Source organism: Heteronotia binoei, chromosome 5 (assembly GCF_032191835.1).
Source record: "Heteronotia binoei isolate CCM8104 ecotype False Entrance Well chromosome 5, APGP_CSIRO_Hbin_v1, whole genome shotgun sequence".
Taxonomy (NCBI): domain Eukaryota; kingdom Metazoa; phylum Chordata; class Lepidosauria; order Squamata; family Gekkonidae; genus Heteronotia; species Heteronotia binoei.
Window position 1 is genome coordinate 19,165,554 of NC_083227.1, and position 141,124 is coordinate 19,306,677.

At 47.8% G+C, this 141,124-nt stretch overlaps 4 protein-coding genes and 1 pseudogene across 4 annotated transcripts; all 5 read left to right on the forward strand.

Moving 5' to 3' along the window:
- The first annotated feature begins 15,743 nt into the window (after positions 1–15,743).
- LOC132571792 (tripartite motif-containing protein 10-like) lies at positions 15,744–65,505 on the forward strand. Its single transcript, XM_060238586.1, has 7 exons — positions 15,744–16,151; positions 19,669–19,764; positions 21,729–21,959; positions 23,125–23,147; positions 56,945–57,063; positions 63,019–63,051; positions 64,988–65,505. The coding sequence occupies exons 1-7, from the start codon at positions 15,744–15,746 to the stop codon at positions 65,503–65,505; spliced, it is 1,428 nt and encodes a 475-aa protein (XP_060094569.1).
- A 4,369-nt stretch (positions 65,506–69,874) lies between these two features.
- On the forward strand, positions 69,875–73,932 carry LOC132571793 (E3 ubiquitin-protein ligase TRIM7-like). Its single transcript, XM_060238587.1, has 4 exons — positions 69,875–70,131; positions 71,155–71,273; positions 72,291–72,323; positions 72,874–73,932. The coding sequence occupies exons 1-4, from the start codon at positions 69,875–69,877 to the stop codon at positions 73,395–73,397; spliced, it is 933 nt and encodes a 310-aa protein (XP_060094570.1). The 3' UTR covers positions 73,398–73,932.
- Positions 73,933–77,824: 3,892 nt separating this feature from the next.
- Positions 77,825–91,251, forward strand: LOC132572169 (E3 ubiquitin-protein ligase TRIM7-like). The gene is made up of 8 exons (XM_060238973.1): positions 77,825–78,279; positions 80,636–80,800; positions 81,045–81,140; positions 82,915–83,145; positions 84,310–84,332; positions 85,928–86,046; positions 87,209–87,241; positions 90,196–91,251. The coding sequence occupies exons 1-8, from the start codon at positions 77,890–77,892 to the stop codon at positions 90,711–90,713; spliced, it is 1,575 nt and encodes a 524-aa protein (XP_060094956.1). The 5' UTR covers positions 77,825–77,889; the 3' UTR covers positions 90,714–91,251.
- Positions 91,252–106,723: 15,472 nt separating this feature from the next.
- Positions 106,724–116,967, forward strand: LOC132571794 (tripartite motif-containing protein 10-like; annotated as a pseudogene).
- Positions 116,968–125,725: 8,758 nt separating this feature from the next.
- On the forward strand, positions 125,726–138,651 carry LOC132571795 (E3 ubiquitin-protein ligase TRIM7-like). Its single transcript, XM_060238589.1, has 8 exons — positions 125,726–125,974; positions 127,044–127,208; positions 128,357–128,452; positions 131,754–131,984; positions 133,169–133,191; positions 134,788–134,906; positions 135,815–135,847; positions 137,603–138,651. Exons 1-8 carry the CDS (start codon positions 125,726–125,728, stop codon positions 138,118–138,120), a joined length of 1,434 nt encoding a protein of 477 aa, XP_060094572.1. The 3' UTR covers positions 138,121–138,651.
- The last annotated feature ends 2,473 nt before the right edge of the window (positions 138,652–141,124 follow it).

Sequence of the window (141,124 nt, forward strand, 5' to 3'; positions counted from 1 at the left end):
AGCCTCAGAACTTGGAAGGGAAGCTGGGAGTCCTGACCCTCCCACTGGGCAATTCCGCACAAAGATCAGGTGGGGGTGGTGGGTGTTACCGGAGAGAGAAGGAAAGCCCCTCCGGGTGCTGCGAAGCCTAAGAGGGCAGGGTCTGCAGGCCAGAGCTGGCGTGCTCTTGTCCTCATTCTACACACATTGTGGGTGTCATTTGTGAACATGCAGTGGGGAGGTGCAGGGAATGAGACTTCTGCACTGGCACTGATATGGGCAGGACTCAATATTCTGGGTTTTCTCGTTTCTTAATTTACACTGAAGTTCTGCACATGTGCAGTTTCCTCGTCTTAATGCTCTGAGCAGGCCATTCCCTAAGGCAAGAGATGAACAGAGGTGGTTTGTCATCGTCTGCCTCTGCACAGTGATGCTGCTTAGTGATTCCTTGGTGGTCTCCCGTCCAAGAACTAACCAGGACCAACCCAGATGTGCTTCTGATCTTGGACTAGTCTGGGCTATCCAGGTCATGCCCTTCCTATTGGAGGGCTATTTAAAAAATTGGTAACAGCTAGATCAAAATATTAAACTATTTATACCCCAGCTATAGTAATAATGCACAACTTCTCAGATTTCATTTTTGTAAAAAAAAAAAAAAATAACTCCCTAGTCCTTTTATTTCCAGAATCATAAACAGTTAATGAAAAGCCAATACAGTTCACTTTATCAGTAGAAAAGAGCAAAAGTCCAGTAACTCCTCTAGAAATTTGTGGCAGGGTAAAAGCTTTCAGGAGCCACTCCTCACTTCAAAAGTCAAAAGTGACGCACAAAAGCTCACGCCCTGCCACAAATTTCATTAGTCTTTAAGGCGCTACTAGATTCTAGGTCAACAGGCAGCCTAACTCAGCTACACATCTTGACAGAGCTCCCTTTATAACTCTGCAATGAAAAGAACTAGAGAGTTCCCCCATCAAAGACAATTGCTTGATTATAGATCCAGGTGGGCAGCCGTGTCGGTCTGAAGCAGCAGAACAAAGCAGGAGTCAAGTAGCGCCTTTAAGACCAACAGAGTTTTATTCAGAATGTAAGCTTTTGTGGGCAGTGTTCATCAGACAGTGAGATGGAATGGCAAACAGTCCTAATATAGAGCAGGTGGGCCATGAATCAGCATGCAAAACCATGGAAATGTTTTTTCGCAGGTTAAAAGAATCACAGTCCAGCATATAAGAGCACAGGATGTGGGGCTGCCAAGCTTGAGGTATGCTTTTTAAACAGTTGGGCCTGGGTTCCCCACAACCGCACAGCAACTGTGGAGAATAAGCAATGTAAGATAACCACCGGAAGCAATAAAGCTTTCACGCCAGGCATGTAAATATCCATTTTTAGTAAAGTTAAACAAAAACAGAACTAAAGGAACACTGAACATTCTTGACATTTTCCCCACAAAGTCTCTCAACAGTCACAAAGAATGATAGCCTCTTCAAATAGGACTTAATGAAGGCATGGGTACAATCTTTAATTTCTTAGTGTTCCACTTGTGATGGTGCGGAGAGAATAAGGAACTGCTTTTAAAAGGGCTCCTCACGGTTTCAATAGCTAATTCTTCCTCAGCCTCTTTCTCTGTTACACCTCAAACAACTTTTTATTGGGGAATATTAATATTTCTTAGCTCAAAATGGTAGGCCTACGAGAGGTGAGGTGTATAGGATCTATGTCTTTGTCTACGGAGATAGACCACTGAAAATCCTTTGGTTAATAATGGATTTTATTATGGCATAGGGTTTCAGATAGTTACATCTCAATCAAACAATTTCAAGCATACAAGAGGAATTACAAAGAGGTTAGCTGAATCACTATGGATGGGGGAAGGTGATACAATACCTATATCTTTGCAGGGTAGACTCAGTCAGAGGAAATGCAAGACCTCTGGAGGGAGATTTCTCTTGAGAGGAAGCGGGGGGGGGGGTGAGGGTAGGAAGGGGGTGGAGGAAGGAGAGGATGAAGGGATTCCCTTTTTCCTTCCTTTTTTCTTCTGCTCTCAGGACCCCCTGCTCCTACGCTAAGCCTGACAGGTCGGGTTGTCTGTTTTCTAGGGTAAATTACGTCACATCACTCAATTAACCTACCCAATGAGGGGGCAGAGCATCACACCAATGGAAAATTGGGGTGTCATATGTGTAATATCCAATCAGAGACCATTCGTATCATAGATCCATACCCCAACATAGGCATTTTAATTACACTGGCCAAATGACTTTATGGCCTTGTTTTCCCAAAACTGGTTCCTTTGAAGCTTCCCAAAAGTGATAGATTTCTCTCTTAGTGTCAACCATGGATGGGCATCCATCAAGTGGTCAGGGGACTGGTTGACTTTGATGGCCTTAGCAATTAATTAAAGAAAAATAGAAACTTTGTTAAGAGTCAGAAATGTGGGATCAGTTTACAGGTTATACCACACATTCACAACAAGAGGAGTGCTTAGCCTCTAACCTTCGTGTTTCTGCTGTCTGGCTCTGAGGAATAACAGACAAGCCATTTATTTGTGTTGGAGGTTTCCTGGGTCATCCTTATTTCCTTATGCTTATTTCCTTATAACAGGACTTTTAAAGGTTGCCAAAAGAGTGAAGGAATTTTTATGGCACTGCCCACACCACCTCTCTGTGCTCAGATATCTTCATTCCCAGGAGCAGAAAGATGGACGCTTCTCAACCTTTCAGCTGGCATCATGTTTGTCTGGCTTGTGGACCAGAACCACATTACAGACCTGCTTTGGGTCAAGAAGGAACTGGATTTCCATGTATTTGGTACCTTCCCTTTGACTCTTATTGCATTCATCAGCTTCTGTAATTTTGGTATTAATTCATCTTTAAACATTTTAAAATACTTGGCTGTATAACCGTCTGGCCCGGGAGCTTTATCATTTTTCATCACGTTGATTGCTGCCTCAATTTCTATTTTTTCAATTGGGTCATTCAAAATTTTTCTCATATTCTCAGTTAATGGCTCAATTTTTATTTTCTGTAGATATTCATCTATCTTTTTTCTCTTTACTTCAGCACCTTTAAACAGCTTGGCATAATACTTAAAAAATTCTCTTTTTATTCCCTCTTGAGTAACTACGTCTCTTTCATCTATCACAATTCTATTAATTATTTTATTTTCCCTCTTTTTTTTTCAGCTGCCACGCCAAGTATTTCCCCGTCTTATTTGCTCCTTCAAACGATTTTTGCTGGAGCCTTTTCAAATTCCATTCTACTTCTTTGTTTAATAAATGTCTTAGTTGAGTTTGCAATATTGAAATTTCCCTTAGAATTTTCTTTTTCCCTGGTCTTTTCCTCAGCTCTCTTTCTTTTTTCTTTATTTCATTTTGAATATCCAGTAGTTGTTTTTCTTTTTCCCTTTTATCTTTATTGTTCAAAGTAATCAGCAACCCTCTCATTACTGCTTTATAAGCATCCCAGACCGTCTGAAAATCGATATCTTCTTTATCATTCACTTGGAAAAATTCTTTAGTTTCTTTTCCTAGGAAAGTCACTGTTTCTTTGTTCTGTAGCAAGTCTTCATTCAATCTCCATCTTCTCAATCTTTTGGACAGTTTTGTAATCCACATTATTGGGTTATGGTCAGTGCCAATTTTAGGCAAAATCTCTATCTTTCTTGTTATGAGGCCTAAATCTCTGGTTCCCCATAGCATGTCAATTCTAGAAAATGTCTTATGTCTTGCAGAAAAAAAAGTATAGTCCCGCACTTCAGGGTTAAACTTTCTCCATATGTCCTCCAAATTTTCCTGTTTTACTAATTCAAAAAAAGACTTTGGCAATTTTCCTTCTTTTCCACTATTTTTTTTCCCTCCGGATCTATCCAATGAGTTCTCAACTGTTCCATTAAAATCTCCCATTAAGAGTATTTGATCGTAGGTCAACTCATCTAGTTGTTGTGTAATGTCTTTAAAAAAAACATCTTTTGCACCATTAGGTGCATATAGTCCCAATAACAGCGTTTTTTTCCCATTTGATGTTATTTCCACTGCTACAAATCTTCCATCCTTATCTTTAAATACCAATTTTGGCTCCAGGTCTTGTTTAATATAAAAAACTACTCCCCTTTTTTTCTGGTCAGCTAACGAAAAAAATTCCCTTCCCAATTGTTTGTTCCATAAAAATTTATAATCCTTTTGTTTAATGTGGACTTCTTGCAAACAAATTATATTACAATTTTGCTTTTTAATCCAATGAAAAGTTGCCCTTCTTTTTTGTGGTGAATTTAGTCCATTAACATTCCAAGACAATAGTTTGTAATCCATCATGGTGCAAATTCTTTATTTTCTTCAAAAAATCTCCTCAGTTCTCGGGCATTTGTGATCGTGACTCTCTTCCCCTGAAGTTCAAAGCTCACACCCTCGGGGATTATCCATCTATACCTTGTGCCATTGTCTTTCAATTTTTCTGTCAACTTTTTATATGTTCTCCTGTCATTTATCACTTCTTTCGGTAGCTCCTTCATAATTCTCACTCTGCTACCTCTTACTATCAATGATTGTTCAAAGTTTCTCTTCATAATCCTTCCCACCATTTCCTTTGTCATGAATCTTACAACCACATCTCTTGGTAAGTTATTTTTTTTGGCATATAACGAGTTGACTCTATACATGTGATCATACATGCTTTTAGTCTTATCAGGGTCTTCTTCTAAGAATTCTGCGATTATGTTTGTTATATATCCTTTCAAATCATCATTCTCTTCCTCAGGTACTCCTCTCAAACGTAGCTGATTTTCCATTAATTTGCAGTCGTGAATCGTCACTTTTTCTTGTACTTTCAGCAAGGTGGTATCATGTGTTTTAACTTTCTCCTCCACCTCCTGTACTTTCTTGTCTATTTTCCCAATTTGGTTTTTGAGGTCATCCACTTCTTTTTTAATCACTGTAGTAAGTTCTTCCTTCAACTCTTCCATCATTTTCTTAACTCCTTTCATAATCCTGGCTTCCATAGCCTCCATTTGGTCTTGCATTTTTTCTAATGAAAGGGCTCTTGTTCGGAGCTGCCTGGGCTCTGACATTTAAGCAAAGAGCAAGGGGGATGCAATTAAAATACCAAAAATTTCCGTCGCACAATTTGCAAGTTTGACTACCAAGTTCAGAAGGTCTAAATTTTCTCTCTCAATTAAACTTTGTTCTATTTTCTTCTGAGCTTCCCAGGCCCAGATATAAATTTTTGAAGAATTTTTCCCCTTTAAAAAAAATGACGAAATTTTTGACCTCACCAATTTAAAATCTGACAGTCAGGTTCAATAGAGCAGGGCTTGCCCTTTCCAGCAAGCCCAATTTCGCTGGTTTCTGAGCCCCCAAAGCAAAGATATTTAACAAAAAAGTCTTTAAAAAATCCAAAATGGCGGCCGCGATTTTTTCTCCTTTTAAAGATTTTTTTTCCCCTTTTAAAATCACCCCAGGAGCCCACCAATAATGTAGTCAATAGTTCTTATCTTCTTACCCTTTTCCCTGTCGTTTCTGTCACTTTTTAAAGTCCCAAATCTTTTTAAAACGATGTTTTAAATTGGACCTCCCAGCAATGGCTGCCGATGTTTCTCTATGATGTAGAGTAGGCTTTTTTCTTTACTGCTTCCTGTCTCTGTCACCTTCAACCTTATAGATTGCTTGACGCACTTCCTGTCTTGCTCAGTAGAGTTAGAGGACTGTTCCAGTATATTCCTGCGCAGTATGGTTGTTTACATTCCACAAATCGTAAGTAGACACAACAATGATTTCTCTTCAATTTTTAGCAGTTTTTAACACTGTCTTTTATGTCAAAATAGTCCAAACTTCACCCTTCCCTTCTTCTACTTGCAAGTTTTATATTTTCCCCTTATTTCCACCTTTAAAACGTCTCTTTAGTCTGTAAATAGCTCCGGAGTGAAAGAAGAGTTTCTGTACCTTTTTTCCTCTGTTTATCCAAGTTCCACTGGTCTTCCAAGACTTTAGTTGTTTAAAAATGTCCCAGAAGGTTAGGATCGTGACGAGCTTATGCCAAATCAATGGCTCTGAGAGATCTTGCAGACGATAATTTTGCAAACTTCTGAGACTCCTCAAAGCCTCAAAGGACCCTTCTCCAAAGCTCCTTTTCAGCCAAGGTAAATCTCTTCTAAAGTTTTTAGTGCAAGTCTTGGACCTTTCTCTCACTGAGAAAGGTAGGCAGTGGGCTTTGGTTTGCCCTCCACTACCCCGAACAAGACCTTCAGCTTGCTCCCGTTACGAGAGACAACTCAGCTCGCCATTTTCCTCCCCGTTATTATTTCTTTGATACCTGTTATTTCTTTGATACCTAAAGAAGAAAGAGATGTTACGAATGTGAAAAATTACAGACCAATTTCACTTTTGAACAATGATTATAAAATATTTACAAGAATTCTGGCAGAACGTCTTAAGCAATATTTGATAAATTTTATAAAAGAGGACCAAGCCGGTTTTCTTCCCAAAAGACAAATAAGAGACAATATTAGAACTGTTGTAAATATTGTAGAATATTATGAAAGACATCCAGAAAAGGAAGTAGCGCTATTCTTTGCGGATGCAGAAAAAGCATTTGACAATTTAAATTGGGACTTTATGTTTGCAGTGATGGAAAAAATGGAGCTTGGAGAAAGTTTTATAAGAATGATAAAGGCAATATATTCTGAACAAAGTGCAAGGCTGTGCATCAACGCAGATCTTACAGATGAAATGAAAATTAGTAAAGGTACCAGACAAGGCTGCCCGCTTTCGCCATTGCTGTTTATAATGACTCTTGAAATTTTACTAATGCAGATTCAAGAAGAAAAAGATTTAGAAGGACTACAAATAAAAGGATTTACCTATAAATACAGAGCATTTGCAGATGATATAATGTTTATAAATGAAAATCCTTTACAAGTTACACCTTTGTTGTTAATGAGAATACAAGAGTTTGGGGAGTTGGCGGGACTTTATATAAACAAAGAAAAATCAAAAATCTTATGTAAGAATATGCAGAAAAATAGACAACAAGAACTACAAAGACTAACGGGTTGTGAAGTTACCTCTAAGGTAAAATACCTAGGGGTAGAGATAACAATGAAAAATATTGATTTGTTTAAGAACAATTATGAAAAGCTATGGCGTAAAATAGAAGAAGATATGCTAAAGTGGAACAAGCTCAATTTGTCACTGTTGGGTAGAATAGCTGCAGTAAAAATGAATATTTTACCAAGGATTATGTATCTGTTTCAAACCATCCCCATTGTGAAAGATGCTAAGCAATTTGATAAATGGCGAAGAAAAATTTCGGAATTCGTGTGGGCCGGGAGGAAACCTAGAATTAAAATGAAAGTCCTGATAGATGCGAAAGAGAGAGGTGGATTCCAATTACCAGATTTGAAACTGTATCATGAAGCAATTTGTTTAGTATGGTTAAAAGAATGGATAACGTTATTAAATAAAAAACTTCTAATGTTAGAAGGCCATGGAAAAAAATTCGGCTGGCATGCATATTTGTACTATGGAAAAAAGAAGATGGACGGTCTTTTCTCTCACCATTATATAAGGAGTAGCTTATTAAATGTGTGGATAAAGTACAAGAAATATGGTGATGAGAGGAGACCTTTATGGATAGTGCCGGCTGAAGTGATAAAGTTAACGGCCAAAACAGTCAAGGAAAAACAACTATCATACAACCAGTTACTAAAAATACAAAGCGGGAAAATAGAATTGAAAACTGCAGAAGAACTAAACTATAAATATGATTGGTTTCAAATGCAACAAATAAAAAGTTTGATGGAGAATGATATCAAAGCTGAAGGAATAAGGAAAGAACAAACAGAAATGGAAAGAGTTCTGCTTGGAGATAATGAGAAATTAATTTCAAAAGTGTACAAATTACTTTTACAATGGGCTACAGAAGATGAAGTAGTGAAATCTCAAATGATAAAATGGGCAATTAATGTAAATAAAGAAATAAAGATGGAATCTTGGGAATATCTGTGGAAAAATTCCATGAAACTCGCAACATGTCATAGTATTAAAGAGAACTGTTTTAAGATGATGTATAGATGGTATATGACTCCAAAAAAATTAGCAAAGATGAACAATAAGATGCCAGATAGGTGCTGGAAATGTAAAAAGCATGAAGGTTCTTTCTACCATATGTGGTGGACTTGTGAAAGAGCTAAAATGTTTTGGCAAATGATTCAACAAGAGATATCTAAGATCCTGGGATATGAATTCAATAAAGAGGCAGAGACTTTTCTGCTGGGATTACAAATGGAAAAATTTCCAAAAGAAGATAGAACATTAATATGGTACTTGCTCTCAGCTGCTAGGACATTGTATGCGCAGTTGTGGAAGCAAGAAAAAATACCAGAAAAATGGGACTGGATTATGAAAGTTATGTCATGGAGTGAAATGGACAAATTAACAAGAAAATTAAGAGACTGTGATTTAGAACTTTTTAACCAAGAGTGGAAGAAATTCAGAAGATATGTAGAGAAAGAGTGGAAAATAAAAGGACATTGGACAATTTTTGAGGATTAAGATTTTTAAGATAACAATATAACTCTTGAAGGGGGTTCTTCTTCCCTATGTTTCTTTTTTGTTTCGTTTTTTTTCTTGATAGTTAAGGGTACCTTTAATATCTGTTTTTTTAAAGAAAATAACACTGGCGGGGGTCAAGTAATTGGGGGAGGGGTGGGAGAAAGTAAGATGTGGGGTAGAATGATGGTCTTTTTCTTAATATATATTAAGCTTTTTATAAGTTGTAGTTATAGTTCTACTACCATATGTTACTAATAAAATTGTTTATTCACTCCAAAAGAAGGAACTGGATTTGTCTCCCTTATGTGCAAGAAAGACCATTCCAATTCAAATGGGCATTGCTGTATCCAATTAATATTCTAGGGTTACATTGCAATATCACATGCCAGGGGTGCCTGGCTTGGGAATAAGTACAGGGGTGACTTCCTGGATATCATCTCCTGACGTACACAGAGCCACAGCTCAACTCTTTACAACATGGATCCATGCATGCCTGTCCTGGGACCTGTTCTGTTCAACATCTTCATCAATGATTTGGATGAAGGAATAGAGGGAACGCTTATTAAATTTGCAGATGATACTAAATTGGGAGGGGTTGTAAACACAGAAGAAGACAGAAACAGGATACAGGATGATCTTGACAGGTTGGAAAACTGGGCTAAAATCAATAAAATGAATTTTAACGGTGATAAATGTAAAGCTCTGCATTTAGGTAGGAAAAATCCAATGCATGGTTATAGGATGGGGCAGACTTGTCTTAGCAGTAGTATGTGCGAAAAGGATCTAGGGGTCTTAGTGGATCATATGCTGAACATGAGTCAACAGTCTGATGCGGTGACTAAAAAGGCAAATGCAATTTTGGGCTGTATCAACAGAAGTATAGTGTCCAGATCACATGATGTGATGGTGTCGCTTTACTCTGCTCTGGTAAGACCTCATCTGGAATATTGTGTTCACTTTTGAGCACCACATTTTAAGGAGGATATAGACAAGCTGGAATGGGTCCAAAGGAGGGTGACGAAGATGGTGAGGAATCTGGAGTTAAAGTCCTATGAGGAAAGGTTGAAGGAGCTGGGGATGTTTAGCCTGGAGAGGAGACGGCTAAGAGGTGATATTATCACCATCTTCAAGTACTTGAAGGGCTGTCATATAGAGGATGGTGTGGAATCGTTTTCTGTGGTCCCGGAAGGACCAGAATCAATGGGTTGAAATTAAATCAAAAGAGTTTCTGGCTCAATATTAGGAAGAACTTCCTGACAGAGCAGTTCCTCAGTGGAACAGGCTTCTTCGGGAAGTGATGTGGTCTCCTTCTGTGGAGGTTTTTAAACAGAGGCTGGATCCTGTACATTTAGGAAGAAAGGTGCAGTATTTGTGAGTTTCCTGCATTGTGCAGGTTGTTGGACGAAATGACCCTGGAGGTCCCTTCCAACTCTATGATTCTATGAACATATAAAGCTGAGTGTCACCAGTGTACTGATGGCAACCCAGGCCAAAGCCCCAGATCAACTGGGTGAGGAAGCACATATAGATGTTAAACAACATTGAAGAGAGGATTGTCCCCTGTGGCACTCCACATTCAAGCAGGTATCATGGGGACATCCTCTCCCCTAGCACCACCCTCTGTCCCTGATCATGGAGAAAGCAGGAAAACCTCAGTAAAGCAGTCCCCCAAATCCCTACATTGATGAGGTGGTGGGTTGACTGGTCAGAGTCAACCATGTTGAACGCTATTGTAAAAAGAGCCGTATAAGCTCTTGGAGGATTGGCTACATCAGGGGTGTGTGGCCTAATATACAAAGGAGTTCCTGATACAAAAAAAGCCCTGGGTTTTTAAAGGTATGGGATGTCTTAATCATAGATAAACTGGCTCATCGGATCTTACAACAGGAAGTTCAACAGATAAAAGATAATTTGGTTGAAAAATGTTTTTCCTTTTTTGACTATAGAATCATAGAGTTGGAAGGGACCTCCAGGATCTAGTCCAACCCCCTGCACAATGTAGGACTATGTTGAGCACTCGGATAAGGATTATTGTATGGTTCCAAAGCAATATCTAAACTTTGTTTTTTATTGATATCTTTTAGGTATTTATTCTACTGTAATCCTTTGGTTAATTATTTGTTGTGTATTTCCTGGGGGGGGGGGGCTTTGTTTGAACTGATGTTCTATTTCATGGTTTTTTTCTCTTATTGAAATAAATTATTTAAAAAGTAAAAAAGAGTAACAACAGCATTGACCTGCCTCGATCCAAGTGCCTCTGGGGGTCATTTGTGAGGGCAACCAGTACAGTCTCTACCCCATGGCCAGGGCAGAAGCCAGACAGGAATGGGTCTGGGGCAGGCGTCATCCAAGAAGACTAGAGCTGCTCAGCTGCTGTTCTCTCCAGTACCTTACGCAGAAATGAAAGATTTGAGACGGCGGTGGTTGGTGAGGACCGCAGGGTCCAAATGCCTTATTATGAAGATTTCAATTTTATATTGGGATTTTTCCTAAAAGAAAGTGTGAAATATATTTAAAAACTGATGATAAAAGTGCATATTTTATCTGATTTCGATTTTTATCTTTGTCAGAAAAGGCCTGTCCAGGTTTTTCTCAACAACTAGAAAGGCTTCTCTCCCCCCCACCCCCCACCCCCCAGTAACTCTCCTACACTACCTAGAAATTCCCCACCGGGAGCATCCCAGCTTCCCTTCCAAGTTCCGCGGCCCTGCCTCTGTGTTTCCCGCTGCCTGGTCACCACAGGGGCCATTTACTGTCTTGTGCACCCCTGGAGGAATAGCCACCTGCCAGCTTCCTGGCTTTCCACAGTGCTCCATTTAAAATACTGTGTCTGAGACTGTGGAGATCTATGTGGTACAGGGAACCACTCGCAGCATCAAAAGTTATAAAGTATTTATTTAAAAGAAAACGTTGCGTGACATACTTTTAGCACAGCACCAGACTGAGGAAGAGAGCTAAACAAAATTGGTAAAAGGCAAATCCTCTGTCCTTTCTCTATAGATGCCTTATCAATTGTTAAAATTTAGGAGAGGCAGGGTTGCCAGGTCCAACTCAGATGATATTTGGGGACTTTGGGGGTTGAGCTGGGAGACATTGGGGGCAGGACCAGGAGATTTTCTCAAACCCCCAATTGAATAAAAATGCAGCACTGCAGTTCCCTTGGATCTAAATATGTATTTCCCCAGCAGCCAGGGCCAGTGCATCCATGATGCAGCCCTAGGCAGCTGTCTGGAGCGCAGCCTGTGGGCACCAGTTTCAGCCCTCCCCACCCTCGTGAGGGAAATATGTAAGCGATGTCAACAGCAGTGTGGCTCCTGTGCCTCAGAGTGTGTGCCAATGCCCAGCTGCTGTCGCTCCACATCCCAGAAGCACAGACGTGGGAGGTGGAGTGACAGCAGCCAGGTGGCGGGTGCTCTGAGGGGCAGAAGCTGTGCCGCTGCCGGCTGCACTCGTGGTCTCCGCAGATGAGGGTGGAGAAGAGGGGGCAGGGGGCCCAATACCTGGGGTGCTGGCCTCACTCCAGCAGCCTAGCACCAGCAATGCCAGCAGCTGCGCTTCCACTAAATGAGAATGAACACACACACATACTCTCACAAAGAAGCCAAAATAAACACAGTTTGCAAGCACAAACCTTTGTGATCTCATTGGGACAATTTACTCACATGAGTTGCTGTATTTCAACCAACTTCTTCAGACTGAGCTGTCTAGGGGGTGGAGTTTTCTCCCCACTAGACAGGGCAGGTTCTAGTGAATGCATTACTATCCAATTCACTATACACGTGACTTCTGAAGCGAATGCAAAAGAAGCAGAGGGACTCTGCTGGCTTCTCTTCCTTGCTCACAGCCGCCTGGATCTGCTTGCTTGCCCTGCCCAGGAGCTGTCCTCCAGCTGAGATGGAGAGGCACACTGGTGCACCATCAGAAACAGAAGCAGTTTCCAAGGTTCTTTTAAACCTGCTGAGCTCTAAATGCACATCAGGGCTGTTTGGGCAGCTGCACATACCCGACATGTTCAAAAGAAGAAAATGTGGAGTCAGAAGGAGATGAAATGCAAGCACAGTTTGGACTTTAGAATTCAAATGGACTTTGGAATCATAAATTTGTCCTAATAGATATTGCATCTGAAATAGAATATTATTTACGCTTTGTTTGACTGCTGGCGTGTTTATTGCAGTGTTAGAAATCAAAGTGCATTTTCTAGCTCTTGCTCCCTGAAGAAGTGAAGGGCGGCAACAACCACCACGGGAGTGTGGGGTGCCAGCTGCCAAGGGGACCTCAGATCATTGACTCTCCATGGACATATGAAGCCTGAGAGCTCCCAAGCAAGGGGGAGACCATTGTGCCCATCCAGTGATTCTGAGGTGAGACAACCAGCAGGTAATTCTTGCATAATGGAGGAGAAGCCATGCTGGTGGTGGGTTGAGAGTGAAGGAGGAGATTCAGCTTCTACTTACAAGGGCTGTGCTTGGAGCCCTCTACCAGTGAATGCCCTTAATTTTGTCTGAGTTGGGGATAGACATTCAGCTAAGAAATGGTGCCTTGAGGGTTGAAGGATGTCTAAAAGGCAAACTGGAAGTCAGAGGATGGGGAGTTGGCAGTGGATGCACAGGTCAAGAGAGGATTCAGTGAGAGGAGGGAGTACAGCCTAGGAGGAGCTATGAACAGGGGACTTGTGAAGATTGTAATATCCAAAGCTCTGTCTCATTCACTGTACCCACTTGGTCTAGTGCGGAGGTGGCCAAACTGTGGTTCGGGAGCCACATGTGGCTCTTTCTTTGCAGCCTTCACCACCATCTCGTAGGCTTCCATAAATGTCCTATAAGATGCTGCTTAATCACAAGGATGCCTCAGATTGCATTGCCAGGTTCTCCCAGGTCACTGGCAGGGGTGGGGGTGGGGATGCAAGCTCAAGGTTAAGAAATTCCCTGAGATTTGGGGTGGAGCCTGGGGAGGACAGGAACCTCTTTTCTGCAGGGGAACTGATCTCTGTTGCTGGAGGTGAGCTGTAATTCCAAGGCAGCCCAGGTCCCACCTGGAGGTTAGCATCCCAATGAATTAACAAAAACTTGTGTCAACCCAGGTATGTGCCTGAGATGTGAGAATGGGCACTTTCCTATATGTCACATTGCTAGAAAGTGTTGGGAAAATATTCAGAATGGAATGTATGCAGCGGTTGATCCAGAACCATTGCAATTTCTAATGTTTTGTTAGACTAGCCACACCGTGTTGCCTAAAAACCACTAATATACCCTGTGGCAGTTACTTGTAAAGATGAACAAGAAGAGTCTGTTTTTATACCCCACTTTTCTTTACCCTAAGGAGCCTCAAAGCTGCTTACAATCACTTTTCCCTTAGTTTCCCCAGAACAGGCACATATTGTGAGATGGGAGGGGCTGAGAGAACTGTAATTAGCCCAAGGTCACCCAGCAAGCTTCATGTGGAGAAGTAGGGGGGACTCAAACCCGGTACTCCAGATTAGAGTCTGCTACTTATAACCACTACTCCACACTGGCAGCCAGAATGCTCTTTGCTAAAAATTGGAAGCAGCAATCTGCCAAAGTTTGAGTTCTAGTTATGCAAAATTTGGTTTATTATGCTAATAGCCAAGACAGGAATGCTTTAAGAAGACTATGTAAAGAAGACAGAGGCACAGAAATGGTTTATTCAATGGTGGTTTCCTTTAATAAGATGCTGGCATGGGTTGTTTCCTACAACAGAATCAAGGGAAGAAGTGCTGAACTGCCATTAAGATTTTATTTTTTTGTAGAGATATAGATTTTGTGAGAGTTTTCTGCTAGATTTCATGGAAGTTTTTGTCTATATTGTAAGATGCATGTTCTTTTTTCATTAATGAACAGCTTAGGTATTAATTTAAAAAAAACCCCTTAAGTCGCTAAATTAAAAGAACATTGTGTGATAAATAAAAACAGACTAAAATCTTGATATAGCTAAAATCCACAGCAGTGTCTACCTTCTTCTGAAAAGGCTCCTGGCAGCCAGCAGTTTCTGGTTGTAGGAAACCTCTTTGGCACAGGAAGTTCTTTACCTGCCAGCAAAAATGAGCTGAAAGTGTGGCCAGGTGGCTCTCCCGGGGAATAAAGTTCCATGAAGTCTGAGTCACATCAGAAAGGATATTACATGGACCCTTCATTTGTTTAAAGATGTGTTTGCCACCAGGAAAGCAGCCCCATGGTGCAGAGTGGTAAAGCTGCACTACTGAAGTTCTGCTCATGCCCTGAGTTCGATCCTGGCGGAAGCTGGTTCAGGTGCCTGCTCAAGGTTGACTCAGCCTTCCATCCTTCCGCGGTCAGTCAAATGACTTCCCAGCTTGCTGCGGGGGGTGGTGGTGGTGGAGTGTAGATGACTGGGGAAGGCAATTGCAAGCTACCCATTAAAAAAGTTTGCCATGAAAATGTCACCCCAGAGTCAAAAACAACTGGTGTTTACCCAGGGGACTACCTTTACCTTTTTATGCAACCAGCTGTGGAGTCTTGTGAGCAAATATTCAACTTCGTAAGCTACTGATGTTAAAAGCTGTAAGCAAATAATTTATCTACTGCATAAATTGGTTTGCTCTGGGGCCATTTTTTCTGAGCTAAGAAAAATGTGTGAGCCAGAGGTCTGAAAAACTGTGAGCTAGCTCACACTCACTCAGCTTAGAGGGAACACTGGTCTCAACTTTCAGACTCTTTAGGCAGTGGACAACTTACATAGTGTGAGCAGTAACAATAAAACCTATTTCAAAACAAACCCAACATGGCAATAGACTAAAATGCAAAGCCTTCTTTCTAGGTCATTCCTGTTCTCTTATGTTCTTATAAGGGTGATTAACACATGGAATTCACTGCCACAGGAGGTGGTGGCAGCTACAAGCATAGATAGCTTCAAGAGGGGATTGGATTAACATATGGAGCAGAGGTCCATCAGTGGCTATTAGCCACAGTGTATTGTTGGAACTCTCTGTCTGGGGCAGGGATGCTCTGCATTCTTGGAACTTATGGGGAACAACAGTTGGGAGGGTTTCTAGTGTTCTGGCCACACTGATGGACCTCCTGATGGCACTTGTGGGTTTTTTGCCACTGTGTGACACAGAGTATTGGACTGAATGGGCCATTGGCATGATCCAACATGGCTTCTCTGTTGTTCTTGTTCTTATGCTGCCCTTTTACAGATCTGACAAGCTGCTGCCCTTCCTATCACCCAAGCCACTGAGAATCCAGCCCTCATGGCCTCAGCTCCACCATCCACAGAGATAGAGCAGGAGGCCAACTGCCCCATCTGCCTGGAGTTCCTGATGGACCCCGTGGTCCTGGACTGTGGGCACAGCTTCTGCCAGGCCTGCATCACCGACTACTGTGAGAAATGGGAGACTCTGGGAGACTTGGAGTGTCCTGTCTGCAAATTCAAGTTCCAGAAAGGGGCTTTCCGCCGAAACTGGCAGCTGAGAAACATAGTAAAAAAAATTAAACTAATGTCAGAAAGTTCAAGAAAAGGTCTTTGCTTGAGACACCAGGAAAAACTCCACTTCTTCTGCAAAGAGGATGAAAAATTGGTGTGTGCTGTCTGTGAGCGACTCCCAGAACACAAAGGACACACAATACTTCCCCTGGAAGTGGCTGCTCAGAAATACAAGGTAGGAACTCATCTGGATCCTTGCTGGTGGAATTCCATCATTCTCTGGAGAAGATGGGCTTTCCTCCCAGCATAGCGGAAGAGGAGCTCTCCCTCCAGGGCTGGTGCTTGCAACTGTAAGGAGATTGAAGATACCAATTGTGGGTTTTTCTCCTTTTTATGATGAGTGTTTGGGCCATACTGAGAACAAAATTAAGACCAACCCAGTTTCTCTGTTTAATCAAGATGGTTTTATTACTACAAGTTATAAAGATTTATTTACTCTGCTTAGTAGGGTACACTCTTCTGTGCCAGTCTTTGCAGAGCAACAGGATATAGCAACAAGAAGACTCAAAGATTTGTTTGGACCAACATGAAGTTTTAGAAGAGGAAAGGCAGAGGGAGGCAACAGTAGTCAAAGGATGAATAAAAATGGGTGGAGCGAGGGAAAAGGCAACAGCTAGATATTAGGGGTACTCATCATGGGGATATTTGGTTAATGTAGCAGAGTTTGCCCAGACACAGAATGGGATGCAGAGTGCAGTAAATACATCTCCCAAGAAGTATATGGCAAAAAAGTAAACTTACATTTATTCAAGTAGATCCACATTCAGCTTGCAGTCAAAAGAAGAGATAGAAACTTAATCTAGAGAGTACTTTCCCTTCCTCAAATGGCCAGCCTGTCTGGCATCATGTGTGTGAGAATATGAGGGCACTGTATTTACAGGAGAGGCCTCTTGATACATTGGTCTCTGTGGAAGCCCATGTGTAGCCAGCCTGCAGCTCATTTTCTCCAATAGTCTAGTTTTTATCTCTTTCTTTCCTTGCACCCAGCTCAGCCAGATCTTGCAAAGCAGCAGTTCTGGTATTGCAGTGTCACACGCTGGAGAGCAGGCAAGGGGGAAGTCCAAGTCCAGTCCAAGTCAGAGCCAGAGGAGCGTTGAAGGAACCAGTACCGAGTCCAAATTGCAGTTTTAAAGCAGGATCGTACAATCCAGGAGTCAGGAAACCGGGAAGTCAGAGCAGGAACAGAGCCAAGGAACTGGAGCTGGAGTAGTCACAAGTCACCGGATGGACTTGTTGTTTCCACAGAGCATGCAACTCAAAGCAGGAACTTAGATAGCCCGCCGCTGCTGTTTCCAATTAGCAGGCAGTTGGGCCAGCCTGGTGTCTGCTAAAACTCTGGGCTGAGAGAACGTCTTGCCCGCATTTTGGCCTCTTTCCTTCAGATCGCTGAGTCCTGATGGAGCCTTTCCCGTACTCGAGCATGGCAAGGTGGTTAACTGGGATGTGTGTCTACCTGTTGTTGTTCCTCATCAGCTGTAGAGCCAGGTGCTGAGAACCTGCGGGCAGCGGCAGTGAATCAGTCAAGTTGTGAGAGGAGCCAGCTGTTGGCTCCGCTGGGTTTGCTAACCCTGTTGGCTCTGCCTGGGCAGTCCCCTTGTCAGAGCCCATGACATACAGTAAGATAAACAACTCCCCCCCCCACTTTCCCACACACTTCTCATTCAGGTTTTCCATCTCCCTTCACCTAATGTTTCCATGTACCCCTCCCCCTTTATTTTCACTTCTTGACCTCAAGACCTTTTCATCCCTATCCTGCTTGGCGACAGAATGTATTTAAAAGCAGTATAGTGGCAAACTTTTGCTGATATTATGAATGGCACTGGGTTTGCTGGGCACATTTGCACTAGTGCTGCTGAGGTTCCATCCCCCCTTCTTGGACTGCGATTCTGTGCTTGACATCAGCTGGCATTGCCACAACAGCACTGGGTTCTGCTGGGCACTCTGATTGCACTAGTACTGCTGGGTACTCTGTACATCGCTTTGGTTCTACTAGGCTTGCAAAACTGTGGCCCCTCCCTTCAGTTTCTACTGCAGAGATGATCTGGCTTGACGTAGTCCTTTGGAAACTGTGAAGGACGGGGGCAGATTCTTTGGGCATAGTGTGCTTCTTAACATCCAGTATGATGAGTCACATCAGAAAGGGTATTACATTGGACACTTCATTCGTTTAAAGATGTGTGATGCTTTGGCTAGTTAGCTAGTTAGTTAAAATTAGTACAAAGGCAGACTCCTAGCTCTCAAAAATGTCTTGTAAATGTCTGAGATTGTCAGGTCTTGGGTTTCAAAAAGGAGAACAGAAGCCCACCCGAGTGCCTGCTCAGAACACGAGTGGCGTGACAGAATTCTGTTTTGCTGTCAGGTCACAGCTGGCTTATGGACACCCTGTAAGCTTTTCAAGGCAAGAGAGGTTGGGAGGTGGTTTGCCTGCCACTGCCTGCCTCCAGGTCGGCCCTGCTGATCAGGCTGTCCTGGGACTAACCAGGTCAGGGGTAGGCTGAGAGTCATGAGAGTGGTCCAAGGTCACCCAGCGAGCTTCCACGGCAGGACTGGGGGTTCAAACCTGGATTTCCCAGATCTTAGTCCAGCACTTTAAGCATTACAGCACACAGGCTCTCCTGATGGAATAGCATGCTGGAATTTGATTTTTCTTTTAACTAACATGGTTATATATATGAATTTAAATAAAAGGAAAATTTCACTGTCTTCTTCTCTTTCCTGGCCACTGAAAGAAAGCTTGGGTCCAGTGGCACCTCTGAGACAAAACTCTGTTCTGCTGCTTCAAACCAACACAGCTACCCTCCTGAATCTATTTTCTGGACATTATTGTTATTTGTTTCATTTCATGGTGATCACTGAAAATAATTTTGTCCTATAGAGGAGGGGTCCTGTCTTGGGTAGCCCCAGCCTAGCCTGATCTCCTCAGATCTGAGGAGCAAAGCAGGGCCAAAATGACGACAGGCAATGGCAAGCCACCTATGAAGGTCCCTTGCCTTGACAACCCTGCAGGGTCACCATAAGTTAGCTGTGATTTGACAACAACAAACAATAGAGGAAGGGGGTGTTAAAGATCGTCTGCATTGGTCGCCAAATAGGCTAGGTCTGCCACTGCACCTGACTAGACACTAAACTCCTCAAAACGTAGCGCATTTTACGCTGTAAACAAATCATAGGTGTAAGTGTACGTGATGCTTGTCCTTCCAACTGGCCTGAAGAAAACTGTCATGTCCCTTTAATAACTTGTTTACCACCCATTCTGGGAATCCATGTGGGAATCATCCCTGGGCTATGCAGAGCACACCCTCCTTTTTAGACCAAAGAAACAGGAGGCGGGAACACAGTCTTGATGTGTGCTTGTGGTAGACTTATCAGGTCGCAACTTCCAAACCCCACTGCTCTGGCCTCACTGTATGAAGCCCTGGAAGCAAAACGGGGGTGGGGGGAGGGAATGTCAGCATGCAGTCTGTTTGCAGTCTCCACTCTCCAAATATTCTCACTCCACCAGTACTCTGGGCCCAAGTTGGGGCATGACAGCGCCTCTTTGCTGCCTCCTTCCTGGAGTGTTAACGCAATTCGGTGATATCTTGGCTACAAATAATGGCTTTGAATGCAAGAAATATCCAACCCATGGCTAGGGTGGAGTAAACCTTAAAAAAAGAACACATTTCAATTTTGGTTCTCCCCCCTCTCTGCAGGATCAGTTCCGCAACTGTCTGGAGATCCTGGAAAAGGAGAGAGAGAGAATTGTGGCGTATAAAGGAGACATTGAGAGGGAAAGCCAAGACTTGCTTGTAAGTGTCACTGTGGCTGGGGAATGAACAGAGTCCAAAGAGCAGAAATGTCAGCTCACGAGGCAGCCCCCTCCCCTTCAGTTGGGAAGTGGAGTTTCCCTAATCACAGCCCAACAACATGGCCCCACTGCCTTTCCATTACCTAAATGACAAAACATTGAGACTCAGTAAGTGCTGAAGATTAAATAAGAGAATAAAAATTCAGATTTTTAATCCATCCCCCAGGCCAGACCTCACAACTATATTAAATATAATTTCTATTTGTTAGATTATATTTATTTGTATTTGTTTAGCACTACATAGCAGCTGAGTGCACCCAGGGCCGGCCGGCCTGCCCACTAGGCAGACTAAACATTTGCCTAGGGTGCTGGTAGGGTGGGGGTGCCAAAATCAGCCCTCACTCCTATCCCCTAGACAAATTCCTATTTGCCTCCCCCTTCGTCCCTCCTAGTTTTAATGCCCCGGTGAAGCACCGCTCTCCAGGGGTTCTTTCAAGGCCGCCTCCCGCCATTTAGCTGATTGGCGGGTAAAGCAGCGCAGAGACTGGCTGCTCACCAGGATCAGCGCTGGGGCAGTGGCGGTGGGAAGGACAAGGAGCCACTGAAACGGCAGCCACTGCTGGCTGCCGCCTCCCCACTTCCTCCCTGGATAGTGTGGGGAGGAGCAGTGGCGGCAGCTGCTTTTTCAGCGGCTCCTCGTCCTTCCTGCCTCAGCATTGCTTTACCCGCCAATCAGCTGAATGGCGGGAGGCAGCCTTGAAAGAGACCTAGGAGCACAGCACTTCACACTTCACCCAGGCGTTAAAATTGGGGGCGCAGCACAGGAGCTATGGCTGGCTCTGAGTGCACCAGTGAAAAAGTTAAGGGCATGAGAGTTATGAGAAAAATCTGTAGGGTGTCCCCTTCCCTTGGTACCCTAGGCGTGTATTTCTTTTGCTTAATGGTTAATCCAGAACTGACACAGGGCCACAGAATTCACCCTCCAAAGCATGTTTTCTCCAGGGGAACCAATCTCTGTAGTCTGGAAATGAGCAATTCCAGGGGCTCCCCAGGCCCCACCTGGAGGCTGGCATCCCTAGATGCACGGCATGCTCCGTATTCAGCAGAACAGGCCCCAAAGGCAGCTCTTAGGTAGGTGTAACATTGCAATTCTAAGCAGAGGTATTACCTGGGTGGTGAGTCTGGGGATGCTGTGGAACTGCACGCTCTTGTGCCTCGGGAGCTCCTTGCCCTCCAGTGCCCTAGATGTTTTGTTTCAAGCAGCATCAGTTGACTTTCCAAGGCACTCTTTGCTGTAGAGAGGATCATAGGGAGAAGAACATACGTGTTCAGGCCCCATATGTGTAAATGCACCAGCAAGCAACCTGGGAGGAGTCTCTGCCTCCTCCCCTATGCTTGCTGCAAATGTTGATAGGAGCCCAGCGATGCTGAATTGGGCCAAGTGGGGTTAAGCCATCGCAGATTCTAAGGTGGGGAAAGTACCTGGGATACTGAGTAGTGTGTAGTTCCCCCCTCCCCTGCAATTTTTCCCTGCCCAAAATGCAGCCAGGAAAGCTGCAGTTTACATTGGAAGACGAAGCAAGGTGAAGGGGCTTCTGTGCTCTTTTGCCCCCAGTGGGGCTTCTACTCAAATAGTATATCATCCCCTAATATGGATTGGGGGAGTCAACCTATGAAGGGTGTTCTAGTGGGGGAACAAACGGACTGAAGCCCCCCCTTCTTTTCTCTGGGTCTTGTGCTGCAGACTGAATCCTCTGTGGCTGAAAGAACCCCTCCGGGAGTTGGAGGGAGATCCTTGTGTTCTTTGGCCCTGAGGCTGGGCCTGGTGGATCTTCCGCTTTCCCTGCTGAGTGTTAATTGTGATCTCTGAAAGGCCAAAGTGCTCTTCTCATAGGAGGCTCTTCCCACTGCAGAGACCAGCTGTGTTCCTGACACTGGACCGATTTTCTTCTCTTTCCATTTCAGGAACAAACCCAAGGAGAGAAGCAAGAGGCAGTAGCAAAGTTCAGGCAACTGCACATGTTTCTGGAGGAACAAGAGAAGCTTTTGCTGGCCCAGATGGAAGAGGTGGAGATGGAGGTGGCAAAGAAAAGGGACCAGCACCTGGCCGCACTCTCTGAGGCCCTCTCCTCTCTCAAAAGCCTCATCCGGGAGATGGAAGAGAAGTGTCAGCAGCCAGCCAGTGATCTCCTGCAGGTGAGGGGGTGGCAGGAACAGGCAGGGTCCCCTAGGGGAAAAGGCTGGCTCCAAATCTTCTCTGTGCCTCCTTTGCTCAGCAGAAAAGCAAACAAGGCTAGTTTATGTTGCTAGGAAGTTTTCATCTCTGCATGTGAGCTGTTTTCCTCTCTGTCCTTTTGCATCTCCAGCCAGGGGCAGACTGGACAAAAGCAGGGTCTCTGTGAAACCTCCCCACCCCTGGAGTGAGGATTCCATGCAAGGTTTTTCACAGTACATTTTAAAAGGAGGATGTCTGCGGGGCAGGGAACGTGGCTTATGGTGGCTGCTTGCAGATGTGCGTTCCAAATGCACACAGACACACAACAGGTGGTTACAGGAATGGCATCCCCACACCTGTTCCTGCCACCGCTGAGCTTGCTTCTGCCTGCCCTTCAATCTGTGCAGATACGATGGCATTGATGGCTAGACCCTCCCTTCCCTTTTGTTGTTGAGCCATCTTGCAGGGAAACTCCTGCAAGCTGGCTCAGCAATGTAGCAGGGAAAAGGGAGGCAGTCTTGCAGTGATGCAAGGCTGATGGAAGAAACGTTGCTAGGAATGCCTTTGCATCTGCAGGTGGCCAGAAGGGGTACACAGCCCTCCAGCCTTCCATGTGAAGAAAAATCTCTGTGAACATTATCGTCATTAAGTTGTCAGAGCAGATCACACCGTTCCAAAATGGCTCCACTTTGTCTGCTGGTATTAACCTCACAGAGATTTTTCTTCCACTTTATGAAGATATACCCCAGTCTTTGAGTGAAGTCTGCTAGCTGGACACAAGCAAAATGCCAGAGGGTAGAATCTTCCAGAGGGGTCTTCCTGGTATGATCTTTTAGCAAGCACTGAGAGCCAGTTTGGTGTAGTGGTTTAGTGCGTGGACTCTTATCTGGGAAAACCGGGTTTGATTCCCCACTCCTCCATTTGCCGCAGCTGGAATGGCCTTGGGTTAGCCATAGCTATTGCAGAAGGTTGTCCTTGAAAGGGCAGCTCCTATGAGAGCCCACTCAGGTCCACCCACCTCACAGGGTGTCTGTTGTGGGGGAGGAAGGTAAAGGAGATTGTGACCGCTCTGAGACTCTGAGTGGAGGGCGGGATATAAATCCAATATCTTCTTCTTTTCTTTTTCTCTCTGCCATTTTTCCTCAGGATGCCAGAAGCACCTTGCAGAAGTAAGTAGGCCTTCAGCATTAACCTTCATAATGTTGGGATTGGACTGTGTAGCCTGTGAAGAACAGAGTCCTTCAGCAAGAAGAAAGCAGACCCTGTTCAGGCCTCAAATGCCACTCTGGGAGAGGGAGGGCTCCTGCCTTCTCTTCCTCATGCCAAGACAGATTTGGGCAGAGGATTTCCCTGTTTTTGTTGTTCCACATGCACAAACACAGCACAAGGAGCAGGAAAAATGGACAATTAATTTCTGCAGTGCTATTTAGTGCACAAAACCAGCTGTATTGTTTTGTGGTAGCCATTCTCTGCAGTTGCTGTGTCGAACCCAGGTCCAGTTCTTAACAAAGCAGGAGCTACACTGAGGTGAACATTTCTCTTCAAAGGTGGCCCCATAGCCAGAAAATTTTAGGTGGGGGGTCCCACCGAATTAAATTTCAGATGGAGGGGCCCACCGCTCTGGCGGCCCCCCACACCTCCGGAGTGCTTTCCCCTTCCCTCCCACCCACCGACAGACCGAAGCCCTGGAAAGGTGGGACTCTTTTCAAGCTGCAGCCTCCCCCCATCTGCTGATCAGCGGGAAAAGCAGCAATGGGGAGGAAGTGGGGAGGAGGCAGCTGCTGGCCTCTGCGCTGCTTTTCCTGTGTGTTGGTGGGAGGGAGGGGGGAAGCACCACAGAGTGGGGTAGGGGCCTCCAGAGTGGCGGGGAGATCAGTGGCTGCCAGAGCAGCAGCCACAGAGAGAGCAGGGGCTGCAAAAGCACTGGGGAGAGCCGGGTCACCAGGAGGGCCATACAGGTGGAGGGTGGGGTTGGGTGGAGGGGCCAGGCCCCCCATGGCTACAGGCCTGTCCAAAGGGCCCCCCCCCCTAATCTTTCAGTGTTTTCAGCATCAGCCTGGGTCTCTCTTGGCTTTCTGGCAGTTCCTTCCTCTACTTCTTTCATCCATTGGGACAGGGGAGATTCTGAACTGGATGGATAGCACCTTAATGGGATTTTCTCCAGGTATGAAGAAAAGGAGTCATTTGAGAATCCAGTGGATTTCCCACTTGCCCTGAAGTGGCACATCTGGTACTTCTCACATTTCAATCCCCCTTTGGAGGTCATCAAGAGCCAATTCAAAGGTAATGAAGAAACACTGCAAGAGTTTCAAACTGGACATTAGAGTGGGCCTGATGTTCCAGGATGGTTATATTGTTAACAGTAACAGACCCAGGAACATGGGACGTTTATGTATCAGTTCAGAAGGCCATTTTAATTCACCATGTAAAGTTTTCTGATCAGAATTCTGCCATAACTTCAGCTCAGAATTGCATTACGTGGACTTCTCAACGTTATTCTATGTTGATCTCTGATCATTACTGTGACCATGCAAGGGCACATGGTGAGGTAGATGGTCAAGCAAGCACCTGAAATGATAGGAAGGGGGAGGGAAACTGCCCTTCAGGGCATCTGCATTTAATGAAGACAGCCACTGGATCAATTTCAGCCCCCCCCTTCTCTTTACAGTGCTGTCTTTAAAGTAAAGTCAAAAGCCCATTGAAATCAGTGAGTTTGAAGGGTGTAACTCTGCTCAGGATGGCACTGCAGAACCTGTGTCTAGAAATGTCCTGAATTTAGCCAGATTGGACCCTTGGGCTGCAGTCCTTAGGATACTTTCTATGACATGAATCTCAAGTAACTCTAGTGACTTGTAGAAACAAATTTGTGCACAGTCCCGTCCCCCCACCCCGAAATAGCTTCTACTTGACCCTTTAGCTGTAACTCATAAGGAATATGTACTTATGCGCCATCAAGTCACAAATGACTTCTGGCGATTCCACCAAGAGGTGTTCAAGGCAAGTGAGAAACAGAGGCAGTTTGCTATTTCCTTCCTCTGCGGAGCCTTCTTTAGTTTCCTGTCTAAGTACCAACCCAGCTTAGCTTCCAAGATTTGATAATGTTGGGCTATATCATGCTGCCTTCCCTCCCCAAAAGAAAATAGTATTAGCTGATATTTTTGTCCCAAGATTTGTGATAAGTGGAAAGGTCTGCCACTCACTTTCTGTTCCTTTGCTTTCTCAGACACTCTGGATTCTGGACTTCATCTGCAGAAAGGTACATTTTTCTTCATAAACGGGTCAATTGTTTCTAAACTAAAAAGCTTCACCTAACAATTTGTGTTCTTCTGCTTGGTGTTCTCAGAGATAGCACTGCAGAAGAGGGTTACCAAGTCAGTCAGAAAATACCTGGGGACTTTGGGGCTGGGAGACTTTGAGGGTGGAGCCAGGAGACTTTCCTATTCCCTGAAATAAATAAATAAGAATACAGCAGTGCAGTTCCCCTGAATACAGTCTTCATTTCCTCACCCCAAGCAGCTGCATGTTCCCTGTAAACATTCTCTCTCTCTCCCCAAAATAAACAGTTTGCAATCTCACACTTGTGTGGTCTCACTGGGGCAATTTACTCATGAGTTGCTGAAGTTCCAAGTTCTTCAGACTAACACAGGGGAAACCAAAGTTCTAGTTTTCCCCTAACTATGCAAACGACCTCTGAAAAGATTGTAAAACAGAAGTTCTGGGCTCCTGTCGCAGCTACTGGGAGCAACCATATTGTTCTGCCAGCTCACCCCACCCACATTCAACCTGGCTTCTAGATTTAAAGGCACAGACACACCATCTAAAAAGTAAGTCTTTTCAAGCATCTTCTTAAGTCTCCAGAAGTAGAAAGGCATATGGTGGCTGTGGGGCAAGGCTTCCCTCACTGGCCAGCTGACTGAGAGGAGGGGAAGGAGCCTGCAAAAGTGAGGGAAACCCTGCTGGGACCTGGGGATTGGCAAGCCTACTACACAACACTCTTGTTTCTCAAAATCTGACCTCCCTGCCACAGCCAGTTCCTTCTTGCTCTGAGGATGTTGGTAAGGACAAAAGAAAAGGTGCACTCTGAGGAGATGAACTGCCTCTTTTCACCTACTTGCTGCCATATTGAAATGATGGGAGAATGGCTGCCGGGCAAGAGCTTGACTGAGCTCCATAAGAAAAGTCTTGCTGTTCTCCCACCAAAGGTGGCCATTGGGGCATCAGGTTTCCCATCCCAGAGTAGATCATGTCTGATGTTCAGTGGCTCCGTGTTGGTAATTCCAGTCTGGAAGAGGTTCCAACTGGTAATATTGCAGGTCTATTAAAATTCCCACTGAGGATATCAGAACAGGCATTAATTTTTGCAGCAGCTGTGGGGGGGTGGGTTGGGAATATGAATTAAATATTAAGTACCAAGGATATTTCTGTCACTTCTGGCTCTGCCCCTTGTTCAATGTGTAGCAGGGTTTTTCCCTGCTTCCCCACTGCATTCAGGCACCTTCTGGGTTTTCCCAGCTGGCCATAGGAATGCTGGGAAGTTAAACCGAGCTCCACTCTATTGAAACATATTTCAGCACAAAGTTGCAAGGAAAATGTGGAGTGCATTTTCGCTCCGCTGCACGTCTTCTTTGCAGCTTTGATTCCTGCTTCAGCCTGCAAAGGCAAGGCAGCAGGAGCTCGGGAATGGCTGACAACAGGAGGGTGGAGGGGGAGTAAAAGAGCCCCATGGGCCTGACTGAAGCCCTGGGAGGGTTGATTTGGTCTGTGGATGGGGCATATGACACCCCTACCATAAGGTCTCCACATCCACCACTAGCAGATGGGTCAGAGGCTGCATTTTCCTGGCATATAAGTCCAGGGGACTGGATCCCCCTTTGGGTGTTACAGCCCACTCCCTCAGAGGGGCAGAAACCTCAGCATTATCCGGTCCTTCCCTTCCTTAGAGGTGGTCTGTAGGGCTGCAACCTGGAAATTGTTGCACTCATCATTACAGAATTGACAAAATGGGCTCAGCTGAGACTACTTTTGGAAGAAAATGATCCTGTAGCATACCTTTTCAGGCTAGAGTCTGAGATAGCCATGCTGCTATCTTATGTGCCAGATGTGGAGACTTCCCCACCCCGGACCACTGGAGAATGGAAGATTTTTCTCACTGTGCATCTTCCTTGTCGGTGGTCCTAGAGTTGGGCAGTCTCTTCCCATCCAAGGGGGCGAATTCCCTTTCTCAGAAGGCACTTAAGCCAGAGTATGTGTGCTGTATTGACTCTATGGGGCTTCTTTGCCTCAATTTCAGTTTCCTGAACTGGTGGGCGTCTCTTTTGAGTTCTTCACCCTGTTCTCTGTGTGGTTGGTTGGAGGTTTTTTTGGACCATTTTATTGGAGGTCTGATTTCATGTTTGCTCATTTGGAGAGGGAGTTGTGCTGCTTCAGGGCCAGACTGGGGCCTGGGAGAGAAGCCCCTCCCCTCCCGGAATTGCAAGGTTCTGGACTCTCCTGGTCTCCAGGAATGAGCTTCTCCCAGAAGTAGAGACTGCCCCACCCCAGGACCAGCGAGAAGGAAGATTCCTGATAAGGGAGACAAATCTTCTGTTCTTGTGTGTGATTTCTAACCAAAGAAGCCTGTGACTGAAATTGCCATTGCTTTTTTTCTCTCCTTCATAGTTCCCTTTTCAGGATGGGATACGGGAGGAAATAGATGGTGTCCCTGTGGGTGCTTGAAGACAGCTCTGCCTTTTAGAAGGGCAGGAGCAGGCAGGAGAGCCTGATGACCAAGGAGAGGGTGGCAGAGGTGGGAGGAGGCCACGACTGGCAGGAGAAGGAAGCCAACAGGCCAGTGGGTGGAATCCCCCAGCTGATGCCCTCTCACTTCTTGTCTCCTCATTTTCCCTCAACAGCAAATGTGACTCTGGATCCAGACACGGCCAATCCATGGCTCATTCTTTCTGAGGGTCAGAAAAGCGTGCGAATGGGAGAAAAACCTCAAGCTCTGCCCACCAGTCCGGAGAGATTTAAGCAGCATGGTGCTGTGCTGGGCCGTGAGGGATTCACAGGAGGCTGCCATTTCTGGGAAGTCCTTGTGGCAAGTGAAGAAGACTGGTATGTGGGGGTGGCCAGAAGATCTGTGAGGAGAAAGGAATTTTTCATCTTTAGTCCTGAGGAAGGGATCTGGACTGTGGGGAAGCAGTCAGGGATGCTTAGGGCTTATATAGAAAAATATAGCCTCCCCCTGACTGTGACTGGGGAGCTGAAGAGGATCCGAGTGTGCCTGAACTACGCTGGGGGGCGAGTGGCCTTTTTTGATGCTGACCGAGCAGCCCTTCTCTACGAGTTCTCTGGAGCCTCCTTCCATGGAGAGACCCTCCTGCCCTTCTTTTCAGTGTATGGAAAAGCCCACCTCAAAATCTCTTCCTAGGACCTTTTCTTCTCACCAGGACCATCAAGAAGAAAATAGTATTTTTCAATATTCTTCCTTTTTTCAAGGCCTGTAAAGACCTCTCCTGTCTCCAGCCACCAAAATTGACTGGGGTAAAATGGAAATATTTCCCCCTCCATTTCCCAACATTCCTTCCCCCCTTTGTATCTTATTCCTTAAAGTGACAGTAATGCCTTTCCCATTGTAAAAGATACAGGAGAGCTCTGAACAGACCCCCCCCTTGATCTCTCCAGCCTTCGTTCTCCTCAAGCACGAGAGAGGAACTGCTGCAGAGTCTACAGAGGAAGATGAGGTCCTACATGTTTCAGTTACTATTTGGGATTTCCTCTTTTCTTTAATTGGTATTATCTGCTAAGTTTTGCCCTGTGTTCAGCCTGCCTTTTCTGATGGACACTGAAGATCCTGTCCCTGCCAAGGTAGCTGTGTTCAGATATCACTTGTGTTTCAGTTATGCCAGAGACTGAAAAGACGTTATGTTTATATAAAGTGATGTTTTGTTGAAAAGTCTGCTGCTTGAATTCTGCAGTTTTCTTTGGTGGGGGCGGGGGGAGGTGGGTGAAGCCATTTTAGGGTTGCCAAGTCCAATTCAAGAAATATCTGGGGACTTTGGGGGTGGAGCCAGGAGACTTTGGGGGCGGAGCCAGGAACAAGGGTGTGACAAGCATAATTGAACTCCAAGGGAGTTCTGGCCATCACATTTAAAGGGACAGCACACCTTTTAAATTGCCTTCCTTCCATAGGAAACAATGAAGGATAGGGTCACCTTCTTTTGGGGCTCATAGACATGGACCCCCTGGTCCAATCGTTTTGAATCTTGGGGGTTATTTTGGGGAGAGGCACTAGATACTATACTGAAAATTTGGTGCATCTACCTCAAAATACAGCTCCTCCAGAGCCCCCGAAACCTCCAGATCAATTCCGCATTATACCCTATGAGAATCGATCTCCACCTGGGGAATAATGAAGTGCTCAACAGACGTTTCCCTCCCTCCCCACCCCCATCTGGTGACTCTGAAGTGAGGGATTGGCCTCTCTACTCAAGAGTTGCTGCCAACTTCTTCAAAGTAACACAGACACACCATCCCAAGAGGAAGCCTTTCAATCGGAGACTGAAGCCTCCGGAGGTGCAAAGGAACTTGGTCCTCTGGGGGCGGGGCTCCCTCCCCCCCTCCCCCGCTGGCCAGCTGACTGGGAACGGGAAGGAGCCTGGGAAAGCAGAAGAACTCCTGCTGGGACCTGGGGATTGGCATTTCATAACTGCCAGACAAGTCATCAAGGTTGCCATCATTTGCTGACTTGACCCATCCCCAACTCTGCAGTTGGACAGAGAAATCCAGAGGTGGATTTGCATAACCAGGGTCCTGCTGGGCTATGCTTGCATTACGGTTGCTCTTCCTGTTGTTTTTGTGTCTCTTTTCAAACCGTTATAGGCCTTTCACATTCACACAGCCATTTTGCTTTCCTTTGGTGTAGTGGTTAAATGCATGGACTCTAATCTGGGAGAACCAGGTTTGATTCCCCACCCCTCCAAATGCACCTGCTGGAGTGACCCTGGGTCAGTCATAACTCTGTCAGAGCTGTTCCTCTCAAGGGTTCTGTCAGAGTTCTCTCAGCCCCACCTACCTCACAGGGTGTCTGTTGTGGGGAGGGAAGGGAAAGGAGATTGTAAGGCACTCTGAGTGAAGGGAAGGTATAACTCCAGTCTCCTCTTCTCTCCTCCTTTGTGTTTCCAAGGAACTGGGTGCTCCTGTTTTCTCTCCTATGTGAGGAAAAGCCCCCTCTTTCCTTAATATCATAGTCACCAGCATGGTTGCCAGGGCACCTGGAGAAGTGAGCTCGCACACGTCTGGCCAGAGAGTGTGGGCAAAACTATCCAGGGACCTAAAGGGACTTATGTGTACAAACAACACCAAGGTTGCAAGCATTCTAACCCGGTACAGAGTGCTTGCTAATGCACACGGAAGGGTCCGCCATGGAACAGGAGACGCTGTGCCGCCAAGGAGCTATCCAGGCGATCGGTGAAGAAGCGCTGAACATGGAATCCACTGTGTAACGCTAACACCACTCGCCATTGGCTCTGCTAATGTCCAGCCTTCATGGTCATCACAGAGCCTCCCCCTGCTCCTCCCCAAGACCACCCATCCCTTGAGGGCTCAGGTGAGTCCTTATAACCTGTGGACTAGCTACCCACAGGTGTGCTTCTATCAGCAACCCACCTTCCGCTGCATAGATCCATCCCCGATTCCTGATCAGTCTCGGGCCCTTCCCCATTCCCTCTACTGTCGCCACCGGAGCCTTCCTTGAAGTCTACGAGAGGTAAATATCGCCCTGTTTGTCTACCCATATATGTTACCCCTATCGATCTATCTGTATTTCCTTAGGACTGTGTGAATGTGTGAATGTATCGTATTTTTATCTTGTATGAAAGAACTATTTTTCACAATAAATTACAATTGGTTTTATTAAATTAGAGTCCTTTTTATTGAGCATCACCCTCTGGATGGTTGAGCCTGGTATATATTGGTAAAAAGATTCCTAGTGAGCCAGGTGCCCACCTAACTAATTCCCCAACCTCGTTTTGAGGGCATTTCGGCTTACACCTACCCATGCCCCTATGAGGGAAGCCAGTCCAAGAGTGAGTGAGCTTCGTCCTGGAGATTTTGAGTGCGGAGCTGGGGATGGTGGGGTCTGGGAAGAGGAAGGACTGGGGGGAGCATGATGCCATATCCGTCCTCTCAGTGGCCATTCTTTCAGGGAAACTGATTTATATTGTTTAGAGATTAACTGTAATTCTGGGTGATCTCCCGGCCCCACTTGGAGGCTGGCAATCCGATAGCTGAGCAGGAACTTGAACTCAGGCCTCATCACTTTAAGTCTACCACACTGCAACGCACTGGCTCTCAGCTCATACTAATAGGTCACCTACATTTCTGGAAGATCTGGTGATGACAAGTAAGGGCTCCATGACACTTGCAGGGAAGGAATCCTATCTCACCCTCGTTTGCTGTGCTGACTGCTGAACTGCCACCGTGTCAGCCTAGTGTGCTGCTATCTCCTACCTCATTGGTGCAGTGGAGAGGGGGAACGATGGGTCTCCTTCCTTCCTTCACTCCCTCTTCTGCCTTCATCCTCCCACTTGTGGGGCTGCTGCCTCCACTTGTCTGCCTTACTGGGCAATGCCACAGGGCAGCAGCGGCAGCTCCCATTCCTCCTCCCTGCCTGCCTGCGGTGCTGGGGTGGTGGCAGCGGTAGCTCCAACTGCTCTCCCACCCAGCTTTCATGGTGGTGGCCTGGGTGGGTGATAGGCAGTTTTCCCTCTAAGCTGAGTTAGCGTGAGCTAGCTCACAGATTTTTAGCCTCCAACTCACACATTTTTGTCTTAGCCCCAGAGCGCATTAATTTATGCAGTAGCTCACGACTTTAACGCCAGTAGCTCACAAAGAAGAATTTTTGCTCACAAGACTCTGCAGCTTAGAGGGAACATTGGTGATAGGCGTCTCCTCCCCTGCCCACCGAACTCTCCTTGGCAGCTGCTCCTTCCTTCCCAAGCTGAAAGTCAGGATTTCACAACAGAGGATTGCAAGATCTCAGTCTTTTCCCTAAAAGTTTCAAATTGGTAATTTTCTTTCTTGGATTTCTCTGCAAATGTAGAGGGAGGCCCTGGGCTGATAGAAAAACATCTTTGTGTATCGGTCCTATTCTCTGGATTTTCTGATACACGTGAGCACTTCTTAAATTCCCCTTTCCCATTGTCTTCATTTTTCCTTTCCTTTTATTTGTTATCTTCTTTGACCAATGGTCTTAAGATCAAGATAAAACAAAACAGTAAATACAAAACAGATTACAAATAATTTAAAACCAAAATAGACTAACAACAAGGGGGGAAACCAGTAATCATGATCACGAGACATAATTAAATAATCTGAAAGACTACCTAATATTAATATTAATGTTTTTGTTCAGTGATCTGAGACTAGCGATAGTCTTTCATAGCTAGTCTCATGCCATTTGTCAAAAAAAATTCGAACTTTAAAAACAAATGGAAATGGAGTTTGTGCACTAAAGTATGGGAGATGATGGCAGAAGGTGCAGAGTTGATGGAACAACCTCAATGGCGGGGAGGTGACCTTCAGGGGGCAGTAAAAAGGTTTGTGGGGGGTGGAATCCGAGGGAATCTATGCTTTTGATTTACCTTTGGCCTGGAAGCAAAGCAAGAGAAAAATCCTCATGAAAGCACTCTCAGGAAACCCAGGGGGAAACAGCAACCAGAAAGTGAACTAAGTGCTGAAAGGAGGAAAATCAATACAGAACGACAAAGAAAACCCAATGGACATGCACAGTGAACACAAGCGGAAAAATTAGGCCTTCCATTTTATCCTCACAACAACAATAACCCTCAGAGGTAGGCTAGGGTGAGTGTGTGATTGGCCCAAGGTCACCGAGGAAGCTTCCATGGTGTGGTTGGGATTGGCACCTGGATCTCAAGATACTTTGGTAGGTCAGGAAAGCTATTAAATTCGCCACTGTTTTGGAAAGATGTTTTCCACCCTCCCTGTCTGTACTGATTCAATTTTCTTGGTTCCTCATAAACCCTTTGGTTCCATTTGCGAAGAACAGAGTTTCTGGACCTACCCAGACTAGGATTTCTGGATTCCCTTCATTTTTGGCTCTAGATGTTCTGAGCCTCCTGTCCTTTTTTTCTGATATGTTATGCCTGCCAGTGACAGATGAACAGACACATGTGTCCTTGCTTTTTTATACGTTTGTTTTCAAAGTGCTATCTTTGGGCATGGCACTTGGCAAAGTACAGGAAAACAGGTCTCTGCCTGATGAACTTGCAGTGCAGTCCTTGCCATGAAGTAGGAATAGAAGGTGGCAGCAGGGAGAAACTGGAAGAATAGACATTCTTCTGCAGGGAAATGGAACTAAGAAGTTGTGCCCAAGAGGTCGAAGAAAAGGAGGGAAGGGAGAGAGATGGTAGCATGTAAGTGTTCTTGGGAGGCAGCTGTAGGCATAAGGGGCAGAACAGGTAGGGAAGAGTTCTTGGAGGATGTAGACATAGCCGGTGCATGGGAGTAGGCCAAGCAGGGAGTAGGCCAAGTAGACCTGGACTAGTGTACACCGCCAGGCACCTCTCTCCCCACGAGCAGCGTGTGTCCTCCCTGGAGTCTGCCCTCCCCAATGGGAAGAAGGCTCCATGGAGCGCAGACGCTGCCCAGCCAGTTTCACCTTCCCCGGGTCTGTTACAGACCCAGGAAATGTGAACACGGACAGCGCCTGTACAGTGTGCTCCTCAGAGCCTGGCAGGGGTAAATTAACCAACTGTAAAAGCTGAAGAAGAGCCAATTACAGTTTCTAAAAATTGGCTCCTGTTGAAGTGGTCTGCTGCCACTCATCCTTCCTATTCTACTTTGACACAGCCATGGGGTGGGAGCCATACCTCAGTGGCAGAGCATCTTTCTCACATGCTCATGGTCTTGTCCCTGGCACCTCCAGCTGAAAGGATCAAGTAGAAATGGTCATGTGAGGATCTTGTCCCTGGCACTTCCAACTGAAAGGATCAAGTAGAAATGGTCATGTGAGGATCTTGTCCCTGGCACCTCCAGCTAAAAGGATCAAGTAGTCTCACAATTTTTATTAATTAGTCTAACAATTTTTTAAAATTAAAGTTTAAAATAAAAAAACCTGTAAATTAAAAATGTAAATAAGTTCCAAGTTTCTTCATCTCCTACAATTTTCTGTTTAAAAAAGATTTTTTTGGGGGGGGGGCTAGTGGGCAGCTCCCTTAGGGCACCAAAAGCCCTAGCACCAGGCCTGGATGCAGGAAGCCTTGGTGGGCGGAGGGTGGGGAAACTCGGTTAGGAACAAGGTTCTATCTGGATATAAGAGCAGAGAAATACAGATTGAGGGGAGACCATGGAGGGCTTTGAAGGGCAGGATCTGGGAACAGACAGAAAATTAAGAAGGATTTGAGGAGAGATGTCACTTGTTGAGAATGAAGGGAATAGGTGGAGGATTTGGAGAGCAGCAGTGCCAGATTAAGCCCTGTGGAGGCCCCTAGGCAATCAACCCCCCCCCCCCCGGTTAATTATCTCCTAATCTCTCCTGCAGGCACCTTCTCAAAAGCCCCTTTGGCAAAGCTGCAGGGGAGAGGCAGAGAGAGACAAACCAGCCCAGGGCCCCTAAAGGTGTGGGGGGCTCATTAGGCCAGTGCCTACTTGGCCTATTTGTTAATCCAGCCCTGGAAAGCAGAGTGCCGGGCAGAAGGAAAGGGGCTTGAGGGGTACTCTGGAAGATCAGAGTGAGAGCAGAGAAGTTTGCAAGGGGAGAGGTGACAAGAGCATGAACCAAACTTTGGGCAGAGAGGAAGTGCTTTGGGGGGGCGGGGTGTTAACGTCGTAAAGGAAGAAGCCTCATGACTTGACAAGAGACTGAAGATGGGGAGCAAAGGAGAAGAAGAGGCAAAAATGAAGCCAAGGTGCAAAGAAATACATTTTTTTTTCCTGGGGGTGTGTGTGAGCTGAGCTAAACCTCCACTTTGCATTTTAACAGGCTCCTCCCCCCTCCCTCTGAACAGAGAGTGGGGTGGGGGTGGCGTGTCAGTTCATTTGCTTCCCAGAAGGAACTCAGCTTACCTTCATACAAATACTAATAGATATAGCAGGAGAGATAATGGGCCGGGTAAGCTTTTTCCCTTCTCCAAACAGGAAACAGAGGTCTGGAGAACAATGTGCTTGAGAACGGTACAGAAAGGGAAATTTTGGAGACTGCAAGAATCGCTTCACTGATCTGGTCAGCAGGTGGAGAAAAAAAGAAAAACTCCTTGCAGGAGGAAGGAGGTCTATGTTCTGTGGGATGCTGCATCCATGAGAACTCTTAGCTGAGATCCGTAAGCAGGCAGCTCTTCACCATGTATTCGCGTGAAGGAGTTGGAGCAAGCGTCAAAGTACTGGCTACTCTCTTTAAATCCAGAATGTCTATGCTAATGAGCGTGCTCTATATTTTAAGAACTGATAGGGCATGTATTGAGAGAGGGGCCAAGGATTTGTGCTTTAGAGCATTTCTTTTGGAATCCCCCGCTCGATTTGGTGCTGTGATAAAAGTATGCTTGTAAACATTATATTTTAAAGAAATATTTTATAACTTGATCTGTGTACCAACAAACCTCCCACTGTCTCAAACACACTCTTTTAAAAGTGATGCCGGGGAGAAGGCAGGCTATTGGCAAGCGGCTACTCCTCCAAGGGTGCCCAAAGCATTAAACTGTCCCCATGGTAGGCCAGGCGTGGGGCTGTGGAAGTTGCAGAGGCAAGACAGCCTCAGAACTTGGAAGGGAAGCTGGGAGTCCTGACCCTCCCACTGGGCAATTCCACACAAAGATCAGGTGGGGGTGGTGGGGGTGTTACCGGAGAGAGAAGGAAAGCCCCTCCGGGTGCTGCGAAGCCTAGAAGGGCAGGGTCTGCAGGCCAGAGCTGGCGTGCTCTTGTCCTCATTCTACACACATTGTGGGTGTCATTTGTGAACACGCAGTGGGGAGGTGCAGGGAATGAGACTTCTGCACTGGCACTGATATGGGCAGGACTCAATATTCTGGCTTTTCTTGTTTTTTAATTTACACTGAAGTTCTGCACATGTGCAGTTTCCTCGTCTTAATGCTCTGAGCAGGCCCTTCCCTAAGGCAAGAGATGAACAGAGGTGGTTTGTCATCGTCTGCCTCTGCACAGTGATGCTGCATAGTGATTCCTTGGTGGTCTCTCATCCAAGAACTAACCAGGACCAACCCAGATGTGCTTCTGATCTTGGACTAGTCTGGGCTATCCAGGTCATGCCCCTCCTACTGGAGGGCTATTTAAAAAACTGGTAACAGCTAGATCAAAATATTAAACTATTTATACCCCCAGCTGTAGTAATAATGCACAAATTCTCAGATTTCATTTTTGTAAAAAAAAAAATAACTCTAGTCCTTTTCTTTCCAGAATTATAAACAATTAATGAAAAGACAATACAGTTCACTTTATCAGTAGAAAAGAGCAAAAGTCCAATAGCACCTGTGACAGAACCGGCCCGATTCTGCCTTCAGACCCGGTCCCGTCAACTCCCTATTGAGTCGCCAACTCCTGGAGGGAGCTATTTCTCCTCCTGCCACTTGGGCTCGCTGCCACCACCTGCTCAGTCTAGGGGTTCAGATTGAGAGGAACAGGACTCCCAATCCCCCTCTCCAGCTATGAGGCCAGGCCTCAAGGTCCTCTGCCACCCTGTACTTGGGTATCACAGAGACCACAGCACTTCTTCGGGGAACCCCTGGAGGATTGGCACCTTACCCAACTGCATGCCTTCCCCCTTCCCCGGGGCCCCCTTCTTAAAGCAGCGTGGTCTAGGGCGGTTGGGGATCTATGTGGTACGGAGTTTGACTGCCAGCATTCAAAACAGTAAAAATATTTAATTAAAAGAAAAGAAGAACAAAACAAAAACAGTTGCATGTAAAAGGTTAACACAGTACAGCACCCGCACAGCAAACAGCATGACAAAGAAAAGGTGGTTATAAACGCATCGTATTGTCCCTGGTCTAAACTTGCCCTGCCTTGAGAATGACTTACTTGGTCTGACTGCCTGGGGGCCTTCTTTTCCTGAGTAGGCCTATATTACAGTCAGGAGCCGCCATGCTCCCAACCTCCTCCTTTGAGCGCCAGTTGAGGACTGACTTTCTTCCTGGTTAACTCAAATGCAAAGAACAAAAGAACTTCCTGCCGCTCTAGGAGGCTTTCCCCCTAGAGTTGCTGGTTTGGCTCTGGAAGGGAGGGGGGGTTGGAGGGAGGCTAGGCCAAAGCCTGCTTAGCAGTTTCATGTTCCCTCCCAACTAAGATGGCATTTCTCCACAGCACCTCTAGAAATTCGTGGCAGGGTACGAGCTTTCAGGAGCCACTCCTCACTTCAAAAGTCAAAAGTGACTCACAAAAGCTCACACCCTGCCACAAATTTCATTAGTCTTTAGGGTGCTACAAGATTCTAGGTCAACAGACAGCCTAACTCAGCTACACATCTTGACAGAGCTCCCTTTATAACTCCGCAATGAAAAGAACTAGAGAGTTCCCCCATCAAAGACAATTGTTTGTTATGGATCCAGGTGGGCAGCAGTGTTGGTCTGAAGCAGTAGAACAAAGCAGGAGTCCAGTAGCACCTTTAAAACCAACAAAGTTTTATTCAGAATGGAAGCTTTTGTGTGCACACTTCATGAGACAGTGGGATGGAATGGCAAGGAGTCCTAAATATAGAGAAAGTGGGCCGTGAATCAGCATGCAAAACCATGGAAATGTTTTTTAGCAGGTTAAAAGAATCACAGTCCAGCATATAAGAGCACAGGATGTGGGGTTGCTAAGCTTGAGGTGTGCTTTTGAAAGAGTTGGGCCTGGGTTCCCCACAACCGCACAGCAACTGTGGAGAATAAGCAATGTAAGATAACCACCGGAAGCAATAAAACTTTCACGCCAGGCATGTAAATATGCATTTTTAGTGAAGTTAAGCAAAAACAGAACTAAGGGACACTGAACATTCTTGAAATTTTTCCCACAAAGTCTCTCAACAGTCACAAAGAATGATAACCTCTTCAAATAGGACTTAATGAAGACGTGGGTACAGTCTTTAATTTCTTAGTGTTCCACTTGTGATGGAACACACAAATTATTAAATTTGCAGATAATATTAAATTGGGAGGGGTTGCAAACACAGAAGAAGACAAAAGCAGGATACAGGATGACTTTGACAGGCTGGAAAATTGGGCTAAAATCAATAAAATGAATTTTAACAGGGATAAATGTAAAGTTCTGCATTTAGGTATGAAAAATTCAATGCGTGGTTATAGGATGGGGGAAACTTGTCTTAGCAGTAGTATGTGCGAAAAGGATCTAGGGGTCTTAGTGGATACTATGCTGAACATGAGTCAACAGTGTGATGGGGTGGCTAAAAAGGCAAATACAATTTTGGGCTGTATCAACAGAAGTATAATGCCAAGATCACGTGATGTGATGGTATCGCTTTACTCTGCTCTGGTAAGACCTCATCTGGAGTATTGTGTTCACTTTTGGGCACCACATTTTAAGAAGGATATAGACAAGCTGGAACGGGTCCAGAGGAGGGCGACGAAGATGGTGAGGGGTCTGGAGACCAAGTCCTATGAAAAAAGGTTGAAGGAGCTGGGGATGTTAGGCTGGAAAGGAGGTGGCTGAGAGATGATATGATCACCATCTTTAAGTACTTGAAGGGCTGTCATATAGAGAATGGTGTGGGATTGTTTTCCGTGGCCCCGGAAGGTAGGACCAGAACCAATGGGTTGAAATTAAAAGAGTTTCTGGCTCAATATTAGGAAGAACTTCCTGACAGAGCAGTTCCTCAGTGGAACAGGCTTCTTCGGGAAGTGATGGGCTCTCCTACTGTATAGGTTTTTAAACAAAGGCTTGGTCCTGTAAATTTAGGCAGGGGGGGAGGGGTGCGCGGCAGGGGCGTAGCTAGGGCTTTGGGGGCCCGGGGCTCAAGATTTATGTGGGCCCCCCTACGTGTGTGCACGCCGCCAGAAAAAGGATATGATGTCACTTCCGGTGATGTCACTTCCGCAAGATGGCCACCACTTGCGAGGGAGGGGTGTTGATATCACTGTGTGTTGGTATTATTGTGTTGGTTAATCTTGGTATTATGGTATGGGATGTTTTTCGTTATTACAGGGGTGGCCCACGGCAGCTCTCCAGATGTTTTTTTGCCTACCACTCCCATCAGCTCCAGCCAGCCATGGGAGTGGTAGGCAAAAAAACATCTGGAGAGCTGCCGTGGGCCACCCCTGCAATTAGATCCCTGTGTGTGTCTTTTGGGTTGCCACGTGGAGGTGCAGTGAAGCCCCCTTGGCAATTAAGATCCTATAGGCAACATATCCTGTTCTATCTACCTACAAAAGAAATAACTCAGGAAAAAGCAAAATAGGTCCCTGGCTTCAAAGGATAAAATAGACAAGTGGCCTCATGGGAAAAATGTTAGTGGAGGAGGAGATGATGATGATGATATTGGATTTATACCCCACCCTTCACTCAGAGTCTCAGAGCAGTCACAATCTCCTTTACCTTCCCCCCACACACACATACACAACACCTTGTGAGGTAGGTGGGCTGAGAGAGCTCTCACAGAAGCTGCCCTTTCAAGGACAACTGCTGGGAGAGCTATGGCTGACCCAACACCATTCCAGCAGCTGCAAGTGGAGGAGCGGGGAATCAAACCTGAGTCTCCCAGATAAGAGTCCACGCACTTAACCACTACACCAAACTGGCTCTGTACTGATACAAGCAAAGAAGCCACAGCTGCCATGTTAGCAACAGCACAGAACATAATCAATTTAAGAAACACAAGCTATGGAGGGAGAAAGTCCACGCAGTGAAGCCAAATGAAGCTACAATTTAGGGTTCTGCAAACCCAAAGGGGCTCTCCAGGTTTGCAGAAAAATGTGATTAAAAAAACAAGTTGGAGATAAAAATACCCCCATGTTGAGAGTAAGAACCCAGAGTCTGCATATTGGGTAGCTGTAGCAACCAAAAAGAGTGCCTGGAAGAGACAAAGGAAATAGAGCAGGCTCCAGCAGAAAATGGAGGAAAAATGGAACTAGACCCAGGGAAGAAATGGGGCTGGTGGAGGAATGCATTTTCCATTCCCCCACCAGTTCTAGGATCCCTCCTTTTATATGTATAAAGAAATACATTAAGTAGTAATATAGAGATCTATACTAAAGGAAACCTTGCACAAATAAAAATGAGTTCAGTTGCATCTTTAAGATCAAATGAAATTATTTTTAAAACAGATTTTCTAGGCATTTAATCACTGGCTGAAATAGTATAGAACTCTTAAACTCTCAAGAGTCACACACAAGTTATTAATTCTTTAGTTATGTCAACTATGTAAGAGAACAACATACTGCAAATGGGATCTTCTTCTAGGGACAGGACTAGCGGGGAGCCTCCAGCGGGCGGCTGACTCAGCCTGGCTGCAGTGACGTGTCCACTTCTCCTCCCGGCAGGCGGGCGGGCGGGACTGAGGGAGGGGCGAGCCGGCGGCGCGGAGCTCCATGGGCGGCTGCTGGCTGCTGCGGGTGGAGGGCGCCGCCGCCTTGCAGGTTCCCCGGCCCGAGAGGGCGAGGAGAGGCGAGCGGCTGCAGCTTCGGGGTGGAGGGGCCCTGCTCTTTCTAGCAAGTCGTGGCTGCGCTCCGTGCTTCCTCCTGGACGGGCTCGGTCGAGAGTTTCTCGCAGCCCCGCTAGCGCCTCCAGCCCTTGCAGGGGATCCCTCGGGGCCGCTGGAGCTGCAGAAAGGGCTTCGTCTCCCTCGAGTTCCGTCCAAAGCAAAACTTGGGACCGGGAAGACTTTTCTTGGGTATCAGGGATGGGCTTAGTGGCGTTGCCAGACAGGCGCCGAAGCCCTGTGTGTGTGTCAGGGATGCCAGCCTCCAGGTGGGACCTGGGGATGCCAGGCAGCCGGCTTCTGAGGGGCCCCTTGGCATTGCCAAGGGGCCCCCCAGGCCTGGGGCGACCCGCCCCCCCCTCCCTACGCCACTGGTGTGCGGTATTTGTGAGTTTCCTGCATTGTGCAGGGGGTTGCACTAGATGACCCTGGAGGTCCTTTCCGACTCTATGATTCTATGAACATATAAAGCTGAGTGTCATCACTGTACTGATGGCAACCCAGCCCAAAGCCCCAGCTCAACTGGGTGAGGAAGCACATATAGATGTTAAGCAACGCTGAAGAGAGGATTGCCCCCTGTGGCACTCCACATTCAAGCAGGTATCATGGGGACATCCTCTCCCATAGCACCACCCTCTGTCCCTGATCATGGAGAAAGCAGGAAAACCTCATTAAAGCAGTTCCCCAAATCCCTACATTGGTGAGGTGGTGGGTTGACTGGTCAGAGTCAACCATGTTGAATGGTATTCTAAAAAGAGCCCTGTAAGCTCTTGGAGGATTGGCTACATCAGGGGTGTGCGGCCTAATATGCAAAGGAGTTCCTGATACAAAAAAAGCCCTGGGTTTTTAAAGGTATGGGATGTCTTAATCATAGATAAACTGGCTCATCGGATCTTACAACAGGAAGTTCCACAGGTAAAAGATTATTTGGTTGAAAAATGGTTTTCCTTTTTTGATCATAGAGTTGGAAGGGACCTCCAGGATCTAGTCCAACCCCCTGCACAATGTAGAACTATGTTGAGCACTCGAATAAGGAGTATTGTATGGTTCCAAAGCAATATCTAAACTTTGTTTTTTATTGATTTATTTTAGGTATTCTACTGTTTTTATCCTATCTTGTCAAAAACTTAAGGCTTGTAATCCATTGGTTAATCATTTGTTGTGTATTTCCTGGGGGGGGGTGGGGTGTTGTTTGAATTGATGTTCTGTTTCATGGTTTTTTTCTCTTATTGAAATAAATTATTTAAAAAGTGAAAAAGAGTAACAACAGCATTGACCTGCCTCGATCCAAGTGTCTCTGGAGGTCATTTGTGAGGGCAACCAGTACAGTCTCTACCCCACGGCCAGGGCAGAAGCCAGACTGGAATGGATCTGGGGGAGGAGTCATCCAAGAAGACTTGGAGCTGCACAGCTGCTGTTTTCTCCAGTTCCTCCCCCCCCCACCCCCCAGTAACTCTCCTACACTACCTGACCATTGTAGAAATTCCTCACTGGAAGCATCCCAGCTTCCCTTCCAAGTTCCGAGGCCCTGCCTCTGTGTTTCCCGCTGCCTGGTCACCACAGGGACCATTCACTGTCTTGTGCACCCCTGGAGGAATAGCCACCTGCCAGCTTCCTGGCTTTCCACAGTGCTCCATTTAAAATACTGTGTCTGAGACTGTGGAGATCTATGTGGTACAGGGAACCACTCGCAGCATCAAAAGTTATAAAGTATTTATTTAAAAGAAAACGTTGCATGACATACTTTTAGCACAGCACCAGACTGAGGAAGAGAGCTAAACAAAATTGGTAAAAGGCAAATCCTCTGTCCTTTCTCTATAGATGCCCTATCAATTGTTAAAATTTAGGAGAGGCAGGGTTGCCAGGTCCAACTCAGATAATATTTGGGGACTTTGGGGGCAGGACCAGGAGATTTTCCCAGTCCCGCAAATGAATAAAAATACAGCACTGCAGTTCCCTTGGATATAAATATGCATATCCCCAGCAGCCAGGGCCAGTGCATCCATGATGCAGCCCTAGGCAGCTGTCTGGAGCGCAGCCTGTGTGCACCAGTTTCAGCCCTCCCCACCCCGGTGAGGGAAATATGCAAGCGATGCCGGCCGCAGTGTGGCTCCTGTGCCTCAGAGTGTGTGCCAATGCCCAGCTGCTGTCGCTCCGCATCCCAGAAGCACAGGCATGGGAGATGGAGTGACAGCAGCCAGGTGGCGGGTGCTCTGAGGGGCAGAAGCTGTGCTGCTGCCGGCTGTACTCGTGCTCTCCGCGGATGAGGTTGGAGAAGAGGGAAGCAGGGGGCACAATGCCTGGGGTGCTGGCCTCACTCCAGCAGCCTAGCACCGGCGATGCCAGCAGGTGCGCTTCCACTAAATGAGAATGAACACACACACTCTCACAAAGAAGCCAAAATAAATACAGTTTGCAAGCAAAAACCTTTGTGATCTCACTGGGGCAATTCACTCACATGAGTTGCTGTATTTCAACCAACTTCTTCAGACTGAGAGGTCTAGGGGGTGGAGTTTTCCTCCATCCCATAATCAGGTTCTAGTGAATGCTTTACTATCCATTTTACTATACACGTGACTTCTGAAGCGAATGCAAAACAAACAGAGGGACTCTGCTCGCTTCTCTTCCTTGCTCACAGCGAACAGCCGCCTGGATCTGCTTGCTTGCCCTGCCCATGAGCTTTCCTCCAGCTGAGATGTAGAGGCACACTTGTGCACCATCAGAAACAGAAGCAGTTTCCAAGGTTCTTTTAAACCTGCTGAGATCTAAATGCACATCAGGGCTGTTTGGGCGGCCTGCACATACCCGACATGTTCAAAAGAAGAAAATGTGAAGTTAGAAGGAGATGAAATGCAAACATGGTTTGGACTTCAGAATTCAAATGGACTTTGGAATCATAAATTTGTCCTAATAGATACTGTATCTGAAATAGAATATTATTTCTGCTTTGTTTGACTGCTGGTGTGTTTATTGCGGTGCTAGAAATCAAAGTGCATTTTCTAGCTCTTGCCCCTTGGAGAAGTGAAGGGCGGCAACAACCACCACGGGAGTGTAGGGTGCCAGCTGCCAAGGGGACCTCAGATTATTGACTCTCCATGGACATATGAAGCCTGAGAGAGCTCCCAAGCAAGGGGGAGACCATTGTGCCCATCCAGTGATTCTGAGGTGAGACAACCAGCAGGTAATTCTTGCATAATGGAAGAGAAGCCATCCTGGTGGTGGGTGGAGAGAGAACGAGGAGATTCAGCTTCTACTTACAAGGGCTGTGCTTGGAGCCCTCTACCAGTGAATGCCATTGATCTTGTCTCTGAGTTGGGGATGGACATTCAGCTAAGAAATGGTGCCTTGAGGGTTGAAGGATGCCTAAAAGGCAAACTGGAAGTCAGAGGATGGGGAGTTGGCAGTGGAGGTCAAGAGAGGATTCAGTGAGAGGAGGGAGTACAGCCTAGGAGGGGTTATGAACAGGGGACGTGAAGATTGTAATATCCAAAGCTCTGTCTCATTCACTGAACCCACTTGTTCTAGTGCAAAGGTGGCCGAACTGTGGCTTGGGAGCCACATGTGGGTCTTTCACACATATTGTGTGGGTCTTGAAGCCCCCCCACCCCACCCCATTGGCTGGCTTGGAGAATGCATTTAAAGTTACAGTTGCTTTCTTTCCCCCTCCCCCTGTCTATTTGCTTTCCTTCCTTCCTTCCTTCCTTCCTTCTCAAATATCTGATGTTTGTGCCTTTCGGTCCTCAAACATCTGACATTTATTCTATGTGGCTCCTTCGTTAAGCAAGTTTGGCCACCCCTGGTCTAGCTCAAGTGTTGCACAGCAAGAGGACAATTCACCAGCTACCTCTTCCATTCATCGTTTCCAAGGAAGCTCATTTCTCAAGCATATGGGAACCTAATATGAATTGGGACCAGTGTTCTCTCTAAGCTGAGTTAGGGTGAGCTAGCTCACAGTTTTTTAGCCTCTGGCTCACACATTTTTGTCTTAGCTCAGGAAACTAGGTGGTAGTTGGCCAGGACCATGGAGTCCCGTAATTTTTTTTTAGTGGATGTACCACAGCCTCTTTCAACCCCCTGGAATGCTCCCCAACAAAAGCAACAAGTTGAGAATCTCTTCCAGTAGGGCCTGCAACACCATTCCCACAGGCCTTGACCAGCCAGGATGGGCACAGGTCAGGGAGAGAAACAGTAGGCCTTGCAGCTGCCAGGATCCTGCTGACATCCTCCAGGGAGAGTCGGCTGAAAAGGTCCAAAAGTGGACCTGAAGACAGGCAAGGGGCTTCAGGTTCTTTTACTATATAAATTGTGGTTGGGAGATCCTGGCGGAGCCCTGTGACTTTGTCTGCAAAGTAGCTTGCAAATGCCCCACAGCCAATAGCCAATTCCCAACTGTTTTGTTTGCCTCATGGCAATTTACGTAGATAATGAGCAAATAGTCCTAAACAATTGGGCCAGGCAAGAGCTTGCAGATGCAATGGAGGCCACAGAGAAATCTTTCTTTGCAGCCTTCACCACCATCTCGTAGGCTTCCATAAATGTCCTATAAGATGCTCTTGCTGCTTCATCAAAAGTGTGCCTCAGATTGCATTGCCAGGTTCTCCCAGGTCACTGGCAGGGGTGGGGGTGGGGATGCAAGCTCAAGGTTAAGAAATTCCCAGAGATTTGGGGGTCAAGCCTGGGGAGGACAGGAACCTCATTTTCTCCAGGGGAACTGATCTCTGTAGCTGGAGGTGAGCTGTCATTCCAAGGCAGCCCAGGTCCCCCTTGCAGGATAGCATCCTAATGAATTAACAAAAACTTGTGTCAACCCAGGTATGTGCCTGAGATATGAGAACGGGCACTTTCCTATATGTGGTGGGACTGTCACATTGCTAGAAAGTGTTGTGAAAATATTCAGAATGGAATGTATGCAGCGGTTGATCCAGAACCATTGCCATTTCTAATGTTTTGTTAGACTAGCCACACTGTGTTGCCTAAAAACCAGTTGTATGCCCTGTGGCAGTTACTTGTAAAGGTGAACTAGAAGAGTCTGTTTTTATACCCCACTTTCCTTTACCCTAAGTAGCCTCAAAGCTGCTTACAATCACTTTTCCCTTAGTTTCCCCAGAACAGGCACATATTGTGAGATGGGAGGGGCTGAGAGAACTGTGACTAGCCCAAGGTCACCCAGGAAGCTTCATGTGGAGGAGTAGTGGAGACTCAAACCCGGTACTCCAGATTACAGTCTACTAATTATAACCACTACTCCACACTGGCAGCCAGAATGCTCCTTGCTAAAAACTGGAAGTAGCAATCTGCCAAAGCTTATTATGCAAAATTTGGTTTATTATGCTAATAGCCAAGACAGGAATGCTTTAAGAAGACTATGTAAAGAAGACAGAGGCACAGAAATGGTTTATTCAATGGTGGTTTCCTTTAATAAGATGCTGGCATGGGTTGTTTCCTACAACGGAATCAAGGGAAGAAGTGCTGGACTGCCATTAAGATTTTATTTTTTGTAGAGATATAGATTTTGTGAGAGTTTTCTGCTAGATTTCATGGAAGTTTTTGTATATATTGTAAGAGGAATGTTCTTTTTTCATTAATGAACAGTTTAGGTGTTAATTTTTTTTTAAAAAAACCCTTAAGTCGCTAAATTAAAAGAACATTGTGTGATAAATAAAAACAGACTAAAATCTTGATATAGCTAAAATCCACAGCAACGTCTACCCTCTTCTGAAAAGGCTCCTGGCAGCCAGCAGTTTCTGGTTGTAGGAAACCTCTTTGGCACAGGAAGTTCTTTACCTGCCAGCAAAAATGAGCTGAAAGCGTGGCCAGGTGGCTCTCCCGGGGAACAAAGTTCCATGAAGTCTGAGTCACATCAGAAAGGATATTACATGGACCCTTCATTTGTTTAAAGATGTGTATGCCACCAGGAAAGCAGCCCCATGGTGCAGAGTGGTAAAGCTGCACTACTGAAGTTCTAAGTTCTGCTCATGCCCTGAGTTCGAGCCAGCTTCAAGAGGGGATTGGATAAACATATGGAGCAGAGGTCCATCAGTGCCTTTTAGCCACAAAGTATTGTTGGAACTCTCTGTCTGGGGCAGGGATGCTCTGTATTCTTGGTACTTGGGGGGAACAATAGTTGGGAGGGTTTCTAGTGTTCTGGCCCCACCGATGGACCTCCTGATGGCACCTGGGTTTGTTTGGGTTTTTTTGCCACTGTGTGACACAGAGTGCTGGACTGCAGGGGCCATTGACCTGATCCAACATGGCTTCTCTTATGTTCTTATTCTTATGCTGCCCTTTTACAGATCTGACAAGCTGCTGCCCTTCCTATCACCCAAGCCACTGAGAATCCAGCCCTCATGGCCTCAGCTCCACCATCCATAGAGATAGAGCAGGAGGCCAAGTGCCCCATCTGCCTGGAGTGCCTGACGGGCCCCGTGGTCCTGGACTGTGGGCACAGCTTCTGCCAGGCCTGCATCACCGACTACTGTGAGAAATGGGAGACTCTGGGAGACTTGGAGTGTCCTGTCTGCAAATTCAAGTTCCAGAAAGGGGCTTTCCGCCGAAACTGGCAGCTGGCAAACCTAGTTGAAAAAATTAAACTGGTGCCACAAAGTTCAAGAAAAGGTGTTTGCTTGAGACACCAGGAAAAACTCCACTTCTTCTGCAAAGAGGATGAAAAATTGGTGTGTGCTGTCTGTGAGCGATTCCCAGAACACCAAGGACACACAATAGTTCCCCTGGAAGTGGCTGCTCCAAAATACAAGGTAGGAACTCATCTGGATCCTTGCTGGTGGAATGCCATCATTCTCTGGAGAAGATGCACTTTCCTCCCAGCATAGCAGAAGAGGAGCTCTCCCTCCAGGGCTGGTGCTTCCAACTGTAAGGAGATTGAAGAAACCAATTGTGGGTTTTCTCCTTTTTATGATGAGTGTTTGGGCCATACTGAGAACAAAATTAAGACAAACCCAGTTTCTCTGATTAATCAAGATGGTTTTATTACTACAAGTTATAAAGATTTATTTACTCTGCTAAGTAGGGTACTCTCTTCTGTGCCAGTCTTTGCAGAGCAACAGGATATAGCAACAAGAAGACTCAAAGATTTGTTTGGCCCAACATGAAGTTTTAGAGGAGGAAAGGCAGAGAGAGGCAACAATAGTCAAAGGATGAATAAAAATGGGTGGAGAGAGGGAAAAGGCAACAGCTAGATATTAGGGGTACTCATTATGGGGATATTTGGTTGATGTAGCAGAGGTTGCCCAGACATAGAACGGGATGCAGGGTGCAGTAGATACATCTCCCAAGAAGTATATGGCAAAAAAGTAAACTTACATTTATTCAAGTAGATCCACATTCAGGTTGCAGTCAAAAGAGAAAGAAACTTAATATAGAGAGTACTTTCCCTTCCACAAATGGCCAGCCTGTCTGGCATCATGTGTGTGAGAATATGAGGGCACTGTATTTACAGGAGAGGCCTCTTGATACATTGGTCTCTGTGGAAGCCCATGTGTAGCCAGCCTGCAGCTCATTTTCTCCAACAGTCTAGTTTTTATCTCTTCCTTTCCTTGCACCCAGCTCAGCCAGATCTTGTAACGCAGTAGTTCCAGTATTGCAGTGTCACATGCTGGAGAGCAGGCAAGGGGGAAGTCCAAGTCTAGTCCAAGTCGGAGCCAGAGGTGCGTTGAAGGAACCAGTAGCTGAGTCCGAATTGCAGTCTGAAAGCAGGATCGTACATTCCAGGCGTCAGGAAACCGGGAAGTCAGAGCAGGAACAGAGCCAAGGAACGGGAGCTGGAGTAGTCGCAAGTCACCGGATGGACTTGTTGCTTCCACAGAGCATGCAACTCGAAGCAGGAGCTTAGATAGCCCGCTGCTGCTGTTTCCAGTTAGCAGACAACGGGCCCAGCCTGCCGTTTGCTAAAACTCTGGGCTGAGTGAACGTCTTGCCCGCAGTTTGGCCTCGTTCCTTCAGATCGCTAAGTCCTGACGGAGCCTTTCCCATACTCGAGCAAGGCAAGGTGGTGAACTGGGATGTGCGTCTACCTGTTGTTGGTCCTCGTCAGCTGTACAGCCAGGTGTTGAGAACCCTGCGGGCAGTGGCAGGAATCAGTCAAGTTGTGAGAGGGGTCAGCTGTCGGCTCTGCTAACCCTGTCGGCTCTGCCTGGGCAGTCCCCTTGTCAGAGCCCATGACATGCAGTAAGATAAACAACTCCCCCCCACTTTCCCACACACTTCTCATTCATGTTTTCCATCTCCCTTCACCTAATTTTTCCATGTTCCCCTCCCTTTTTATTTTCACTTCTTGACCTCAAGACCTTTTCATCCCTATCCTGCTTGGCGACAGAATGTATTTAAAAGCAGTATAGTGGCAAACTTTTGCTGATATTATGAATGGCACTGGGTTTGCTGGGCACATTTGCACTAGTGCTGCTGAGGTTCCATCCCCCCTTCTTGGACTGCGATTCTGTGCTTGACATCGGCTGGCATTGCCACAACGGCACTGGGTTCTGCTGGGCACTCTGACTGCACTAGTACTGCTGGGTACTCTGTACATCGCTTTGGTTCTACTAGGTTTGCAAAACTGTGGCCCCTCCCTTCAGTTTCTACTGCAGAGATGATCTGGTTTGACGTAGTCCTTTGGAAACTATGAAGGACGGGGGCACCTTCTTTGGGCATAGTGTGCTTCTTAACATCCAGTATGATGAGTCACATCAGAAAGGGTATTACATTGGGCCCTTCATTTGTTTAAAGATGTGTGATGCTTTGGCTAGCTAGTTAAAATTAGTACAAAGGCAGACTCCTAGCTCTCAAAAATGTCTTGTGAATGTTTGAGATTGTCAGGTCTTGGGTTTCAAAATGGAGAACAGAAGCCCACCCAAGTTCCTGCTCAGAACATGAGTGGCGTGACAGAATTCTGTTTTGCTGTCAGGTCACAGCTGGCTTGTGGACACCCTGTAAGCTTTTCAAGGCAAGAGAGGTTGGGAGGTGGTTTGCCTGCCACTGCCTGCCTCCAGGTCGGCCCTGCTGATCAGGCTGTCCTGGGACTAACCAGGTCAGGGGTAGGCTGAGAGTCATGAGACTGGTCCAAGGTCACCCAGCAAGCTTCCACGGCAGGACTGGGGGTTCAAACCTGGATTTCCCAGATCTTAGTCCAGCACTTTAAGTGTTACTGCACACAGGCTCTCCTGATGGAATAGCATACTGGAATTTGATTTTTTTTTTAACATGGTTATATATATGGATTTAAATAAATGTGTCATGGTGGCCAGGAGGGAAGAGCATGGAGTAAAGCTTTAAAAGAACACATTTCAACTGTGATCCCCCCTCTCCCCAGGATCAGTTCTGCAACCGTCTGGAGATTCTGAAGAAGGAGAGAGAGAGAATTGTGGCGTATCAAGGAGATGTGGAGAAGGAAAGCCAAGACCTGCTCGTAAGTCCAAATAGCAGAAAAATCAACCCACGAGGCTGCCCCCACTTTCAGTTTAGAAGGACGGTTGCCGGGTCTCCCCTGGCCACCAGTGGGGGATGGGGGGGTAGGTTTGCCAGATCCAGGTTGGGAAACTTCTGGAGATTTGGGGAGGGAGACTGAGACCTCAGGAGGGTCTAATGCAGGGCTGGATTAAGGCCAACGGAAAGTGGGGTTCAGCCACTGCTGATTCTAGGGGGGCATACTTGGGATATTCAGTAGTATGTACATTCCCGCCCCATCCCCCACAAATTTCTCTTGCCCACAATGCAGCCAGGGAAGCTGCAGATAAGGTTAGGAGACCAAGCGAGGGGAGGGGGCTTCTGAGCACTTTTGCTCCCTGTGGTGTTTCTACTCAACCATCATGTCTCATCCCCCAGTGGGAACTGGGGAAGTCAGCCTATGGAGGGTATTTTAGTGGGGGAACAAATGGACTCAAAAAGCCCCTTCTACTTTCTGGGTTTTCTGCTGCAGACTGAATCCTCTGTGGCTGAAAGAACCCCTCCGGGATAGGATGGGATAGGAGCGTCCTCAAGCGTCTCTTCCCACTGCAGAGACCAGCTGTGTTCCTGACGGTGGCCTGCTTTTCTTCTCTTTCCATCTCAGAAACAAACTGAAAAAGAGAAGAAAGCAACAGTAGCCAAGTTTAGGAAACTGCACACATTTCTGGAGGAACAAGAGAAATTTTTGCTGGCCCAGATGGAAGAGGTGGAGCAGGAGGTGGCGAGAAACAGGGACCAGCATCTGGCCAGAATCTCTGAGGAGCTCTCTTCTCTGGAAAGCCTCATCTGGGAGATGGAGGAGAAATGTCAGCAGCCGGCCAGTGATCTCCTGCAGGTGAGAGTGTGGCAGAAATAGGCAGAGTCGCCTTGGGGAGAAGGCTGGCTCCAAATCCTCCCTGCTTAGCAGAAAAGCAAAAGCAAACCAGCTCAGTTTATGTCGCTAGCAAGTTTTCACTTCTGCACCGGGGCCACTTTCCCCTCTGCCCCTTTCCACCTCCAGCCAGGGGCAGACTGGACAATCCCAGGGGCCCTGCAAAACAACACTCCCTGGAAATACATTCCCCCACAGCCCCCTGCCCCTCCCTGATAGACTGCAGCCACTGGAAGCCAAAGTGTGTTTGTGTTTCAACCAACAGTCTGAGGAACCCCATGGTTCCTGGGAAACTCTTTCACAACACCACCAACCAGGAAGGAGGGTCACATGCAAGACTTTTCACAACCTGTAACGTACTCGAAGCGGAGACGAGAGTAGGGCAACATGGTTTATTGGGAGCACGTTGCAAGAGAGGCAACACGCGGGCCGGGTCCCGCTTATATACAACTCCCGGTACAGCCTACTGGCTGGTCAGGCCAATCCTGACCAGTTGAACTTCCCGCCACAGCTGTTGATTGGCGGGGGAACTCGCGCCCTGCGCTGGGGCTCCTGGGACCGCCCAGTTGCCCCTGCGCCTGGTCGCATGTCATTTACTGATACACTACACCCCTCCCCCCCTGGTTAAGGAACATAGTCTTGAAGATAGGCGGGGGGTCGGCGCTCCCTGGTAGATCGCCTAGGGAGGTCCTGTGGGGGAGGCGTGGCCACCGCGGTGGGTGCGGTAGGTGCGGCTGGTGCGGACGGTGGCGACCGGACTGCTTCTGCGGGTCCCTCGGGCTCTGGCGGTTCCGGTGCTACCTGGACCGGCGTTGGGGGTGTTGGGGCCGCGTCCTCCGGCTGGTCCCCGCTGGGCTCCCCTCCGGATCTTGCCTCTTCGGTGTCTGCCAGCTCCTCTGGTAGCGTGCGGCGCCGCAATTGGTCTATGTGCCGCCTTAGTACCTGGCCCCCCTCAGTTGATATGTCATTGTGGCGGGACCCCGTGACTCGTAGTACTCGGCCCGCCACCCAAGTGGGGCCCCTTGCGTAGTTCCGGGCGTAAACTGGGTCGCCCGCGAAGAACCCCCGGACTGCGTCCCGGACCTCGGGGCTCTTGCGGGTGTCTGACGCCCGGTCGGGGTGTAGTCTGTCCAGCCGGGTTATGAGCTTTCGCCCCATGAGGAGCTCGGCCGGGCTGACCCCTGTGACCGGGTTGGGGGTGATCCTATTGTCGAATAGGAATGCCGCTAACCGGTGGTCCCAGTCTCCCTGTACTATTCGGCCCAGGGCTTCCTTGGTGGTGCGGACCATCCGCTCTGCCTGACCGTTGGTGGCTGGGTGGAAGGGGGCCGACCTTATGTGCCTAATCAGGTATCGCTGGAGGAATGCCTGGAAGTCGGCTGAGGTGAACGCAGTCCCGTTATCGGAGACTACGGTGTCCGGGATACCGTGTGTGCATAGGACCCTGCGTAGCGCCTTGATTGCAGCGGCGGACGAGGTGGACCCTACGGGGATGACCTCCAGCCATTTGGTGTAGGCGTCCACGATTATCATAAAGATCTGCCCCTGGAATGGCCCCGCGAAGTCGATGTGGAGTCTCGACCATGGTTTCCTGGTGGACTCCCACCTAGTGGCTGGGGCGCTGGGAGGCTCGGGCCGCGACTCCTGGCACGCCTGGCACCTGCGGACCCAACTCTCAATCTCCCCGTCCATTCCCGGCCACCAGACGTAGCTTCTAGCCAGGGCCTTCATTCGCACTATGCCGGGGTGGGTCTCATGGAGGGATTCTAGAACTCGCTTTTGCAGTGGGGGCGGAATCACTACCCTACTTCCCCATAGTAAGCACCCCTTGTGGGCTGCTAGTTCCTCCCTCCTGACTTTATAGGGTTTGAATTCTTCCCCCATGTTTCCCTCTGGCCACCCCCTTACCACCCAGTCGAGCACCCGTGCCAGTGTCTTGTGTTTCTGGGTGGCCTTGGCGACCTCCGCTGCGTGTAGGGGCGGCTCTGGGAGGCTTTCCATCAGCATTACCTGGTGTGCGGGGGCGGGGTCTGGGCCCATTTCCGGAAGCGGCAAGCGGCTGAGCGCGTCCGCGTGACCCATAGCCTTGCCGGCCCGGTGTATCAGTGTGTAAGTGTAGGAGTTGAGGAATTGATTCCACCTCAACACACGCTGTGACAGAATTTGGGGGGTTTGTCGATCTGGGGCCAGCAGACCTAAGAGGGGCTTGTGGTCCGTGGCTATGGTGAACCTCCGCCCGTACAGATACTCGTGGAACTTGCGGACCCCCGCCACGATCGCCAGAGCCTCCTTATCTATCTGCGCGTAATTGCGCTCTGCTGGTGTCAGTGTGCGGGAGTAGTATGCTACCGGCACCTCCCTCCCGTCCGGGAGTTGGTGCCCCAGGACTGCTCCCACCCCATACGGCGATGCATCGCAAGCCAAGATGACGGGGAGGCCCTCGTCAAAATGGTGGAGCACCGCATTGGACACCAGAACGTCCTTGACCGCCTGAAACGCGGCGGCTTGGCGTTTGCCCCAAACCCAAGGGGTTTTTTTATCCAGGAGGCGGTGAAGGGGCTCTGCTAGGGCTGCCTTGTGGGGGAGGAATGAGTGGTAAAAGTTAAGGACCCCCAAGAAGCTTTGGAGCTCCGCTTTGCAGGTGGGGGCCGGAGCTTGCACGATGGCCCGTGTCTTTTCTTCCGTGGGGTGGATTCCCGCTGCGTCCACGGCGAACCCCAGGAACTCCACCCGCGGAACCCCCAGCAGGCATTTCTCCCTCTTGACCTTGAGCCCCGCAGCCTGGAACCGGCGGAGCACCTCTCTAAGGCGGTTGCCGAATTCTTCGGGGTCCGGGGCGGCGACTAAAACGTCATCGAAGAACGGCTGGACTCCGGGGATCCCTTTAAGGAGGGCGTCCATTATACTCTGGAAGATCCCCGGAGCGACGCTTACCCCGAACTGTAGCCTCTTCACCCGGAAAGCCCCCCTATGTGTTACAATCGTCTGGGCCTCGGCCGTCTTATTGTCCACCGGGAGCTGTTGGTAGGCCTGGGCCAAATCCAGCTTCCCGAAGATTTTAGACCCCGCGAGGGCAGCCAGGACGTGGCTCACCACCGGCACTGGGTAGGGGTTATCCTGCAGTGCCCGGTTTATCGTGCATTTGTAGTCTGCACAGATCCGCACCTCCCCGTTTGGCTTGAGTGGGGTTACGATGGGGGTCTCCCAGGGGGCGTAGTCCACGGGCTCCAGGACACCTTGTGCCGTGAGGCGGTCTAATTCTGCCTCAATCTTAGGTTTCAAGGCGAACGGAACCCTTCTGGCCTTGAGCCGAATCGGTCTGACCGTGGGGTCTAGGGGCAGGGAAATGGGCGGCCCCCGGTAGCTCCCTAGTGACCCATCGAATACCTCGGGGAATTCCTTGCAAATCTCCCCGAACCCCCGGGGCGTTATGGTCTGGCCCACCCCCTCCACGCGGATTCCCAAGGGTTTGAACCAGGCCAGACCTAGCAGGGTGGCCAGCTGGCGCTTAACCACCAGGATGTCCAGCGGGCCGTGGAAGGACCCCCGCTCGACTTGTACCCGCGCCCACCCCGCAATTTGCACCGGGTTCTTCTGGAAGTCCCGGAGTATGAAGTCTGCCGGCCGAAGTTGCAGCCGCTGGCGGGGACACAGTTCTCTTAGGGTTTCTTCCGCAATAAGGGAAATGGAGGACCCTGAGTCCACCTCCATTTGGCAGGGGTTCCCCTCTATAAGGACCGCCACTTTGATTTTATCGGGGGAATCGTGGGGCAAGTTCAGTACCTGTAGGGACGTGGAGTCTACCGCGTGGGACTCCGCGGACTCGTGGTACGTGGTCGGCTTCCTGCGGTTGGGCTTGGCTCGGCAAGCCCTGGCAATGTGGCCGGTCTTTCCGCAGCTCCTGCAGTCCCAGGTCCGGTATTGGCAGTCTCTCCGCTCGTGGGGGCCGCCGCAGCTGGCGCACTTGGTGGCCGGGGCTCTCTCCGACGCTGGTGGTCGGTCGGTCGCTCGGGGGCGTTGGGTCGCTCTGTTGGGTGGCCCGGCTGGGCGGCGTAGCTGATGGGCTTCCTCCTCCTCGGGGCCGTCTTGGTCCAGCTCTCCGTGGTGGGCAGCTTCCATCTTGGCCCGGGGAAACGTTCGTGCGGTTCGTTCCCATGCCACCGCTTCGCTGAAGGCGGCCTGGAGAGTAAGCTCTTCTTTGGCGAAGAGCTTCTGCTGGAGCCTCTCGTCGCGGAGGCCCCACGTGAATCTGTCCACCAGGGCTTCCTCCAGTTGGGGGAGGTTGCAGTTCCCGGCGAGTTTACGGAGGGCCGCCAGGTAGTCTGCGGCGGACTCGCCCGCGATCTGGTCCCGTTTGTGGAACAGGAACCTGCGAGCCACCCGCGAAGGCTGTGGTGAGAAGTGTCCCGTGAGGAGTCGGATGATCTCGTCGTAGGATTTCTCTGCCAGACGGGCGGGTGCCGAGAGACCCTTGGCGATCTCGAACGTGGCAGGCCCGCAGACGCTCATGAGAACGTCCCTCTTCGCTCCGGCGTCAGTGATCTTGTTGGCCCGGAGGTAGAACTCGACCCGCTCCGCGTAGGACTCCCATCCCTCTGGATTGGTTGGGTCGAAGGGCTCGAGGTAGCCGGTGATTCCGCTTTGGTTGGCCATGATGGCGGCGACAGTCGCTTGTTGCCCAGATCTCCGTCGTAGCCGCTGCGGCTAGGATCCCATCCTCGTCGCCAGTGTAACGTACTCGAAGCGGAGACGAGAGTAGGGCAACATGGTTTATTGGGAGCACGTTGCAAGAGAGGCAACACGCGGGCCGGGTCCCGCTTATATACAACTCCCGGTACAGCCTACTGGCTGGTCAGGCCAATCCTGACCAGTTGAACTTCCCGCCACAGCTGTTGATTGGCGGGGGAACTCGCGCCCTGCGCTGGGGCTCCTGGGACCGCCCAGTTGCCCCTGCGCCTGGTCGCATGTCATTTACTGATACACTACACAACCCATTTTAAAAGGAGGCTGTCTAGGGGTGGTGTGGTGTGGGGAATGTCACTTATATATAAAATGCACACCGACACACAGTGGCAACGGCATATGGTTACAGGAACAGCATCCCCACAGCTGTTCTGGGCACTGCTGTGCTTGCTGCTGTCTGTCTAGCATGTCTGTGCAGATGTGATGGCACTTATGCCCAGACAGACCCTCTCTCCTCTCTTCCCTTTCATTGCTGAACCATGTTGCGAGGCTGCAGGGAAAAGGGGGAAAGTCCACAAGGGGAACACAACACACCCTACTCTGAAGGTCTCTCTCTTCTTCTCACCCTCTGCCTTCTTTCTTTAGGATGTCAGAAGCACATTGCAGAGGTAAGTGGATCTTTAACATTAACCTTCTTAATCCTGGGATTGAACTGGGCAGCTTGTGAAGAATATAAGAACATAAGAGAAGCCATGTTGGATCAGGCAGTTGCCCATCCAGTCCAACACTCTGTGTCATTCAGTAGCCAAAAACCCCAAGTACCATCAAGAGGTCCACCAGTGGGGCCAGGACACTAGAAGCCCTCCCACTGTTGCCCCCCCCCAGCAGTGAGAATACAGAGCATCCTGATGATACCTTTCATGAGATTCAAGAAATTGCAACTTACTTCATGGTATTGAAGTCCACACTGGAATCTGGACCATCATTTAGGAATTTTTTCAGAGAAAGGACTTTACCCTTTTGTGTGTCTGTCTGTGATATGTAATCTTTATTTACCTGTCTTTATTATAATAAATGTAATGAGTACTGAGTAGTTCTGGTCACAGTAACCAATAGGGTTAGTGTAGCCAGTTCTTAAGAAAGCAGGAGCTGTGCATTCCTCTTCAAGAGCCCGCCCACCTTTCAGTGCTTTCAGCATCAGCCTGTTTCTCTTGGCTTTCTGCCAGTTCCTTCCTCTGCTTCTCTGGCCCACTTGGGGCGGAGGGGAGGGAGGGAGATTCTGAATGGGATGGATGGTACCCTAATGGGATTTTCTCCAGGTATGAAGACAAGGAGTCGTTTGAGAATCCAGTGGCTTTTCCTCTTGCTCTGAAGTGGCACATCTGGGACTTCTCAGATTTAAATCTCCTTTTGGAGGCCATCGAGAAGCAATTCAAAGGTAATGAAGAAACACTGCCGGAGTTTCAGACTGGACATTAGAGTGGGCCAGATGTGTTTTAGTATGTTCCAGGCTGGCTGTAAAGTACTGGGGTTGGCACAGTAAGAGACCAGAGTCGGAGAGTGATTTCAGCAAGCTTTACTTCAGGAACACAAACACAGACTGAGCTCTATTCAAACCTCCCGCTCCTTTATACAATTCTTGCCCCCTTCTGATTGGTCCTTAACTATGTACATGGATTGGCTATTTACAGGGGCCTAAGGGCCTATCAGGGTACAGTATGAGCCTAGATGTTGATTGGCTACTTATGTTTCAATCCTTCCCCTGATTGGGCACGCTTAGGCCTTCTCTGGAACCCTGGTGTGGAGTACAAGCTTTGGCTTGTTCAGCTTCCCTCCAAAAGTAACAGTTCCCTCCAAAAGTAACAGTTCTCCCATTTGAGCCTAGGACACAACACCCCTCCCCCCATAGTTCCAGCTATCCGGTGACATAGTCCTGGAGATATGCCGGAGGGCGGTGGTCTCGTGTCGAGCGTCGGAGCTCCGAGGGGACTGGGCATTCCGACTCGGTTGGTGGTTCCGCGGCGGAAGAGCTGGAGACATCTGGGACGGCGGCCCCGGGAGACCTGGGTTCAGCTGCGCGGTCGGGGGTCTCCTCCTGCTGGTCCGAAGCGGGCTCCACGGAACCCTGTTCTGTGTCAGGCTCACGGGGACTTACGTTGTCCGGATCTGGAGCCTCTGACCTTGGCTCCCCGGCAGGCAGGCGACCACGGAGTTGGTCGATGTGTCGCCTCAGGAGATGTCCACCCTCCAAGGTCACTGCATAGACCGGTCCGGTGACGTGGTCCACCTTTCCAGGGAGCCAGGCGGGGCCAGTGGTGGCATAGTTCCGTGCCCACACTGTCTCACCTGGGTAGAACCCTCTGGGGGCTTTAAGGTGTTCCGGCGCCGGTCGCCTGTCTGGGGCTCGGTCAGGGTGCAGCTTGTCCAGCAGGGTGGTGATGCGGCGGCCCATGAGGAGTTCGGCTGGACTGCGACCTGTGGAGGCGGTGGGTGTGGTCCGGTAGGCCATTAGGAAACACGCCAAGTCTTTTGGCCAGTCTGAGGGGCCCAGACGGTTCAAGGCCTCCTTTGCCGTGCGCACCATCCGCTCTGCCTGGCCGTTGGTGGCTGGATGAAACGGGGCAGAGCGAATGTGCCTGATGAGGTTCCTGGCTAAGAAGTCCTGGAACACTGCGGATGTGAATGCTGTGCCGTTGTCGGTGACGATGGTCTCCGGCAACCCGTGGGTTGCAAAGATGGCCCTCAGAGCCGTGATGGTCGCCTGCGATGATGGCGAGGGCACCTGGATCCCCTCCAACCACTTGGAGTATGAATCCACTAGTATGAGTAGAGTCCGCCCATGGAAGGGGCCAGCAAAGTCCATATGCAGTCTTGACCAGGGGGTTTTGGTGGATTCCCATGGTTGCACTGGGCCACGTGGGGGGTCAGGCCTTGACACCTGGCATGTCGGGCACCTTTTAACCCAAGCCTCAATTTCTGCATCGAGGCCGGGCCACCAGACATAGCTCCGTGCGAGAGCCTTCATGCGGACTATGCCCGGGTGTGCCTCGTGCAGGGCTCTAAGCACTTGGTCTTGCAAGGGTTTGGGGATGACGACTGTTGCCCCATAGTAGGCAGCCTTTGTGGGTGGATAGTTCGTCTTTCCGGGCTGCAAACAGAGTAAATTCCGGCCCAGTCAAGCCCTTGGGCCACCCCCTCCCCACCCAGTCCAAGACACAGGAGAGGACTGGATCACGAGTGGAGCGGGCAGCAACGTCGCAGGCGAGCAATGGCCTGTCCGGAAGCATGTCCATTAGTAGGATCTGATGAGCCGGGGCTGGATCGAGATCCTCGTCAGGCAAGGGCAAGCGGCTCAGGGCGTCAGCATGGCCCATTGCCTTGCCCGGGCGATGCACTAGGGTGTAAGTGTAGCCGGCTAGAAAAATGGACCAACGGAGGACCCGTGGGGACAACACCTGAGGGGTCTGCCGGTCTGATGCAAAGAGGCCCAAGAGGGGTTTGTGGTCCGTATAGAGGGTAAAGGGCCGGCCGTAGATGTAATCATGAAATTTTTTTACGCCGGCCACAACTACCAATCCTTCTTTGTCGATTTGGGCGTAGTTCCGCTCCGCCGACGAGAGGGTCCGCGAGTAGTACGCGATAGGGACTTCGGTCCCATCAGGGAGTCGGTGGCCCAGAACTGCCCCCACGCCATAAGGGGATGCGTCGCATGCAAGGACCAAGGACAGGGTCTCGTCGAAATGGGCAAGGACGGAGTTGGACATCAGGAGGCCCTTGATATCCTGGAAGGCTTTAGCGTGCTGGCGGCCCCATGCCCAGGGTCGGTTCTTGTCTAGAAGTCGGTGCAGGGGTTCGGCCACCGCTGCCTTGTGGGGGGAGAAAGCATGATAAAAGTTTAGGAGGCCGAGGAAGGCCTGGAGTTCTTGCTTGTTGGTGGGCGCTGGAGCATCTCTGATGGCACACAGCTTGGCGTCGGAGGGGTGGCCCCCCTGGGCATCTATGGAGAACCCCAGGAATTCCACCCGATCCACGCCCAGGAGGCACTTCTCCCGTTTGACCTTGAGGCCGGCTGTTTCAAAACGTTGTAGGACTCCTCTAAGGCGGGCGGCGAATTCTTCAGGCGAGGCTGCCGCGATCAGCACATCATCGAAGAATGGAGTGACTCCGGGAAGTCCTTTTAAAAGAGAGTCCATGAGTTCCTGGAACAACCCCAGAGCCACACTCACGCCAAATTGCAACCGCTTTACTCTAAAGGCCCCCCGGTGGGTCACAATTGTTTGGGCGTTGGCCGTGGCCTCATCCACCGGCAGCTGTGGGTAAGCTTGGGCCAAGTCCAACTTGCCAAAAAATTTTGCGCCGGCTAGGGTGGCTAAAACGTGGCTGACGATGGGCACAGGGTATGCGTGGGCCTGAAGAGCCTTGTTGAGGGTGCACTTATAGTCTGCACAAATCCGCACCTCCCCACTGGGCTTGACTGGAGTCACGATGGGAGTTTCCCAGGTTGCGTGGGTGACAGGCTCTAGTATTCCCTGTGCAATCAGTTTATCCAGTTCCTCCTCAATTTTAGGCTTGAGCGCGAATGGAACTCGCCGCGCTTTAAGCCTAATAGGCCGCACTGTGGGGTCGAGGTGTAGTGTAACCGGGGGACCCGTGTAGCAGCCCAAGGTGCCATCGAAAACGGCCAGGAACTCTTCGCAAACCTTGTTAAAGTCCACTCCGACAGTCTTATTGACCCCCCTGATCTCTATTCCCAGGGGCTTGAACCAGTCGAGACCCAAAAGGTTTGTAAGGTGGTTCTTGACCACTAGCACTTGTAGCTGGCCCTTGAACCCCTTGTATTGGACTGGGACCGGGCCCACTCCCAAGATAGGCACCTTATTCTTCTGGAAGTCCACTAAGGTAAACCCCGGGTCCCTGAGACGAGGCCTCAGCCTGGTGGGAATTTTAAAAAATGTCTCTGCCGCTATAATAGATGCTGCTGCCCCAGAATCCACCTCCATTTGGCAGGGCACCCCCCCCGATCCCTACATTGACCCGGATTTTGGAGGGCCTGACTGGCGAGTATGGGTGGGCGTGGAGAGCGTCGGTCTCGAAGTCTGGCTGGCCTTCAGAGTGCGCAGATCTTTGCGAGACGCGTGCTCGGGATTTGAATCTGCAGGCGCAGACGATGTGGCCTTCCTTGTTGCAGAGTCGACAGGTGGCATTCCGGAATCGGCAGGTCTTCCGCTCGTGCTGGCCCCCGCAACTTGCACATGCAGGTAGTGTCTTGTGTCTCATGCCCTGTGGGACATGGGTGGTCTTCCTTCCTGCTGAACGATAGCCGGTTTGTAGAGCTTTGTCCTCGTCTGAGTCCTCTGTAGATGGTTCCGGGTTGATCTGGTGTGCCGCAGCCTGTCTTGTCAGCCGTGGCTCTGCTGATCTGCCCTTCTCCCAGCTGGTGGCCACATCGATTGCCTTTGTTAGGTCGCACTCGGAGAGGGACAGGAGTTTCTGTACTAGTTTTTCGTCCCTCAAGCCCCATACAAACTGGTCGAGAAGGGCTTCGTTGAGGTCTGCGAAACTGCATCGGCTTGCCACCCGGCACAGGCTTGTCAAGAACGCCATCGTGGTTTCGCTTGCCTTCTGTGTCCTTTGTCAGAAGTCCCAGTGCCGGGTGAGCTTGGTTGGCTGGGGCTGGAAATACTTCTCCAGAGCGCTGATGTCGTCCACTGGCGTCTCTGAGAGCTTACTGGGTTGGAGAAGAGCCCTAAGTCCACGGTCTCCGTGCCACACGTACTGATAAGCAGAGCTCTCTGCATGGTAGTCTCTGTAATCTTCTGGAAGGTCAGGTATGACTGGAAGCCTTCGACCCACGAGTCCCACAGCTCGGGGCGATCGATGCTAAAGGGCTGTAGGAGGTTGGCTGGCGCCTCCATTCTTGGCAGCGTGTCTGGGCGGCTTGCGAGCTGGGGTGTGCGCAGAGCGGAGGTGCGGACCCAGATGGCTTGGATTTAGCCACCTTTCCGTGTTCCTGGTTCTGTTGCTGGTTCTTACTGGCATCCCATCCTCGTCGCCAGTGTAAAGTACTGGGGTTGGCGCAGTAAGAGACCAGAGTCGGAGAGTGATTTCAGCAAGCTTTACTTCAGGAACACAAACACAGACTGAGCTCTATTCAAACCTCCCACTCCTTTATACAATTCTTGCCCCCTTCTGATTGGTCCTTAACTATGTACATGGATTGGCTATTTACAGGGGCCTAAGGGCCTATCAGGGTACAGTATGAGCCTAGATGTTGATTGGCTACTTATGTTTCAATCCTTCCCCTGATTGGGCACGCTTAGGCCTTCTCTGGAACCCTGGTGTGGAGTACAAGCTTTGGCTTGTTCAGCTTCCCTCCAAAAGTAACAGTTCCCTCCAAAAGTAACAGTTCTCCCATTTAAGCCTAGGACACAACACTGGCTGTATCATTAACAGACCTAGGAACGTGGGGAGTTTATGTATCAGTTCAGAAGGCCATTTTAGTTCACCATGGAAAGTTTTCTGATCAGAATTCTGCCATAACTTCAGCTCAGAATTGCATTACATGGACTTCTCGAAATTATATTATGTTATTGATCTCTAATCATTACTGCAACCATGCAAGGGCACATGGTGAGGTAGATGGTCAAACAAGCACCTAAAATGACAGGGAGGGAAACTGCTCTTTTGGGCATCTATTTTTAATGAAACAGCCGCTGGATCCATTTCAGGGACACCCCCCCCCTTCTCTCTGCAATGTGTCTGTGACCAAATCAGACTTATCAAAACTGGTCCCTTTGATTGGATGTTTGTGTTTGTTTGAATATGTCGTAGCAGAGCCCACAGAATGGTCTCAAAGGGACAGACTGGTTTTAAAGTAGAGTCATACCCTTCGAAGCCCATTGAAATCAGTGAGTCTGAAGAGTGTAACTCAGCTCAGTATGTGCTGCGGAGACTCTGTCTAGAAGCATCCTAAATTTAGCCAGATTGGACCCTTGGGCTGCAGTCCTTAGTGTACTTTCTGTGACATGAATCTCAACTCCAATGACTTGTGAACACAAATCTGAATATTTGTACACAATCCCCCACCCCCAAGATAGTTTCTACTTGACCCTGAAGCTGTAACTCAGAAGAAATATGTACCTGTGTGCCATCAAGTCACAAATGACTTCTGGCAACCCCCACCAGGAGCTGATCAAGACCAGTGTTTGCTGTTTTCTTCCTCTGCAGAGTCTTCTTTGGTCGATCCAAGTACCGACTCATCTTAGCTTCAGCAGTTTGACAACACTGGGCTGTATCATGCCCCTCCCCTCCCCAAAAGAAAATAGTATTATTAGCTGGTATTTTTGTCACAAGAAGGGCCTGCTGCTCACTTTCCATTCCTTTGCTTCCTCAGACACTCTGGATTCTGGACTTCATCTGCAGAAAGGTACATTTTTCTTCATAAACTGATCAATTATTTCTAAACTAAAAAGCTTCCCCTAACAATTTGTGTTCTCCCACTTGGTGTTCTCCGAGATAACACAACTGAATGCTCTTGTTTCGTTCCTCAAAATCTTATGCTCCCTGCCACAGCCAGTTCCTTCTTGTGCTGAGGATGTTGGTAAGGGTGAAAGAAAAGGTTGAGGGGATGAAACCTGCCGCCATATTTAAATGATGGGAGAATGGTTGCTGGACAACAGGTTGACTGAGTTCCATAAGAAAAGTCTCTCTATTCTCCTGCCAAAGGTGGGGCATCAGGTTTGCCAGCCCAGGGTAGATCATGCCTGATGTTCAATAGCTCCATGTTGGTAACTCCAGTCCAGAAGAAGTTCCAACTGGTAATATTGCAATTCTTTTAAAATTTCCACTGCAGATACCAGAACAGGCATTAATTTTTGTAGCAGTTGGGGGTGGAGCAATTTGAATTAAGTACCAAGGATATTTCTGTCAGTTCTAGCTCTGCCCCTTGTTCAATGTGTAGCAGGTTTTCCGCTGCTTCTCCATTGCATTCAGGCACCTTCTGGGTTTTCCCAGCTTACTTAAACCAAGTTTCCACTGGAGTTTTGGAAAGGATTGCAGTGAAGTTTGGGCAGCTGCTATGTGGGTGGCAGAATCCAGATTTTCCCAACCCCTGTGGCCACTATTTCCCTGACCCTGTCCTACGGTGAGCATTTCTTTCCCTCACTTTTGGAGGCATTTAATTGTTTGTTTCCAATAGATTTGATTCCTTTTAGGGAATGTTCCTTAGGCCATAAGGTCTCCACATCCACCATTAGCAGATGGGTCAGAGGCTGCATTTTCCTGGCATATAAGTCCAGGGGACTGGATCCCCCTTTGGGTGTTACAGCCCACTCCCTCAGAGGGGCAGAAACCTCAGCTTTATCCGGTCCTTCCCTTCCTTAGAGGTGGTCTGTAGGGCTGCAACCTGGAAATTGCTCCAATCATCATTACAGAATTGACAAAATGGGCTCAGCTGAGACTACTTTTGGAAGAAAATGGTCCTGGAGCATACCTTTTCAGGCTAGAGTCTGAGATTCTTCCCCTCTCTGAGGCATGCTGCTGTCTTATGTGCCAGATGTGGAGACTTCCCCACCCCGGACCACTGGAGAATGGAAGATTTGTCTCACTGTGCATCTTCCTTGTCGGTGGTCCTAGAGTAGGGCAGTCTCTTCCCATCCAAGGGGGCGAATTCCCCTTCTCAGAAGGCACTTCAGCCAGAGTAGGTGTGCTGTATTGACTCTATGGGGCTTCTTTGCCTCAGTTTCAGTTTCCTGAACTGGTGGGCATCTCTTTTGAGTTCTTCACCCTGTTCTCTGTGTGGTTGGTTGGAGGCTTTTTTGGACCATTTTATTGGAGGTCTGATTTCATGTTTGATCATTTGGAGAGGGAGTTGTGCTGCTTCAGGGCCAGACTGGGGCCTGGGAGCGAAGCCCCTCTCCTCCCGGAATAGCAAGTTTCTGGACTCTCCAGCAATGAGCTTCTCCCAGAAGTAGAGACTGCCCCACCCCAGGACCAGCGAGAAGGAAGATTCTTGGTAAGGGAGACAAATCTTCTGTTCTTGTGTGTGATTTCCAACCAAAGAAACCTGTGACTGAAATTGCCATTGTTTTTTTTCTCTCCTTCATCGTTCTCTTTTCAGGGGTGGGATATGGGAGGAAATAGATTGTGTCCCTGTGGGTGCTTGTTGTGTACATTGTCTGCCTTCTGAAGCTTGTCAGTCTTCTGAAGCTTTTAGAAGGGCAGGAGCAGGCAGGAGAGCCTGATGACCAAGGGGAGGGTGGTAGAGGTGGGAGGAGGCCATGGCTGGCAGGAGAAGGAAACCAAGCTGGAAATCCCCCAGCTGATGCCGTTTCACTTCTTGTTCCCTCATCTTCCTCCAACAGCAAATGTGATTCTGGATCCGGACACAGCCTATAGATGGCTCATCCTGTCTGAGGGTCAGAAAAGTGTGAGACGAGGAGAAGAAGCTCAAGCTCTGCCCAACAGTCCTGAGCGATTTGGAAGTCATGCTGCTGTGCTGGGCTGTGAGGGATTCACAGGAGGCTGCCATTTCTGGGAAGTCCTTGTGGGAAGTGAGGAAAGCTGGGCTGTGGGGGTGGCCAGAAAGTCTGTGAAGAGGAAGGGAGAACTCACTCTTACTCCTGAGGAAGGGATCTGGGCTGTGGGGAAGTGGGCAGGGATGCAGAAGGCTTATATAAAAAACCATTACCCTCCCCTGACTGTGATTGGGGAGCTGAAGAGGATCCGAGTGTGCCTGAACTATGCTGGGGGTCGAGTGGCCTTTTTTGATGCTGACCGAGCAGCCCTTCTCTACGAGTTCTCTGGAGCCTCCTTCCATGGAGAGACCCTCCTGCCCTTCTTTCGGGTGCCTGGAAAAGGCTACCTCAAAATCTCTTCATAGGACTTTTTCTTGACACCAGAACCATCGGGAATATTATTTCTCCATACCTGTAAAGACTTCTCCTGTCTAGGGTTGCCGGGTCTGTGTTGGAAAACACCTGGATACTTTGGGAGGTAGATCTGGGAGAGGGCGGGGTTTGGGGAGGGGAGGTGTAGTGTATCGCCGCAACCATTTCGTTATACCGAAATAGCGTTAGTCCGCGCAGCCAGCGGAGGCGACTGGGGACACCCAGACGACTCCGCGGAGCGCGCTGAGCACCCGCCAATCACCATCAGTGGCGGGAAGTGGACTGGCCAGGATTGGACTGGCCAGTCTGGGGGGATGTTCCGGGCGATGTATATAAGCGGGACCCGGCCCGCGTGTTCTCTCTCTCGTGTGTGTAATGAACCTGCAATAAAGTATGTTGCCCGACCTATGTCTCCAATTCTGGTACCTTATAGTGGCGACGAGGATGGGATCCTAACCACGTCGGCTACAGCGGAGACAGGGCGACCCACAGGCCACGACCGCCGCCAGCGTACACTCACACAGGCCGAGCGCAATTACGCGCAAATAGATAAGGAGGCTTTGGCCATCGTGGCGGGGGTCCACAAGTTTCATGACTATCTGTATGGGCGAAGGTTCACAATAGCCACTGACCACAAGCCGCTCTTAGGTCTGCTGGCCCCAGACCGCCAACCCCCCCAAATACTTTCACAGCGCGTGTTGAGGTGGAATCAATTCCTCAACTCTTACATGTACACACTAGTCCACCGAGCCGGCAAGGCTATGGGCCACGCAGATGCACTTAGCCGGTTGCCACTGCCGGAGCAGGCGCTCTGACCTTCTTGGCTGCTGTGCATCAATGCAGTGCTTCTTGGCTGTGTGCATCAATGCACAGCAGCCAAGAAGGTCAGAGCGCCTGCTCCGGCTGCAACACCACTGAGGATGTTCTCCGCAGCTGAGAACGAAACGTCTGGAAGGAAAACTTTCTCCAGTAGAACACGGCACATGAGCCCGAAAGATTCTACAAACCCTACGTTTGCAAGACCTCAGTCTTTTCTGAAAAGTCTACAAGGGCAATTTTGCTGCTTGGATTTTTCTGCAAAGGGGTGGGGGGGTGGGGGGGCAGTGTGTCCTTGGCCTGGAAAAAATATCTCCTGCATGTATCTGGCTTCATTCCTTGGATTTTCTGATATGCAGGGCTGCCAGGTTCAAAATTAGATGCTAATGTCCCCCCTCCACAAGAAGAGAGGGAAAGGGAAATGCAGGGCCCCTCCTTTTCCCAACAGCTGGAAGGAAGAGAAGAAGCTGGAGAGACACCCAAAGATGCCCATCCCTTTTATTGTCCAGAGGTCTGTCCCACTCACCCACCCCATAGATTGCTGCATTCACAATGTTTAGAGCCAGTTTGGTGTGAGAGCCTGTCTGGTGTAGTGGTTAAGTGCGCGGACTCTCATCTGGGAAAAGAAGAAGACTACAGATTTAAACCCCGCCCTTCTCTCTGAATCATAGACTCAGAGCGGCTTACAATCTCCTATATCTTCTCCCCCCACAACAGACACCCTGTGAGGTGGGTGGGGCTGAGAGGACTCTCATAACAGCTGCCCTTTCAAGGACAACTCTTGCGAGAACTATGGCTAACCCAAGGCCATTCCAGCAGCTGCAAGTGGAGGAGTGGGGAATCAAACCTGGTTCTCCCAGATAAGAGTCCATGCACAACCACTACACCACGTGGCAGATCAAGGATTTGAACCTTGGTCTCATAGATCCTAGGCACATTTAATTTCCCACTCCTCCACTTGCAGCTACTGGAATGGCCTTCGATCAGCCATAGCTATCTCAGGAGTTGTCCTTGAAAGAGCAGCTTCTGAGAGAGCCCTCTCAGCCCCACCCACCTCACAGGGTGTCTGTTGTGGGGGAGGAAGTTAAAGGAGATTGTGAGCTGCTCTGAGTGGAGGGTGGCATATAGATGCAATGTCATCATCTTCTTCAATGGCCAATTGGAATATGGAACGAGCGGTTCTGCAACTGTCCAAAAAACCTGCATGAATATCTTATGTAGCAACAGAAAAAGCTGCTGTCCTTTTTTTGTGTAGCCAGGATCACATAACAATTTCCAACAGAAGGACCTGTGAAAAATGGATCTCTTTTCTTCCTGAAAGCAGCATCAGTGTTTTTCCAGTAATTAAATTCAAACAAATAGTGACTATAGAAACTTAACATCTTATTCCTCTTTAGTTTTTGCATCTATTAAAACATTGTCATTACACTGTATGCTAATTTCCACTGTCTGCATATCCATGAACTGTCACCTTCCATTTCAGTGTATTGGAGGAAGTGTGCTTGCACACAAAAGCTGATCCCTTGAATAAAACTGTGTTGGTCTCAAAGGCTCCCCTGGAGTCGGACTTTGTGCTGCTGCTTCAGACCAAAACAGGTGCCCACCGGGATCTACCCCCCCCCTTCCAACTGTTCCAGCTGAAACCAGCAAAATGAATTGGCAGGGCTGTTGGATGCCTGCACAGGGGCCTTGTGTGGTCAGTGCTGAGGCGGGCTGCTCTCCCCAGTAGCTAACACCTGGTATGTACTGAGCTGAGAAGGGCAGGGGTGGGGGAGATCTTGCAGCTGGGATTTTACTCAGAGACAGCTCATTCCCTGAACACTCCTCCCCCAAAACTTGCTAGAAGCACTGATAGCTACCCTACTGAGACTGAATTTAGCCTTCTGGGATTCAGACGGTGCTGATTCTAAGGGGGGGGGGGATACTTGGGATGCTTGCAAGGCTTTTTTTTGTAGCAGGAACTCCTTTGCATATTAGGCCACACACCCCTGATGTAGCCCATCCTCCAAGAGCTTACAGGGGTTTTCTTACAGGGCCTACTGTAAGCTCCAGGAGGATGGGCTACATCAGGGGTGTGTGGCCGAATATGCAAAGGAGTTCCTGCTACAAAAAAAGCCCTGGCCGCATGTAGATTTCTCTCCCCCCCCCCCCCCCCTGGAGGTTTATTTCCTTGCCCAAAGTGTAGCTAGGGAAGCTGCTGCTTAAATAGGGAAATCAAGCAAGGGGAAGGGGCTTCTGGGCTCTTTTGTCCCCAGTGGCATTTCTGCTCAAACACTGTATCTTTTCATTGTTGCTTTGCAACAGGAGTCAGCATACAGATGGTGTTTTAGCGGGGAAATGAAAAGACTCAGGAAGTTTACTGCTAGGTTCTCTCTCTCTGGTATTTTTGTTATTTTCTGTGTGTGTGTGTGTGTGTGTGCACACACCTGGAAGTCATGGTGTCCTCTGGTGACTGACCCCTACTGGGGGCCAGGAGGATATTCAGAGAGGTGGCTGAATAAAGCCTGCCCTTGTCTTCCTCACTTGGTATTCCAAAGAGGTCTCCCATCCAAACACTTACCAGGTCGACCCTGCTTAGTTTCTGAGATCTGAGAAGATCGGGTTTGCCTGGGTTATCCAGGTCAAGGCACTCTTGGTTTTCTGCCACAGACTTAATTTCATCTTTGGGGGGAACCTTTCCAGGATGTCTTTTTTGGGGGGTGGGGTGGGGGGAGCTGCTGGAAACCCACCCGCCCCCCCATCAAGCCCTGCAGGGAAACCACTCAGCCCCTGGGACACTGCATGGGCCAGGCCCTAGAGGCCAAAGGGAAGCCTCTCCCCTTCCGGGCGCTCCAAATAGCAGCCGAAGGAGGGTAAAGGGAACCTCTCTCCATATACTCGGAATATAACATTTTGGTCTTAAAGGTGCCGCTGAACCAGGGGTCATTTCATAGAAAAAGAGATGCCAGGGCTCATTAGCACAACTCATTTGCATATGCCACACACCCCTGACATTACCCGAAGGTGTCCTAAATTATAGCAGCTCAGCATCTACCTTAAACTGCATCTTGAATGATAACTGTCCTAATAAAACCTTACTCCCATCATACTTTTAAAAGTACTTTCTCCTACGTGGTCACAGTGGCATGATGAAGATTTCTACCTCTCTGCTTCATATGTTTGGATTATTTCCCCCTTATTTGTGTGTGTGGAAAGTTTGTCAAAGCTTAGAGTTCAGCAAAATTCTCACAGGGGGGTTGAGCAATGGAGCCCAGAAGCAAGGTGTTTTTTGGGGGGTGGGGTTAAGAAAGAAAGCAGGATATAGTTCAGAGGTTCCGGAGCGGGGCTCCTGTGAGCTCCTGCCCCAAATGAAGCCTGCGCTGAACTCAGACTTTGCTCCCCATCAGGATCGAATTCCCTGCCAAGGGCTGTCTTCCCGCCACTCTCTTTCTTGGCGCCGGTTCGTCTTCGGCCGCTGATTGGGCGCCGGCAGGGGGTTGATTTCCAGGAAGGGAAAGCGAAAGTAGCTCTCTTCGTCTCTCTCCTCGCTTGGCGGAGGCGGCTGCTATGGCGGCTGAAGGTACCCTGAAGGAGCTCTGCGAGGAAGCCTCTTGCTCCATCTGCCTGGACTTCTTCAGGGACCGTCACCGAGTGCGGCCACAACTTCTGCCGAGCCTGCCTGACCCGCAGCTGGAGGGAGGCGGGGGCCGCCGAGCCTTCCTGTCCCCAGTGCAGAGGAAAAGCTCAGCCCAGCAGCCTCAGGCCGAACCAGCAGCTGGCCAACATGGTGGAAATAGCCGAGAGAGTCGCTCTGCAAGAGGCCGGTGCGAAGGGGGGAGTCCGCGAGGAGGAGGAGGAAGCCTCCCTCTGCGTGGTCAGTGGTCCAGCCCCTGATCTAATAACCACGCCCCATTAATTGTGGTTTGTTATTTGTAAGCACCTGCCTAATGACTTGTTAATTTCTTACGCCCCTTTCCCCTGAGAAGCAACTTCCAGAGACTTGAAAGAATGCACAAGTGTATTGTTCTTTGTTTGCCATTCTGCTATGAGGCTAACTTATTGTAGCGACTACACTCGCAGGGAGGGGCTGCCAGTCTGCAGACAGGAGATTCTCAGGTCTTAATGTAATTTTGGTCCTTCACATGTGTGCCCACAGTCCCAGCAAATTACTCCACAAGGAGCAGCAGAAATTGGCAAATACAGTACTATTTTCGTGCACAAAACCAGCTAGTGTGAGTGGAAAGCAATCTGAGGGCTCAGTTTTATTTTTTGGTAGCCATTCCCTGCAGATGCAGTCTGGCTGTGAGGAACCCAGATCCAGTTCTTAAGAAAGCAGGAACTACAATGTGGTGAACATTCATCTCCAAAGAGGCCCACCCCATCTTTATGTTCTTTCAGCATCAGCTGGTCTCTCTAGACCAGGGGTCCTCAAACTTTTTAAATAGGAGGCCAGTTCACTGTCCCTCAGACTGTTGGAGGGCCGGACTGCCGTTACTGTACAAGGCCGCGAGCCGTCAGTTCTCCGTCTTCTGCATCTCTCTCCCTTCCCCACACCACACACCCCGGCCTGGGAACTCACCTCACCTCAGTATCACCTCAGTCTCTGCCGCCTCAGCCCAGTGCCGGAAGTGTGCGTTGCTAACACGAGTTTAGGTCGAACGTCACTTCCGGTCTGATTTTGCCATAACCCGGTGGGCCGCATAAACGTCCTCAGCGGGCCGCAGTTTGAGGACCCCTGCTCTAGACTGTCAGTTCCTTCCTCTGCTTCTTTGATCCAGGGGGAAGGGGGTATGTGTGTGTGTGGGTTCTGAATTGTATGAACAGCACCATAACAAGATTTTCTCCAGGTATGAAATATGGGAGTCATTTGAGAATCCAGCGGCTTTACCTCTTGTACTGAAGTGGCACATCTGGGACTTCTCAAGTTTAAATACCCTTTTGGAGGGCATCAAGAAGCAATTTAAAGGTAAAGAAGAATCACTGCAGGAATTCGGACAGGACATTAGAGTGGGCCAGATGTGTTTTAGTCTGCTCCAGGCTGCTTATATGATTAACAAACCCAGGAACATGGGGAATGTATGTATCAGAAGGCTATTTTAATTCACCATGTAAATTTTTCTGGTCAGAATTCTGCTGCTTTAGCTCACAATTGCATTATATGGATTTCTCAAAATTGGTTCTATATTGCTGATCTGTAGGCGTTTGTGTGACCATGCACTGGCAAACTTCAAGGTAGATAGATGGTAGAAGGGGCCCCTAAAATGAATGGGAGGGGGAGGAAACTGCCCTTAAGGGCATTGTTCATTTAATGAAGATGTCCACCTGATACTTTTTAGGGTCACATCTTTGTAAAGCGTCTGTGGCCTAATTGGACTGATCAAAACTGATCCCTTTGGTTATGTATGTTTGCTTGAATATGTCTTGTTGAGCCCACAGAATGGTCTCAAGGGGATCACAGTGCTGTCTTAGTTACACCCTTCTGAGCCCATTGAAATCAGTGAGTTCAGAAGGGTGTAACTTTGCTCAGGATGGCACTGTGGAACCTCTGTTTCGAATCGTTCTAAATTTAGCTGGATTGGACTCTTGTTCTGCAGTCCTTACCATAATTCCTCTGAAGTGACTCTCAGGTAACTCAAATTGACTTGTGAAAATGAATCTGCATAGTTGTACACAATTCTCTGCCCCAGAGTAGCTTCTAAGATATGTACCATGAAGTCACAAATGACTTATGGTGGCCCCATTAAGAGGTATTCAAGGCAAGTGAGAATAGAGACTGCTGTTTTCCCCCCTCTGCAGAGTCTTCTTCGGTCTTCTATTCAAGTACAAGCCCAGCTTAGCTTCTGCGATCTGACGAATTGAGGCTATACCATGCCACCTACCCTTCCCAAGAGAAAAAAGACAGTTATTAACTGATAATTTTATCCCAAGATTTGTGATAAGCAATTCTTTCTGTTGTTCAGTTTCTGTCCCTTTGCTTCCTCAGACACTCTGGGTTTTGGACTTCACCTGCAGAAAGGTACATTTTTCTTCATACACTAATCAATTATTTCTAAACTAAAAAGCTTCACCTTACAATTTGTGTTCTACTTGGTGTTCTCAGAGATAACATTACTAAACACTATTGTTTCGTTCCTCAAAATCCTACTTTCCCTGCCACAGCCAGTTCCTTTGTGTTCTGAGGATGTCAGTAAGGGTGAAATAAAAGATGAACTCTGAGGGGATGAACTGGCTCTTTTCACCTACCTGCTGCCACATTGAAATCATGGGAGAACAGTTTCTGTGCAAGAGCTTGGCTGAGGTTTATAAGGAAAGTCTTGGTGTTCTTCCACCAAAGGTGGCTGTTGAGCCATCCATTTTTCCAGCTCAGGGTAGATCACACAGGAAGCCCACAGGAAAACAGCTCTGCCTTTTAAAAGGGCAGGAGGAGGCAGGAGAGCCTTTTCACCAAGGGAGAGTGTGGCGAAGGTGGGAGAAGGCCATGAGTGGCAAGAGAAGGAAACAGAACAAGTCAGAGGGTGGAATCCCTCAGCTGATGCCATTCTTCTGTCCTCATTTTCCCTCAACAGCAAATGTGACTCTGGATCCAGACACGGCCCATCCACGACTCATCCTGTCTGAGGATCAGAAAAGTGTGCAAGCAGGATTAAAAACTCAGGCTCTGCCCCACAATCCTGAGAGATTTGACGGGGAGTATATTGTGCTGGGCCGTGAGGGATTCACAGGAGGCTGCCATTTCTGGGAAGTCCTTGTGAGAAGTGAGGAAGCATGGGCTGTGGGTGTGGCCAGAAAATCTGTCAGGAGGAAGGGAACCTTCATCTTGAATCCTGACGAAGGGATCTGGAAAGCAGGGAAGTGGGGGGGCAGCTACAAGGTTTCTGTAACAGGCCATGGCTGTTACAGACTGTTGACTGTGACTGGGGAGCTCAAGAGGATCCGAGTGTGCCTGAACTATACTGGGGGTCGAGTGTCCTTTTTTGATGCTGACCGAGCAGCCCTTCTCTACGAGTTCTCTGGAGCCTCCTTCCATGGAGAGACCCTCCTGCCCTTATTTTGGGTGCGTGGAAAAGGCCACCTCAAAATCTCTTCCTAAGACCTTTTCTTCAACCAGGACCATAAAGAAGAAAATATTCTCAAGAGCCTCCCCCCACTTTTTTTAGTCCTATAAAGGCCTCTCCAGGCTCCCAGGCACCCAAACGGACTTGAGTGAAATGGAGACATCTTTCCTTCCATTTCCCAACATTCCCTTTTTTCTTTGTAGCTTATTTCTCAAAACAAGAATTAACGCATTTCGCATTACAAAGAATAGCAGCTTATTCCAAAGGAGAGCTCTGAATGGACCCTCCCCCTGGGTCTCCTGCAGCCTCCTTTCCGCTCAAGCATGAGAAGAACAACTGCAGGGTCCACAGAAGAAGAGAAGGCCGTGCAAGATTAAATCCGTTTTCTGGACTTCTAGTTTACTTTGGTTTACTGGGCACCATCTGCTGGGATTTCTTGTGTTCACTGAACCCACTGTGAGGGACACTGGAGATCCTGCTCCTATCAGAGTTGATATCTTCATAGCACTTGGCTTTCAGTTAAACAAATGATTGTGTTATGCTTATGATAAAGTTATGTTACCTTGAAAACTGGGCTGACTTGACTTTTGGGGGAGGGGCAGGGAGGGGAATGTCATAACTGCCAGACTGGAGTCCCCTAATTTATTGACTAGAAGCCCCCCTCCCCTCCAGATGGAAGGAAAACCAGAAAGGGGATTTTCATAGCCAGGATTCTGCTGCGTTATGCTTGCATTGTTTTTTTTTCTCCTGAAGCCATTATAAGCCCTTTTCATCCACGCAGCCATCTCCTTTAACTTGTAGAACAAAGCAGGAGTCCAGTAGCATCTTTTATTCAGAATGGAAGCTTTCGTATGCATGCAGACTTCATCAGACAATGGAATGGGGGGCAGCGAGCAGAGCTGCTGATAGGCAGTGGTTCAGAATGCAAAGTTGGTAGCACTGCCCACCAGCTATAAGTAGCTCTGCTCACTGTACCCCATTCCATTGTCTGAAGAAGTGTGCATGCATACGAAAGCTTCCATTCTGAATAAAACTTTGTTGGTCTTAAAGGTGCTACTGGACTCCTACTTTGTTCTACAACTTCAGACCAACACGGCTGCCCACCTGGATCCTTTCAATTGTGTTTCTAAGGCACTGGGTGGTCACGTTTTATCCTCAAATGGCTCTGTGAGGGAAGTTAGGCCAAGAGCAAATGAGATTCACAGCTGAGCAGAAATTTGAACCCAGGCCTTGCCCATTCAAGTCCACCAAACTGTGCACTGCAACACAAGTGTTTACAATCCCACTAGTGTGCAATCTAGAATTCAGAAAAACGTGGTGGTAACAAAGAGGGGACTCTTCAGACACAGGCAGGAGTCCCATTCCTTCCATGTTGGCCACTGATCAGGCACCCGGTCAGCCTCATGCACCCACATCTCCTCCTGCCTGAATCACACAGTAGTAATGGGGATATGGTGGGCCCCCTAATCCCTCCCACCTGCTGCTGCTTCTATCTGTCGCCTTACTGGGCAATGGCATGTGGGCAGCAACAGCTCCCCACTTGGCCTTCTCCCTGCCTTCCCACAGTGCCAGGGATATAGCAGTTTCAAGTCAACTTTTGCCCATCCAGCCAGGCTCCCATGGGGGTGGGATGGGTGTGAGTGATATTGGTCGGCTTTGTTTTTCCTCCTTCCTCACACACCTAGCTCTTGGGGCAGCTGCTCCTCCCACCTCCAGACTGGCAGTTGGAATCCCATGGAGGGGATAGGATAAACATGGAGCAGAGGTCCATCAGTGGCTATTAGCCACAGGGTATTTATGGAACTCTGTCAGGGGCAGTGATTCTCTGTATTCTTGGTGCTCTGGGGAGCACAGTGGGAGGGCTTCTAGTAGTCCTGGCCCCACTGATGGACCTCCTGATGGCACCTGGTTTTTTTGGCCACTGTTGGGCTGGATGGGCCCTTGGCCTGATCCAACATGGCTTCTCTTATGTTCATGACAGGGTAGAAGTTTCTCCACCTATTAAATTTTTTATTTTTTAAAAAACTTTTTGGGATATTTTTAGCAAACCTTGGGAGAAGTGTTGCCATGGGTTTGTAGAAAAATGTCTCCCATGTATACCTGGCCCTGTTTTCTGGGTTTTTCAATATGCACTGTTCAAAATTAGATACGCTGTCCCGGTTCTGCAAGAAGAAGGGGGGTGGGGAAATCCAGGGTGCCTCCTTTTCCCCAACCGTTGTAGAAGGGAGAGAAGGAGCTGGAGATGCAGGCAAGACGCCCATCACTTTCGTTAGTGATTCCGGGGGTCTGTCCCACTCTCCTGCCTCTCACTTGCTGTGCTCCCAGTATTTGATGGTATTTTGAATACTGAAGGAGCAGTTCTGCCTTCCGTCAAAAGAGTTACAGCAATATCTGATGTAGCCAAAGAGAGAATCATGACCCCTTTTTGTGAACTGTAACCAACGTAGTCAGATTTGTAACAAAAGTCTTTCCCATTCTTACAGGAGCATGTGTAAAATATACTGTCTCTTTAATTGAAAACAGAATAGTGATTTCTTGGAAATTATTCCTTCGGTGCAGTATTCAGTTTGGTTCATAATAGACTGGTTTGCTATTTTACCTTGCCTTTCTCCAAGTGTAGATCACTAGTAGCTCCCATCGTTCTCCTGTCTTGCATTTTATCCTCACAGTAACAATCCTGGGAATTAGATCTGGCTGAGAGTGCGTGACTGGCCCTCAGTCCGCCTCCAAGCTTCTGTGGCAGATTGAGGATACAAACCTAGATCTCATAAATCCCAGACAGATGCTGCAATCACAACACCACACGGACTGTGACAGTTCAGGGAAGTTCTGAACTCATCCCCTTTCTTTATTCTGTAAAAGAGAGGCTACGCTCTGTTCTCCTTGTCTCTGCTGCCTTTACCTCAGAAGTGCACTCAAAGTGGCTTCTGTTATTTTCCTGTCTTCACCTCACAACAGATCTAAGGAAGTTAGGGTGTTAGACTAGTCATTGCCACAGTAGGTCATTATGATGGCATCTCAACAGTTTTTAAAATTGCTGCTAGGCACCTCAAAAGCTGGACCAGGGCCTAGTCTTCCTGGACCCTTGTGTTAAGAAACAATCCAAAGTTAGCAGATCAAGAGATGGTCCACTCTAGACTCCTCCCAGGGGGTTCTTTTTATGAGTGCAGGGCCTTGTATCTCCAGCCCTGGTTCTCAAACAGCAGGCTCTTCTGCTCTGGTGATATTCCACAACTAGTCTAGACAGGGTTTGCGTTTTTCAGAACAACTAACAGCCTTTGAACTGCTACTGGAATAATTATTTTTGTGTTCTAAAGCCATAGCAATGAAACCATACTACTGCAATCGATACATCTGTAGAAGTCATAAAGATTAATAACAGATTGCATGTAAACCATACCAATGGCTTTCTCAGAAAAAAATGTTCTTTTTGTTGAGACCAAAGTTCTTGGCTAAGAGTGATTGGTGGGACGGCAGTAAGATAAGAAAGAAAGGCTGAAACAGGAAAGCACTGAAATCTACAGGCAGGTACTGAGATACTTATCAGCCTGACCTGCAGATTGTCCAGGAAAAGCTCTTCCCTTCCAGAAGGAAGAAACTGGGACTTACTGACAGGTAACAAACGCAGGAGAGCAAACCCCAGGTAGGTTCGGGTCATCTCATTCACCCACTGCCAAAATCAATATGGGTGGTACCTACTTGGCCTGGCTCTGATCTAGGTAGAGGTGGTCCCCTGTGCAAGCACCACGGCAATGAGAAGAATGGGCCTCACCAACATGCTCCATTGCCAATAGAAAACTAGCCCTCCAGGGAGAGAGGCTATATCCTCGCCCCTTCCTCTGATTTGTTGTTTTTCTGTCTGCCTGGACTTTTCTTTATTGGGGGAGGGGGGGAGTTTTTGGAAATGTGACTCCCTTCAGTGCAGTAATTTCTGCCCTCCTGTGGCTCCGGACTCTGCCTCCAGATCTGAGCTTGCAGGGAACAACCCGCATGCATTGCAGTGTGGGAAAGGGGCAAGCAGAGAGAGACACTCGCATCCAAACGACTGGAACTTCGTGTTTTGACTCTCAGCTTCCTGCGGGAAACTGGAGCATTTCTGCCACTCCCTTCCCCGGAAGTAAGAGGGGTGGGGGAAGATGAGAAACTGGCTTTCATTTATCAAAGGGGCAGATGGATGTAAGTTTGGGGGGACCCTTCCAGGAAACTTCTGACCTTCTCACGGGGAAGTCTCTCCTTAGACCCAGCCAGGGGCACCCCCACGGGCCAGGCCCTGGAGGGCAACGGGAAAGATCCCCCTGCAAACACCTGCCCAAGGAGCGCAACAGAGGCGATTCCACCTGAAGCTCTGACTCCACCCTCCCCTTGCTTTAGCAGGCCGCTTCTCCAGGTAGCTGTTTTCTGCTCGGGCCCGCTGATTGGGCGCCGGTAGAGAGTTTATTTGCATGAAGGGAAACGCCCCTTCGCTGCTTGGGAGAGCGGGAAAAAGCGAAAGTGGTTCTGCTCTTTTAGCGCCTTGCGGAGGCCGCCATGGAGCCTCAAGGTCCGCTAAAGGAGCTCTGCGAGGAAGCCTCTTGCTCCATCTGCCTGGACTATTTCACGGACCCCGTCATGATCGCCGAGTGCGGCCACAACTTCTGCCGAGCCTGCCTGACCCGCAGCTGGGGGGAGTCGTCGGGGGCCGCCGAGCCTTCCTGCCCCCAGTGCAGAGGAAAAGCGCAGCCCAGCAGCCTCAGGCCGAACCAGCAGCTGGCCAACGTGGTGGCAATAGCCAAGAAATTCACTCTGCAGGAGCGGAAAGATGCTGCGGGTGCGAACGGGCCACTCTGCCAGAAGCACCAGGAGCTGCTGAGGTTTTCCTGCCAGGACGACGAAGCCCCCTTCTGCATGGTCTGCGGCATATCCCAGGAGCTCAGAGAGGTAGATTCCTCTGGGGGAGGCGGGGAATCCTGATGGGGAGTAGCTGGAGAGTCTCTTCGTTCTTGGCCTCGCTGTAGTTTCAGTCCAATGAAAACAATCTTAATTGAAATGCAAAGTGATGGGTACTAAATCAGTTAAATGTAGGAACCTGCGAGTGAGTAAGGTGTCAGGCATCCCGCTGGATGATAACGTGGAAATGCTCCTCTCCCCTCCTCCTGGACTCATTTAGTCCTCCAGAGTTTGGAAAGAGGCCAGTGGGCTGGGCGAATCCTGGCTGAGTCTGATCCAGCGGGGCTCTTCCTGGGTCCCGCCTCACCAGCACTAGTGCGCTTGCGTCTTGGTGTGTGGCTCAAAATTTCACTTGGGTGCGGCATTATGACTTTCTTGGGCCCCGGGGAACTTTTGCCTTTGTGGGCCCCTCTCACCACCATGATGATATTTTTAAAAATTATTTTTGATATGACTTTAAATTCTTCAGCATTTTTGTGTGTGCACGCTAGGCAAAATTTGATAAATTTTTGTGGGCCCTAAACATTTCGGTTTTTTCTTCGGATTGCAAAAGAAATGTAAACGTTTTTGTGGACTCCTAAAACTATAGTGGGACCTAGGCACTGTGCCTAATGCATAAGTCAGTCCTGGCAATACAATTTCAGGTTTCAGGTCGTTGCTGCTGACTGAGTATAATGCAATAGCAAATATAATACATACACTGTAATATGATTGCACGCCCCCCCCCCCCATAGGCCACAAATTGGCGGCTAGTATTAAACTGCAAAGCAGCAAGTAGAATTAAACTGCTCAAAAAAGTCACTTGAGGAATCATAGAGTTGGACATCTAGTCCAACCCCCTGCAGGAAACTCACAAATACTTCCCCCTAAATTCACAGGATCCTCATTGCTGTCAGATGGCCATCTAGCCTCTGTTTAAAAACCTCCAAGGAAGGAGAGCCTACCACCTCCCGAAGAAGCCTGTTCCATTGAGGAACTACTCTAATGGTCAGGCGGAAACTCTTTTATTAGGGTTTGTAGAATCTTGAGACTCAATGCACAGCAGCCAAGAAGGTCTGAGCGCCTGCTCCGGCTGCAATGCCACTGAGGATGTTCTCCGTAGCTGAGAACGAAATGTCTGGAAGGAAAACTTTCTCCAGTAGAACACGGCACTTGAGCCCTGAAAGATTCTACAAACCCTAATGATTTTACCAGCCGTGAAAACCTGAAATCTTTGGAAACTCTTGATTTAATTTCAACCCATTAGTTCTGGTGGGTTCTCTTTGTAGTGGGGAGACCCTGGTTGCTTCTTGTCTTCTTCACCTGATCCCCCCAGGCAATCACCCTTTGCTTTTAGCCCTCTCAGTATTGATGCCCCACTCAGCCTTTCACTGGTAGGCCACCATTAGCTGAGGAACTTTTGCCATATGATCCCTGGTTGGCTTTCCTTGATTCCAAAACCCTGAATCAGGCTTCAAGACACAAACACAATTAAAGAATTCTTTTTAAAAGTTAAAACATTTACAAAATTGCAAGAGCGCTAGTCTTTTATTTAACAGTCTCTAATAACTGACACCTCTTGCTCTGAATTATTGCATCAAAATCTGGAGACAGTGTTCTGTAGCAATCTTGAGTATGCTGTTCAGGTGTGTATCTGTAAGTTGCAAAGCTACTTTTTATTTATTGACATTTGTTACAGAAATCTTGTCAATGCTTTGATCCCAAGGCCCAGAGGAAAACATGAAATAGTTGGGCATTGTGTGACCTTTTGTACATAAATGTTTTGTGTGTCAGTCATGAAGGCATTGTGACACAGACTGAGAGCTGTGTGTTTGTCTCCAAAACTATAGTCTCTTCAGAGAAATAACTACAACTCCTATGAGGCAGTGCAAGAACAGAGAAAACATGTATAGTGGTCAGTATCAGCCTACTATCTGGGAGGTCTTAAGTTCAGAACCCTCAGTCTACAAAGGAAATGTGCTGGGTAAACTTGGTCTGGTCTCAGTCTAATCCCCTTCACTGGCCTATTATTCCTCATCTAAATCACATTACTTTCCTACTGAGAAAAACTGGATCATGAGGGTATGAATACCACTGTATTCAAAAGGGAGGGGGAAACCCAGTTGCACCCAGGAGAGCCCTTGCATAAGAGCCCAACAACACACACATTCACTCACTCACTCTCTCTCTCTCTGTAGCAAGATAAAAAGTTCATACCTTGATTAAAACTTTGTATCTCTCCCATTGTGTGTGTGTTGTGTTTAAACTGGACAAGGCAAAAATTGTGTCTAGTCCATTACAAGGAGAAGTACAGTTCTGGAGGTGGGTGGGGATGAAACAAATCCTATGTCTTTATTTTGGGCATCAGGCGGTAGGGGCAGCCGGAAAAGGGAGAGTTTGCCAAAAGCACCAGGAGCCCCTGAAGCTCTTCTGCAAGGATGATGAAGCCCTCATCTGTGTGGTCTGTGACCGATCCAAGGAGCACAGAGAACATGAAACCCTTCCTCTTGAGGAGGCCTCCCAAGAGTACAAGGTAGGAAGGTTGTTGGGGTCTCTTTGCAGGGAAACTCCCTCCAGTTTCCTCCCCAGCCTCTGGGCCCAAGTTGGGGCGTGACAGTGCCTCTTTGCTGCCTCCTTCCTGGAGTGTTAACACAATTTGGTGATATCTTGGCTACAAATAATGGCTTTGAATGCAAGAAATATCCAACCCATGACTGGGGTGGAGTAAACCTTAAAAAAGAACACATTTCAATTTTGGTTCTCCCCCCTCTCTGCAGGATCAGTTCCGCAACTGTCTGGAGATCCTGGAGAAGGAGAGAGAGAGAATTGTGGCGTATAAAGGAGACATTGAGAGGGAAAGCCAAGACTTGCTTGTAAGTGTCACTGTGGCTGCGGAATGAATAGAGTCCAAAGAGCAGAAATGTCAGCTCACGAGGCCGCCCCCTCCCCTTCAGTTGGGAAGTAGAGTTGCCCTAATCACAGCCCAACAACGTTGCCCCACTGCCTTTCCATTACTTAACTGACAAAACATTGAGACTCAGTAAGTGCTGAAGGTGAAATAAGAGATTAAAAATTCAGATTTTTAATCCATCCCCCAGGCCAGACCTCACTACTATATTAAGTATAATTTGTATTTGTTATATATATTTGTATTTGTTTAGCACTAACTAGCAGTTGAGTGCACCTAGGACCGGTACCCTAGGCGTGTATTTCTTTTGCTTAATGGTTAATCCAGAACTGACACAGGGCCACAGAATTCACCCTCCAAAGCATGTTTTCTCCAGGGGAACCAATCTCTGTAGTCTGGAAATGAGCAATTCCAGGGGCTCCCCAGGCCCCACCTGGAGGCTGGCATCCCTAGATGCACAGCCTGGTCCGTATGCAGCAGAACAGGCCCCAAAGGCAGCTCTTAGGTAGGTGTAACATTGCAATTCTAAGCAGAGGTATTACCTGGGTGGTGAGTCTGGGGATGCTGTGGAACTGCACGCTCTTGTGCCTCGGGAGCTCCCTGCCCTCCAGTGCCCTGGATGTTTTGTTTTGAGCAGCATCAGTTGACTTTCCAAGGCACTCTTTGCTGTAGAGAGAATCACAGGCAGAAGAACATCCGTGTTCAGGCCCCATATGTGTAAATGCACCAGCAAGCAACCTGGGAGGAGTCTCTGCCTCCTCCTCATGCTTGCTGCAAATGTTGATAGGTAGCCCAGCGATGCTGAATTGGGCCAAGTGGGGTTAAGCCATCGCAGATTCTAAGGTGGGGAAAGTACTGTTAGTGTATTGTAAGTCTGTTTGTGAAGCATGCTAGATCACAAACTGTAAGAATGACAGGTGTCACAGGACTGCTATAGTTGATGCAATCAGAACTGGTTATAGCTGGACATTTCTACAGAGTCACACTGAGTCAGCAGAATTAGCTGATTGGTGGACTGGACTATAATAACATCTGAGTGGCCAGGGTGTTTTTCGCTCGATGGAATTGGATTACTGGCGAACCACACTGTTACTCAGAACTGTGATTGTATATATCTTCACTGCTGTAAATATTTTGTATATAAAAGCAACAGGTTTGTTATAAAACCAACTGGTGTGTTGGCTCTTCTTATCAACGTCCCTACTACTTCACCGTATGGTCTAACTACACTCGGCACACACTCTAGCCGTCAAGCACTTGGGATACTGAGTAGTGTGTAGTTCCCCCCTCCCCTGCAATTTTTCCTTGCCCAAAATGCAGCCAGGGAAACTGCAGTTTACACTGGAAGACGAAGCAAGGTGAAAGGGCTTCTGAGCTCTTTTGCCCCCAGTGGGGTTTCTACTCAAATAGTATATTGTCGCCTAATATGGATTGGGGGAGTCAACCTATGAAGGGTGTTCTAGTGGGGGAACAAATGGACTGAAGCCCCCCTTCTTTTCTCTGGGTCTTCTGCTGCAGACTGAATCCTCTGTGGCTGAAAGAACCCCTCCAGGAGTTGGAGGGAGATCCTTGTGTTCTTTGGCCCTGAGGCTGGGCCTGGTGGATCTTCCGCTGTCCCTGCTGAGTGTTAATTGTGATCTCTGAAAGGCCCAAGTGCTCTTCTCATAGGAGGCTCTTCCCACTGCAGAGACCAGCTGTGTTCCTGACACTGGACCGATTCTCTTCTCTTTCCATTTCAGAAACAAACCCAAGGAGAGAAGCAAGAGGCAGTAGCAAAGTTCAGGCAACTGCACGTGTTTCTGGAGGAACAAGAGAAGCTTTTGCTGGCCCAGATGGAAGAGGTGGAGATGGAGGTGGCAAAGAAAAGGGACCAGCACGTGGCCGAACTCTCTGAGGCCCTCTCCTCTCTCGAAAGCCTCATCCGGGAGATGGAAGAGAAGTGTCAGCAGCCAGCCAGTGATCTCCTGCAGGTGAGAGGGTGGCAGGAACAGGCAGGGTCCCCTAGGGGAAAAGGCTGGCTCCAAATCTTCTCTGTGCCTCCTTTGCTCAGCAGAAAAGCAAACAAGGCCAGTTTATGTTGCTAGGAAGTTTTCATCTCTGCATGTGAGCTGTTTTCCTCTCTGTCCTTTTGCATCTCCAGCCAGGGACAGACTGGACAAAAGCAGGGGCTCTGTGAAACCTACCCACCCCTGGAGTGAGGATTCCATGCAAGGTTTTTCACAGTACATTTTAAAAGGAGGATGTCTGTGGGGCAGGGAACGTGGCTTATAGTGGCGGCTTGCAGATGTGCGCTCCAAATGCACACAGACACACAACAGGTGGTTACAGGAATGGTATCCGCACACCTTTTCCTGCCACCGCTGAGCTGCTTCTGCCTGCCCTTCACATCTGTGCAGATACGATGGCATTGATGGCTAGACCCTCCCTTCCCTTTTATTGTTGGGGCGTCTTGCAGGGAAACTCCTGCAAGCTGGCTCAGCAATGTAGGAGGGAAAAGGGAGGCAGTCTTGCAGTGATGCAAGGCTAATGGAAGAAACGTTGCTAGGAATGCCTTTGCATCTGCAGGTGGCCAGAAGGGGTACACAGCCCTCCAGCCTTCCATGTGAAGAAAAATCTCTGAACATTATCGTTCTTAAGTTGTCAGAGCAGATCACACCGCTCCAAAATGGCTCCACTTTGTCTGCTGGTATTAACCTCACAGAGATTTTTCTTCCACTTTATGAAGATCTACCCCAGTCTTTGAGTGAAGTCTGCTAGCTGGACTCAAGCAAAATGCCAGCGGGCAGAATCTTCCAGAGAGGTCTTCCTGGTATGATCTTTTAGCAAGCACTGAGGTCTCTTAGCAAGCACCGAGAGCCAGTTTGGTGTAGTGGTTTAGTGCGTGGACTCTTATCTGGGAAAACCGGGTTTGATTCCCCACTCCTCCACTTGCTCCAGCCTTGGGTTAGCCATTACTATCACAGAAGGTTGTCCTTGAAAGGGCAGCTCTTGTGAGAGCCCTCTCAGCCCCGCCCACCTCATAGGGTGTCTGTTGTGGGGGAGGAAGGTAAAGGAGATTGTGACCTGAGACTCTGAGTGGAGGGCGGGATATAAATCCAATATCTTTTCTTTTTCTCTCTGCCATTTTTCCTCAGGATGCCAGAAGCACCTTGCAGAAGTAAGTAGGACTTCATCATTAACCTTCATAATGTTTGGATTGGACTGAGTAGCCTGTGAAGAACACAGTCCTTCAGCATCTTGACTCAGAGCCAGATCAGATCTCCATCCATCTTTCAGTGGCAAACAGAGCCTCGTTATACACAGAGCCTCGTCAGCAGGAAATTGTGTAGTGAAATGGTGGGTGGTCTGGGTTGGCACCTAGATGTGCACCTCTAGAACAAGGGTCTCCAACCTTTTTGAGGCTGCCGGCAGCTTTGGAATGCTGACATGGTGTGAAGGACGCTGCCACAGGATATGATGTCAGCCACAAAACGGCTGCCGCAGCTTACCATCAGTCCCTTTATAAAGATCCTTCTGTAATGGTAGCAGCAGATTGGCCATGGCTGTTTCCACATTGTGAATTTGTCCTTCATTCAGTATTGCAGGAACAGCAGTCATTCCCTCACCTATTTTTTGGCCTTTTTCATGTTAGGGGTAGGGGGGAGAGAGGGACAGCTGGGACAGACAGACAGCTGGGATAGTCCTTGTCCAGAACCCTCGCTAGCTTTCTTGTTCTTTACCTGGACATTTGCGAGACAGACAGGAGCAGGGGATTTGGGGTTGCAGTTCTTACAGCCAAACCAGACATTTGCTTTTTAAAAAGATAGTTTGGCCTGGGCTCCGCAGTGTCACATGCCATCTGCAACAAATGGCTCTTAAAAAAGAAAGCAGACCCTGCTTAGGCCTCAAATGCCACTCTGGGAGAGGGAGGGCTCCTGCCTTCTCTTCCTCATGTCAATTGTTTCATGCCAAGACAGAGTTGGGCAGGGGACTTCCCTGCTTTTGTTGTTCCACATGCACAAAACACATCACAAGGAGCAGGAAAAATGGACAATTTCCGCAGTGCTATTTAGTGCACAAAACCAGCTGTATTGTTTTGTGGTAGCCATTCTCTGCAGTTGCTGTGTGGAACCCAGGTCCAGTTCTTAACAAAGCAGGAGCTACAATGAGGTGAACATTTCTCTCCACAGACGGGCGCATAGCCAGAAAATTTTAGGTGGGGGGTCCCATCGAATTAAATTTCAGATGGAGGGGCCCACCGCTCTGGCGGCCCCGCTCCCCTCCAAAGTGTCTCCCCCATCTCTCCCACCCACCAACAGACCGAAGCGCTGGAAAAGCGGGACTCTTTCAAAGCCGCAGCCTCCCCCATCAGCTGGTCAGAGGGAAAAGCAGCAATCGGGAGGAAGTGGGGAGGAGGCAGCTGCTGGCCTCTGCGCTGCTTTTCCTGTGTGTCGGTGGGAGGCACCACAGAGTGGCGGGGAGATTAGCGGCTGCCAGAGCAGCAGCCACAGAGAGAGCGGGTGCCACGACAGCACTGGGGAGAACCGGGTCACCAGGAGGGGCCATACAGGTGGAGGGTGGGGTTGGGTGGAGGGGCCAGGCCCCCCATTGGCTACAGGCCTGTCCAAAAGGGCTCCCCCCAATCTTTCAGTGTTCAGCATCAGCCTGGGTCTCTCTCAGCTTTCTGGCAGTTCCTTCCTCTACTTCTTTAATCCATTGGGACAGGGGAGATTCTGAATTGGATGGATAGCATCTTAATGGGATTTTCTCCAGGTATGAAGAAAAGGAGTCATTTGAGAATCCAGTGGATTTCCCACTTGCCCTGAAGTGGCACATCTGGTACTTCTCACATTTCAATCCCCCTTTGGAGGTCATCAAGAGGCAATTCAAAGGTAATGAAGAAACACTGCAAGAGTTTCAAACTGGACATTAGAGTGGGCCTGATGTTCCAGGATGGCTATATCGTTAACAGACCCAGGAACATGGGGAGTTTATGTATCAGTTCAGAAGGCCATTTTAGTTCACCATGTAAAGTTTTCTGATGAGAATTCTGCCATAACTTCAGCTCATAATTGCATTACATGGACTTCTCGATGTTATTCTATGTTGATCTCTATTCATTACTGTGACCATGCAAGGGCACATGGTGAGGTAGATGGTCAAGCAAACACCTGAAATGATAGGAAGGGGGAGGGAAACTGCCCTTCAGGGCATCTGCATTTAATGAAGACGGCCACTGGATCAATTTCAGCCCCCCCCTTCTCTTTACAGTGCTGTCTTTAAAGTAAAGTCAAAAGCCCATTGAAATCAGTGAGTTTGAAGGGTGTAACTCTGCTCAGGATGGCACTGCAGAACCTCTGTCTAGAAACATCCTAAATTTAGCCAGATTGGACCCTTGGGCTGCAGTCCTTAGGATACTTTCTATGACATGAATCTCAAGTAACTCCAGTGACTTGTGAAAGCAAATTTGTATATTTGTACACAGTCCCCTCCCCCCCCACCCCGAAATAGCTTCTACTTGACCCTTTAGCTGTAACTCATAAGGAATATGGGGAGGGACGGTAGCTCAGTGGTAGAGCATCTCCTTAGGAAGCAGAAGGTCCCAGGTTCAATCTCTGGCATCTCCAAAAAAGGGTCCAGGCAAATAGGTGTGAAAAACCTCAGCTTGAGACCCTGGAGAGCTGCTGCCAGTCTGAGAAGACAATACTGACTTTGATGGACCAAGGGTCTGATTCAGTATAAGGCAGCTTCATATGTTCATATGAATATGTACTTATGCGCCATCAAGTCACAAATGACTTCTGGTGACCCCACCAAGAGGTGTTCAAGGCAAGTGAGAAACAGAGGCAGTTTGCTATTTCCTTCCTCTGCAGAGCCTTCTTTAGTTTCCTGTCTAAGTACCAACCCAGCTTAGCTTCCAAGATTTGATAATGTTGGGCTATATCATGCTGCCTTCCCTCCCCAAAAGAAAATAGTATTAGCTGATATTTTTGTCCCAAGATTTGTGATAAGTGGAAAGTCTGCCACTCACTTTCTGTTCCTTTGCTTCCTCAGACACTCTGGATTCTGGACTTCATCTGCAGAAAGGTACATTTTTCTTCATAAACTGGTCAATAGTTTCTAAACTAAAAAGCTTCACCTTACAATTTGTGTTCTTCTGCTTGGTGGTCTCAGAGGTAGCACTCTAGAAGAGGGTAACCAAGTCAGTCAGAAAATACCTGGGGACTTTGCGGGTGGGAGACTTTGAGGGTGGAGCCAAGAGACTTTCCTATTCCCTGAAATAAATAAATAAGAATACAGCAGTGCAGTTCCCCTGAATACCGTCTTCATTTCCTCACCCCAAGCAGCTGCATGTTCCCTGTAAACATTCTCTCTCTCTCTCCCCCCCAAATAAACAGTTTGCAATCTCACACTTGTGTGGTTTCACTGGGGCAATTACTCATGAGTTGCTAAAGTTCCAAGTTTTTCAGACTAATAAAGGAGAAACCAAGGTTCTAGTTTACCCCTAACTATGCAAACGACCTCTGAAAAGATTGTAATACAGAGGTTCTGGGCTCCTGTCACAGCTACTGGGAGCAACCATGTTGTTCTGCCAGCTCACCCCACCCACATTCAGCCTGGCTTCTAGATTTAAAGGCACAGACACACCGTCTAAAAAGTAAGTCTTTTCAAGCATCTTCTTAAGTCTCCAGAAGTGGAAAGGCACATGGTGGCTGTGGGGGTGGGGCTTCCCTCGCTGGCCAGCTGACTGGGAGGAGGGGAAGGAGCCTGCAAAAGCGAGGGAAACCCTGCTGGGACCTGGGGATTGGCAAGCCTACTACAGAACACTCTTGTTTCTCAAAATCTGACCTCCCTGCCACAGCCAGTTTCTTCTTGCTCTGGGGATGTTGCTAAGGACGAAAGAAAAGGTGAACTCTGAGGAAATGAACTGCCTCTTTTCACCTACCTGCTGCCATATTGAAATGATGGGAGAATGGCTGCCGGGCAAGAGCTTGACTGAGCTCCATAAGAAAGTCTTGCTATTCTCCCACCAAAGGTGCCTATTGGGGCATCAGGTTTCCCATCGCAGAGTAGATCATGTCTGATGTTCAATCGCTCCGTGTTGGTAACTCCAGTCCGCAAGAGGTTCCAACTGGTAATATTGCAGGTCTATTAAAATTCCCACTGAGGATATCAGAACAGGCATTAATTTTTGCAGCAGCTGGGGGCAGAGGAGTTGGGAATATGAATTAAGTATTAAGTACCAAGGATATTTCTGCCACTTCTGGCTCTGCCCCTTGTTCAATGTGTAGCAGGTTTTTTCCCCCGCTTCCCCACTGCATTCAGGCACCTTCTGGGTTTTCCCAGCTGGCCATAGGAATGCTGGGAAGTTAAACCCAGCTCCCCTCCATTGAAACATATTTCAGCACAAAGTTGCAAGGAAAATGTGGAGTGTATTTTCGCTCCGCTGCACATCTTCTTTGCAGCTTTGATTCCTGCTTCAGCTTGCAAAGGCAAGGCAGCAGGAGCTGGGGAATGGGTGAGGACAGGAGAGGAGAGGGGGGAGTAAAAGAGCCTCGTGGGCCTGATTGAAGCCCTAAGAGGGTTGATTTGGTCTGTGGATGGGACATATGACACCCCTACCATAAGGTCTCCACATCCACCACTAGCAGATGGGTCAGAGGCTGCATTTTCCTGGCATATAAGTCCAGGGGACTGGATCCCCCTTCGGGTGTTACAGCCCACTCCCTCAGAGGGGCAGAAACCTCGGCATTATCCGGTCCTTCCCTTCCTTAGAGGTGGTCTGTAGGGCTGCAGCCTGGAAATTGTTCCACTCATTCACCAGGCATTACAGGATTGACAAAATGGGCTCAGCTGAGACTACTTTTGGAAGAAAATGGTCCTGTAGCATACCTTTTCAGGCTAGAGTCTGAGATTCTTCCCCTCTCTGAGGCATGCTGCTTTCTTATGTGCCAGATGTGGAGACTTCCCCACCCCGGACCACTGGAGAATGAAAGATTTCTCTCACTGTGCATCTTCCTTGTCGGGGGTCCTAGAGTAGGGCAGTCTCTTCCCATCCAAGGGGGCAAATTCTCTTTCTCAGAAGGCACTAGAGCCAGAGTAGTGTGTGCTGTATTGACTCTGTGGGGCTTCTTTGCCTCACCCCACGACCATCGAGAAGGAAGATTCCTGATAAGGAGACAAATCTTCTGTTCTTGTGTGTGATTTCTAACCAAAGAAGACTGTGACTGAAATTGCCATTGTTTTTTTTCTCTCCTCCATAGTTCTCTTTTCAGGATGGATATAGGAGGAAATAGATTGTGTCCCTGTGGGTGCTTGTTGTGTACATTGTCTGCCTTCTGAAGCATGCGGAAAGACAGCTCTGCCTTTTAGAAGGGCAGGAGCAGGCAGGAGAGCCTGATGACCAAGGAGAGGGTGGCAGAGGTGGGTGGAGGCCATGACTGGCAGGAGAAGGAAGCCAAACAGGCCAGTGGGTGAAATCTAGGGTTGCCAATCCCCAGGCGGGAGCAGGGGATCCCCCGGTTTGGAGACCCTCCCCCCGCTTCAGGGTCGTCAGAAAGCAGGGGGAGGGGAGGGAAATGTCTGCTGGGAACTCTATTATTCCCCATGGAGCTTTATTCCCATAGAAAATCATGGAGAATTGATCTGCGGTTATCTGGGACTTTGGGGGGGGGGGGCTGCTTTTTTGGTTAGAGGCACCAAATTTTCAGTATAGCATCTAGTGCCTCTCCCGAAAATACCCCCCAAGTTTCAAAAAGATTGGGGTCCAGTTCTATGAGCCCAAAAAGAAGGTGCCCCTATCCTTATTTCCTATGGAAGGAAGAAATTGAAAAGGTGTGCCATCCCTTTAAATGTGATGACCAGAGCCCCCTTTGGAGTTCAATTATGCTTGTTACAGCCTTGATCTTGGCTCCACCCCTAATCTCTCCTGGCTCCACCCCCAAAGTCTCCAGACATTTCTTGAATTGGACTTGGCAACCCTAGTGAAATCCCCCAGCTGATGCCGTTTCACTTCTTGTCTCCTCATTTTCCCTCAACAGCAAATGTGAGTCTGGATCCGAACACAGCCCATAAAAGGCTCATCCTGTCTGAGGGTCAGAAAAGTGTGAGACGAGGAGAAAAAGCTCAAGCTCTGCCCACCAGTCCGGAGAGATTTGAGAACTATAGTGCTGTGCTGGGCTGTGAGGGATTCACAGGAGGCTGCCATTTCTGGGAAGTCCTTGTGGGAAATGAGGAAAGATGGGCTGTGGGGGTGGCCAGAAAGTCTGTGAGGAGGAAGGAATCGTTCATCTTTAGTCCTGAGGAAGGGATCTGGGCTATGGGGAAGGAGTCAGGGATGCACAGCGCTTTTATAAAAGAATGTGACTTTCCCCTGACTGTGACTGGGGAGCTGAAGAGGATCCGAGTGTGCCTGAACTATGCTGGGGGTCGAGTGGCCTTTTTTGATGCTGACCGAGCAGCCCTTCTCTACGAGTTCTCTGGAGCCTCCTTCTTTGGAGAGACCCTCCTTCCCTTCTTTTGGGTGTATGGAAAAGCCCACCTCAAAATCTCTTCCTAGGACCTTTTCTTCACACCAGGACCACCAAGAAGAAAATAGTATTTCTCAATATTCTTCCTTTTTTCAAGGCCTGTGAAGACCTCTCCTGTCTCCAGCCACCAAAATTGACTGGGGTAAAATGGAAATATTTCCCCCTCCATTTCCCAACATTCCTCCCCCCCCCCTTTGTATCTTATTCCTTAAAGTGACAGTAACGCCTTTCCCATTGTAAAAGATACAGGAGAGCTCTGAACAGACCCCCCCCCCCCCCCCGATCTCTCCATCCTTCGTTCTCCTCAAGCACAAGAGAGGAACTGCTGCAGAGCCTACAGAGGAAGACGAGGTCCTGCATGTTTCAGTTACTATTTGGGATTTCCTCTTTTCTTTAATGGGCACTATCTGCTGGGTTTTGCCCTGTGTTCAGCCTGCCTTTTCTGATGGACACTGAAGACCCTGTCCCTGCCACGGTAGCTGTGTTCAGATACCACTTGTGCTTCAGTTATGCCAGAGATTGAAAAGATGTTATGTTTATTATAAAGTGATGTTTTGTTGAAAAGTCTGCTGCTTGAATTCTGCAGTTTTCTTTGGTGGGGACGCGGGGAGGTGGGTGAAGCCATTTCATAACTGCCGGACAAGTCATAAAGGCTGCCATCATTTACTGACTTGACCCATCCCCAACTCTGCAGTTGGACAGAAAAATCCAGAGGTGGATTTGCATAACCAGGGTCCTGCTGGGCTATGCTTGCATTACAGTTTCTCTCCCTGTTGTTTTTGTGTCTCTTTTCAAACCGTTATAGCCCTTTCACATTCACACAGCCATTTTGCTTTCCTTTGGTGTAGTGGTTAAATGCATGGACTCTAATCTGGGAGAACCAGGTTTGATTCCCCACCCCTCCAAATGCACCTGCTGGAGTGACCCTGGGTCAGTCATAACTCTGTCAGAGCTGTTCCTCTCAAGGGTTCTGTCAGAGTTCTCTCAGCCCCACCTACCTCACAGGGTGTCTGTTGGGGGGGGGGAGGGAAAGGAGATTGTAAGGCACTCTGAGTGAAGGGAAAGGTATAACTCCAGTCTCCTCTTCTCTCCTCCTCTGTGTTTCCAAGGAACTGGGTGCTCCTGTTTTCTCTCCTACCCATGCCCCTATGAGGGAAGCCAGTCCAAGAGTGAGTGAGCTTCGTCCTGGAGCTTTTGAGTGCAGAGCTGGGGATGGTGGGGTCTGGGAAGAGGAAGGACTGGGGGGACCATGATGCCATAGCCATCCTCTCAGTGGCCATTCTTTCAGGGAAACTGATTTATGTTGTTTGGAGATTAACTGTAATTCTGGGTGATCTCCAGGCCCCACTTGGAGGCTGGCAATCCGATAGCTGAGCAGGAACTTGAACTCAGGCCTCATCACTTTAAGTCTACCACCCTCAACACATTGGGAGAAACAGCAACCAGAAAGTGAACTGAGTGCTGAAAGCAGGAAAATCAATACAGAACGACAAAGAAAACCCAATGGACATGCACAGTGAACACAAGTGGAAAAATTAGGCCTTCCATTTTATCCTCACAACAACAATAACCCTCAGAGCTAGGTTAGGGTGAGAGTGTGTGACTGGCCCAAGGTCACCGAGGAAGCTTCCATGGTGCGGTTGGGATTGGCACCTGGATCTCAAGATCCTTTGGTAGGTCAGGAAAGCTGTTAAATTCGCCACTGTTTATGAAAGATGTTTTCCACCCTCCCTCCAAGGGGAAGACCGTTGTGCCCATCCAGTGATTCTGAGGTGAGACAACCAGCAGGTAATTCTTGCATAATGGAGGAGAAGCCATGCTGGTGGTGGGTGGAGAGAGGAGGAGATTCAGCTTCTACTTACAAGGGCTGTGCTTGGAGCCCTCTACCAGTGAATGCCATTGATCTTGTCTCTGAGTTGGGGATGGACATTCAGCTAAGAAATGGTGCCTTGAGGGTTGAAGGATGTCTAAAAGGCAAACTGGAAGTCAGAGGATGGAGAGTTGGCAGTGGATGCACAGGTCAAGAGAGGATTCAGTGAGAGGAGGGAGTACAGCCTAGGAGGGGTTATGAACCAGCCCCGTAGCCAGGATTTGGAAGGTCAGGGGGCCTTTGATTTTTTTTGGGGGGGGCACTCAACAGCCCCAACCCATAGCTGCTCTCATGGCCACCTGACCTACCATCACACTGGCTGGTGCCCCACACAGCCGGGATTAAACTTTGTTGGCCTTAAAGGAGCCACCGGTCTCAAATTTTGTTCTATTACTTCAGACCAATGCTGCTACCCACCCGAATCTGTTTCTGTTCCCAGAACACTCAGACTCCCTACTGCCTCCCCCCCCACACACACACACACTGATAACCAATTTTCAAAAACTTTACATTGCTCTGGCAAGTATTTGGATGGGAGACCTCCTTGGAATAACAAAGTTGGGAGGGCGGGTGTGTGTGAAAATTAAAGCAAACTCCAGGAAGGCCACCTGAAGCAATGGAAGGCAGAACTACCTTCAGTCCTCTTATTCAGTGGGTTTACTCCCAAGATATTGGGCTACCAACCTCCTGGTGGGGCCTGGAGATCACCCAGAATCACAACTGTTCTCTGGACTACAGAGATAATTTCCGCTGTACAGAATGGCTTTTTTTGGAGGGGGGGGATGTGGACTTTACATGCCACTGAGCTCCCTGCCTTCCTCAGGATCCACCAAAAATATCCAGGAATTTACCAGCCAGAGTTCTTAACTCTATGAATTAAAGCCCATATATCACAGTTCTGCTACCCAAATGCAGGATAACTGTATTGAAAGCATACAGCCTTCCTCCCCTTCCCCCAACACACATGCACACACACAAGTCCTGTTCACAAGTTACAGTGAACACATACAGGGTGTCTTGTTATTTAAATTTACATTGAGTCATTCTTTTGGTAGGAAGGAACCAGCCTTGTGGAGCTGAAGCTAAATAAATGGCTTGCTAGAGAGACCAAGGAAGGAAGCGGGGGAAGGCTTAACAGAGGAAATGCTCTTTTCCTGTGGGGGGGGGGAGGGAGCGAGTTTTACCTTGTGAATTACAAAGAACATGAAGAGCTTCAGATACACAGCAGAAGGGGGAAGTTTTGCAGTCACATGGGAACCTTTACTTACCAGGATGTGTGTGTGCGCGTGGCGGGGAAGCTTTTACATGCTGAAATGCTGCTAAAATTTATAGAGGCTCCCAGCCCCCTCGAGAGTCGCAGGCAGCTGGCAGGGTCTGCTCCACAGAGTCCAAGGTCACCCCACTCCTCGTCACCAGCCAAGCCAGGAGCACCAATAGCTATGGAGCAGTTGAATCCTGTGCTGGGTTAAAGGGCCTGCTGATCAGCTGATCAGCCTGCAGCTCTTTTAACTAGAGGGGGAGACTGGGGACTCCTTCTGCCCCCTGCCCCACGCTCCAGGATGCAGCAGAGGCCCCGGGCGCTGTTTGGGGGCCCCAAGTCACGGGGCCTCACCCAGAAGTCGAGGGGCTGTGCCCCCACAGGCCCCCTCGTAGCTACGGGCCTGTTATGAACAGGGGACTTGTGAAGATAGTAATATCCAAAGAAGAAGTGAAGAGGGACCCCTGAATAATTATGAATACCCCTATAATAATAATAATTGAAAATATGGTTTTGCCTTTAACAGCAAAGAGAATGTCTGATGCAATATTTGAAGAGCTGTAATGGTTAGACAAGCAGGCAGTCCAAAAGAGTGTAATACACAGATGGGTACTGATAGAGGCCCTCTGAGGAAGCTCCTTAGAGATAAGCAGACATGCTGGAATAAGCAGACTACCAGGGAGAAGGGGAGGAGAGAAGTGAATCTGATAACGTGTAAGGCGGGAGGCTGCAGGCTGGCTTTTGCTTAAAGCTGATGTTTTGAGAAGGGTCCGGGGTTCATTACTTTGGGGAGCCTAGATGCTCAAATGAACCTGCTTTGATGTCAACGTGAAATACCTCGTTTTTCAATCAGTAAGTGTGCGCCTCGCTTATTCCTCTGCTACATAACTTGGTGCCTTGGCCGGGAAGAAATTCCAGGAATACTGGGAATCCGGGAATGGCGGGGAGGATTTTTCCTACCTTTGGCTAGGCCTGCAAAACTGTTTTGCCTTTCACCCTCGTGGTGGGGAACAGCAGACTAGGCACCAGAAGTCATATTTTTTACTTGAATCCAGCTTTCTCCGCCCCGGTGGGGAAAGGTATTCGGCCAGCCAGCCAAGATCTCGCACCTGATTGAAACCGACGTGTATAGGTAACTGGAAGATCTTCAGGATTGTAAGTATGAATTGTTTGGGAAATTTGGATTACCTCTCCTGAGAGAGAGAAGAAAGGCTTGATCAACCTTTGAAGCTCTGTCTATTAGGCTCTGCCTTGGAGCTGAAGCACAGAGGCTAGGAACTGGAAGGATTTCTGTGGTGTGTGTGTGTGTGTGAATGAGAGGAGGCACAGCCTCCAAGCGATTTTTGTACCCACCACTACCGCGGTTCTCAGCCACGCGAGTGCGTCTGAGTCGGGAAAGTGGGGAAGCGATTGGATAAGGCTTCCTTTGTGTCTGCAGCTGTCAGAATCCCACTGGCAGCTCCTGTTTTTTGTTTGAGAGCCAGTTTGGTGTAGTGGCTAAGTGTGCGGACTCTTATCTGAGAGAACTGGGTTTGATTCCCCACTCCTCCACTTGCACCTGCTGGAATGGCCATGGGTCAGTCAAAGTTATCACAGAGCTTGTCCTTGAAAGGGCTGCTTCTGGGAGAGACCTCTCAGCCCCACCCACCTCACAGGGTGTTTATTGTGAGGGAGGGAGATAAAGGAGATTGTGAGCTGCTCTGACTCTTGAGTGGAGGGCGGAATATAAATCCAATGTCATCGTCGTCGTCTTCTTGTTTTCCCTTGAAGTGTCTTGTCTAAATGTTTGGAGTCATGGGGAACTTTTAAAAAAAGAGCCAGAATTCTGAGAAATGTCAGAGAATGGTAGTTCCACATGGGAAGGCAAGGCTCCTTTGTCCCTAAACCTCCCTTTCAAGAAAGGAAAAAATCTAAATTTTGGATTTGAATGTCTTTTAGAATGAAGAGACCTGGCTTTGTAAGGTAACAAAGACCTCTCTCCCCTTAATAAAATAAAGAACAGAAGAGCAATGATTTGGATTAAAATCAGATGAGACCAGTTATCAGGGGGAGGCCTGGAGATCTCCTGGAATCACAGCACAAAGTTCCAAGCTGCAGACTCAGTTTTCTCTGCAGGGTAATTGAAGTTTGGTGTGAGTGAGAGCTCAGAGCCTGGTTCCCTAGGGATCTCATCTTTCTTTAGACTTCTATTTTAGATCGTAAGCAATCTGTCCTGTCTGGATATGGCAACCCCATTCAGGAAATAAAACTAACTATAGAGAATGTGGCCTTGCCTAAAAGATCAGATCTCTGTTAGTGTAACGAAGTCTGCCACCTGTTTGGCCGAGGTGGGTCAGCAGACTTGCCAAGTGATAGTTAAACACAGGTCCAGAGTCTGGTATTTTCCCCAGAAACATCAGGAAGGTAGGTTGCCACCAGACTGGATAAATGCTTTAGCACAGAGGCCCTAGTCAAGCCTCTGCCTATTAGGAAAACTCTAGAGAAAACTAAGCCACACCACTGCAGCAAGGGGTTCCCCAAGTCAGTTTTCACAAATTGATAGTAGGTACTTCCAAAGGCTTGTGGATAAGTTTGGTTCAGATTGTGGTGGCCTGAAAGTAACTAACCACACAAATAAACTTAAAGAAAGTTTATTTTACAAAATAGGCATGGAAGCATTGGTTTTAGTGAGTTGTTCAATGTAATTAGCTAACTGGGTATAAATTCAGAGAGCTAGATATTATCATACAGAGTTCAAATGTCCAGATGGAATCCAAGGGTTTCCCCGAATGGAATTATGTCAGGAGGCAGTTTAGCTAAATAGGCTCTAGTCTAGGTTAGGCTAGGCAAAGAAATGTATTCATAATGTTAATTTTTATGCCTGTCAGACCTTCCTGGTATATCCAGTTAAGGCTATTCAGCTATTTCAGTACTAAAATTAGTTGGTACATGGCTACTGCATTACAGTCAGCCCAAAAGAACTTAGGTTCAGCTCTTTTAAAATGCAGCAAGGATGCAAATTAAATAAATGCAATTTATTGCCATGACTGAGAAAGAGATTTCGAGAGTTGTACCTTTATTTTCACCTTTAAAATGCCAGAATCAAATATCTGTGAGAAAGAGAGATTAAACTAGTTTGTTAAATATTTACTGCTTTAGTTCTATAAATTTCAGGCTCAAGGAAAGGCCTTTGAGAATGTATAGAGAGTGCCTAAATCAGCCCCAAATTGGAGCCTGGCTTAGGGAAGTTAAAGATTGCAAATTTGCCCTTCCCCCACAAGAACACCATGGCACAGAGTGCTAGAGCTGACCTGAATTCAATCCTGGTGGAAGCTGGGATCAAGTAGCTGGCTTGAGGTTGACTCAGCCTTCTATCCTTCTGAGGTTGGTAAAATGAGTACCCAGCTTGCTGGAGGGAAAGTGTAAATGGCTGGGAAAGGCAATGGCAAACCACCCTGTAAAAAGTCTGCCGTGAAAAAGTTGTGAAAGCAATGTCACCCCAGACTCGGAAATGACTGGTGCTTGCATAGGGGACTTTTCCCTTCCTATTCTCCCCCATTGGGAAGGAATGTTAATCCCCTTCTCTTTTCTCAATCTGAAATCTTCAACAGAACCAGAAAAGGGTAAAAGGAATAATAATTTTTAGAATGCAGTGCCCTGAGATATTAAGAAGGAAATAAAATTTTCACCTCAGGTCTCTCCTCTTGAAGGCACAAGTAACCATGTGTCTTTACAGAAAGAGACCTGTCTTTTTATAAATCAGATCCATAACCAGAAAAGGTACATAGCCAAATTTAGTCTTAATTTTAGAAATAAGAAGTGTAAAATCTAAACCTCCACCAGGGAGATATATCTCATCACCTTCCCCATCTTGTGTTTATAAATATGCCCCATGGTATCAAAGGGGGGAGGCACAATTGAGATATTTTTCTGAATTCTCATATTCTCCTGATTTTGGGTCTAAGGATATTATAGCATGGGAAAAAGTGCAGAAAAGGGCAACCAGAATGGTTAAAGGTTTGGAACACTCCCTATGAAGAAAGGTTAAAACGCTTGAGGCTCTTCAGCCTGGAGAAATGTTGACTGCGGGGTGACATGATAAAGGTTTGCAAGATTATGCAAGGGATGGAGAAGGTAGAGAAAGAAGTACTTTTCTCCCTTTCTCACAATACAAGAACTCGTGGGCATTCGATGAAATTGCTGAGCAGTCGGGTTAGAACGGATGAAAGAAGGTGTTTCTTCACCCGAGGGGTGATTAACATGTGGAATTCCCTGCCACAGTAGGTGGTGGCGGCTACAAGCATAGCCAGCTTCAAGAGGGGGTTAGATAAAATATGGAGCAGAGGTCCATCAGTGGCTATTAGCCACAGTGTATATGTATATAAAAAATTTTTGGCCACTGTGTGATACAGAGTGCTGGACTGGATGGGCCATTGGCCGGATCCAACATGGCTTCTTTTATGTTCTTATGTTCTTAAATCTCCACCCTGGAGCTGGCATCCCAAAGTTCCACTACAGCTAATCTTTCTCTGCCAGAGAAAGGACCCTGCCTGTAAACAGCTAATCTTTCTCTACCAGAGAAAGGACCCTGCCTGTAAACTGCCTTGAGGCTAAGAGTTCTTCTAGGTTAGAAGCTATTCCTCTGATAATTCATTTCTTTTCTTTTTGTCTTACCCTTTTGAGTCTGAGAATAATTTTTGATGGTTTATTAGTTTCCCTTGTACTTAGATTGTGTAGCTTTAATTTTAAGGGGAATATTTTTAAGCTATTTAGCTTGTGATTGTCTTTGTTTTAAAGAAATGGTGTACCTAACAGATCTCTTGTTAAGTTTTTTGATCTGGGACAATGGGTTGGAAGGTTATAATTGTAATCTTGGGTTTATATGGAGCATCTATTCTGCTAAAGCAATACAGGATCCAACCTTTTGGAAATTTTATCTTCTTGGGATTTTTGTTAAGAACATCTCATACCAGAAGCATGTGGTCTTTAGGTGTTGCATCTGGCAGTTTTTCTGTCTTACTTTGGGCTGCTTCCCAACTTTTCATTCGTTTGAACATGGGGGTTCCTTTGCTTGTTGGTACTGAGTGTTTGTTTAGAGCAGTGTTTTGAAGTTCTGCCTCACAAAGACCCCTTTCCATAACGTTATAACGTGTTATAGAGGAACATCTATACCCTTCCCTGGGTGAAACTGTCCTCTCATTGTGCTTCTTCTTTCTTAAGTCTTGAGAAACTAATGCCAGTGTCCTCTCTCTTTAAGATGAATTGGAACGGCCAAAGTATTGTGTCATCCTTGAGTACAGGTGTCAAAGTGTCATCAGGTGTAAGCCTTTAACCAATTTGGACTGGGATTGGCTAAGGGGACTTGAAATGCAGTGGCCTGCTATCTGTTCAGTGTGGGATAGGAACGGATGGATATAGCGTGGCATACTGTTGGACGGATATTGGAATTTGATGACTGTGGACTGTGTATTGACTATTCTATTGGACTGTGTATCTGTACCTCTGACTGGATTCATTGATTGGAAGTGTATGACTACTGGACTGCTTCTTGACTGTGATATCTGCCTGACCCTAATACAACATTGTTGAACCGGCTGTCTTTGTGAGTGTCTTCATTAGAACTGTAACTGAGACTGGTCTGACCAGAGTGGCCCAGTGGGGTGCTTCTACCACTATTCTGTCAACTAATAGTTTTTTATCAGAGATCCAGTTATTCTTAGTGTCATATTTCCTATGGAAATACCCTTTCTAGATTTCTTAGTAATTTAGTAGGCAGGATTCCTGAAAACTCTTTGTCTTCATTGGAAATCTGGACTTTAATGATGTTCTGCATTCTTCAAAATGCATATCTTCATTTGTTCTCTTGATGTCATTCATAGTTATGTTCCATCTATAAACTGTGCATATCAATCTTCCTATTCAGCTAGATGGTGGGAAAAGGCATCCATATGCTTATTCGTCATATTTTATGCCTCCATCTATAAGTATCTTGTTAGAGCATGACTTTTCCTGAGTGTTATGTTCAAGAAAATTCTTTCTATGTTTCATGTTCTTACCATGGTAGGGCTCCAATTCTGTTTGATTTTGTGTTTCAATCCAGTCTTCAGTCCTGGCCGGGCTTGCTACTGGATACCACATTTCTATTTAATTATTTTAAATTTCTGACTCTCTGTTATTTTAACCTTCTTTGTCAAGGTGTATTAACCAGAATTTGCCTTCCAGGATTGTTTTGTTATATATATGAAGAAAACCGGGATCTGCAATTCAAGTTTAATGCATGCACATTATTATCTAGTAATTTTAAGAATTATTGGTATGTCTGCTAAGAATTGTTTAACTATTATTTGCTTTTAGGATTTTTGTTGTTGAAGTTTGATGAAACCCACTCTCACACTTATGTGAGACCCACAGAACAAATTTTGATGAGCTGACACAGAGGAAGATGGGGTTCAGTGGGACTTGAACACCCCACTGAAGTCCAATGGTTTAAATTCTCTAATCATTTTTGGGTCTGATCCCTCACATACATGTATGATAAAAGCTGGCATTGTTCTATTGAGGCCTCAGTTTTGTTTTGTGTTTGTTTTTGAAGTTTTTCTTCCCTTTTTGTGACCATTTTCACAATCCAGGGGTAACTTCAACTATGGTAATCTCTTTTTTTTTGTTTGGAGCTCCAAATTTTGTGCACAATTTCATGTTTTCTTTTTAAGATTCATATCTGTTGCAACAAAAATAAAATAAAATGAAATGAAAAGCCTCTCATGAACCACTAGATGCTTGTTTTATATATGGATATGCACTAGCCTGAATCATGAGAAGTGATGCATGGGTTTATATTGTGGATTTGTGTTCTGCATAATGTATGTTGTATGAAATCTGTCCTTTAACATTGGAAGGGTAGAGACCTTGTCAAACTGAAACACCAAGGAGGAAGTCTCCTGTCCAGAACAAGTATGGTAATTTAGCTAATGTATGCAAACCTATCTCAACAGGGTTGGACTCAAGTTATGGCAATTTGTGGACAGCCAAGGAAAGCTTTAAAAGGGAAAAAAGCACCTATAATTGCTGTTTTATTTGTTTGTTTCTCTAAGTATGTTTCCAGGCTCTTCCGTATATACCTAGAGGTCCTGAAATTTGCTTGGTCATGCCTCACTGATGTTGGAAGGAAGGCCTCCCCGAGAACCTCATCCAAATTGAGTTGTGGAGAAAACTTATTTCCAGGGAGATTCCTCTGCCTAGCAAAAGGCTGGTTGCCTCAGCTGATTATAACAGCAGCCTATTGTTACTTCCAGTTGTGCTCTCAGGAAAAGGAATTCCTTTTGGCTGCAACAGAAACAGATTTCCCTGTGAAAAGATTGTCATGCATAAAGCACGCAAATTCTCCATAAACCCAAGAAAGAAGACCTTTTGTTAGACTAAGAGGGGAGGGGAATAAGAAATGAACAGTGAAATGGTTTTTATATTGTAATAATGTGGCCAAATGTGGACTGCCCACAACTGGCAATGTTTCCAAGTATGTCTGAATGTGTGTATCTTAATCACCTAGGCTACAACAAGGTGTTTTCCATAAAGGCACATGAGTTGATTCAGTTTATAGAATATCATTTGCAAATGTTCCTTATGTGTTTTAGAATTGAGATGAGTTTTTGTATTCTTGCATCATAACTAATAATGTTTTATTGATAAAGAAATAAGTTCTTTAGGATCCTTGAATCATAACTAATAATGTTTTATTGATAAAGAAATAAGTTCTTTAGGATCCTTCCAAGATCTATGTTCACAAATTTAGACTGGACATATGTAATTATTCAATGGATATACTATGAGTGGATTATTTTATATTTTTTACTCATGTATAGTCTAATTTTGGTAATTGACATTCCTAAAACCCTTTCCCTTTGTCCCAATTGTGTCTCAACCCTGGTTGTTTAAAGTCTGATCAGCAGTGCACTATGAAATGTGAGACACACCCTCCAAGGACTGGACAGTACAAAAGAGGAGGAACTGATACCAGAGTGCTGCCAAATAAAGAGAGGAGCCTTAAAGGACATGGGGGGGGCCCCTCTCAAGCTAGTCTGTGTGCCCAGAAAGGCCCCATGATGGAGATGAGGAAAACTCCACATTGAAAGGCTGGGCTGCATAGCCAAGGCATGCCTCTGAGTGACCTTCTTTCACACACACACCTTCTCTAGATGGACAATACTGGGATGTGCCAGTGTGAATGGATAATCCCATCACTGTCTCTCTCCTCCCGTGACCCATCTACACCCCATCTCTGTCAACATACTATAGCATTACCCCATTGTAATGTCATTTCAGTCTTTCTTGGGAATGTCAAAAATCAAATAGTCACCTAGCTGCTCTTCTCGAGTTGAATTGATTTGCTTAATGATGGTCAGTCTCCTTCAGATTTTAAAATAATAATAATAAAAAAATAACTTTCAGAGACTGAAAGGGGGGAATGAAGAGGGACCCCTGAATAATTATGAATACCCCTATAATAATAATAATTGAAAATATGGTTTTGCCTTTAACAGCAAAGAGAATGTCTGATGCAATATTTGAAGAGCTGTAATGGTTAGACAAGCAGGCAGTCCAAAAGGGTGTAATGCACAGATGGGTACTGATAGAGGCCCTCTGAGGAAGCTCCTTAGAGATAAGCAGACATGCTGGAATAAGCAGACTACCAGGGAGAAGGGGAGGAGAGAAGTGAATCTGATAACGTGTAAGGCGGGAGGCTGCAGGCTGGCTTTTGCTTAAAGCTGATGTTTTGAGAAGGGTCCGGGGTTCATTACTTTGTGGAGCCTAGATGCTCAAATGAACCTGGTTTGATGTCAACGTAAAATACCTCGTTTTTCAATCAGTAAGTGTGCGCCTCGCTTATTCCTCTGCTACAGAAGAAGAAGAAGATATTGGATTTATATCCCGCCCTCCACTCCGAAGAGTCTCAGAGCGGCTCACAATCTCCTTTACCTTCCTCCTCCACAACAAACACCCTGTGAGGTGGGTGGGGCTGGAGAGGGCTCTCACAGCAACTGCCCTTTCAAGGACAACTTCTGCCAGAGCTATGGCTGACCCAAGGCCATTCCAGCAGGTGCAAGTGGAGGAGTGGGGAATCAAACCCAGTTCTCCCAGATAAGAGTCCGCACACTTAACCACTACACCAAACTGGCTCTGTCTCATTCACTGAACCCACTTGGTCTAGTGCAGAGGTGGCCGAACTGTGGCTTGGGAGCTACATGTGGCTCTTTCACACATATTGTGTGGCTCTAGAAGCCCCCCCACCCCACCCCATTGGCTGGCTTGGAGAATGCATTTAAAGTTACAGTTGCTCTCTTTCCCCCTCCCTCTGTCTATTTGCTTTCCTTCCTTCCTTCTCAAATATCTGATGTTTGTGTCTTGCAGCTCTCAAACATCTGACATTTATTCTATGTGGCTCCTTTGTTAAGCAAGTTTGGCCACCCCTGGTCTAGCTCAAGTGTTGCATAGCAAGAGGACAATTCACCAGCTACCTCTTCCATTCATCGTTTCCAAGGAAGCTCATTTCTCAAGCATATGGGAACCTAATATGAATTGGGACCAGTGTTCTCTCTAAGCTGAGTTAGGGTGAGCTAGCTCAGTTTTTTAGCCTCTGGCTCACACATTTTTGTCTTAGCTCAGGAAACTGGGTGGTAGTTGGCTAGGACCATGGGGTCCAGTGATTTTTTTTAGAGTAGATGTACCACAGGCTCTTTCAACCCCCTGTAATGCCCCCCAACAAAAGCGACAAGTTGAGAATCTCTTCTAGTAGGGGCTGGAACACCATTCCCACAGGCCTTGACCAGCCAGGATGGGCACAGGTCAGGGAGAGAAGCAGTAGGCCTTGCAGCTGCCAGGATCCTGCTGACATCCTCCAGGGAGAGTCGGCTGAAACAGTCCAAAAGTGGACCTGAAGACAGGCAAAGGGCTTCAAGTTCTTTTACTATATGAATTGTGGTTGGGAGATCCTGGCAGAGCGCTGTGACTTTGTCTGCAAAGTAGCTCACAGATGCCCCACAGCCAATAGCCAATTCCCAACTGTTTTGTTTGCCTCATGGCAATTTAGATAATGAGCAAATAGTCCTAAAAAAGAAGAAGAAGAGGAAGAGGATATTGGATTTATATCCCGCCCTCCACTCCGAAGAGTCTCAGAGAGGCTCACAATCTCCTTTACCTTCCTCCCCCATAACAGACACCCTGTGAGGTGGGTGAGGCTGAGAGAACTCTGACAGAAGCTGCCCTTTCAAGGACAACCTCTGCCAGAGCTATGGCTGACCCAAGGCCATTCCAGCAGGTGCAAGTGGAGGAGTGGGAAATCAAACCCGGTTCTCCCAGATAAGAGTCCGCGCACTTAACCACTACACCAAACTGGCTCTCCAGGGCCAGGCAAGAGCTTGCAGATGCAATGGAGGCCACAGAGAAATCTTTCTTTGCAGCCTTCACCACCATCTCGTAGGCTTCCATAAATGTCCTATAAGATGCTCCTGCTGCTTCATCACAAGTATGCCTCAGATTGCATTGCCAGGTTCTCCCAGGTCACTGGCAGGGGTGGGGGTGGGGATGCAAGCTCAAGGTTAAGAAATTCCCAGAGATTTGGGGGTGGAGCCTGGGGAGGACAGGAACCTCATTTTCTCCAGGGGAACTGATCTCTGTAGCTGGAGGTGAGCTGTCATTCCAAGGCAGCCCAGGTCCCACTTGGAGGATAGCATCCTAATGAATTAACAAAAACTTGTGTCAAGCCAGGTATGTGCCTAAGATATGAGAACGGGCACTTTCCTATATGTGGTAGGACTGCCACATTGCTAGAAAGTGTTGGGAAAATATTCAGAATGGAATGTATGCAGCGGTTGATCCAGAACCATTGCAATTTCTAATGTTTTGTTAGACTAGCCACACTGTGTTGCCTAAAAACCAGTAGTATGCCCTGTGGCATTTACTTGTAAAGATGAACAAGAAGAGTTTGTTTTTATACCCCACTTTCCTTTACCCAAAGGAGCCTCAAAGCTGCTTACAATCACTTTTCCCTTAGTTTCCCCAGAACAGGCACATATTGTGAGATGGGAGGGGCTGAGAGAGCTGTGACTAGCCCAAGGTCACCCAGCAAGCTTCATGTGGAGGAGTAGTGGAGACTCAAACTCGGTACTCCAGATTAGAGTGTGCTACTTATAACCACTACTCCACACTGGCAGCCAGAATGCTCCTTGCTAAAAATTGGAAGCAGCAATCTGCCAAGTTTGAGTTCTAGTTATGCAAAATTTGGTTTATTATGGTAATAGCCAAGACAGGAATGCTTTAAGAAGACTATGTAAAGAAGACAGAGGTACAGAAATGGTTTATTCAATGGTGGTTTCCTTTAATAAGATGCTGGCATGGGTTGTTTCCTACAACAGAATCAAGGGAAGAAGTGCTGAACTGCCATTAAGATTTTATTTTTTGTAGAGATATAGATTTTGTGAGTTTTCTGCTAGATTTCATGGAAGTTTTTGTCTATATTGTAAGATGCATGTTCTTTTTTCATTAATGAACAGCTTAGGTATTAATTTAAAAAACAACAACCCTTAAGTTGCTAAATTAAAAGAACATTGTGTGATAAATAAAAACAGACTAAAATCTTGATATAGCTAAAATCCACAGCAATGTCTACCTGCTTCTGAAAAGGCTCCTGGCAGCCAGCAGTTTCTGGTTGTAGGAAACCTCTTTGGCACAGGAAGTTCTTTACCTGCCAGCAAAAATGAGCTGAAAGCGTGGCCAGGTGGCTCTCCCGGGGAATAAAGTTCCAGGAAGTCTGAGTCACATCAGAAAGGATATTACATGGACCCTTCATTTGTTTAAAGATGTGTTTGCCACCAGGAAAGCAGCCCCATGGTGCAGAGCGGTAAAGCTGCACTACTGAAGTTTTAAGTTCTGCTCATGCCCTGAGTTCGATCCTGGTGGAAGCTGGTTCAGGTAGCCGGCTCAAGGTTGACTCAGCCTTCCATCCTTCCGAGGTCAGTCAAATGAGTTCCCAGCTTGCTGGGTGGGGGGAGTGTAGATGACTGGGGAAGGCAATTGCAAGCTACCCCATTAAAAAAGTTTGCCATGAAAACGTTGTGATACTATTCACCCCAGAGTCAAAAACGACTGGTGTTTACCCAGGGGACTACCTTTACCTTTTTATGCAACCAGCTGTGGAGTCTTGTGAGCAAATATTCAATTTTGTAAGCTACTGATGTTAAAGTTGTGAGCAATTGATTTATCTACTGCATAAATTGGTTTGCTCTGGGACCATTTTTTCTGAGCTAAGAGAAAAATGTGTGAGCCGGAGGTCTGAAAAACTGTGAGCTAGCTCACACTCACTCAGCTTAGAGGGAACACTGGTCTCAACTTTCAGACTCTTTAGGCAGTGGGCAACTTACATAGTGTCAGCAGTAACAATAAAACCTATTTAAAAACAAACCCAACATGGCAATAGACTAAAATGCAAAGGCTTCTTTCTAGGTCATTCCTGTTCTCTTATGTTCTTATAAGGGTGATTAACACATGGAATTCACTGCCACAGGAGGTAGTGCCAGCTACAAACATACATAGCTTGAAGAGGGAATTGGATAAACATATGGAGCAGAGGTCCATCAGTGGCTATTAGCCACAGTGTATTGTTGGAACTCTCTGTCTGGGGCAGGGATGCTCTGTATTCTTGGTACTTGGGGGGAACAACAGTTGGGAGGTTTTCTAGTGTTCTGGCCCCACCGATGGACCTCCTGATGGCACCTGGGTTTGGTTTTTTTGCCACTGTGTGACACAGAGTGTTGGACTGGAGGGGCCATTGGCCTGATCCAACATGGCTTCTCTTATGTTCTTGTTCTTATGCTGCCCTTTTACAGATCTGACAAGCTGCTGCCTTTCCTATCACCCAAGCCACTGAGAATCCAGCCCTCATGGCCTCAGCTCCACCATCCACAGAGATAGAGCAGGAGGCCAACTGCCCCATCTGCCTGGAGTTCCTTATGGACCCCGTGGTCCTGGGCTGTGGGCACAGCTTCTGCCAGGCCTGCATCACTGACTACTGTGAGAAATGGGAGACTCGGGGAGACTTGGAGTGTCCTGTCTGCAAATTCAAGTTTCAGAAAGGGGCTTTCCGCCGAAACTGGCAGCTGGCAAACCTAGTTGAAAAAATTAAACTGGTGCCACAAAGTTCAAGAAAAGGTGTTTGCTTGAGACACCAGGAAAAACTCCACTTCTTCTGCAAACAGGATGAAAAATTGGTGTGTGTTGTCTGTGAGCGACTCTCAGAACACAAAGGACACACAATAGTTCCCCTGGAAGTGGCTGCTCAGAAATACAAGGTAGGAACTCATCTGGATCCTTGCTGGTGGAATTCCGTCATTCTCTGGAGAAGATGCACTTTCCTCCCAGCATAGCGGAAGAGGAGCTCTCCCTCCAGTGCTGGTGCTTCCGACTGTAAGGAGATTGAAGATACCAATTGTGGGTTTTTCTCCTTTTTATGATGAGTGTTTGGGCCATACTGAGAACAAAATTAAGACCAACCCACTTTTTCTGTTTAATCAAGGTGGTTTTATTGCTCAAAGTTATATATTATTTACTCTGCTTAGTAGGGTACACTTTTCCATGCCAGTCTTTGCAGAGCAACAGGATATAGCGACAAGAAGACTCAAAGATTTGTTTGACGTTTTAGAGGAGGAAAGGCAGAGGGAGGGAATAATAGTCAAAGGATGAATAAAAATGGGTGGAGCGAGGGAAAAGGCAACTGCTAGATATTAGGGGTACTCATTATGGGGATATTTGGTTAATGTAGGAGAGTTTGCCCAGACATAGAACGGGATGCAGAGTGCAGTAAATACATCTCCCAAGAAGTATATGGTTAAAAAAAGTAAACTTACATTTATTCAAGTAGATCCACATTCAGGTTGCAGTCAAAAGAAGAGAAAGAAACTTAATCTATAGAGTACTTCCCTTCCACAAATGGCCAGCCTGTCTGGCCTCATGTGTGTGAGAATATGAGGGCACTGTATTTACAGGAGAGGCCTCTTGATGCATTGGTCTCTGTGGAGGCCCATGTGTAGCCAGCCTGCAGCTCATTTTCTCCAATAGCCTAGTTTTTAGCTCTTCCTTTCCTTGCACCCAGCTCAGCCAGATCTTGCAAAGCAGCAGTTCTGGTATTGCAGTGTCACACGCTGGAGAGCAGGCAAGGGGGAAGTCCGAGTCCAGTCCAAGTCAGAGCCAGAGGAGCGTTGAAGGAACCAGTAGCTGAGTCCGAATTGCAGTCTGAAAGCAGGATCGTACAATCCAGAAGTCAGGAAACTGGGAAGTCAGAGCAGGAACAGAGCCAAGGAACGGGAGCTGGAGTAGTCGCAAGTCACCGGAGGGACTTGTTGCTTCCACAGAGCATGCAACTCGAAGCAGGAGCTTAGATAGCCCGCTGCTGCTGTTTCCAGTTAGCAGGCAACGGGGCCAGCCTGCCGTTTGCTAAAACTCTGGGCTGAGTGAACGTCTTGCCCGCAGTTTGGCCTCTTTCCTTCAGATCGCTAAGTCCTGACAGAGCCTTTCCCGTACTCGAGCAAGGCAAGGTGGTGAACTGGGATGTGTGTCTACCTGTTGTTGGTCCTCGTCAGCTGTACAGCCAGGTGTTGAGAACCCTGCGGGCAGTGGCAATGAATCAATCAAGTTGTGAGAGGGTTCAGTTGTCGGCTCCGTTGGGTCTGCTAACCCTGTCGGCTCTGCCTGGGCAGTCCCCTTGTCAGAGCCCATGACATGCAGTAAGATAAACAACCCCCCTCCCCTTTCCACACACTTCTCATTCATGTTTTCCATCTCCCTTCACCTAATTTTTCCATGTTCCCCTCCCCCTTTATTTTCACTTCTTGACCTCAAGACCTTTTCATCCCTATCCTGTTTGGCGACAGAATGTATTTAAGAGCAATGTAGTGGAAAACTTATGCTGATATTATGAATGGCACTGGGTTTGCTGGGCACATTTGCACTAGTGCTGCTGAGGTTCCATCCCCCCTTCTTGGACTGCGATTCTGTGCTTGACATCAGCTTGCATTGCCACAATGGCACTGGGTTCTGCTGGGCACTCTGATTGCACTAGTACTGCTGGGTACTCTGTACATCGCTTTGGTTCTACTAGGCTTGCAGAATTGTGGCCCCTCCCTTCAGTTTCTACTGCAGAGATGATCTGGTCTGACATAGTCCTTTAGAAACTGTGAAGGACGGGGGCACCTTCTTTGGGCATAGTGTGCTTCTTAACATCCAGTATGATGAGTCACATCAGAAAGGGTATTACATTGGGCCCTTCATTTGTTTAAAGATGTGTGATGCTTTGGCTAGCTAGTTAAAATTAGTACAAAGGCAGACTCCTAGCTCTCAAAAATGTCTTGTAAATGTCTGAGATTGTCAGGTCTTGGGTTTCAAAATGGAGATCAGAAGCCCACCCAAGTGCCTGCTCAGAACACGAGTGGCGTGACAGAAGTTTGTTTTGCTGTCAGGTCATAGCTGGCTTATGGACACCCTGTAAGCTTTTCAAGGCAAGAGAGGTTGGGAGGTGGTTTGCCTGCCACTGCCTGCCTCTAGGTCGGCCCTGCTTATCAGGCTATCCTGGGACTAACCAGGTCAGGGGTAGGCTGAGAGTCATGAGACTAGCCCAAGGTCACCCAGCGAGCTTCCATGGCAGGACTGGGGGTTCAAACCTGGATTTCCCAGATCTTAGTCCAGCACTTTAAGTGTTACTGCACACAGGCTCTCCTGATGGAATAGCATGCTGGAATTTGATTTTTTTTTAACTAACATGGTTATATATATGAATTTAAATAAATGTGCAATGGTGGCCAGGAGGGAAGAGCATGGAGTAAACCTTTAAAAGAACACATTTCAACTGTGATCCCCCCTCTCCCCAGGATCAATTCTGCAACCGTCTGGAGGTTCTGAAGAAGGAGAGAAAGAGAATTGTGGTGTATAAAGGAGATGTGGAGAAGGAAAGTCAAATCTTGCTCGTAAGTCTAAATAGCAGAAAAATCAACCTACGAGGCTGCCCCCACTTTCAATTTAGAAGGACGGTTGCCGGGTCTCCCCTGGCCACCAGTGGGGGATGGGGGGGTAGGTTTGCCAGATCCAGGTTGGGAAACTCCTGGAGATTTGGGGAGGGAGACTGAGACCTCAGGAGGGTCTAATGCAGGGCTGGGTTAAGGCCAACTGAAAGTGCGGTTCAGCCACTGCTGATTCTAGGGGGGGCAAACTTGGGATATTCAGTAGTATGTACATTCCTGCCCCCCCACAAATTTCTCTTGCCCACAATGCAGCCAGGGAAGCTGCAGTTAAGGTTAAGAGACCAAGCGAGGGGAGGGGGCTTCTGAGCACTTTTGCCCCCTGTGGTGTTTCTACTCAACCATCATGTCTCATCCCCCGATGGGAACTGGGGAAGTCAACCTGTGGAGGCTGTTTTAGTGAGGGAACAAATGGACTCAAGAAGCCCCTTCTACTTTCTGGGTTTTCTGCTGCAGACTGGATCCTCTGTGGCTGAAAGAACCCCTCCGGGATAGGAGCCTCCTCAAGGGTCTCTTCCCACTGCAGAGACCAGCTGTGTTCCTGACGTTGGCCTGCTTTTCTTCTCTTTCCATCTCAGAAATAAACCAAAGAAGAGAAACAAGAGACAGTAGCCAAGTTCAGGAAACTGCACAGAATTCTGGAGAAACAAGAGAATTTTTTGCTGGCCCAGATGGAAGAGGTGGAGAAAAAGGTGGTGAGAAACAGGGATCGGCAACTGGCCAGAATCTCTGAGGAGCTCTCTTCTCTGGAAAGCCTCATCCGGGAGATGGAGGAGAAATGCCAGCAGCCGGCCAGTGATCTCCTGCAGGTGAGAGTGTGGCAGAAACAGGCAGAGTCCCCTTGGGGAGAAGGATGGCTCCAAATCCCCTCTGTTTAGCAGAAAAGCAAAAGCAAACCAGCCCAGTTTATGTCGCTAGCAAGTTTTCAGCTCTGCACCAGGGCCACTTTCCCCTCTGTCCCTTTCCACCTCCAGCCAGGGGCAGACTGCAAAACAACACTCCCTGGAAATACATTCCCCCACAGCCCCCTGCCCCTCCCTGTTAGACTGCAGCCACTGGAAGCCAAAGTGTGTTTGTGTTTCAACCAACAGTCTGAGGAACCCCATGGTTGCTGGGAAACTCTTTCACAACACCACCAACCAGGAAGGAGGGTCACATGCAAGACTTTTCACAACCCATTTTAAAAGGAGGATGTCTAGGGTCGGTGTGGTGTGGGGAATGTCACTTATATATAAAATGCACACCGACACGCAGTGGCAACGGCATATGGTTACAGGAACAGCATCCACACAGCTGTTCTGGGCACTGCTGTCTGTCTAGCATGTCTGTGCAGATGTGATGGCACTTATGCCCAGACAGACCCTCTCTCCTCTCTTTCCTTTCATCGCTGAACCATGTTGTAAGGCTGCAGAGAAAAGGGGGAAAGTCCACAAGGGGAACACAACACACCCTACTCTGAAGGTCTCTCTCTCTTCTTCTCACCCTCTGCCTTCTTTCTTTAGGATGTCAGAAGCACATTGCAGAGGTAAGTGGATCTTTAACATTAACCTTCTTAATCCTGGGATTGAACTGGGCAGCTTGTGAAGACTATAAGAACATAAGAGAAGCCATGTTGGATCAGGCCAGTGGCCCATCCAGTCCAACACTCTGTGTCACACAGTGGCCAAAAACTCCAGGTGCCATCAAAAAGTTCACCAGTAGGGCCAGGACACTAGAAACCCTCCCACTTTGCCCCCCCCCCCAAAGAACCACCAAGAATACAGAGCATCACTGTCCCAGACATAAAAACATAAGAGAAGCCCTGTTGGATCAGGCCAATGGCCCATCCAATCCAACACTCTGTGTCACTCAGCGGCCAAAAAACCCAAGTACCATCAGAAGGTCCACCAGTTGGGCCAGGACACTAGAAGCCCTCCCACTGTTGCCCCCCCCCCAGCACTGAGAATACAGAGCATCCTAATGATACCTTTCATGAGATTCAAGAAATTGCAACTTACCTCATGGTATTGAAGTCCACACTGGAATCTGGACCATCATTTAGGAATTTTTTCAGAGAAAGGACTTTACCCTTTTGTGTGTCTGTCTATGATACGTAATCTTTGATTTACCTGTCTTTATTATAATAAATGTAATGAGTACTGAGTAGTTCTGGTCACAGTAACCAATAGGGTTAGTGTAGCCAGTTCTTAAGAAAGCAGGAGCTGTGCGTTCCTCTTCAAGGGCCCGCCCACCTTCCAGTGCTTTCAGCATCAGCCTGTTTCTCTTGGCTTTCTGCCAGTTCCTTCCTCTGCTTCTCTGACCCACTTGGGGCGGAGGGGAGGGAGGGAGATTCTGAATGGGATGGATGGTACCCTAATGGGATTTTCTCCAGGTATGAAGACAAGGAGTCGTTTGAGAATCCAGTGGCTATTCCACTTGCACTGAAGTGGCACATCTGGGACTTCTCAGATTTAAATTTCCTTTTGGAGGGCATCAAGAAGCAACTCAAAGGTAATGAAGAAACACTGCTGGAGTTTCAGACTGGACATTAGAGTGGGCCAGATGTGTTTTAGTATGTTCCAGGCTGGCTATGGAATCTGGGGAGTTTATGTATCAGTTCAGAAGGCCATTTTAGTTCACCATGGAAAGTTTTCTGATCAAAATTCTGCCATAACTTCAGCTCAGAATTGCATTACATGGACTTCTCGAAATTATATTATGTTGTTGATCTCTAATCATTACTGCAGCCACGCAAGGGCTCTTGGTGAGGTAGATGGTGAAACAAGCACCTAAAATGACAGGGAGGGAGGCTGCTCTTTAGGGCATCTATTTTTAATGAAACAGCCGCTGGATCAGTCTCAGGGACACCACCCCCCCTTCTCTCTGCAATGTGTCTGTGACCAAATCAGACTTCTCAAAACTGATCCCTTTGATTGGATGTTTGTGTTTGTTTGAATATGTCGTAGCAGAGCCCACGGAATGGTCTCAAAGGGACAGACTGGTTTTAAAGTAGAGTCATACCCTTCGAAGCCCATTGAAATCAGTGAGTCTGAAGAGTGTAACTCAGCTCAGTATGTGCTGCGGAGCCTCTGTCTAGAAGCATCCTAAATTTAGCCAATTTGGACCCTTGGCTGCAGTCCTTAGCATACTTTCTATGACATGAATCTCAACTCCAGTCACTTGTGAACACAAATCTGAATATTTGTACACAATCCCCCACCCCCAAGATAGTCTCTACTTGACCCTGAAGCTGTAACTCAGAAGAGATATGTACCTGTGTGCCATCAAGTCACAAATGACTTCTGGCAACCCCCACCAAGAGCTGATAAAGACCAGTGTTTGCTGTTTTCTTCCTCTGCAGCGTCTTCTTTGGTCGATCCAAGTACTCAGCTTAGCTTCTGCAGTTTGACAACATTGGGCTGTATCATGCCCCTCCCCTCCCCAAAAGAAAACAGTATTATTAGCTGGTATTTTTGTCACAAGAAGGGCCTGCTGCTCACTTTCCATTCCTTTGCTTCCTCAGACACTCTGGATTCTGGACTTCATCCGCAGAAAGGTACATTTTTCTTCATAAACTGATCAATTATTTCTAAACTAAAAAGCTTCACCTAACAATTTGTGTTCTCCCACTTGGTGTTCTCAGAGATAACACAACTGAATGCTCTTGTTTCGTTCCTCAGAATCTTATGCTCCCTGCCACAGCCAGTTCCTTCTTGTTCTGAGGATGTTGGTAAGGGTGAAAGAAAAGGTTGAGGGGATGAAACCTGCCGCCATATTTAAATGATGGGAGAATGGTTGCTGGACAACAGGTTGACTGAGTTCCATAAGAAAAGTCTCTCTATTCTCCTGCCAAAGGTGGGGCATCAGGTTTGCCAGCCCAGGGTAGATCATGCCTGATGTTCAATAGCTCCATGTTGGTAACTCCAGTCCAGAAGAAGTTCTAACTGGTAATATTGCAATTCTTTTAAAATTTCCACTGCGGATACCAGAACAGGCATTAATTTTTGTAGCAGTTGGGGGTGGGAGCAATTTGAATTAAGTACCAAGGATATTTCTGTCAATTCTAGCTCTGCCCTTGTTCAATGTGTAGCAGGTTTTCCGCCGCTTCTCCATTGCATTCAGGCACCTTCTGGGTTTTCCCAGCTTACTTAAACCAAGTTTCCACTGGAGTTTTGGAAAGGATTGCAGTGAAGTTTGGGCAGCTGCTATGTGGGTGGGAGAATCCAGATTTTCCCAGCCTCTGTGGCCACTATATCCCTGACCCTGTCCTATGGTGAGCATTTCTTTCCCTCACTTTTGGAGGCTTTTAATTGTTTGTTTCCAATAGATTTGATTCCCTTTTAGGGAATGTTCCTTAAGCCGTAAGGTCTCCACATCCACCACTAGCAGATGGGTCAGAGGCTGCATTTTCCCGGCATATAAGTCCAGGGGACTGGATCCCCCTTTGGGTGTTACAGCCCACTCCCTCAGAGGGGCAGAAACCTCAGCATTATCTGGTCCTTCCCTAATGTTGATTTTAAAGTTTTGTATAAATTACTATATGGACATGTTGTTAGCCGCCCTGAGCCTGCCTCGGCAGGGAGGGCGGGATATAAATAAAATATTATTATTATTTTTCCTTAGAGGTGGTCTGTAGGGCTGCAGCCTGGAAATTGTTCCACTCATTCACCAGGCATTACAGGATTGACAAAATGGGCTCAGCTGGGACTGCTTTTGGAAGAAAATGGTCCTGGAGCATACCTTTTCAGGCTAGAGTCTGAGATTCTTCCCCTCTCTGAGGCATGCTGCTGTCTTATGTGCCAGATGTGGAGACTTCCCCACCCCGGACCACTGGAGAATGGAAGAGTTGTCTCACTGTGCATCTCCCTTGTCAGTGGTCCTAGAGTAGGGCAGTCTCTTCCCATCCAAGGGGGTGAATTCCCTTTCTCAGAAGGCACTTGAGCCAGAGTAGGTGTGCTGTATTGACTCTATGGGGCTTCTTTGCCTCAATTTCAGTTTCCTGAACTGGTGGGCGTCTCTTTTGAGTTCTTCACCCTGTTCTCTGTGTGGTCGGTTGGAGGTTTTTTTGGACCATTTTATTGGAGGTCTGATTTCATGTTTGATCATTTGGAGAGGGAGTTGTGCTGCTTCGGGGCCAGACTGGGGCCTGGGAGCGAAGCCCGTCCCCTCCCAGAATTGCAAGGTTCTGGACTCTCCCGGTCTCCAGGAATGAGCTTCTCCCAGAAGTAGAGACTGCCCTACCCCAGGACCAGCAAGAAGGAAGATTCATGATAAGGGAGACAAATCTTCTGTTCTTGTGTGCGATTTCTAACCAAAGAAGCCTATGACTGAAATTGCCATTGTTTTTTTTTCTCTTCTTCATAGTTCTCTTTTCAGGATGGGATACGGGAGGAAATAGATTGTGTCCCTGTGGGTGCTTGTTGTGCACATTGTCTGCCTTCTGAAGCATGTGGGAAGACAGCTCTGCCTTTTAGAAGGGCAGGAGCAGGCAGGAGAGCCTGATGACCAAGGAGAGGGTGGCAGAGGTGGGAGGAGGCCATGACTGGCAGGAGAAGGAAGCCGAACAGGCCAGTGGGTGAAATCCCCCAGCTGATGCCGTTTCACTTCTTGTCTCCTCATTTTCCCTCAACAGCAAATGTGACTCTGGATCCAGACACGGCCCATCCATGGCTCATCCTGTCTGAGGGTCAGAAAAGCGTGCAAATGGGAGAAAAAGCTCAAACTCTGCCCACCAGTCCGGAGAGATTTGAGAACTATAATGCTGTGCTGGGCTGTGAGGGATTCACAGGAGGCCGCCATTTCTGGGAAATCCTTGTGGGAAGTGAGGAAAGCTGGGCTGTGGGGGTGGCCAGAAAGTCTGTGAGGAGGAAGGGAGAACTCACTTTTATTCCTGAGGAAGGGATGTGGGCTGTGGGGAAGTGGGGAGGGATGCACAGGGTTGGTATAAAAGCTCACCCTCCCCTGACTGTGAGTGGGGAGCTGAAGAGGATCCGAGTGTGCCTGAACTATGCTGGGGGTCGAGTGGCCTTTTTTGATGCTGACCGAGCAGCCCTTCTCTACGAGTTCTCTGGAGCCTCCTTCCATGGAGAGACCCTCCTGCCCTTCTTTAGGGTGCATAAAAAAGGCCGCCTCAAAATATCTTCATAGGACTTTTTCTTGACACCAGGACCATCGGGAATATTATTTCTCCATACCTGTAAAGACCTCTCCTGTATAGGTTTGCCAGGTCTGTGTTGGAAAACACCTGGAAACTTTGGGAGGTAGATCTGGGAGAGGGCGGGGTTTGGGGAGGGGAGGGGACTCAGCATGGTACAGTCCCATAGCGTCCATGGTCCAAAGCAGCCATTTTCTCCAGGGGGACTGATCTCTGCCAGCTGGAGATCAGTTGTAAAAGTGGGAGATCTCCAGGCCCCACCTGGAAGCTGGCAACCCCACTCCTGTCTCCAGCCACCAAACTGACGGGTAAAATGGAGACATTTCCCCCTCCATTTCCCAACATTCCTTTCCCCCCCTTCGTATCTTCTTAAACTGACAGTAATGCCTTTCCCATTGTACAAGATGCAGGAGAGCTCTGAACAGACCCCCCCCCCCCCGGCCATCTCTCCAGCCTTCGTTCTCCTCAAGCACAAGAGAGGAATTGCTACAGAGCCTGTGGAGAAACGCCATTTTAATCCAGGTTGGAGCTTCATTGGGAGGGAAAACATGAAACTGCGAAGCAGGCTTGGGCCTAGCCTTCTCCTCACTCCCCCCTCCCTTCCAGAGCCAAACCAACAACGCTAGGGGGAAAGTCTCCTAGAGAGACAGGAAGTTCTTTTGTTCTCTGCATGTGAGTTTGGAGGAAGAGTTTTCAGTTCTCAGCTGCAGCTCGAAGGAAGAGGTTGCCAGTGTGGGGGCTCCTGCCTGTGCATGCGGCCTATTCAAGAGAAAAGGCCCCCAGGCAGTCAGACCAAGTAAGTCATCCAAAAAGGCAGGGCGTGTTTAGACCAGGGACAGGAGGACGCGTTTAAAACCACATTTTGTTTGTCATGCTGTTTGCTGTACGGGTGCTGTGCTGTGCTAACTTTTTAAATGCAACTGTTTTTGTTTTGTTCTTCTTTTCTTTTCTTTTTCTCTTTTAAATAAATATATTTTTACTGTTTGAATGCTGGCAGTCAATCTCTGTACCACATAGATCCCCAACCGCTCTAGACCCCGCTGTGTTGAGAAGGGGGCCCCGGGGAAGGGGGAAGGCATGCAGTTGGATAAGGTGCCAATCCTCCAGGGGTGCCCCAAAGAAGTGCTGAGGTCTCTGTGAAACCCAAGTGCAGGGTGGCAGAGGACCTTGAGGCCTAGCCTCATAGCTGGAGAGGGGGATTGGGAGTCCTGTTCCTCTCAATCTGAACCCCTAGACTGAGCAGGTGGTGGCAGCGAGCCCAAGGGGCAGGAGGAGAAATAGCTCCCTCCAGGAGTTGGCGACTCAATAGGGAGCTGACAGGACCGGGTCTGAAGGCAGAATCGGGCCGGTTCCGTCACAGAGCCTACAGAGGAAGGAAGAAGAGGCCCTGCATGTTTCGGTTACTCAGTTTCAGTTTGCTTTATTACGGTCCATGACCAAATACACAGCACAATGCAGGCCAACAACAACCACATAAAAATTGTAAAAACCAAGATGGACCTAAATAGGTGAAACGTAAGATATTTAAAAAATAAATGCGAAAATAAAATATAGGACATTAGTATGAATGATGAGATATGACAGATAATACAATAGTGGTCAAACATCTTCTAGCTTAATAAATATAGTGCATATAATAAAAAATTTAAAAATTATACAGCTCCAGAAAAATATTAACTAGAATACACTGGTTAAAAATACAATCTGTTACCTCGACATTAACTTGTAAGAACCATAAAATGCAAGTTGATTGCATGGGAACAAAATTTGGCAACATTATGAATGGTCTCTGTATTTATATCAGTTTCAGTAGCATTTGTGATGGTATACAAAGTACTCAGGCATTTAAGAAAAGATAAAATACAAGCTTGGAAATATTCAAAAAACAGTCAGTTCTAGACCCCTTCTTTACATAATCCTCACGAATTCTCCTAGCTGCCGCCATAAATTTGGCACAATTAATTGTGAATTGGGGGTTAAAACCTGATAACAGCGTATTTCTGATTTTGAAATCAGAAAACCCGAGACATCCCTCCAACAAAGAATAAATGTACCTGGCTCATATGCCAGGGTATAGGCCACACCCAAACAAAACATGGTCAATCATTTCAACCAACAAAACATGGTCAGTCGTTATCTGCACCACAAGGACAAAGCCGCTCAGCCTTAGGCACCTTTCTTTTCTTTTCTTTTCTTTTCTTTTGTATAAACAATTTTTATTGGTAACATATGGTAGCAAATCTATATATCTTACAACTTAAGAAAGAAAAATTTATCTGCCCCATATCTTACTTTTCCCCCACCCCTCCCCCCGTTACTTGACCCCCGCCAGTGTTATTTACTTAAAGAAAAACAAATATTAAAGGTACCCTTAACTATTAATGAACCAAAAGTTATACTCTTGTTTAAAAACTTAATCATTATCAAAGATTGTCCAGTGTCCTTTTATTTTCCACTCTTTTTCTACGTATCTTCTGAACTTCTTCCACTCCATCTTAAAAACTTCTAAATCATAGTCTCTTAATATTCTAAATCATAGTCTCTTAATATTCTTGTTAATTTGTCCATTTCACTCCATGACATAACTTTTATAATCCAAACCCATTTTCTCTGGTATTTTTTCTTGCTTCCACAACTGCGAGCCATAGGCACCTTTCTAAAGTGGCCCTCAACGACTGCTGAAGGAAAGATATTGCAACGGGCCATAGAGGGGGAGCTAGATAATCCGGGACCTTGGCAATATCATTCTGTCTCTCAATATCTTGTAGTCTCTGTTTGACTATGGCCCTGGCTTGATCCAGGGCCATTATCTGGAGAGATTCAGGTGAAAAGCCAAGCGTAGACAATTTCTGATGGATGGCTCTAACCCAAGAAGAACAATATCTATCCTTTAAAATCAACAATGTGATATTCGTGGGGCAATGGCTGAGATTGAGCCAAGTGGTGATTGAAAGCAGGCTCACCCTAGCCTCTATCCTTAGCAAGCCAGTTTCCAAGCGTAGTACCGCATTGGAAACGCAGGTTGGAAAGTGGAAAATGGCTCTCAAGAATTTGGACTGAATTTTTTCAAGGGGATCAAAGCTTGATAAGGATGGACCCAACCTAGTTCCGTAAGTGAGTTGGGGTATTGTTTTGGCCAAGTAGAGTTTTAATGCAACTGGTATAAAATGTCCCCCTTTCGTGAGAAGAAACCTAATAGTGGCCTGGGTCGATTTATGACCAGAATCGGCAGCAGATTCGTGGTGAGCCTTCTTTGACCCTGAGGACTGTTTGTTTCGGTTACTGTTGGGGACTTCCGCTTTTCTTTAATGGGCACCAACGGTTCGATCTTGCCTGTGTTCAGCCTGACTTTTCTGAAGGTCCTGTCCCTATCCAGGTTGCTGCACTTATAGCACTTATTTTTCAGTTATACCGGAGACTGAGAAGATGTTATGCTTACTATAAAGTTATGTTGTGTTGAAAACGCTGCTGCTTTAATTGTTTGTTTTTTGGGAGGTGGGAAGCCGTTTCATAACTGCCAGAGAAGTCCCAGACAGTGCTGTCATTTACAGACTTGATCCATCCACAACTCTGCAGTTGGACAGAAGAATCCAGGGGTGGATTTGCGTAGCCAGGCTCCTGCTGGCCTCTGCTTGCATTAAGGTTTCTCTTCCGGTTGCTTTTGTGTCTCTTTTCAAACCATTCTAGGCCCTTCAACATCCACACAGCCATCTTGCTCTCCTTTGTTTCTCCAAGGAACTGGGAGCTCCTGCTTTATCCTCACTGTGACCCTGAGAGGGAAGTCAGGCCCAGAGCGAGTGAGCTTCACCCCAGAGAGTTTGGGGGCAGAGCTGGGGAGGGGGAGGTCTGGGGAGGGGAGGGACCAAGTGTGTGTGTGTGTGGGAGGGCATAATGACATCCAGTCCACAGATATTCAGCCCCCCCCCCCCGCAAGAGGCGGGGAATCTTATATCTGAGCAGGAATTTGAACCCAGGCCCCATCAGTTCAAGTCCTACCACCTTGTGCAATGCACTGGCTCTCAGCACAGATGGTCATACTAATATATAATCTAGGGGTGGCCAAACTGTGGCTCAGGAGCCATATGTGACTGTGTCACACACATTGTATGGCTCTTGAAGCCCCCACCACTCCATCAGCTGGCTAGGAGAAGGCATTTCTCTGTTTAAATCACTTATCCAAGCCAAGTCAGACAAAAACTTGGGGAATGCATTTAAAGTTGCTTTCTTTCTACCCTTCCCTCCCCCCAATCTATTTGCCTGCATGCCTGTCTGCCTTCCTTCTTGTCTTGTGGCTCTCAAACATCTGATGTTCGTGTCTTGCGGCTCACGAACATCTGATGTTTATTCTGTGTGGCTCTTGCATAAAGCAATTTAGCCACCCCGATATAATCTACATTCCTGGAAAATCTGGTGATAACAAGCAGGGGCCTCTTGAGACTTGTTGGGGGGGATATCAAATCTTGCCCACTTTGTTTGCTGTGCTCGCCCCTGAAGAGTCACTCTAATGTGCTGCCATCTCCTGCTTCATTGGTGCAGTGGTGGGCAGAAACCAAAGGGTCTCCTTTCCCTCCCTCCCGCTTCCACTCATGGGGCCACTACCTCCACTGTCTGGCTTACTGGGCAAGGGCGCCAGGCAGCAGCAGCTCCCATTCCTCCTCTCTGACATCCTGAGGGCTGGGGTGGTGGTGGCAACTTCTACTCCTCTATGCTTAGTGATAAATTCCACTAGGAGCCAGTTACTAAAACTGGTCTGTCTGAAATGACAGGAACAAAATCTTATTAGCAACCAGTTACTAAAATGGAATGCAAAGACAGTTTGAAAAGGATCTCTATCTAATCCCCTTTCAAAGTTGTGTATTCCTTTGGCCATCTCTTCATCCTCTGTCAGCAAATCCCACATTTGAATCATTCTTGGTGTAAAGAGCTGCTGTTCGCCGAGGGTGTGGTGGCAGTGCTGGAGGAGAATAGTGTGGAGAATTGGTACCTGTGTGTGTCCCCGCTTGCACACCATAGCTGTGTGGTTGCAGTTCAGATTGGAAGAACAGCACTGGGGGGTGGGAGACCTACACATGAAACTGCCTTATTCTGGGCAGACTCTCGGTCTGTCCAGGTCCACTCTGACTGGCAGCGGCTCTCCAGGGCGTCAGGTGGAGTTCTTTCGCATCAGCTGCTACCTCTTCATTTCAACTAGAAATGCCAGGGAGTCAGTCCGGGATCTTCTTCTTGCTAAGTAGATGCTCTGCCATTAAGCCATGGCAAGAATCCCATGAACTGAGAGAGAGAAACCTGTTCAAAAATTAAAACCATTTATTAAAATTCAAACTGTGTTGCAATTATTGTTAATCATGTAGCACAATATGCAGCATGCAGAATTTGTTACATTAAACAAATACCCAATTAAAGTGCACTACTATTTCTTAAAGAATGTATGCTGATTGCTCTGCCCAAAGACTATCAGGTGGTTGTCCAGAACAACAAAAGTGGCAAAAATAAAATCACACATTAAATACCCTTTTTCCGTCCGCAGGAGCTAATGTAATTGTCAGTCTGTGATGAACATCTGACATATCTGATAAAGCCCAACCCCTATCATACCGTAAGGCATGAACTTTAAGTCATCTTACTAAAATCCCACCACACAAAGAGCATGGGAAAATGTGGAGTGGAAAGTATGCCTTTTCTCCACCCCCCACCCCCACAATCAAGTGCCATTTAGCCTCTTGCCTGGCATTCTCCTCAAACTGCGCCCCCTCCACCCAAACGAGTGAGCTTTTTGCCTTTTTAAAATGTTCAGTGCTTGGGTATATTGCTTGAGTTTTTGTAGAAAAAGCCCAACAGGAACTAATTTGGATGTTAGGCCACAACCCTTGACACCAAGCCAGTCAGAACTGCGTTCCCGTGTGTTCCTGCTCAAAAAACCCCCGGTTGAGTGATATACTGACTGAATTTTTTTAGTACAAAAAACTCTCCTGTGGGTGGAATGGTGGGTGGGAGTATAAAGGATGGAGTAAATCTCCATGAAGGAAAGTTGCCCCTGTGAATATTTTTGTACTGAAGTGGCAAACAGAGAACAGGACACACCATTCTTGTGAGGAAGCTACCTTCGTGCAATATTTCAGAAATGTCATTGAAGATCCTGTTACAGACATGAGGCAGTTATATCTAGTTTGGCCCTTAAATGACAGTTTTGCTTCTTGTATGTTTTGTGTGCGTGTGCATACCTGGAAGTCATGGCTGACTTCTAGTGACCCCTAGTGAGGCTTGGATGTTCAGAGAGGTGGCTTTTGCCTATTGTTGTATTGCCCGCCTCTGCATTCCAGCCCTGGTATTCCTTGTTTTATAGTAAATAAATCTCAGTTTGGGGTCTTTTCCTCACCCACACCCAGGATCAGTTCTCAAACTGTCGAGGATTCTGAAGAGAGAGAGAATTGTGGCCTATAAAGGACGTATAGTGAAGGAAAGCCAAGATCTACTTGTAAATGTTACTGTTGCTAGGAAGTGAACAGATTCTAGAACTATTATTGAAGCAAAAATGTTGACAGACAAGGAAAGCCCCCGCCACTTTCAATGTGGATGTTCCATGCGCCAGTGGTTCAGTATTCAGCAGAAGAGGCCCACAAAGTGTAGACTTAACACTAGAATTCTGAACAGCGTTATACTTGAAGAGTGGGCTGGGGTGTTGTAGACCTGCACACTCTGGTGCTTCGTGCCCTCTGTGCCCTAGGCAATCACCTAGGCTTGACAATAGGGCATAGATGCCTTTGCTCGATGGTGCTAGGATTCAGAGATTGACGACCTCTGCAAGTGGAGGTTCCCCTCAGTCTCCATGGCTAGTAGCCACCTATAGCCCTATTGCCATGAATCTTTCTAATCCCCTTTAAAAGCTGTCCATTCCTGTGCCCATCACTGCATCCTCTGTCAGCAAATTCCACATTTTAACCACTCTTGGTGGAAAGAAGTATTTCCCTTGGTCCATCCTGAACCTACTGCCCATCAGTTTCATTGGATGTCCCCATGTTCTAATATTTTTGGAGGAGGAGAAAAATTCTCTTTGTCAGCTCTCTCCACCCTATTGCCTCCTGGCTCTGGGATTCAGAGGATTAGCGCCTTTGAATGTGGAGGTTCCCCTCAGCCACCATGGCCAGTAGCCACTGATAGACTTATCCTCCATGAATCTGTCTAATCCCCTCTGAAAGCTGTTGATTCCTGTGGCCATCACTGTATCCTTTGGCAGTGAATTCTACATTTTAATCACTCTCTGTGTAAAACAGTATTTCCTTTTATATGTCCTGAACCTACGTCCTGTCAGCTTCATTGAATGCCCTGGAGTTCTAGTATTCGGGAAGCGGGAAAAATCAACAGCAGGCAGCTGAGTTGCCTAACTCAAACTTAAGCCAATGATCTTTTGATCTCCTTCAACCAATCAGGACTCCCCCCCACTCCCAAGAGACGAGAGAAACTCCCCCACAAAAACAACGTTGACTGTTCTTAGAGTTCCACAATTGAGAAGGATACTTTAACACAACCAATCTCCTATTTTGACATGTTTACTTGCTTTACTTAACTTGGTATTCCTGTTTAGTTTTCGCATCTATTAAAACATTGTCATTACACTGTATGCTAATTTCCACTGTCTGCATATGGGTGAACTGTCACCTTCCATTTCAGTGTATCGGAGGAAGTGTGCTTGCACACAAAAGCTGATCCCTTGAATAAAACTGTGTTGGTCTCAAAGGCTCCCCTGGACTCAGACTTTGTGCTGCTGCTTCAGACCAAAACAGGTGCCCACCTGGATCTACCCCCCCTTCCAACTGTTCCAGCTGAAACCAGCAAAATGAATTGGCAGGGCTGCTGGATGCCTGCACAGGGGCCTTGGGCGGTCAGTGCTGAGGCGGGCTGCTCTCCCTAGTAGCTAACACCTGGTATGTACTGAGCTGAGAAGGGGGGTGGGGGTGGGAATCTTGCAGCTGGGATTTTACTCAGAGCCAGCTCATTCCCTGAACACTCCTCCCCCAATACTTGCTAGAAGCACTGATAGCTACCCCACTGAGACTGAATTTAGCCTTGTGGGATTCAGACGGTGCTGATTCTAAGGGGGGGGAGTATTTGGGATGCTTGCAGGGTTTTTGTAGCAGGAACTCCTTTGCATATTAGGCCACACACCCCTGATGTAGCCAATCATCCAAGAGCTTACAGGGGGTTTCTTACAGCGCCTACAGTAAGCTCTTGGAGGATTGGCTACATCAGGGGTGTGTGGCCTAATATGCAAAGGAGTTCCTGCTACAAAAAAAGCCCTGGCCGCATGTAGATTTCTCTCCCCCCGGAGTTTTATTTCCGTGCCCAAAGTGTAGCTAGGGAAGCTGCAGCTTAAATAGGGAAACCAAGTGAGGGGAAGGGGCTTCTGCGTTCTTTTGTCCCCAGTGGCATTTCTGCTCAAACACTGTATCTTTTCATTGTTGCTTTGCAACAAGAGTCAGCATACGGATGGTGTTTTAGCAGGGAAACAAAAAGACTCAGGAAGCTTACTGCTAGCTTCTCTCTCTGGCTGGTATTTTTGTGATTTTGTGTGTGTGTTTGTGCACACACCTGGAAGTCATGGTGTCCTCTGGTGACTGACCCCTACTGGGGGTCAGGAGGATATTCAGAGAGGTGTCTGAATAAAGCCTGCCCTTATCTTCCTCACTTGGTATTCCAGAGAGGTCTCCCATCCAAACGCTTACCAGGTCGACCCTGCTTAGTTTCTGAGATCTGAGAAGATCGGGTTTGCCTGGGCTATCCAGGTCCAGGCACTCTTGGTTTTCTGCTGATTTAATCTCATCTTTGGGGGAACTTTTCAGGATTTTTTTTTTGTGGGAGGGGAGTTGCTGGAAACCTCTGACCTCCCCCCCACTCCCGTCAAGCCCTACAGGGAAACTTCTCAGCCCCTGGGACACTGCATGGGCCAGTCCCCTAAAGACCAAAGGGAAGCCTCTTCCCTCCGGGGCGCCTGCAAATAGCAGCCAAAGGAGGGTAAAGGGGACCTCTCTCCGTATACTTTGAATATAACATTTTGGTCTTAAAGGTGCCGCTGAACCAGGGGTCATTTCATAGAAAAAGAGATGCCAGGGCTCATTAGCACAACTCATTTGCATATGCCACACACCCCTGACATCACCGGAAGGTGTCCTAAATTATGTCAGCTCAGCATCTACCTGAAACTGCTTCTTGAATTATAACTGTCCTAATAAAACCTTACTCCCATCATACTTTTTAAAGTACTTTCTCCTACGTGGTCACAGTGGCATGATGAAGATTTCTGCCTCTCTGCTTTATATGTTTGGGTTATTTCCCCATTATTTGTGTGTGTGCGTGTGGGGGGGGGGATATTAGAAAGTCTGTCAAAGCTTAGAGTTCAGCAAAATTCTCACAGGCAGTGGAGCCCAGAAGCAAGGTGTTTTTTGGGGGAGGGGGGGTTAAGAAAGAAAGAGCAGGATACAATTCAGAGGTTCCGGAGCGGGGCTCCTGTGAGCTCCTGCTCCAAATGAAGTCTGAGCTGAACTCAGACTTTTGCTCCCCATCAGGACCGAATTCCCTGCCAAGGGCTGTCTTCCCGCCACTCTCTTTCTTGGCGCCGGTTCGTCTTCGGCCGCTGATTGGGCGCCGGCAGGGAGCTGATTCCCAGGAAAGGAAACACCCCGTCGCTACTTTGGGAAAGCGAAAGTAGCTCACTTCGTCTCTCCTCTCGCTTGGCGGAGGCGGCTGCCATGGCAGCCGGGGATCCCCTGCACGACCTCTGCGAGGAAGCCTCTTGCTCCATCTGCCTGGACTATTTCAACGACCCTGTCATGCTTGCCGAGTGCGGCCACAGTTTCTGCCGAGGCTGCCTGACCCGCAGCTGGGGGGAGCGGAAGGGCTCAGCGCAACAGCCTCCGCCCCAACCAGCAGCTGGCCAGCTTTGTGGAAATAGCCGAGAGAGTCGCTCTGCAAGAGGTCGGTGCGAAGGGGGGGAGTCCGTGAGGAGGAGGAGGAAGCCTCCCTCTGCGTGGTCAGTGGTCCTGCCCCTGATCTAATAACCACGCCCCATTAATTATGGCTTGTTATTTGTAAGCACCTGCCTAATGACTTGTTAATTTCTTAGGCCCCTTCCCCCTGAGAAGCAACTTCCAGAAACTTGAAAGAATGTACAAGTGTATTGTTCTTTGTTTGCCATTCTGCAATGAGGCTAACTTATTCTAGCGACTACGCTCGCAGGGAGGGGCTGCCAGTCTGCAGACAGGAGATTCTCGGGTCTTAATGCAATTTTTGTCCTTCACATGTGTGGCCACAGTCCCAGCAAGCTCTCCCCTTCCCCTTCCCAGGTTCCTTGTGCAAATGAGGGGGTGGGATTGCCAGACTCCCCGCGGGTCTCAGTTTCAGAGTCCAAAATCCAAGAGTGGAGTATTCTGACCACACAACACCCAACCTAGTCAAAAGGATGACCAGACTGCTCTCAGCTGGCCTGATCCCGTTTGGCCAATCTTGGGCATTGCTTAGACATGCAACATGTTCTTCAGCTTGCGTGTGCCCACAGTCCAAGCAAGCTTTTACACACACACACACACACACACACACACACACACACCCCAGATTCCTTGTGCAAATGAGGGGGTGGGATTGCCAGTCTCCCATTGGGTCTCAACCTTGAAGGGTCCATGATCTTGAAGGTTCCATGATGTGTGGCCTTCTCATCCCTGATCTCTCTCTGAACTGCAAGCCATCGGGACACTTGTTTCCCTGATAGGGGCCTTCTGTCACTTACTAGGCCCCAACCCTGAGCCAAAATCTGAAAGGCCAAGAAATGGCTTGGAGAAAGGCCACTTTCTTGACAGCGGCACCTCTAGATCCCTCACATCGAGAAAATGCCTCTCCCCTCCCCAAACTCCCAACTGAGAACCACAATCCAGAGGGTTCAGATGGGTGGGTGTGGGTGTTATTTTTTAACTGAACAAGGCACTAGCTATATCCAGTCATTACACAGAGAGAAACTGTCCTGGGGGAGAGGAAAAAATGAAACAAATCCTGTGTCTTGGTTTTGGTCAGCAGGCAGCAGTGGCAGCTGGAAAAGGGAGAGTTTGCCAGAAGCACCAGGAGCCCCTGAAGCTCTTCTGCCTGGATGATGAAGCCCTCATCTGTTGGGTCTGTGACCGATCCAAGGAGCACAGAGATCACGAAGTCCTTCCTCTTGAGGAGGCCTCCCAAGAGTACAAGGTAGGACACCCAAAAGGTGGAGGTTGGTGGGGTCTCTTTGCAGGTAAACTCCCTCCAATTTGTCCCCTGGCCTCTGGGCCTAAATTGGGGAGTGATAACACCTCTTTGCTGCCTCCTTCCTGGCCTGGTGTCTCCCCAGTGCATTCCTTCCTGCCCCACTGCTGAGGCCGACATGGGGTGATATGGGGAGATGAGTTCATTTCCCGTCAGGCTGTGTTGCCCTCTAGACAGATGACTGTGTGACAGAGCAATGAGGGGGCAGCTGCCTGACTCCCAGTTTAAATCCCCCCCCCCCCACATACACACACTGCTTTCCCGATGACATCTGCTGTCCTGGAGTTGCTCTTTGCCTGGGGGCTGGGAGAGAATGTGTGCAGGTTTGGAACCTTGTTTCTCATTTGCACATCCTAGCTGTGAAGAAGCAGTTCAAATCAGAAGGACAGCATTGGGGGTGGGGTAGGAAAGCTGCACATGTCCAGGCCCACTCTGACTAGTTGTGCTTCTCCAAGGACTCAGGCGGAGGTCTTTCACATCAATGGCTACCATTTCAAGTGGAGATGCAAAGAGAATGAACCCAGGGTCTTCTGCTAGCCAAGCAGATGCTCTGCCACTGAGCCCCGGCCCTCCCGCTGCATTGTGGCACTGCAAGGAATCCTCCCCCCCCCCCCGCTTCCTGCAACTGTGGTTATTTCTATCCAGAATTCTTGCTGCATTCAGCCCCCTCTGAAATTGCAGGGGGGTTTAGTTTGGTGCAACATTGTGGTGTTTCCACTCATCTTCTCAGTTTTCTGCAGATCTGCAGCAGTTTTTTCTCAAACCTGATTTGGATCATTCTTTAAAGATCATATCAAAAGAGGTTTTTGAGGAAGTGTGGGAAGTATCAGTGTATTGATTTTCACTACCATCCCCCACCACTGAGGTTTTTGCCATTTCTCTTTACAGTAAGCAATACTTGACAGATTGCTGGAGTGTTAACACAATTTAGTGATATATTGACTACAAATAATTGTTTTTAATGTAAAAAATATCCAACCCGTAGCTGGGGCACGTGTGTGTAAATGTGTGTGTAGTAGTGGGCAGGAGGGAAGAGAATGGAGTAAACCTTTAAAAAAGAATGCATTTCAATTTCGCCCCCCCTCCCCCCGCAGGATCAGTTCTGCAACTGTCTGGAGATTCTGAAGAAGGAGAGAGAGAGAATTGTGGTGTATAAAGGAGACATTGAGAGGGAAAGCCAAGACTTGCTTGTAAGTGTCACTGTGGCTGGGGAATGAACAGAGTCCAAAGAGCAGGAATGTCAGCTCACGAGGCCGCCCCCTCCCCTTCAGTTGAGAAGTGGAGTTGCCCTAATCACAGCCCAACAACGTTGCCCCACTGCCTTTCCATTACTTAACTGACAAAACATTGAGACTCAGTAAGTGCTGAAGGTGAAATAAGAGATTAAAAATTCATATTTTTAATCCATCCCCCAGGCCAGACCTCCCAACTATATTAAGTATAATTTATATTTGCTATATTATTTGTATTTGTTTAGCACTAACTAGCAGTTGAGTGCACCCAGGGCCAGCCTGCCCACTAGGCAAACTAAGCATTTGCCTAGGGTGCTGGTAGGGTGGGGGCGCCAAAATCGGCCCTCGCTCCTGCCCCCTAGAAAAATTCCTATTTGCCTCCCCTCCCTCCCTCCCAGTTTTAATGCCCCGGTGAAGCGCCGCACTCCAGGGGTTCTTTCAAGGTTGCTGTCCCCACCAATTAGCTGATTGGCGAGTAAAGCAGCGCAGAGGCTGGCTGCTCACCAGGATCAGCGTTGGGCAGTGGCGGCAGGAAGGATAAGGAGCCGCTGAAAAGGCGGCCGCTGCTGGCTACTGCCTACTCACTTCCTCCCTGGATAGTGTGGGGAGGAAGTGCGGAGGAGCAGCGGCGGCGGCTGCTTTTTCAGTGGCTCCTCGTCCTTTCTGCCTCAGCGTTGCTTTACCCGCCAATCAGCTGAATGGCGGGGTGCGGCCTTGAAAGAGACCCAGGAGCGCGGTGCTTCATGCTTCACCCAGGTGTTAAAATTGGGGGCATAGCGCGGGAGGGCGGCGGGCAGTGAGGCTGCCTGGGGCACTCATGCGCCCTATGGCCGGCTCTGAGTGCACCAGTGAAAAAGTTAAGGGCATGAGAGTTATGAGAAAAATCTGTGGGGTGTCCCCTTTTCTTGGTACCCTAGGCGTGTATTTCTTTTGCTTAATGGTTAATCCAGAACTGACACAGGGCCCTAGAATTCACCCTCCAGCTCATTGCTAGAAGCTCATGGAAACAAATTTGGCTGGCATGCTTATATGTACTATGGGAAAAAAAGATGGATGGTTTTTTTCTCACCATTATATCAGAAATAATTTGTTAAATACATGGATAAAGTACAAGAAATATGGTGATGAAAGAAAGCCGTTATGGATAGTACCAGCAGAAGTAATAAAAATAACAGTTGAATCTGATGAAGAGAGAGGATTGTCATATAATCAATTACTAAAGATCCAAGGTGATAAAGTTGAATTAAAATCTGCTGAAGAGCTGAACAACAAGTATGACTGGTTTCAAATGCAACAAATAAAAAGTTTGATGGAAAATGATATTAAATCTGAAGGAATTAGACACAAACCAACAGAAATGGAAAAGGTTCTGCTTGGAGATAATGAAAAATTAATATCAAAAATATATAAGTTATTGTTGAAATGGTCTTCAGAAGAAGAAGTAGTAAAATCTCAAATGATTAAATGGGCAATTAATGCAAACAAGGAAATACAGATGGGTACATGGGAATATCTTTGGAAGAACTCTATGAGAATATCAACATGTCAGAGTATTAAAGAGAATTGTTTTAAGATGATGTATAGGTGGTATATAACTCCTAAAAATTGGCAAAGATGAGTAAAAAGATGTCAGATAGATGTTGGAAATGTAAGAAACATGAAGGTTCTTTTTATCATATGTGGTGGACATGTGAAAGAGCGAAAAAGTTCTGGCAGATGATAGAACAAGAAATATCTAAGATTCTGAGATATGACTTCAAGAAAGTAGCAGAGACTTTTCTGTTGGGATTACAAATGGAAAAATTTCCAAAAGAAGATAGAACTTTAATTTGGTACTTGCTCTCAGCTGCTAGGACATTGTATGCGCAGTTGTGGAAGCAAGAAAAAATGCAAGAGAAATGGGATTGGATTTTGAAAGGTTTTTTGTGGAGTGAGATGGATAAACTAACAAGAATTCTAAGAGACTATGATTTGGAAGTGTTTAAAAGGGAGTGGAAGAAATTTAGAGGTTATGTAGAGAAAGAATGGAACATAAAAAGACATTGGACAATTTTTTAATAATGAGTATTAGAAAAGGTAGAATATCAATTTAGATGGTTATAGTTAAAGGTACCTTTATAAGTGAACTTTAAGTATATAACATCGGCGGGAGTCTAGTAACGGAGGGAGGGGGGATTAGAAAATATCATATGGGTTAGGGATAGAGATGATATAAATGGATATTGTTACCATATGCTATCAATAAAATTGTTTAAAACCAGAATTCACCCACCAAAGCATGTTTTCTCCAGGGGAACCAATCTCTGTAGTCTGGAAATGAGCAATTCCAGGGGATCCCCAGGCCCCACCTGGAGGCTGGCATCCCTAGATGCACAGCCTGGTCCATATTCAGCAGAACAGGCCCCAAAGGCAGCTCTTAGGTAGGGGTAACATTGCAATTCTAAGCAGAGGTATTACCTGGGTGGTGAGTCTGGGGATGCTGTGGAACTGCGCGCTCTTGTGCCTCGGGAGCTCCCTGCCCTCCAGTGCCCTGGATGTTTTGTTTCGAGCAGCATCAGTTGACTTTCCAAGGCACTCTTTGCTATAGAGAGAATCATAGGCAGAAGAACATACGTGTTCAGGCCCCATATGTGTAAATGCACCAGCAAGCAACCTGGGAGGAGTCTCTGCCTCCTCCTCATGCTTGCTGCAAATGTTGATAGGAGCCCAGCGATGCTGAATTGGGCCAAGTGGGGTTAAGCCATCACAGATTCTAAGGCAGGGAAAGTACCTGGGATACTGAGTAGTGTGTAGTTCCCCCCTCTCCTGCAATTTTTCCTTGCCCATAGTGCAGCCAGGGAAGCTGCAGTTTACATTGGAAGATGAAGCAAGGTGAAGGGGCTTCTGTGCTCTTTTGCCTCCAGTGGGGTTTCTACTCAAATAGTACGGTATATCATCCCCTAATATGGATTGGGGGGGTCAACCTATGAAGGGTGTTCTAGTGGGGGAACAAATGGACTCAAGCCTCCCCCTTCTTTTCTCTGGGTCTTCTGCTGCAGACTGAATCCTCTGTGGCTGAAAGAACCCCTCCGGGAGTTGGAGGGAGATCCTTGTGTTCTTTGGCCCTGAGGCTGGGCCTGGTGGATCTTCCGCTGTCCCTGCTGAGTGTTAATTGTGATCTCTGAAAGGCCCACGTGCTCTTCTCATAGGAGGCTCTTCCCACTGTAGAGACCAGCTGTGTTCCTGACACTGGACCGATTCTCTTCTCTTTCCATTTCAGAAACAAACCCAAGGAGAGAAGCAAGAGGCAGTAGCAAAGTTCAGGCAACTGCACATGTTTCTGGAGGAACAAGAGAAGCTTTTGCTGGCCCAGATGGAAGAGGTGGAGATGGAGGTGGCAAAGAAAAGGGACCAGCACCTGGCCGCACTCTCTGAGGCCCTCTCCTCTCTCGAAAGCCTCATCTGGGAGATGGAAGAGAAGTGTCAGCATCCAGCCAGTGATCTCCTGCAGGTGAGGGGGTGGCAGGAACAGGCAGGGTCCCCTAGGGTAAAAGGCTGGCTCCAGATCTTCTCTGTGCCTCCTTTGCTCAGCAGAAAAGCAAACAAGGCCAGTTTATGCTGCTAGGAAGTTTTCATCTCTGCATGTGAGCTGTTTTCCTCTCTGTCCTTTTGCATCTCCAGCCAGGGGCAGACTGGACAAAAGCAGGGGCTCTGTGAAACCTCCCCACCCCTGGAGTGAGGATTCCATGCAAGGTTTTTCACAGTACATTTTAAAAGGAGGATGTCTGTGGGGCAGGGAACGTGGCTTATAGTGGCGGCTCACAGATGTGCGCTCCAAATGCACACAGGCACACAACAGCAACAACAGGTGGTTACAGGAATGGCATCCGCACACCTGTTCCTGCCACCGCTGAGCTTGCTTCTGCCTGCCCTTCACATCTGTGCAGATACGATGGCATTGATGGCTAGACCCTCCCTTCCCTTTTGTTGTTGAGCCATCTTGCAGGGAAACTCCTGCAAGCTGGCTCAGCAATGTAGCAGGGAAAAGGGAGGCAGTCTTGCAGTGATGCAAGGCTGATGGAAGAAACATTGCTAGGAATGCCTTTGCATCTGCAGGTGGCCAGAAGCCTTCCAGCCTTCCATGTGAAGAAAAATCTCTGTGAACACTATCGTTGTTAAGTTGTCGGAGCAGATCACACCACTCCAAAATGGCTCCACTTTGTCTGCTGGTATTAACCTCACAGAGATTTTTCTTCCACTTTATGAAGATCTACCCCAGTCTTTGAGTGAAGTCTGCTAGCTGGACACAAGCAAAATGCCAGAGGGTAGAATCTTCCAGAGAGGTCTTCCTGGTATGATCTTTTAGCAAGCACTGAGGTCTCTTAGCAAGCACTGAGAGCCAGTTTGGTGTAGTGGTTTAGTGTGTGGACTCTTATCTGGGAAAACCGGGTTTGATTCCCCACTCCTCCACTTGCTGCAGCTGGAATGGCCTTGGGTTAGCCATAGCCCTGGCAGAGGTTGTCCTTGAAAGGGCAGCTGCTGTGGGAGCCATATCAGCTCCATCCACCTCACAGGGTGACTGTTGTGGGGGAGGAAGGTAAAGGAGATTGTGACTCCTCTGAGACTCTGAGTGGAGGGCGGGGTATAAATCCAATATCTTCTTCTTTTCTTTTTCTCTCTGCCATTTTTCCTCAGGATGCCAGAAGCACCTTGCAGAAGTAAGTAGGCCTTCAGCATTAACCTTCATAATGTTGGGATTGGACTGAGTAGCCTGTGAAGAACACAGTCCTTCAGCATCTTGACTCAGAGCCAAATCAGATCTCCATCCATCTTTCAGTGGCAAACAGCTTATACACAGAGCCTTGTCAACAGGAAATTGTGTAGTGAAATGGTGGGTGGTCTGGGTTGGCACCTAGATGTGCACCTCTAGAACAAGGGTCTCCAGCCTTTTTGAGGCTGCCGGCAGCTTTGGAATGCTGACATGGTGTGAAGGACGCTGCCACAGGAGATGATGTCAGCCACAAAACGGCTGCCGCAGCTTACCATCAGTCCCTTTATAAAGATCCTTCTGTAATGGTAGCAGCAGATTGGCCACGGCTGTTTCCGCATTGTGAATTTGTCCTTCATTCAGTACTGCATGGAGCAGCAACAGCAGTCATTCCCTCACCTATTTTTTGGCCTTTTTCATGTTCGGGGTAGGGGGGGGGGAGAGGGACAGACAGACAGACAGCCGGGATAGTCCTTGTCCAGAACCCTCACTAGCTTTCTTGTTCTTTACCTGGACATTTGCGAGACAGACAGGAGCAGGGGATTTGGGGTTGCAGTTCCTAGGGCCAAACCAGAAAAGATAGTTTGGCCTGGGCTCCACAGGGTCACATGCCACCTGCAGCAAATGGCTCTAAAAAAAGAAAGCAGACCCTGTTTAGGCCTCAAATGCCACTCTGGGAGAGGGAGGGCTCCTGCCTTCTCTTCCTCATGCCATTTGTGTCATGCCAAGACAGAGTTGGGAAGGGGACTTCCCTGTTTTTGTTGTTCCACCTGCACAAAACACAGCACAAGGAGCAGGAAAAATGAACAATTAATTTCTGCAGTGCTATTTAGTGCACAAAACCAGCTGTATTGTTTTGTGGTAGCCATTCTCTGCAGTTGCTGTGTGGAACCCAGGTCCAGTTCTTAACAAAGCAGGAGCTACACTGAGGTGAACATTTCTCTCCACAGGCGGGCCCATAGCCAGAAAATTTTAGGTGGGGGGTCCCACCGAATTAAATTTCAGATGGAGGGGCCCACCACTGTGGCGGCCCCACTCCCCTCCAGAGTGCCTCCCCCTTCCCTCCCACCCACCGACAGACCGAAGCGCTGGAAAAATGGGACTCTTTCAAAGCTGCAGCCTCCCCCATCAGCTGATCAGCGGGAAAAGCAGCAATCGCGAAGAAGTGGGGAGGAGGCAGCTGCTGGCCTCTGTGCTGCTTTTCCTGTGTGTCGGTGGGAGGGAGTGGGGAGGCACCAGAGTGGTGGGGAGATCAGCGGCTGCCAGAGCAGCAGCCACAGAGAGAGCGGGTGCCGCGAAAGCACCGGGGAGAGCCGGGTCACCAGGAGGGGCCATATAGGTGGAGGGTGGGGTTGGGTGGAGGGGCCAGGCCCCCCATGGCTACAGGCCTGTCCAAAGGCCCCCCCCACACACACATCCTTCAGTGTTTTCAGCATCAGCCTGGGTCTCTCTTGGCTTTCTGGCAGTTCCTTCCTCTACTTCTTTAATCCATTGGGATGGGAGATTCTGAATTGGTTGGATAGCATCTTAATGGGATTTTCTCCAGGTATGAAGAAAAGGAGTCATTTGAGAATCCAGTGGATTTCCCACTTGCCCTGAAGTGGCACATCTGGTACTTCTCATATTTCAATCCCCCTTTGGAGGTCATCAAGAGGCAATTCAAAGGTAATGAAGAAACACTGCAAGAGTTTCAAACTGGACATTAGAGTGGACCTGATGTTCCAGGATGGTTATATCGTTAACAGACCCAGGAACGTGGGGAAGTTTTGTATCAGTTCAGAAGGCCATTTTAGTTCACCGTGTAAAGTTTTTTGATAATTCTGCCATAACTTCAGAATTGCATTACATGGACTACTCGATGTTATTCTGTGTTGATCTCTATTCATTACTGTGACCATGCAAAGGCACATGGTGAGGTAGATGGTCAAGCAAGCACCTGAAATGATAGGAAGGGGAGGGAAACTGCCCTTCAGGGCATCTGCATTTAATGAAGACAGCCACTGGATCAATTTCAGGCCCCCCCCCTTCTCTTTGCAGTGCTGTCTTTAAAGTAAAGTCAAAAGCCCATTTAAATCAGTTTGAAGGGTGTAACTCTGCTCAGGATGGCACTGCAGAACCTGTGTCTAGAAAAATCCTAAATATAGCCAGATTGGACCCTTGGGCTGCAGTCCTTAGGATACTTTCTATGACATGAATCTCTAGTAACTCCAGTGACTTGTGAAAACAAATTTGAATATTTGTACACAGTCCCCTCCCCCCCCCCAATAGCTTCTACTTGACCCTTTCGCTGTAACTCATAAGGAATATATACTTATGTGCCATCAAGTCGCAAAGGACTTCTGGCGACCCCACCAAGAGGTGTTCAAGGCAAGTGAGAAACAGAGGCAGTTTGCTATTTTCTTCCTCTGCAGAGTCTTCTTTAATTTCCTATCTAAGTATCAACCCAGCTTCCAAGATTTGATAATGTTGGGCTATATCATGCTGCCTTCCCTCCCCATGCTGATATTTTTGTCCCAGGATTTATGATAAGTGGAAAGGTCTGCCACTCACTTTCTGTTCCTTTGCTTTCTCAGACACTCTGGATTCTGGACTTCATCTGCAGAAAGGTACATTTTTCTTCATAAACGGATCAATTGTTTCTAAACGTAAAAGCTTCACCTAACAATTTGTGTTCTTCTGCTTGGTGTTCTCAGAGATAGCACTGCAGAAGAGGGTTACCAAGTCAGTCAGAAAATACCTGGGGACTTTGGGGGTGGGAGACTTTGAGGGTGGAGCCAAGAGACTTTCCTATTCCCTGAAATAAATAAATAAGAATACAGCAGTGCAGTTCCCCTGAATACAATCTTCATTTCCTCACCCCAAGCAGCTGCATGTTCCCTGTAAACATTCTCTCTCTCTCTCTCTCTCTCTCTCTCTCTCTCTCTCTCTTTCTCTCTCTTTCTCCAAAATAAAGAGTTTGCAATTTCACACTTGTGTGGTCTCACTGGGGCAATTTACTCATGAGTTGCTGAAGTTCCAAGTTCTTCAGACTAACACAGGGGAAACCAAGGTTCTAGTTTACCCCTAACTATGCAAACGACCTCTGAAAAGATTGTAAAACAATGGTTCTGGGCTCCTGTCACAGCTACTGGGAGCAACCATGTTATTCTGCCAGCTCACCCCACCCACATTCAGCCTGGCTTCTGGATTTAAAGGCACAGACACACCGTCTAAAATGTAAGTCTTTTCGAGCATCTTTCAAGTCTCCAGAAGTAAAAAGGCACATGGTGGCTGCAGGGGCGAGGCTTCCCTCGCTGGCCAGCTGACTGGGAGGAGGGGAAGGAGCCTGCAAAAGTGAGGGAAACCCCGCTGGGACCTGGGGATTGGCAAGCCTATTACAGAACACTCTTGTTTCTCAAAATCTGACCCTCCGTACCACAGCCAGTTCCTTCTTGCTCTGCGGATGTTGGTAAGGATGAAAGAAAAGGTGAACTCTGAGGAGATGAATTGCCTTTTTTCACCTACTTGCTGCCATATTGAAATGATGGGAGAATGGCTGCTGGGCAAGAACTTGACTGAGCTCCATAAGAAAAGTCTTGCTATTCTCCCCCCTGTAATGTACTGAGTGACGAGACGTGTTGAAGGCAACATGCTTTATTGACAAGTACATCACAAGGCGCAGAAATGCGGGCCAGGTCCCGATTATATACATACCCCGGAACAACCCTCCATCTGGCCAGGTCCAATCCTGGCCAGTTAAGCTTCCTGCCACAGATCGTGATTGGCGGAGCGTATTTGCGAGCTACATCCAGGGACCAGTGGGCTTCCACTGGTCACCTCTGTAGCGTTCGCTGTGATGTAACTTCAGGACTGAAATGCAAGACACAACACTCCTCCCCCCCTAGTTCTGGACACAAAGTCTTTTGAGTAGGCTGGCGCCCTGCATTCCCTGGTCGACCTCGGGGTTATTTGGGGAGTTGGAGCGGCCGCCATGGCTGGCGGGGCGGCTGGTTCCTCGTGGTGGGGTGCTGCCTGAAGAGGACTGTCCACCACTTGTTGCTCTTCCGGAATTTCCTCTCGGGGGGGGGGGGGTTGCTCCCACCGCTGTGGTGCTCTTCCGCCCATGTAGTCGGTGCGGCCAGCATAGGCTGGGTAGCTCTTGGGAGTGTTGCTGTCAGTTCTCCCTCGCTCCCCCAATTGCTTCCGGATTTTTGGAGAGTGGGGGAGGAGCCTGCAAATACAAGGATCCCCTGCCAGGCCGGGGGGTTGGGAAGCCTAGTGGGAGGAGGCCATGACTGGCAGGAGAAGGAAGCCAAACAGGCCAGTGGGTGAAATCCCCCAGCTGATGCCGTTTCATTTCTTGTCTCATTTTCCCTCAACAGCAAATGTGACTCTGGATCCAGACACAGCCCATTCATGGCTCATCCTGTCTGAGGGTCAGAAAAGCGTGAGAGAAGGAGAAAAACCTCAAGCTCTGCCCAGAGGTCCGGAGAGATTTGAGATGTATACTGCTGTGCTGGGCCGTGAGGGATTCACAGGAGGCTGCCATTTCTGGGAAGTCCTTGTGGGAAGTGAGGAAAGCTGGATTGTGGGGGTGGCCAGAAAGTCTGTGAGGAGGAAGGGAGGCCTCACTTTTACTCCTGAGGAAGGGATCTGGGCTGTGGGGAAGTGGTCAGGGATGCACAGGGCTTATATAAAAGAACATTACCCTCCCCTGACTGTGACTGGGGAGCTGAAGAGGATCCGAGTGTGCCTGAGCTATGCTGGGGGTCGAGTGGCCTTTTTTGATGCTGACCGAGCAGCCCTTCTCTATGAGTTCTCTGGAGCCTCCTTCTTTGGAGAGACTCTCCTGCCCTACTTTTGGGTGTATAAAAAAGGCCACCTCAAAATCTCTTCCTAGGACCTTTTCTTCACACCAGGACCATCAAGAAGAAAATAGTATTTCTCAATATTCTTCCTTTTTTTCAAGGCCTGTGAAGACCTCTCCTGTCTCCAGCCACCAAAATTTGACTGGGGTAAAATGGAAATATTTCCCCCTCCATTTCCCAACATTCCTACCCCCCCCTTTGTATCTTATTCCTTAAAGTGACAGTAATGCCTTTCCCATTGTAAAAGATACAGGAGAGCTCTGAACAGACCCCCCCCCCCTCGATCTCTCCAGCCTTCGTTCTCCCGCACGAGAGAGGAAGTGCTGCAGAGCCTACAGAGGAAGACGAGGTCCTGCATGTTTCAGTTACTATTTGGGATTTCCTCTCTTCTTTACTGGGCACTATCTGCTAGGTTTTGCCCTGTGTTCAGCCTGCCTTTTCTGATGGACACTGGAGATCCTGTCCCTGCCAAGGTAGCTGTGTTCAGATACCACTTGTGTTTCAGTTATGCCAGGAATTGAAAAGATGTTATGTTTATTATAAAGTGATGTTTTGTTGAAAAGTCTGCTGCTTGAATTCTGCAGTTTTCTTTGGTGGGGGCGGGGGGAGGTGGGTGAAGCCATTTCATAACTGCCGGAGAAGTCATAAAGGTTGCCATCATTTATTGACTTGTCCCATCCCCAACTCTGCAGTTGGACAGAAAAATCCAGAGGTGGATTTGCATAACCAGGGTCCTGCTGGGCTATGCTTGCATTGCGGTTGCTCTTCCTGTTGTTTTTGTGTCTCTTTTCAAACCGTTATATCCCTTTCACATTCACACAGCCATTTTGCTTTCCTTTAGTGTAGTGGTTAAATGCTTGGACTCTAATCTGGGAGAACCAGGTTTGATTCCCCACCCCTCCAAATGCACCTGCTGGAGTGACCCTGGGTCGCCATAACTCTGTCAGAGCTGTTCCTCTCAAGGGTTCTGTCAGAGTTCTGTCAGCCCCACCTACCTCACAGGGTGTCTGTTGTGGGGAGGGAAGGGAAAGGAGATTGTAAGGCTCTCTGAGTGAAGGGAAGGTATAACTCCAGTCTCCTCTTCTCTCCTCCTTTGTGTTTCCAAGGAACTGGGTGCTCCTGTTTTCTCTCCTACCCACGCCCCCATGAGGGAAGCCAGTCCAAGAGTGAGTGAGCTTCGTCCTGGAGATTTTGAGTGCAGAGCTGGGGATGGTGGGGTCTGGGAAGAGGAAGGACTGGGGGGAGCATGATGCCATAGCCACCCTCTAAGTGGCCCTTCTTTCGAGGGAAACTGATTTATGTTGTTTGGAGATTAACTGTAATTCTGGGTGATCTCCAGGCCCCACTTGGAGGCTAGCAATCCGATAGCTGAGCAGGAACTTGAACTCAGGCCTCATCACTTTAAGTCCACCACACTGCAACGCACTGGCTCTCAGCTCATACTAATAGGTCACCTACATTTCTGGAAGATCTGGTGATGACAAGTAAGGGCTCCATGACACTTGCAGGGAAGGAATCCTATCTTACCCTCGTTTCCTGTGCTGACTGCTGAACTGCCACCGTGTCAGCCTAATGTGCTGCCATCTCCTACCTCATTGGTGCAGTGGTGAGGGGGAACAATGGGTCTCCTTCCTTCTTCCACTCCCTCTTCTGCCTTCACCCTGATACACGTGAGCACTTCTTAAACTTCCCTCTCCCATTGTCTTCATTTTTCCTTTGCTTTTATTTGTTAGCTTCCTTGACCAATGGTCTTAAGATCAAGATAAAACAAAACAGTAAATACAAAACAGATTACAAATAATTTAAAACCAAAATAGACTAACAACAAGGGGGGAAACCAGTAATCATGATCACGAGACATAATTAAATAATCTGAAAGACTACCTAATATTAATATTAATGTTTTTTCGTTCAGTGATCTGAGACTAGTGATAGTCTTTCATAGCTAGTCTCATGCCACTTGTCCAAAAAAATTCAAACTTTAAAAACAAATGGAATTTGTGTACCAATGTGTGGGAGATGATGGCAGAAGGTGCAGAGTTGATGGAACAACCTCAATGGGAGGGAGGTGGCCCTCAGGGGGCAGTAAAAAGGTTTGTGGTGGGTGGAATCTGAGGGAATCTGTATGCTTTTGATTTAACTTTGACCTGGAAGCAAAGCAAGAGAAAAATCCTCATGAAAGCACTCTCAGAAAACCCTGGGGGATACGGCAACCACAAAGTGAACGGAGTGCTGAAAGGAGGAAAATCAATACAGAATGACAAAGAAAACCCAATGGACATGCACAGTGAACACAAGCGGAAAAATAGGCCTTCCATTTTATCCTCACAACAACAACCTTCAGAGCTAGGCTAGGGTGAGTGTGTGTGACTGGCCCAAGGTCACCGATGAAGCTTCCATGGTGCGGTTGGGATTGGCACCTGGATCTCAAGATGCTTTGGTAGGTCAGGAAAGCTGTTATAATAATAATAATATAATAATTTTTTTATTTATATCCCGCCCTCCCTGCCGGAGCAGGCTCAGGGCGGCTAACAACATACATAGGTATACAATACAATATAATAGGTATACAGACATTAAAATTAACATTATTTAAAAACAATTCAGTTCAGTTTATATAAAAGCAAATCAATAAACAGAATCATGTTGGCGGGTCCCTTATTTAACCATCATAAATCAGCAGTCCATAAAAGCCAGCTTAAAAAGGGTGGTCTTGCAGGCCCTGCGGAATTGGTCAAGACTCCGCAGGGCCCGCACCTCCTCCGGGAGCTGATTCCATAGGCATGGGGCTGCGATGGAAAAGGCCCGTGCACGAGTGTTCTGAAGTTTAGTTTCTTTCAGCCCAGGGGTAGTCAGTTTATTTTTCCCGGCTGACCTCAGTGCTCTCTGGGGCTCATATGGGGAAAGACGGTCCCTCAGGTAGGCCGGTCCTCGGCCATATAGGGCTTTAAAGGTAATGACCAGCACTTTGTAGCGAACCCGGTACATGACCGGCAGCCAGTGCAGTCCGCATAGCCCCGGCTGTATATGCTCCCA

Bases quoted from the DNA above. Each gene is read 5' to 3' on its own strand.
- LOC132571795 (XM_060238589.1), top strand. From the start codon at position 125,726: ATGGCAGCCGGGGATCCCCTGCACGACCTCTGCGAGGAAGCCTCTTGC. The intron at 125,975-127,043 runs GTGAGGAGGAGG...TTTGGTCAGCAG, and splicing joins GGTGCGAAGGGGGGGAGTCC to GCAGCAGTGGCAGCTGGAAA. The intron at 131,985-133,168 runs GTGAGGGGGTGG...ATTTTTCCTCAG, and splicing joins CAGCCAGTGATCTCCTGCAG to GATGCCAGAAGCACCTTGCA.
- LOC132572169 (XM_060238973.1), top strand. From the start codon at position 77,890: ATGGAGCCTCAAGGTCCGCTAAAGGAGCTCTGCGAGGAAGCCTCTTGC. The intron at 80,801-81,044 runs GTAGGAAGGTTG...CCCTCTCTGCAG, and splicing joins AGGCCTCCCAAGAGTACAAG to GATCAGTTCCGCAACTGTCT. The intron at 86,047-87,208 runs GTAATGAAGAAA...TTGCTTCCTCAG, and splicing joins CATCAAGAGGCAATTCAAAG to ACACTCTGGATTCTGGACTT.
- LOC132571793 (XM_060238587.1), top strand. From the start codon at position 69,875: ATGGCGGCTGAAGGTACCCTGAAGGAGCTCTGCGAGGAAGCCTCTTGC. The intron at 70,132-71,154 runs GTGCGAAGGGGG...GATTTTCTCCAG, and splicing joins AGTCGCTCTGCAAGAGGCCG to GTATGAAATATGGGAGTCAT. The intron at 72,324-72,873 runs GTACATTTTTCT...TTCCCTCAACAG, and splicing joins TGGACTTCACCTGCAGAAAG to CAAATGTGACTCTGGATCCA.
- LOC132571792 (XM_060238586.1), top strand. From the start codon at position 15,744: ATGGCCTCAGCTCCACCATCCACAGAGATAGAGCAGGAGGCCAACTGC. The intron at 21,960-23,124 runs GTGAGGGGGTGG...ATTTTTCCTCAG, and splicing joins CAGCCAGTGATCTCCTGCAG to GATGCCAGAAGCACCTTGCA. The intron at 57,064-63,018 runs GTAATGAAGAAA...TTGCTTCCTCAG, and splicing joins CATCGAGAAGCAATTCAAAG to ACACTCTGGATTCTGGACTT.